Source organism: Microplitis demolitor, chromosome 1 (assembly GCF_026212275.2).
Source record: "Microplitis demolitor isolate Queensland-Clemson2020A chromosome 1, iyMicDemo2.1a, whole genome shotgun sequence".
Classification (NCBI taxonomy): domain Eukaryota; kingdom Metazoa; phylum Arthropoda; class Insecta; order Hymenoptera; family Braconidae; genus Microplitis; species Microplitis demolitor.
This window is the reverse complement of record NC_068545.1, coordinates 16,102,052-16,218,556: the sequence shown is the minus strand read 5'-3', so window position 1 is coordinate 16,218,556 and position 116,505 is coordinate 16,102,052. Positions and strand designations below refer to the sequence as shown.

At 28.1% G+C, this 116,505-nt stretch overlaps 11 protein-coding genes, 1 long non-coding RNA gene and 1 other non-coding gene across 24 annotated transcripts; 5 read left to right on the top strand and 8 right to left on the bottom strand.

The window, feature by feature from the left end:
• Nucleotides 1–20,430: 20,430 nt before the first annotated feature.
• Nucleotides 20,431–20,503, bottom strand: Trnav-uac (transfer RNA valine (anticodon UAC)). The gene has a single exon. It is a non-coding gene; the product is annotated as a tRNA-Val (tRNA).
• Nucleotides 20,504–22,497: 1,994 nt separating this feature from the next.
• LOC128667468 (uncharacterized) lies at nt 22,498–24,371 on the bottom strand. 3 transcript variants are annotated; one of them, XR_008403433.1, is made up of 5 exons: nt 24,000–24,371; nt 23,579–23,680; nt 23,241–23,356; nt 22,926–23,087; nt 22,498–22,856 (listed from the first exon to the last, which is right to left on the bottom strand). It is a non-coding gene; the product is annotated as an uncharacterized LOC128667468 (long non-coding RNA). The 3 variants fall into 3 exon arrangements; XR_008403431.1 differs by having other exon boundaries at nt 23,931–24,368; XR_008403432.1 differs by having other exon boundaries at nt 23,579–23,658; nt 23,931–24,364.
• Nucleotides 24,372–27,243: 2,872 nt separating this feature from the next.
• LOC128667651 (uncharacterized) lies at nt 27,244–30,865 on the bottom strand. Of its 2 annotated transcripts, none has more exons than XR_008403595.1 (3): nt 30,589–30,865; nt 28,992–29,198; nt 27,244–27,750 (listed from the first exon to the last, which is right to left on the bottom strand). XR_008403595.1 is itself a non-coding variant. In XM_053738661.1 (3 exons), the coding sequence occupies exons 1-3, from the start codon at nt 29,403–29,405 to the stop codon at nt 27,597–27,599; spliced, it is 450 nt and encodes a 149-aa protein (XP_053594636.1). In that variant the 5' UTR covers nt 29,406–29,888; the 3' UTR covers nt 27,244–27,596. The 2 variants fall into 2 exon arrangements, 1 of the variants encoding a protein (XP_053594636.1); XM_053738661.1 differs by lacking the exon at nt 30,589–30,865 and adding an exon at nt 29,317–29,888.
• An 11,714-nt stretch (nt 30,866–42,579) lies between these two features.
• Nucleotides 42,580–50,120, top strand: LOC103577788 (probable ATP-dependent RNA helicase DDX10). Its single transcript, XM_053737516.1, has 9 exons — nt 42,580–43,448; nt 43,751–43,942; nt 46,293–47,052; nt 48,047–48,230; nt 48,303–48,479; nt 48,579–48,817; nt 48,886–49,112; nt 49,271–49,656; nt 49,743–50,120. The coding sequence occupies exons 1-9, from the start codon at nt 43,341–43,343 to the stop codon at nt 49,864–49,866; spliced, it is 2,397 nt and encodes a 798-aa protein (XP_053593491.1). The 5' UTR covers nt 42,580–43,340; the 3' UTR covers nt 49,867–50,120.
• A 90-nt stretch (nt 50,121–50,210) lies between these two features.
• On the bottom strand, nt 50,211–51,916 carry LOC103577782 (isocitrate dehydrogenase [NAD] subunit gamma, mitochondrial). 2 transcript variants are annotated; one of them, XM_008558587.1, is made up of 3 exons: nt 51,846–51,916; nt 51,329–51,764; nt 50,211–51,238 (listed from the first exon to the last, which is right to left on the bottom strand). In XM_008558587.1, the coding sequence occupies exons 2-3, from the start codon at nt 51,545–51,547 to the stop codon at nt 50,300–50,302; spliced, it is 1,158 nt and encodes a 385-aa protein (XP_008556809.1). In that variant the 5' UTR covers nt 51,548–51,764; nt 51,846–51,916; the 3' UTR covers nt 50,211–50,299. The 2 variants fall into 2 exon arrangements, with proteins under 2 accessions (XP_008556809.1, XP_008556810.1); XM_008558588.3 differs by having other exon boundaries at nt 51,329–51,781; nt 51,846–51,902.
• A 452-nt stretch (nt 51,917–52,368) lies between these two features.
• On the top strand, nt 52,369–54,036 carry LOC103577781 (chromobox protein homolog 3). Of its 3 annotated transcripts, none has more exons than XM_008558586.3 (4): nt 52,369–52,569; nt 53,161–53,262; nt 53,358–53,598; nt 53,706–54,036. In XM_008558586.3, the coding sequence occupies exons 2-4, from the start codon at nt 53,167–53,169 to the stop codon at nt 53,930–53,932; spliced, it is 564 nt and encodes a 187-aa protein (XP_008556808.1). In that variant the 5' UTR covers nt 52,369–52,569; nt 53,161–53,166; the 3' UTR covers nt 53,933–54,036. The 3 variants fall into 3 exon arrangements, with proteins under 3 accessions (XP_008556808.1, XP_008556806.1, XP_008556807.1); XM_008558584.2 differs by lacking the exon at nt 52,369–52,569 and adding an exon at nt 52,601–52,881; XM_008558585.3 differs by lacking the exon at nt 52,369–52,569 and adding an exon at nt 52,947–53,054.
• Nucleotides 54,037–54,812: 776 nt separating this feature from the next.
• LOC106693107 (CCAAT/enhancer-binding protein zeta) lies at nt 54,813–58,738 on the bottom strand. 3 transcript variants are annotated; one of them, XM_014443967.2, is made up of 3 exons: nt 58,069–58,738; nt 57,577–57,682; nt 54,813–57,503 (listed from the first exon to the last, which is right to left on the bottom strand). In XM_014443967.2, exon 3 carries the CDS (start codon nt 57,489–57,491, stop codon nt 54,831–54,833), a length of 2,661 nt encoding a protein of 886 aa, XP_014299453.1. In that variant the 5' UTR covers nt 57,492–57,503; nt 57,577–57,682; nt 58,069–58,738; the 3' UTR covers nt 54,813–54,830. The 3 variants fall into 3 exon arrangements, with proteins under 3 accessions (XP_014299453.1, XP_014299455.1, XP_014299454.1); XM_014443969.2 differs by having other exon boundaries at nt 58,177–58,738; XM_014443968.2 differs by having other exon boundaries at nt 58,458–58,738.
• Nucleotides 58,739–60,733: 1,995 nt separating this feature from the next.
• On the bottom strand, nt 60,734–65,605 carry LOC103577783 (myb-binding protein 1A). The gene is made up of 4 exons (XM_008558590.3): nt 65,346–65,605; nt 65,064–65,258; nt 64,059–64,457; nt 60,734–63,970 (listed from the first exon to the last, which is right to left on the bottom strand). The coding sequence occupies exons 1-4, from the start codon at nt 65,511–65,513 to the stop codon at nt 60,923–60,925; spliced, it is 3,810 nt and encodes a 1,269-aa protein (XP_008556812.1). The 5' UTR covers nt 65,514–65,605; the 3' UTR covers nt 60,734–60,922.
• A 3,186-nt stretch (nt 65,606–68,791) lies between these two features.
• On the top strand, nt 68,792–71,619 carry LOC103577784 (eukaryotic translation initiation factor 4H). The gene is made up of 5 exons (XM_008558593.2): nt 68,792–68,900; nt 69,522–69,698; nt 69,770–69,960; nt 70,051–70,326; nt 70,469–71,619. The coding sequence occupies exons 1-5, from the start codon at nt 68,869–68,871 to the stop codon at nt 70,609–70,611; spliced, it is 819 nt and encodes a 272-aa protein (XP_008556815.1). The 5' UTR covers nt 68,792–68,868; the 3' UTR covers nt 70,612–71,619.
• A 724-nt stretch (nt 71,620–72,343) lies between these two features.
• Nucleotides 72,344–76,304, top strand: LOC103577785 (septin-1). 2 transcript variants are annotated; one of them, XM_008558595.3, is made up of 7 exons: nt 72,344–72,753; nt 72,836–73,036; nt 73,179–73,371; nt 73,456–73,714; nt 75,435–75,800; nt 75,877–75,981; nt 76,060–76,304. In XM_008558595.3, exons 2-7 carry the CDS (start codon nt 73,013–73,015, stop codon nt 76,190–76,192), a joined length of 1,080 nt encoding a protein of 359 aa, XP_008556817.1. In that variant the 5' UTR covers nt 72,344–72,753; nt 72,836–73,012; the 3' UTR covers nt 76,193–76,304. The 2 variants fall into 2 exon arrangements, with proteins under 2 accessions (XP_008556817.1, XP_008556816.1); XM_008558594.3 differs by having other exon boundaries at nt 72,344–73,036.
• A 102-nt stretch (nt 76,305–76,406) lies between these two features.
• Nucleotides 76,407–78,934, bottom strand: LOC103577786 (mitochondrial import inner membrane translocase subunit Tim22). Its single transcript, XM_053738061.1, has 5 exons — nt 78,813–78,934; nt 78,270–78,634; nt 77,906–78,090; nt 77,702–77,774; nt 76,407–77,615 (listed from the first exon to the last, which is right to left on the bottom strand). Exons 2-5 carry the CDS (start codon nt 78,517–78,519, stop codon nt 77,536–77,538), a joined length of 588 nt encoding a protein of 195 aa, XP_053594036.1. The 5' UTR covers nt 78,520–78,634; nt 78,813–78,934; the 3' UTR covers nt 76,407–77,535.
• Nucleotides 78,935–79,127: 193 nt separating this feature from the next.
• On the top strand, nt 79,128–98,889 carry LOC103577787 (sorting nexin-13). Of its 3 annotated transcripts, none has more exons than XM_008558600.3 (10): nt 79,128–79,356; nt 79,472–79,634; nt 79,915–80,027; nt 80,117–80,216; nt 81,232–81,318; nt 81,413–81,537; nt 81,612–83,733; nt 83,828–84,016; nt 84,094–84,308; nt 98,502–98,889. In XM_008558600.3, exons 3-10 carry the CDS (start codon nt 79,915–79,917, stop codon nt 98,830–98,832), a joined length of 3,282 nt encoding a protein of 1,093 aa, XP_008556822.1. In that variant the 5' UTR covers nt 79,128–79,356; nt 79,472–79,634; the 3' UTR covers nt 98,833–98,889. The 3 variants fall into 3 exon arrangements, with proteins under 3 accessions (XP_008556822.1, XP_008556821.1, XP_008556820.1); XM_008558599.3 differs by having other exon boundaries at nt 79,435–79,634; XM_008558598.3 differs by having other exon boundaries at nt 79,417–79,634.
• A 222-nt stretch (nt 98,890–99,111) lies between these two features.
• LOC103577789 (uncharacterized) lies at nt 99,112–107,031 on the bottom strand. The gene is made up of 2 exons (XM_008558603.3): nt 101,102–107,031; nt 99,112–101,004 (listed from the first exon to the last, which is right to left on the bottom strand). Exons 1-2 carry the CDS (start codon nt 101,297–101,299, stop codon nt 100,297–100,299), a joined length of 906 nt encoding a protein of 301 aa, XP_008556825.1. The 5' UTR covers nt 101,300–107,031; the 3' UTR covers nt 99,112–100,296.
• Between the last annotated feature and the right edge of the window lie 9,474 nt (nt 107,032–116,505).

The window sequence follows — 116,505 nt, the reverse complement described above, 5'->3', positions numbered from 1 at the left end:
AATAATCAGTGTTTTTTTTTTGTCTCATAAAAAGTATTTAATTTTACCCAAGCCCCCCCCCCCAAATATAATAAATGTACCATAAAAATCTTAAAAGATTTCGGCAGGTGTTAAATAATTACAAGGTAAGAGTAAATCCAGCAGGTGGGCATAAAAAAGTCAACTCAAGATAATGTCAGCCCCTAAGTACATGAAAATACTCCCTGTATTTAAGGTTAAAGTAACCCCGACTACAATTATATTGGGCGAATAATTTAACCCCGTTCGCGATGTCAACAAATATAAACACATACATGTATATACTCCAATTGTATGTATAGCAGGGCCGATACTTGGTAACATATGTTACGTTCGAAAAATCGAAACCCAGGGGTGTTGGATCGAGTGGAAAAGTCGAGGGTGAAGTATGACGGCACGATAAAACAAATTATCCAACAGTCAAACCAATTTTATCCTCATTAAATCATACTTTACTTATAGCTTTCTGTCATTCATTGTTATCTATTAACATTACAAACTATTTCAACTAGTTTATTTTATATTATATTATGCTATTTAATTGCTTTTTAAATACTTTCTTTATTATTTAATATTAATGTTACTTATAGAACTATAAAATAAATTTTTAATAAAGCAATAACAATAATATTAGTTTTATTATATATATTCATCATACAAATTTTGAAGAGCGTTTTTGTCACGTTCGGTGAATATTAAAAATAAGTTTAATGTTATTTCAATGACTTTTCGATAGTTTACAAACGCAAGGTGTGTTGGAGAGAAAAACCCGCATAAAAAATTAAGTCATCTTTGTACACACGACCCTCGAGATACACTTATATGCTAATTTTTTATTTTTTTTTCTACGTCACGTCACGTGTCGTTTTTCACACAAAAAAAATCAACTAATCGCTTAAAAATAAAATTTAGCTCACAAAAATATCATTATATTTATATAATACACTTTATTCAAGTATTACTTTGGTGACAACAGTATTTTAATATTAACGTATATTATTTATTGTCAACGTCAATCACTTTTTTTTTCTTTGTTAATATCAGTCGTGAATTCGTAATATAGAGTATAATTCGTAAATTATATTTACAAAGAATTACAATAGTCTAAATTATATAAAAAAAAAAAAAAACAAAAAACACACAAATTACAAATAACTATAGGCCATAATGAACTATTCGTATAATTTAATTTACATTTTACAATTAAATAAAAATATTTTAAAAACGGTTGACCTTGTAGGTCAATTCTAAAACTTCTCGCTGTTTTCAAGCTCAGAAAATCCGAAAACGTAACTATTGGTAAACTTTTGAGCTCTTTAAGCTCAAAAAACAGTTGAACCGAAAAAATATACATTTCAATAAAAAGAAATTGGTCGGTCAATTGACCCTGCGGGCCAGCCCCAAAACTTCCCGCATTTTTCGAGCTCCTTGAGCTCGAAAAATTGTTGTATATACATTTTCGAGCTCTTCGAATTAACCGATTTTGATGTTTGAGGTGGCATTCGACGCGGCTTATGAAGCTTCAGAGCCCAGTTGATTTTGGAATCAATCCATCGAGCACATAAAAAGTTATCAAAAAAAAAACATTTTTGAAAAAAGTTTATTTTTGGAATATCTCTGAACGAGCCCTGCCGATCAAACTCAATTTTTTTCAGCTTTTAGATATTGACAAGCCACATCGAATGACACCTTGAAAATCAAAATCGGTTCATCCGTTCAAAAGTTATAAATATTTACATACATACGTACGTACGTACATACATACATACATACATACACTCGGACATCATCGTGAAATTAGTCAGGATAGCTTCCTAGAATCTCAAAACGTCAAGATCTCTTAGAAATTCGATTTTCGAAAATCGGACTGAAACCAATAACTTCCCGAATTTTTGAAAATTTGCAATTTTCTTGGCAAGAAGTTAAAAAAAGTAATTTTTATTCGACGATATCTTTGCAACAAATCGATCGATTTTCACGAGCTATGCGGCAATTTAAAGCTTGTTGAGACTTAGATATTTGATCAAACTTAGAAATAAATCACTCGAGTGATTTATGAGTTATTAGGGTTGCACTCGAGCCGAGACAAGACAAGATTGGAACGATCTTGTCTCGATCTTGACACTTTTCTTCTCGTCTTGATCTCGAACGCAAAATATGAGTCTCGTATTGATCTCGAAAATCTGTCAATTCATTATATCGTCTTGTCTTGTCTTGTCAAGATCTTGTCTCGGTCTTTAATTACTCTGAATTTTTTTTTTAATTAATTTGAAATAATTCACACAATCTTTTATTGGTTTGTATTTTATAATTTGAATAATTATTAAAAGGGTTTTGAATTTGTTATTAAATTCTTTATTCTTTTTTAAAATAAACGAGCTTCCATAGTATTTTTAAAATACTATTTTGATTCCATGTAATAAAATTAATAATATGTTAAATGATTGTAAACAATCATATTATAAACTTATGAGGAGGCAGAGGCAGCCGATCGGTTCTCGAGTGGCTCGGACAATCACCCAAGTTAAGTAGCATCGAGCACGACCGTTGCTTGGCTGGGTGACCGTTTAGCCGCGCGTTGAGCTCGATCGGAGATCTCTGACCGTTAGGCGCGGAATAAGGATCTAGTGATCGGTAAAATGGGAATTTTATCGATCACTAGAGCCTCACCCAAACCGAACTATACTGGCAATGGTTTTCTCTGTGGTTTTCTTTGCCCCTTTACTCCTACAGCCAAGGTGGTAGGTAGGGTATCACCTTAATGGTACAGTATAGTATAAGCACAAGCCGGACCACAGCTGCACAATGAAAAGCAGAAAAAGTAAAGCAGTTTCGATATAAAGGCAAAAAGTGTAAAAGGCTGTAATTGCGGCTATACACTAGAAAAAAATTAAAAATGATTATAAACTTATGATCTTTTTTTACGTGCTTATCATATACTCACTGTCAAAAATTTCAATGAACATTTCTTTCGAAAAAAATTAAAATTTTTACTATATATAAATAAAACAAACTATTCATTCAATCTCACATCATAAATTTGACTAATAATTGTAATTTATTTATCTAAATTTTTTTCTGAATACAGTTTATTTTTTTATATTTTCTAACTATACTTTTTATAAGTTATATAACATATTAAATGTAGTTTATAGCTTATATTCATAATAAATCTTTTTCTCCACCCACATGACAATCTTTTTCAATTCTTGAGCAAGTCTACTCTCAAGATCGATAGGTGCTAGTGACCTTCTACGCACGTGTCTTGCTGCAGATACTTGTGACCAGATTTAAATTGCAAGCCTAGTGCAAGCCTTACACAAGAAATTCGTGTCAGATTATAATTCAATTCTGAAGGAAGACTATAGTTAAAGATAGTTGCGAATGGCTTACTCAAGATCTGCTCAAGGCTCAAAATTGACCTTGGGTGTCGAACAGATCTTGAGCAAGCCATGCGTAAATACCTACTGTAAGTTGCTGGAGCAAGAAATGCATCAGACACTGTTTTGCCCGTATTCAAGATATCTTTAATATTTTTGCGTACGATATTATGAGCATATGAGCAAGACATACACAAATCTTGACATAAGTTTATTGAGACACGATCCTGCAAAAGACACATACGTTAGACAAGGATACTAACAGCTAAGGTATTACTCAAAATACTTATTCCAGAATCTTACTCACACGGAAAAAAATGAACTATATAAATTGAGAAACGACAAATAATATAATAGTAAAGTGATCAGTAAATACTATCATTCTAAATAGTAATTCTTTGATTTATAAATTAAAACGTAAATAATTGTAGAATGAATATTAAAAGTTAATGTGTATGCAAAAAAAATTACTATTTAAACTATAAAAATCGTAAGTGATACTTAAAAAATTGACGACACGTATTATAAAATTTATTATTTGGAAAATGTTAAAATTCTCCATATTGACACCCGGGTTCCGGATTATAATTTCAAACATTACTTTTTAAAATTTATTTTTTTTCCGTGCAAGCACGTGTTACAAGGGCACCTCTAGTATGTCGTGAGATTGAAATTCTAATTTATTTAATAAAATTCAGAAATCAAAACTAAAATATCTATTCGATATTTCCCAATCAGACACTTAATATTCATAGAAATATAAATAATCCTATTAAGTTTATGTTTTATTTCTACTTTAAATTAAAGTATTTCAGAAAACTCAATAGACCCAAATTAACTGTCGAATTATAGTCATGTGTAAACATATAATCTTTTCCACTTTTTTTTTTACATTGTATTGGTTCTTGTCAAGACATTGCAAGATTTTCGATGGTCTTGGTCTTGGTATCGACATTGCAATCTATGATATCGTCTTGGTCTCGTCTTGATAAGTCGAGTCGAGATCAAGACAAAATCAATATAATCTCGATCTTGAGTGCAGCCCTAGAAAGATCTAAAAAACGTATTAAATTTTGACGGTTTACCAAAGGGCTGTTATCATTCATTGATACAAAAAAATTCAGTATTTAATCTGAAAAAATGTAAAAGTTTTTGCGTCAGTAGTTTTATTTATCACATCAACAACTCGTAGCAGGAAATTTATATACATATTCCTAGTTATTTATAAGACTTAAGAGATTGAACAAACTATCGCTTAAAAATATCTGAAACTAAGAAAAAGCACACATGAAAATCAACATTTTCACTGATATTGAATTAAATTTATAAAATTTCGATTATCATATAGAGACATGGCATAAACTAAATTTTTCTTATCCTCTCTTAATAATATAAATAACAGATATATTCATGATATTAGCTATATATCCACCGACAAGATAATCAAAATACTAATTGATTTAAAGAAAATACAGATCGCCTTCTTCCTACATAATTCAAATGTATATCGAATGATAGAGATAAATTTATTTATCTCGATTTTTAGTGATAAAACAGAAAAGGGACGACAAATTCAACTCAAGAAATTTACGATACCAAATTCAATAACATTTTTACTAGTTTTATCATTCAGATATGACTGGAACGAAATTATTCTTATTCTCCTAATAATATAGATTATTATTTAACAATTTTTCGAATACCACAGAAAACGAAAAAGGGTTTGTTTAAAGTTGATTAAGTTTCTCTTGGAACTTTTGCTTATTCTCAAACTATAAATGTTTTGTCATCAGCCACGTATGTTCGATTGGCATGTATATATATATCTATATATACAGCAGTGATTGCGTGACAGTCAGGCATATAATTGACTTTATTCTATATAACATATGACTCAGAAAGTTTCATCCTCTACTATGAACGCTATAGGTTTCAATGAAACTTTGTAACTTTTTTTTTAACATTTAACTGTTTCAACGTTACCTAACATATGAATTTTATTTCCTTCGATTTTAAAAAACAAAAAATATAAAAAATATTTTTTCATTCTCAATTATTCAATGTTGTCTGATGAATGATGAATAGTTTTAAACATTTAATCCGTTTAACATAAAGTCATTTTTCATTACATGAATGCATGTTTGTATCCTGATAGAAATCAAACGTAACATATGCAAACGTTTTTTATGACATATGTGCCAGTGCAGTACAGTGATATTATAATAATTATTGGGGGAACTATAATCCTGGACTATAATTATGTGGTTCGAACGGTGGAAAAGCGTTTTACAGGTGTGTAAATTTACGATACGTCAATCACAAACCGCATACGCGAGTTATACAAGATCGTGTTACCATATTCAGTTAAAAATATATCTATGCACCGATTTAATATTTTTTTGAAATTATTTTTATTTTATACTAGGTATTTATTGAACAACAATTTTTGTCATTTATTCCTAGAAATTTTTTTGAAATTACATTATACGAATCATTTAATATTAGTCAAACAGAGAGTGTTTAAAATTAAAATACTTGAAATCTAGTCATTCAAGAATAAAACTAAATCATAATATATTTTAAAAGCTCAGAATAGTTTTTAAGTCTAGAGAGATATACTTTTCTTAAATTTCAACAGATGTTATTACTGAATGTACCCTTTTTTTTATCAATACACGGAAAAAAATGAACTTTATACCTTGAGAAACGACAAGTAGCATAATAACAAAGTGATCAGTAATTACTATCATTCTTAATAGTAATTCTTTAATTTATAAATTAAAACGTAAATAATTATTTGATGAACATTAAAATTCATTGTCTACATGCAAGAAAAATTACTATTTGAACTTTAAAAATCGTAAGTTATACTTAGAAAATTGACGACACGTACTATAAAATTTATTATTTGGAAAATGTTTAAATTCTCTATATTGACACCCGGGTTCTGAGTTATAATTTCAAACACTAATTTTTAAAGTTTTTTTTTCCGTATAGCAAAAAATTGTTTTGTTAATTTTAATAAAATTGTAAGAATAACTTATATGAGATAAATACTTATGAAAGCTTGAAACGGATCAGTGGAAAGGATTCTAATCCGTGGAAATTAAAACAAATTTTGCAGCAGCTGCACAAATAGCCCCAAATTAATCACTGGTTGAATCAGATATTTCTACGAATTATCATGGACACATTTTAAAAATTTTTCATTTTCAGAAAGAATTTTCATTAAAATATATTAATTCTACATGAACATGAAACTTTCACATAATTGATAAAATTCAAGATTAAATATTTAAGATTATTTTTGTAACTTGTAAATTTCGATCAGGAATTACTTTTTCTAAGCAGTATATTTACACGGAGAAAAATTCCGCTCAAAATTAAATATAGTAATTACAACCATAACCAAAAATTTACTTTCTCAAATAAAAAATTACAATTTATAAAAAAAATTACGATGACTAGTATAGAAAATTAAATTTTTATTTCAATTATTACTATTTAGACTGTAATTTTTATTTATCATAATAATTACAATCCTAAGAAGAGATTACTTAAAATCCTAATCAGAATTACTTAAAATCCTAAGTAGAATTATTTAAAAAATTCAAAAATCACTCACAACTTTAATAATTTTTATTTTAAAATTGTAAATTTTATTTTATTTGAAACTAAAACGGTATTATCACACTAAATAAAGAGTACAATTGCATCAACTAAAATTTCATTTTTAATTTTGTAATAATTATCATTAGTTATTAAAAAATGTTATCTATTCTTTAATTTTTTTTCTCCGTGTACCCTTAGGGGACATAAGTCTCAGGGTCGATAAAATTATTAAATAAATATCCCGGGAAAAAATGTTTTTATAAAATTTTATAAAATTTTAGTACTAACATTTTATAAAATTTTATCAAATTTTATAAAATCATTATTTTCTTCCGGGATGGGTCATCCATCCAATTCATGTCCCTCCTCGATGCTACTCAACTTTTGTAATCGATAGATCGTAGCTTGCTCCGCTTGTCCGTTGGCCACTTGTAATTATGAGGAATTCGTGGCTGTATTTATAATTACACGTGATTTCTTATCCGTCATATTTCATAGTATTAATTTATAATAATATAATAATTCGCACATTATTGCAGATATAACTTGTTTCTCAAACACGATCAGGTTAAAGAGTATATAACTTCGTTTATAATTATATTTCAAAAAACGATTTGAATAATTCAACGATCGATTGTTTAATGGACATAAAATTTTAAAATTAATTAAATTTATTGATTTTTAATGATTTATGTTTTTGAATTAATGGTGAAACTTTTGAACTTTTTTGTGAGTAATGAGGATTTAATTTTAATTGATAGTTGATAAAATAAAATTTTTTAACATTGAAATGAAAATTGTCACATTATGTAATATATAAATATATAAATATATAAATATGTATATATATATAAATATATATATATATATATATATATATATAAATATATATATATATATATATATATATATATATATATATATATAAATATATATATATATATATATATATATATATATATATATATATATATATTAGGGTGCTTCGTTTCTAGCGAAAGTATTTTTTTTGTTGCTCATCAAGCAAAATATTGTTCTTTATGCTTAAACAAAAATTTCTGCTAAGTTTGAGCTCTTAATTCCAATCCTAAGTACTTTCCATTTGGTTTCCAAGATTTCTCATTTAAAATACACGTAAATTAAATTACTTTTATTTTAACTTTCTAATACTCAGCTGCGTTTTATGATATCGACTCGGTTTTAATCGCAAATTGTAGGGCATTTGGTCTTCTTCAAAAGTGCCCATAGTAACTTAGCTGTAATTCCAGCTGTTTCACTGATGTCCGCTGAGCAAGTCATTTTTCGTATCAAATTGACCTTTATTGGCTTGCAGAACGTAAACCAATGAATGCACACCGAAAATGTAAGTGGGGATGTTATAGGAAATTTTATTCCCTTCAAAAAAAGCTCTATGAGTCAAGTCGCTAAAATCCATAGTTTCCGAGTTTTTGTTTAAGCATAAAGAACAATATTTTGCTTGATGAGCAACAAAAAAAATACTTTCGCCGGAAACGAAGCACCCTAATATAGATATATATATATATATATATATATATATATATATATATATATATATATATATATATATATATATATATATATATATATATGTAGGGGAAAAGGGAGGTGGGGGTAGGCAAAACGAGGTACTCCCAAAATTTTATAAAAAAAACTTTATTTTTTAAATGTATTTTAACCATTCCAAAATTACTTTTGTAAATATAATTGGGCATTATTTTGAATTTTTTTCGTTATACTTTTCCAAAAATCCAGTATCGCTCGCAAAATGTTAATGACTTTTGTATTATGATAAAAACTATTAAAAATTTTTTTATCTTCCTTTGCATCCAATAATTGTGTAAAATATAATTTTTCTTAATGTAAAACTTACAAAAAATTTTAATAAAATCAAACTGTTTCAATATTCAGAAATTTTTTTTTTTACATTTTTCTATAAAATTGTCTAAGATTGTATACAATTTTATGAAATCGTATAAAACTTTATAAAACTTCGTACAATTCCATCAAATTTCATTCAATTATTATTTCCCTCACTAAGATCTTAGTTTATAAAATTTAATCGAATTTTATAAAATTTTATAAGATTTTATAAAATTCTATAAAATTGTATGAATTTTTATAAAATTTTGCTCTGAAATTTTATAAAATCTTACAAAATTTTATGAAATTGTATAAAATTTTATAAAAACATTTTTTCCCGGGTAAATAAATGTGATAAGAAATAATTATAATATATATACGGAAAGCGGCAACTTCGTTTCGCACAACTGGACAAAAGTTGACGCTTTTCGCCCGGAGGGGAGAAAAATGATTTTTCGTTATGAATATTATTAACAATGCTGTGAAGCAGATACATTTTTTATCAGATGCATTTAAAAGGGATAGGGACAGTTTCTTAATGTTATATTATTGCAACGAATTGAGAAAAACAATTATCTCTTGACGCAGGAATCGAATCCCGACCGATTCACCGTCGCGCGAGAGCTTTACCATCTAAGCCATCCCAGCCTTTTCAAGGCTACGTTTACTTTGCCTACACTGTAAAAAATAAGGTACTGACATCAAACTCCCTAAGAGTTTGACAAATTTTCTCTTCAGTGCAACCAAATTCGTTTGAACCAACGAAAACTAGTTTATCTCAAAAAAAGAATTTTTATTGAATTAAAATATCTTCTCGGTTATGAGAAATTGCTTAAGCGTTTGTATTAAAGTTTTCAAGTTTGACCGTAATAAAGCTAACATTTGATTGAATACTCAAATATATTTTTATTAAAGTTTGGATGTACTTGATTTAAAAATAAAAACTTGTTGAAGCAAACTCTTAATTTTTAGAAATTTAACTGAAACTCTTGAAACGTTTGCTTTGACCACTTCACATATTTTAATGAAACAAAAGTAATTTCTTATGATACCAAACGTGCCATGTCAACCGACAAGTTTCTTGAGGAGAGAATACGATGTGGCTGTAGAATAATTTTACGCACATTAAAACTGAAAAATATTCGACAAGAATACAAATGTATTCGTTACAAAATATTGAGGGATATTTGAATGAAAGCCTTTATATTATCGATTCGATAGAAAAATTTATTTACAAAAAAAGGCAAGTAGGAAAAACCGGGCTGCTAAGCCCCCCTGGTGCAAGGCGGCCTCCCTCAAAAATTTTGTAAAAATTTTCTTTATTTTCGGTCAAATCATGGTACCTCTAATTTTCAAAGACATTTTAAGTTGATCTGCCACATCTGGGGCATAATGAACCACCTGAAAAAAAATTTGCTACAGAAAAAAATTTTTTTTTCTAAACTAAAATGAATTTGAAAAATTTATTGATTAAAGCTCTTTTAGGTCAATAGATTATATTGTGGTTAAAATCAAAAAATGAAAATTTCAATAAAACTGGTTATATCAGCTAAATAAAGTTTTTTTTCAATAAATTTGAAGTCCATGGGATTATAAAGATACGGAAATAGTCTATTTGTGCTTAAAATATTTTTTTTCAATAGAAAAAAAAAAAAAGCTTTTTTTAGAGAGGGGCCGTCGTGCCCAAGAAAAAAAATTTTTTTTTGAGTTTTGATAAAATCTTAATGAATTTGCTTAAAAGAGGACCAAATAAAGTTGAGCTATAGAGTAAAAGCCATAAAAAATAATTACCGGCTTAAGGAGGCTGCCGTGCCCTGGTCTCCCCTATTTATCTCATTTAGATCAATTTATAAGCAATTGATGGAATATGTCCATTCAATATGAGAACAAAGTACTAGAAGCACAATTAAACTTAAATTTCTCTACTGGCTTCGTAGCGTAGCGGTAAGGCGTCTGACTCTTGCGCGTAGAGTGCTGAGTTCGGATCCTCCGGATAACCAATATTACGATTATTTAATTTTTCACCTAACACTGAGGAAGTTAAGATTATTTGTAAAGTATAATTGATATAATAGATATAATATAGTTCTCCCAATACTTAATCCAAAACAAAAAGAATAATAATAATATAGTAAAAAATAAACAAATACATAAGAAAAAAAAATTTTTTTTTGAATTAATTATTAATGGAATAATTAAAGGCAATAACCACTTGATTCAGATTACTGTTTCTTTCGAATCGATGTAATACAGCAATTCGGAATAATTCGATTTTTTATTGAATCAGTTGCAAAGACAGTTTCTATGGACCTAAAAAAATATTTCAACACTAAAATTCATTTGCGTTAATAAAATTTCGACTTAACTGAAAATTCATACCTTACAAATTACTTCGAGTGGAATTTTTAATTACTTTATATAAAACAAATATCATTATTGAATCAACAGCATTAATAACTTGAACTAATTTCTATTTTTTTTAAATGAAGAATGTTATTGAGTTATATCAAATACTATAGAGTTAGTTCAAATGAATCGGTACCTCCCTCAAGAAACTTTGCGTTGGAGCAAAATATACTGTCAAATGTGGAGAGCGAAAGACTCAGTCACTTGTCGCGCTTGGCTGTATTCAAACGCACGGAGTACTTGAGCCAAACGAATTTGGTTTGATGTCAGAAATCTGCTTTTACAATGTAAATCTATTAAGCAACACTGACCTTATGGTCAGTCATATTTTTCAATCTTAAACACGGAATTTAGAGTAAAAATACTACCGCCAATAATAATTTGGAAAAATATTACATTCTAGCAAAATACTGAACAGTTAACATGAATCTCTCATAAAACAATTTCGATAAAAAATTAATAAAATTTTTAATAAAAAAAAATTCGGTTGGAAAAAAAATTAAAAAAATTATTTAATATTATTTAATTATATAAATAAATTAATTTATTATAATAACATAATTCAATTATTTAATTTTAATTTATTTCAATAAAAAATGTGGACTCGGTATTCATTTACTGTTCTAGTGCGAGAAAGAAAGAGTAAGTTAGAATTCATTCTTTCAAAATATAATTTTCTTCAGCCAAGAAAATTTACTCTTTGCTCAGTTCGAGGTCATACAGCTTGCCTGGAGAAATTATATTACCAACAGTAGAACAGAATTTTGTAATCACAACGAATTTATTTTTTAATTTAAAGATATTTTTATTGAATTAAGTAAATTAAGGTTCTTGTTAAAAAAAAAATTATTTACTTTAATAAATGTATTAACTTCTTATAAATAAGTTCACTCTTAATAAAAGTAAATAACGAGTTTTGAATCAAAAAATTTTTCTTCAATTAAGAAAATCAAGTATCTTAAATTAATAAATAAATATTTTAATTCAATTGTAAAAGATTTTTTGATTTGAGAAACGATTTATTGACGTAAGTTTTGAAATTCAAGTAAATTTAATACTTGATCAAAGAAAATTCTGGCCTTTCTTCTTTGACTCAAAAATTTTCTTGACTCATAAGTGCCCTTGTACTATTGCAAGAAAATTTATATTCAGCCAACATAGTTTTTTTTTCTGTAATATAATGATAAAGTGATCAGTAAAGTCTATCATTCTATATAGTACTTTTTTCATTTATGATTAAAACGTGAATAATTACAGGATAAGTATGAAAATATATTGTCTATGCAAGAAAAGTTACTATTTGAACTTTAAAATTATTATTTGGAAAATGTGAAAATTCCCCATATTGACACCCGGGTTTCGGATTTTCATTTCAAACACTAATTTTTAAAGTTTATTTTTTTCCGTGTACAAAATTAAATTGTAATTGAAATTAAAAATTCAAGTTCATTGTATCTATGTTTAGATTTCATAATCCTTCAAAATAATAATAACTACAAAATTTTTCTCAATAATTCAATTTTTCTCAACTTTTAAGCTTTGTATCTTTCTTTCTGTGAATTCTATTAAAACGACTAAGGTCCATTTTTGTAGATAATTATAATTAATGTATACATTTCTTACCGGGATTTTAATTGCAAAATAATAAAAAAACAATCCTGCTATTAAACGAATAAAAAAACAAAATTTTACTCATCTCAAAAATTCGATTTTTTCTTCCTAAGTTTCAACCTCTATAACATTTTTTCTATCAACTTTGAACTTATGATACAAGATATCTTTTTTGTAGAGATCTTAATTTCCTACAAGATAAAAAAATAATATGTACTAGGGTGCGTCATTTTAGAACATTTTTTTTTTAAATGCTAGAAACAAAATTGTATCTCAATTGCAGATCTAGTTCATTGAAAAATACGATTCCCCATTTAAATAACACAGGAAAAATTTTTGTTTAAGCTTTTAATTTTTCTAACTCGTTAACAGATTAATAGATCAAACAGGCTAATAAACATTTTTGTAGGAAATTGAACACTCTACGAAAAAGGTCTCATCATTTTTTGATAAACCTACTCGTTCATAAGTTTTTAAAATTAAAGTTTAAAGTAAAAAAAATGTCGATTTTATTTGACTTTCTTAGCGAAACTATTAAACTTGTAACAAATGGTCATTGGACCTTTTTGGTAGACCATTTTATCTCCTACAAATTATTTCTTAAAAATTTTTTGAAATTCCAATACGCTTTTTACATATTTGCATGTAAACATCAATTCCTTAAAAAAAATTGTGTTCTGATTGTGACTTGTGATTGATTGTAAAAATAAAAATTGTAAATGTTTTTATTCAAAGTTGTTGATCTATGGTTATCAAATCATTGAAAAAATTCATGTACTTATTCAAGAGAAAATCATAGATTTCTATTATTTACTTTCGCTTAGAAATATTTGTTAAATAACGGGAAGATTTTTATCGAAATTCAGTCATATATAAATTTTTCAACGAGTGGTATTTTTGAAACCTATACTGTAGAAGTTCAGACGAGGTTGTATTTTTCAATTAGAGATATATAAACTTTTGAACCAATGATATTTTTGAAATCGACTCGAAAAATGGTATATTATCTTAAAATTCCATAAAAATTCCACTATATGGGGAAAAATAGAATAGTTCAATTTCTATAAAATCGTTTCAATAATATATAAGCAATTCCTAGTTGTAATTGTTGGACTAAAAATTGATACTAATTATTATTAATTCTATTTTGGTCACTTTATTTTACAACTTTTTAATTTAAAATTATTATAGTTTCGGAATCAGTAAATTTTAGTATGTAATATAATGATATTTAAATATTCTAATGAAATAGCAATCTAACTAGCATTTAATGAAATTGATAATAAACTTTAAAGTAAACAAACCAATTTTTCTTGAATTATTACAATAAATGAAAAAATTACAACTAATATTTTATTTGAATTTGAAAGATAAAAAAAAATGACTTACCTTAAATTAAAATTTTTACTTACACTGTTATGTACCAGAAAAAAGTTATCGACAAAACGAATAATTCCGCACAACTCAATAGATCAACTAACTGACGAGAACTCATGTAGTGATCTATGATTCGTAATTTTGAGCTTCCGTCATCGAGACCTCGGGGGTGATCTAGACGTGATCACTGAAGCCAAGGGTTATCTGTATTTTTCACCCATTGGCTAGAATTCACCAGAGCTTTCGTTGACGGGGTAAAAGAACGAGAATTTTGATTGGCTACTGGGCGGAGCGTTAAAGGCACCCTCTTATAGAACTTGCAATTGGTGATCGTGCTCCCCTCTCGGATATCGATAGGGGTTGAAATGACATAAGCGTGTCCTGAGTGACGGGCAAGCCACCTGAGAACCACCAAAGTCAACTTGTCGTTTCGCGTGTCAATAACCACCACCAGCTATTTATCCGTCAGTTTTTTTTTTCTTTTTTTTTTGAGGTACAAATTATAACATATTGCATAAATATTTAATGTTGATCTGTTGTTGTATATATACACGCCATTTATTTATTTATCATTCTACTAATACAATTAGAGTGATTTCATAAGAATTAATGATTTGTATTTTTTGTAATTTTTAAAAAAAATTTATTATTCTTAAATATTAATATAAATTCAATAATTTACATTTAATGAAATCTATCTAAACTTCATTGAAATAATATTTTTATTTAAGAATTAAATGAAATTCCATTAAAAAAATTTTATAGAGCAATTTTTTTTTTTTTTGTAAAATTTGACACATTATGGGAGATTTGCTTAAAATAAGTAAGGTAATTAAAACCATGTAAGGTAATAAAAATTACTAAAAAAAAAATTTTTTTTTTTCATTAAGATCAAAAAATAGTATTAAATTTTTTTAAGATAGATCATATGAATACACGGAAAAAAATAATCGGTAGCGGCTACCGATTGGCAATGGGTAACCGCTACCGATTAATTCTCGGTAACAGTTACCGATTATTTCGGTAGCCATTACTGATTATTTCGATACCTATAATACCAATTTTTTTTGGTATCAGTTACGTATACACACACATTCACACACACGCACACGAACTTACACGCACCCGAACAAACATGCGCACACAGGGACACGTACACGCGCAGGCACACGCACACTCATACACATTTCCCGTGTAACATACCTCAGAAATAGTTTTTTTTTGTCCACTGAAATTCGTCAGTAGAACCGAAATACAGTGCTCCCTCTCTATAATTCCCAACTCGGGGCTAAAATTTTAAAAATTCCTTCTTAATCGAACCCACCTACTGGGTTCAATTGGCTGTTATGCTGGAGTTTCTTGAAATCGAATTTAAATCCTTATTAATTCAAAGTATAAAAAAAAATCAAAAGATAAACAGATGTTTTTTCTCGTGGTTAAGGGACTAAAGACTGTAGAATTTCATGGATTGAAAGATCTTGTTTTTTCTATAAAGCAAGAAATCGCACTAAAGCGTTGGTTGACGAGCTAATGGTTTGGAAGCGATATTTTGTTAAACAAGAAAACCTTTTATCCCTCACTCTATAACTGTGCCCAATAGACAGCACCGTCATATAAAAATTGCCGATTGATAATATGCATATTTATTCATTTATTTTATTAAATCGATTAATATTTTAATATAATAAAATAAATTCAATCGTTATATAACAAAACTATTTTTTATATTTTATTATAATAAAATAAAAGTATTTCACCCGAAAAGTACAAGTTATATTTCTTAAGTAGTAACAGAGTATGGATAGACGGCCCTGAAAAGCCACTTGGTTTTCCTGTCATCGAGGGTGGCTGGAATCGTGAACCTTCCGACCACTACAACAAGAGACCAACTGTCAGTTCCCACGATCCATCCATATACAACTCTATACATTTTACCAGATTCTTCCACTCACTTTGAAAATATCTTCGCACTCTTATCGTGATAATGGATAGTATTGATGCAATATATATATATATATATATATATATATATATATATATATATATATATATATATACTTAATATCCTCCGGTATTGACGCTTTGTGAAAACGATATGTCAATTTCAAAGCCCAAGGGCAATAACCGAACAAAAATTTATTGTTGTTTACTCTCTTAAAAAACAATTATTGAAAATTAGTATTTAGCAGTGAATATTAACTTATTGCTAGGAAAAAGTATACACTATTTGAATAAGTGATATACTTCACACTAATAAATAATGAATAGCCACTATTCTTACTATTTCAAATTTAAGAGAGTAGATACCTTGTAATCTCTTAATCATTTATTTAAATCAACAAAAACAAATAAATTGGTATTGATTACACAAATTAAGGAACAAAACTTGTTCCTTTTAATTGTTTTGTAAAACTTTGAGCAATCGGCCCGGACAAATGGTTCAATGGATCAATCTAAAAAATTTCCAGGGTTTTTGGGGGTACATTAAGCTTTAAAATCACCTGGCAACATTAACCTTTCCACCAATATTTGCAAAGTAGCGATGAGTTGACTTGAAAACCAGAAAATGACCACTTTTTGTGGGTTTATCAAATTGATATTAAGGATAAAAATTTTTTTTTTTTTAATCGAAAATGGAGCTTGTAGGAAATTTATTCAAGTTTTTCAAACTGCCCTTTAAATTACTGTGCTACCATTAGTTGCTGAGATATCGATAATCAAAGACAAAAGGATCCTTTTTCATTTGAAGGTTGATATCTCCGCAGCAAATTGTCGTACAGAGAAACAAAAAAAAAAAAAAAAAATTGTAGCTGAATAAATTTCCTAAACGAGCCATGAATTGGTTTTTTCGAAAAAAATTTTCCTGGCCCCGTAGACCTGAAAAACAAAACTAAAAAATTTAGAAAAGTTTTGTCCCGTCTTATTTCTTATAATTCTTCAATAACCGTGGCTGAAAATTATTTGGCTGAAAGATCTTCAAACTAGAGATTTCAAGCTTCAATTTTCTTTTTTTATTTTTTCGATACGATCATTTTTCACGGAAATACAGCCTTCCAAAAAACACTAAAAAATTTATAAAAATTTTTTGTTCCTTTAATATTTTGGATAAGTGTATTATTCTTAAATTTTAAGAAAACTACACTGAGAAAAAAAAATACTTTTGTTAAGAACATTTACTTGATACAAGAACATATATTCTTGATAATTTCCAAGAATATATAATTTTGTCTCAAGAATTCGTAGAATTGAAGGAAATAATTTTTATTTAATTCAAGTAAAGCTATTCTTTTGTTTACTCATAATATAATATCAAATTTATATAATAACAGAAATAAATTTGATGCTCTTTTCTCAAGAAATTGATAATTAATAATAATAAAATAAATATTTTGAACGGATTTCTTGAACCAAGAAATTCTTGTTTCGAAAATAGTACTTTTTTTTCTCAGTGTATTCAATGACACTCTGTAAAACTGAATTAGTCAAAATTAGTAAATATTCACTATTTGTTAGTGAATTTCACTCACTTTTAGAGTAGGTTTCTATATTGAAGTGTTTTGACTGGTGTCTAAGGGTCCCTTATTAAAAGAAACGATTTAACACGATTAGAAAAAAAAAATTTTTTTTGCTTTTGAATACTTTCAATACTTTTGAATCGACCTTCTTATGGATATTTACACTAAGAAAAAGATTTGTTCGAGCCGACTAAGATTGTTTTGAGCCAAAGATATCATATATTTGGATATGGCCAAATAAATATTTAATTATGAGAAATATAGGGGAGGGAGCGGCAAAACAGGATACTTAAGGAAATACCAAGTTTTCGAGGACTCAAATACACTAAATCTTTTTTTTTTCTAATGATATTCGAAGTAAATAGAAAAAATTTTCAGTTACCGTTAAAAAAAATTTTTTTTTATTTTTGCGGGCAAAATGGAGTACCCCCTAAAAACGATTAGAAAAAAAAAATTCTAGATTTTTAATGAATTTGATTAAGTTGAATTTTTTTGCAATTAATTTACATGAAGAAAAATTATATTTTACATGACTATTGGATACAAAAGAAGAAAAACAAATTTTTAATAGTTTTTATCATAAATAAAAAGTCATTAATATTTTTTAACTGTCAATTGATTTTTGGAAAAATTTAACAAGAAAAAATTTCAAAATAACGCTCAATTTTATTTACAAAAGTGATTTTGGAATGTTTCAAATCCATTAAAATTATAAAATTTTTTTTCTATACAATTTTGGAGGTACCCCGTTTTCTGCCGTGCTTAGGAAGAAGGCAGTAACTTCACTTACTGCCTTTTTATCTTTCCCATGTTAATTTAACATTGGGAAGATAGAAAAGCAGTAAGTGAAGTTACTGCCTTTTTCCTAAGCACGGCAGTTTTGCCTACCCTACCCACCCACCCCCCTCCTTCCCCTATAATATATTTGAGTAGTTTAATTGCGTAAAATGAATAATTTATTTGTGGTAAAGAAATGATCCAATTGCTACAAATAAATAGATGTATAATATCGCTAAATTTTACGTTATTTGTCACAAATTTAATATCTTTACCACAAATATATCAATTACTTACCACAAGCAAAGTATATATTTTCGTTGAATTATAATATTATTAGAATCAACTATCATATTTAGTTGTACCAAATATATTTATTAGTTATCAAGAAATATTCAGAAAAACGTCACAAATAAATCGATTTATTTGGGACGAATATTAATTTTTTTCCGTGTAACATTGCAAATCGTTTCAAATCGTTTCTTTGAATCAGGGTAGAGGTGGGTAGTTCCGGACATGTATAGTTCCATGAACTATATCTTTTGTCGGATACGTATCCCATCGTTCTTCAAAATTCACTTTAGTATACTCACTAGTTCTTTTCTGTCCGCCATTGCTATCATTTCCAACAAGCAGTGAAGCAGCAGAATAATTTTTGATTGGTGATTTTTATGGAATTTTGAGTTGCATACCAATCATAATACATTCTCTATTTAGTATAAAAAATTTAGAGCGATCATAAAGCACCCTCAGTGTTTTCGCGCTTGAGGTGTGCAATAATATAGTTCGCCGTGAATGCGTCTTAAACTCATAGGTCGCATAGCATAATGGTGTGTACACTGAAATATTTTATATGTCTACGTTTTAAATACTGAACCTTCATGAGAATTAAAAACATTAAATAGTTCCACGGATACGATTCCAGAAACTAGTTCCTTTTCGCTCCGGAAACATTCCAGGTTCAATCCGGAATGTTCCCGGAACTACCCACTTCTAAATCAGGGGTTAGCCTAATTGTATTAATCAAGCGGTGTTAAATTGAGTCCATAACAGCGCTTTTTTACAGTGTAAAGTTTATTAGCTCCAAATGCAAAGGAGAATTAGATAGTTAATTTGAAACGTCATTTTCTATGTACACACATAGTAAAAACTTGGCGAGTTAGTACTATAATAATTTATGACTTGTTTAAGTTGATATTGACTCGTCAAGTTTATCCTTATAATTTTTAAATTTAACTGTTTTTTTTATATTATATAAAAATTATACCTAATCCGCGGAAAAAAAATTTTAACTTTTTATTGTGTGCCGCTCAGGTACTTGGTGATTACTTTGATTTCAATAATTTTCACTCATAGATGCATACTTGGCGCACGTTTTACAGATGAAATCTGTTTTTTGGCTGATTTCACTTATTTTTATAAAAAAAAAGGTCAAAGATAAATCTCCAATTCATAAAGTAAAAAGACCGTAAAAATATTATGATATTCTATGCTTATATACCGTGATAAATCTATGGTACCTCTATTATGACTTTTTAATCTAAATTCGGTCACTCAAAGTTGAGACTTTGAGAAAAATTACTCTATCTACGGGATGAATAGATTGTTTCAGATCGAATTTTTCAATATACATCAAATTGAAAATGAATTCTTAACAATCTTGTAGAAAATCATAAAATAAGCATAAACAGGATCTAGGTTATTAAAATTACCACATAATCTACTTTGAATGAAATATATCAGATAAATTAAAACAAATCATACAATAAATCACCCCTTACTGTAAGAAAAGCATAACTTAAAAATGCAATTAAATAAATAAATATTTTTAATTTTTTTTTATACAAAAAATATGATTCCGGCCAGGATCGAACTGGCGACCTTCTGCGTGTAAAGCAGACGTGATAACCGCTACACTACGGAACCTAACCACGATTTCGTTACTATACTTACAAATCGCTCTTTACGACTATATATGCGCACGCATATCCGCTATGTTCGATAGAAGGTAATATGAAAATTTCAGACTCGTTCTATAATGGCAGTTGAATAATTGTTTTTATCATTATCAGTCATATTAAATTATTAGTGCCTTAATAGAAATGACATCGAGGCGCTGGCTATTGCCTCGCTAGTTAGACTAGAAATGAAATAAAACATGGTGATACTAAGTCCCACGATTTCAAATGATAGGTTTAAATAATAATCGTGATTCCACACTAATTAACTAATATAAATTATTATTTTAAAAAATTGAAATAATCATTATTTATAATACATAAATTACTAGTTTTTAATATAATAGTTATTAATAATCTAAATAATTTAAAAACTTTGCTTATATTGTTATTGTGAAAAAGTTTAGATAATGCTTTATAGCAGCTTCTAGCTTTATTTAACTATGTGTCATCATGACCTGTGCATCTTATTAGGTAGTCTAACTGTGCTCCTAAATATTTCACTAATTGTTTAGTAGGGACTATTGCCGGTTCTTTCGTATCTGAATTAAAAGTAGTGATTTTAAATTCTGCAGCTTGTTTTCTTTTAGCTTGTGCTATTTGGTTGGAGGGTTTTCTAAATACTATGGTTTCACATTTTGATGGGATGGGATTCGAACCCCATGCCTGGCCAGTGATCAAGTTCGATAGGCCTAAGTCTTACATCTCAGACCACTCGGCCATGATCACCGGTTTGATAGTATCGCTAGATTATGGAGAGTAGAGGGACATTTACTGGCTCTATCTTCTACCCTAGGGTGCCATCGAATTGTCCTAAAAGCTAGTTATCTACAGTGCTACTGAACGTCAGTTGCTGTTTGTTCCCTATAGAGCTACGAAGCGGTTGATATTTATGGCGCATGTATTTGATTCCAATGATTGTTTGAGATAGAGGTTTTTTTAGTCTTTCAAATTTAGACACTGCCATATTTCAATGCATTTGACTTTAGAACCACTATAATTTCAGCACCAACGTATTAAATCTCTTATAGATTTAAGACCTATGATTTTTATCATCTCTTATACTATACACCTACATTATGATGAGTCTTGTATTATTCATGACCGTGTAACTTAGAAAGCTTATATAAAATCATCTCTCACTTATAAATACATAGATATTATAACGCAACATATTTAAGTGACTTATGTATTAAGTGTCAAGCTAATTATGTACTTGTCATAAGTAATATCAATGCAATTGGCAGCTAGTTCGATTTAACTCCACAGTAGCTTTAAGCCTTCAACTAAATGCTGCCAATATATTACGTCCCCGCAGTTTTTGTAGACCTTGTATGTTTGTGTCCGTAATGCTTAGCAACTCTATATTTTCAGCCCAGGTATACTTTGTTGCTATTTATAAATACAGTATTGACTGTTGTAATTTTATCATTTCGGTTGGCAAAGTAGGTAATTTAATGGTAATTTCAAAACAGTTTACTGCAGAAAGAAAGGGAGTGGTTAAAATTTAGAATACGAGCAAGTTATAGTCAGATTCTCACGTTTAAAACAAATAATTTCAATTCTTTGAAATAAATTATTGAAAAACTTAATTGCAAAGAAGGATTTTAAATATGATTTAAGTTTAATTTTTTAATTTAAATTCTTTGACATTTTCAAACCTAAATTTCAAGTAAAAGTAAAAGTCTTATTTTTTCAAGTTTAAAAACTAATATTTCCAAAATTTTATTATAATTATCCGTAGCTCATTATTATTATTCTTTAAAAAATTGGCTCATATGTATATATTTACATATTAATGTCCTTAAATTGGATATTTTGTTCCAGTTCATTAATTACAATTATTGATATTTTATATTGTTATATTGTTATAATAAGATACATGTTAAATGTAAGTTTTTAATTTTAGTACACAGTATTTTATTAATTAACTCAAAGATTTATCATCAACAATAACTTTTATTAGACCTGTTTTACATTTTTTGTTTTCATTATATATATATATTTTTTAAATTCGGTTCTCTTCTTTTTTATTTTGATTCAATTACTTGAATGGTAATATTATTGCTAAAAATACTTATGTAACATTTTAAATTATGGTATAAATTTATTACAAATTCATAAAGCAAGAGGTATACAGTTTCAATGGTTGTTGGTAAATTGTTTTTTTTTTTTTCCAATTAATTCGTTGGTTTCTTTTCCTCGTGAACGTCAGCGCTGGCATAATTGATATCGTCGTACAGGACGACTAATCGTTTAATTCCAGTAAATGCTGATCATTCAATTTGTGAACAAAATTCCTTAAAGGTCTCTTCCGTATTCTTAAAACAGAATATTTGTTGTAATAGATAAGTTCAATAAATAAATGATGATTAAATTTTTTTTTTTACCTTTCAGCAGCATAAATATGAAATTTAAAAACTGGTTCTAAAATTTTAATGCTTTTGGTTGAATCTAATCTCTATATGATCATGTCTTGTTTTATTGCCCGGATCCTGTTGAATGTTAATTCATAAATTAAGCTCCAGCGTATGCCTTTTTGGAGTGAAACTCTGGAAAAACATATCATATTTAATTAATATGGGTTATTTTTTGACAGATAAATTATTTTAGTTAATAAATGTACTTGTTAAATAAATATCTGACAGTGAGCATAAGTACTGGATCTGGTCTCAACTCACTAGGATCATCCGCAAATGACTTACCTACACTGGATCTTTGAAAACATTTCATTATTTTAGTGAAATCAGCTTTTTTGTGCCTTTGATTTTTAGGTTTCCCATCGATCTCTGAAATGCGTAATAAACCTTCTCGTTCTCTTCTGAAAATATTATTAAATAATTTTATCACAACGTTCATTAAATCCGATTGAAATTTTTTCATCAGATTAAATCGGAAAATAAATTTATTATTTTTCGCTTAAACTCGATTCAAACCGATTGAGCCAATCGGAAAGTTCCAATTAAAACCCAATTAGAATTTTTCAATCGCAGTTTTTGATTAGGGAAATTGTATTATTGTGATTATTTTTTTTTAAACTTACAGACGTCATTCTTTTCCTGAACACATTGAAAAACATGTGCCGACCATTTTTCTTAATTATTAACCCAGTTTTTGTCACTTCTATTATTGCAATAAATCAAATCTATTTTATTGTAAATTACAAGATAAGTGTGAATGTAGCAGATATCAGATAAATTTAAAATTATTAATAAATAGAATATTAGAGTCAATAATTGGTAAAATCAAATTTAAAAAAAGGACGAATATGAAAAAATTAATACGTGCATTTTTTATGAATTATATTTTATTAATTATTTACTCTATTTATTTATAGTTTATATGTGTGACGTTAAATGTTACATCTAGATTGAGGTTATGAAAATGTTATATACTTATTGGAGATATGTTTTTATATATAAAATATATGACACTTAAGTACTATGTTTAAAAATACGTTTTACTTTAATATTAACATAATTACTACAAGATAAAATACAATAACTGTTATGAGTGTAAATGTAACTGACAATGAGGAAAATGAAAAATTTGAAATAAATAATAAAATGTAAATAAAAAAAAAAACAAAAACAAAAAAAAATATGCGTAATCAGGTCATTGAAAAATAAGCGCGCGTATTTCTTTAAATTTCATTATTCGAATTAATTTTTTCATTTTTCTACAGCTTAGAAATTGTCTGATGTCCGTCACATTCACGCTCATTAACTATTTTATTATGTCATTTAAAAAGTAAACATCTGACAGCTGTCACATGACACAGAATTAGCAATTGGCGGCAAATTTCAATTAAAAAAATTATCAAGTAAACCAGAAATAACTAAAATCCTTAATAATGAGAGAATGGAATTGTTCAAAATTTTTAATACGATCAAGTAATAGTCAGATTCTCACATTTTACGAAAGTAATTGGAATTCATTGAAGTAAATTATTAGAAAACTTAATTGTAAAGAAGAATTTTAATAATCTAATTTTAAATATGTATTAAGTTTAATTTTTGTTATTAAAATTCCTTGATATTTTTAATAATTTATTTATTTTTAATAATTACAAATTGTTTATTACTTGTGTAAATCGCTTAAGCAAAGTAAGTTACAACAAAATAATTTTCTATTATTTTCAACAAATACTTATTGTAAATAATTAATACCCATTTATTTTCACTCTTGCTCAAGTGATATTTAATTTTTTACATATTTTTTTAATATTCATTATACTTAAATTTATCTCGAAAAATTTCACGGCACCCCCGTGATATTTGAAACTCAACCAGTGACTGCTTAAATAAACGGGGAAAACAAAATTATTTAAAGTCAAGTCTTATACGTGAAATATATATATAAATGTATGTACATATATAAAAATACTAATCACTGTGTCAATTAAAGTACCGTAGCTGCCAAAAATCTAAAGCAAGACCACGGGTCCTATTATACAGTGATGTCAGAACCCTCATCCTTATTGTCAACCGTCTTCGTCACCGTCCACGTCATTGTCATCGTCAAAAGTTATTGAAGGCGACAAACCAAGTGGGAGTAGTTCAAGTCCTGATGAAGGTATTCGTGGTGCTAGTAATGTTAAAATTCCAAGCTGTCTATTATCAAAAGCTGATTCGGAAGAATTTTATGAGGTTGAGGAGGCTGGGACGATGAGAGCCGAGAAAAGAATGAAATCAGCGATAATGAATTGTTTTATGATGCGGATTGTAAAGATGAGGTACCAGTAGATGAGGATGAATTAGAGACAAATACTGATCCAGACGTACAGAAAGATCGGCCGTTACTTGCCTTCAGTTTAATAGTCATTTTATTATAACGTCTTCGGACGATGGTACTGTGAAATTGTGGGATGTTAAGACTGGTGATTTTATAAGGAATCTCGTGGCTTCAGAAAGTGGTGAAAGTGGAGGAGTCGTATGGAGAATTCGTGTGAGTGATACAAAGCTTGTTTACGCTGTTGGAAGTCGTACGGAATAGTACTGAAGAAACAAAGCTTCTTGTCCTCGATTTCGATGTTGAGGCTGAATATTTATTACCTCATTGTCCGTCGAACCACCTCGTGTCTCGACTCGTCACGGTATTTAAAAAAAAAATAATTAAAATATAATTAAAATACATTATTAAATATGGTCTGATTGTGATAAGACTGCATGTTAATTAAAAAAAAAAATGAAATACGGAACAATCATAATTACTATATTGATTACAATAAGATCATTTTTTTCGGAATATAATAAATAAGAATTGTGTAAAGACTTTAAAAGAATGAGTGTATTAACATAAGTTCTCTAGCGGACATCAGACAAATTTTAAATTGATCATAAGTGGAGTAAATAACAGATAAAATGAAATTATAAAAAAATGCACACTTAAAAAATTTAAAAATTTATAAATGCCTTTTTTATAAATATTTTTTTCTTTGTTATTTGCTCTATTTGTTTATAATTTTGGATTTGTCTGATGTCTGCTACATTCTCATTCATTTAAAAGATGGTAAAAAAAAGTAATAAGATACTTAATTATTATTATTATTATTATTATTATTATTATAATTATAACTATTAAATAGTACTATAAAGATCAATTAACACAGCTGTACCTCTTTAATGAAGCGCGATTACTCTTTTATTATTAATCATCATTATGAAATTTAATACGAATTAAATAACGCACTCTAATTATTTATCTTCTATTTTATCTCAAACTTAAACAGTGATAACTCTGCGTGGTTGTAACAAAAAGTTTAAATAAATAAAATATTTGGATTACTCATGATTTAAATTATAATTAGCATATGGAAATTATTACAACTCAATAAAATTTTAAATAAATGTAGTGAGTAATGACAATGAGTTAATTAAAGTCACGTAAGCCATTTAATTTGAATACGTAATTGTGTTATTTTTATAATAAGACAATTTAATTTATTATATTCAGTATATATAACATATTCATTTTTTTTTTTTCATTTTAATGTGTCACGCATGCGAAGGCGGTGAAAAAAAAAAATTAAATAATTTTTAAATAAAATTATTATTAGTTTGTAATGATGATAAATTTTAATTATTTCGTTGATTATTATTACTTTTTTTGATAGGTAAAAATATTTACAAATATAAAAAAATACACTTTGATTTTACGACTTCATTTCCGATACGTTCCGTACTTTTTTTTTATTTTTAACAGTGTCCATATTTGTGTAAATTTGATAAATTAATTCGTAAATAAATAATATGATTAAAATAATAATAAAAACTGTAATAAATTCAATACGAGAGAAAATACAAAAATTATTAAATAAACGGGTGGTCTGTGTAAATAATTTACTGAATTATTTTTTTTTCAATTAGTTGCAAAAGTATGCATTATTTATTGCTTATTTAAATTCGTAAAATCTATTAGTGTGCAACGTTAAAATAATTAATTGATTAATTAATTAGTTGATAAATTAATTAAATTTTGAATTTGATAAAAATAAACTAAAAAGTCTCGCAAGTATGTAAAACATTTATAAGTAAATAAAATATTGTCGAATAATTATTATTATAAATATTAATTATTTTTATAAATTAATTGTTAATTGAAGGAGGAAAAAATACTTGTTTTTTTTTTTTTTAATTTATTACTTTTTTTTTTTTACTATAAAAAAAATAGAAAAAAAATGATGAAAAGTAAAAACTAAGACCGCAATTATATCGATTGTGAATATCGATTACCCCGTGTTCATTAATTAAAAAATAAATCCAACTAATTAAAAAAAATTTGTAACACCGTACCATTAAACTGAAGTGCAATAATTTAATTGTTTATTGACAAAAATTTAATGTGCAATTATTTTATTATCAACTGATTAATTTTTTTTTCTGTAATGATTACTTCAGTAAAATTTTATTAATTAAATAATTAATTTTTCTGCTTCATAATTTATTATTGATGTACATTTAAAAAATTGGAGCAGAGATTTTTCTCAAATCGTTAAAATTTATGATTATATTTATTATTTCTGGTGAATTATTTAAAACTAAAAATTATTCATAGTAAAGTTAATTATAGGCCCACTGTGGCATGTTTAAAAAATCGGCAAACTGTTGTAGATTGCTTGGAATCGGTGGACGAGGTGGTCGGTCACTGCGGCGCCAACTTTCCATAAGCGGCTGCATTTTCCGCCATGTGAATTGTGACGCTGCTTCATGATTTCTATATATAAGAATATATGTTTATTCATCCGATATTAACGTGAATTCAAGTAGATAATGAGAAAATTCGCATTTGGTAGACAGAATAAAGAATAAGTTTAATGAAAAGATAAAAAAATAAATCAAATTTTTAATAATAGAAGACCATACTCGAAAAAAAAACAAAATAGTTAAACTTGATGATACAGCATGGGAATTATAATTGTAGATATACATACATGCATACAAACATATATATATATATATATATATAAATATAAATATTAGGGTGTGTCATTTTAAGGCTAAATTTTTTTTTTACTAGTATATCAGAAAATCTGGTAGTATAAAGAAAATTAAAAATTATGCCGCTGGGCTAAAGGTTTGAAGTCCAATAGCGGCTTAGCTCATCAAAAAATTCGATTTATCATTTAAATAATACGGGAAATTTTTCTTTTAACTTAGAGTATTTTTACGAGATCTTTTTACTTTTTCGGCAAATCTATCAGAATTATCACAAAATATTCTAGGATTTTTTTTGTACAAAATTTTATTTCCTACAAATTATTATCAGTTAAATTTTTTCAAATTCCACATTGTTTTCTAGTTATTTTAATTTTAATATCAAGCTCTTAAAAAAGTAGTGTTCTGATCGATTACAAGAGCTTGATATTGAAATTAAAATAACTAGAAAACAATGCGGAATTTGAAAAAACTGTACTGATAATAATTTTTAGAAAATAAAATCGTCAACAAAAAAGACCTTACAACATTTTATGATAAGTCTGATAGTTTTGCCGGAAAAGTAAAAAGATCTCGAAATTTACTATAACTTGACTTCGAGCTCTAATAACCTTTAGAACAGATGGATCGATCGAAAAATGATAGGACCTTTTTTGTCGAGTGTTCAATTTCTTATAAAAATGTGTATTAGTCAATTCAATCTATTGATTTGTTCACGAGTTAAAAATACTCAAAGTTAAAAACAAAAAATTTCTCGTGTTATTTAAATGATAAATCGAATTTTTTGATGAGCTAAGCCACTATTAGACTTAAACCCTTTAGACCAGCGGCATAATTTTTTATTTTCTTTATACTTCCAGATTTTCAGGTATAGCAGTAAAAAAAAAATATAGCCTTAAAATGACACAATATATGTGTATATATATATATATATATATATATATATATATATATTTATATATATTTATATAAGTGCATGTATGTGTCGAAAAAAAAATCGTAGCTACTGAAAAAACTTACTGCACACTCAAATGGTCAAATATAACTTTCAGGGATCTATAAGGGCGTGCCGTTGCCGCAATAAACAATGCATCTTGAAAGATGCAATATTTCTGCAACTGAGGATTTCTTACATGGTTATGAACGATCGATAAATCAAGTTCATCATTTGTTATTTTTCCCCGAGCAGGACAACCGTGAGCTCGACGTTCATAGCATCTTATATATCTGAAATACACACATAATAAATTTTTTTATAAAAAGTAAACTTTCACGGACAAGAAATTATAGCTGCTACAACAGCAGCTGTAGTTTAGGTTACTACAAATTGGAGTAAAGGAATAACCTTGGAATAACCTGAACCACACGTATAGTAAAATCAGTACTATTTATGTAGTGCCCTTTAGCACATATCGAGTACTCGCTACTACACATGTTTTACTATAATATCATGGATAGAAGAACCATAATTTTTTTTTCTATGTTCTGAAGACGTTACGCAAAGAGACCGGTATTAAATAGAAACAACCAATTTTGTCAATGGTTGGATAATATTTAAATCCTAAGACAATTTTTAACTTCCCGCAATGAAAATTCGGGAAGTTAATGATTTCAGTCCGATTTTCGAAAATTGAGTTTTTATCAAATTTTGACGTTTTTAAGTCCTAAGAAGCTATCCTGATGATTTCCAGATGGATTTCTGCGCGTGTATGTATGTGTTTCAATATCTTAAAACTTTTAAGCAAACCGTCCTATTGAAATGATACAAAGGAATATAAAAGGATTCTACATTTAACAGAAGCCCTATGAATTTAAATTCGATTGGTCAGGTAGATTTTGAGAATGTTTTAAAATAAAATTTTGTATAAAAAATAGTTATACAAATATAACTTTCAACCTCTTGATATATAGATCAATTTCAAAATGGAATCAGCTCTTTTATTTATATTTAAATTAAAGATGAAGTTGCATTTAATTATGAGGTGATCAAGAGAGACCAATAAGACTAACAGTTGGAATGATTTTGAACATATTTTAGTACATTTTATTATTATTTATCCGAAAAAAATGGTATAAAATGTTATTTTTTTAACTTATCGTCATCAATATCTTTAGAAATAATATAACGGTGACCTTGGCTACTTCGTGTCCAGTAGCCACGAACCACAGTTACAAAATTTCCCGATTCAATAATTAATTATTAATTATAAATATAAATTATAATTATTATATCGCTGGTTCTGAAATGCGGGAAATAGATCTCAGAGAGTAGGTCGACTCGTTTTGACCGGACACGCGGCTGAAATTAAACTTATTCTCTAAGACACTGGTGATGAAAAGTAATTTCTTTGAGACTTAATTTAATTATTATATGTAATTAATTTTGTTTAACCAAATCCCCAAATATTTACAAATTTCCCCTTTATATAAATTAAATTTCTTCTATGAATAAATAAGTGTCTAGTGACAACAAAATAAATTTATTTACATGTAACGATTTAATGGACATGGGAAATAAATAATAATTATTCACACTAGATTGACGTTGAAGAGAGAGATATAAAAATATAATAATTTTATCATAAATCTTATCTGGATTTTATTGTGTTCGACGTACTGATGGTATTGGACGCCGCTGCATGTTGGACCTTCTCTTCCGGATCCTGGCTGTTGATGTTGGACTTGGTGCTGGATACTCTCACACAAATCACTTAGATAATCAACTTAACAAAATTTGGTTTTATAAACCAGTTTATAGAGAGAGCAAAATAATTTAGAATTTTTACAGTTTTCACAATCGAGCAACGAGTAACGAGGCTGTATGTATCAGCACTTTGACTTGAGTGTCGTTTGAATCGATCGCCTGCACTTGAATCGATTGCCTGCACTTGAATGTCGAGTCGATAGCTTGGACTTGAATGTCGATCCTGATCTAGACGTCTCAGGTCCCAACCTCCGATGACCCCTACCTAATTATGCGCACATGACCGACTTACGGTCACCTGCTGCGCGAAATCATCTCCTGTGGTCTAGCGCTTAACCCAGCCAAACTTAGCAATCAGGCTGTAATATGAGAGACAGAGAAAGACCAAATTCAGACAGAGACAGCGAGAGAGCCGCACTCTCATGTCGTATACCAACGCTGCCCGGTTATAATAATGAACCGATTTTGACGTTCAAGGTGGCATTCAATCCAGTTTCTTAATCATTAACGTTCAAAAACAACTTTAATTGATTAGTTAAACAATTTGAATTTAATTAGAAACAATTTTTCGCAATTCTTTCGATAACGGTTTATTTTGAAATAAATTAACCGATTTTGATGGTTGAGGTGGCACTCGACGTACCTTGTAAATTTTAGAGCTGGATATATTTTGGAATGAATCCATGAAGTACTTTACAAGTTATCCGAAAAAAAACATATTTGAAAATTTTGATTTTTGCAATATCTTCGAACATATCGTACTGATTATGCTCAATTTTTCAAAAATAGTTTGAATTAATGATGCAAGACACTGTTTAATTACAAATTAAAAATGAAAATTTTGAAAAGAAAAGACAAACTTTTTCGCTTAAAAAAAATCACTGCATTGTAACAATTTTTTTGGGAGACGCTAAAAATCTGTTGTCCCGACCCAGACAGGAAAGTACGACGGGCCCAGGCTTGGCTCAGGCTTGGTTCAACTATGTTGAACTCTGGGCCAAGCTTGTAAGCCAGCCTTGTTCCAGCCTTGGTAGAAGTCTGGAATGATAACTGGGTGCCAAGCCTGGTTGCCAGCCCTGACCCATGCTTGCATGCCAGACCTGGCCCAACCTTGGTTGTCAGACCTGACCCATGCTTGGTTGCCAGGCCTGGCCCATGCTTGGTTGCCAGACTTGGCCCATGCATCGAAAAAACACATAAATTCAATTCAAAAAAAAATTTATTATTATTAAAGTACTAGAGTTTGTGATCATTAACGTTTAAACTATTTAAGTGAAGTAAATAACGTGAAAAAAACTCGGTGAAAATTCTGCTGGGCTCTGGGCGCGAATTGCCGTCCTTCTGATTGCTGGGTTTGAACGCTGGCTACTGGACGAACCTACTAACGTTCAATTGAAACTTTTATATGTTCTACTTGTTCATTTTACTACAAATACTCGGTTTTATGAAATATAAAGAGCAATTTAATCTATATTTTCGATTAAGAAAGAAAAAAATAATTTCGTATTATTTATATTATAATTACATAATTTTTTAAAATAAAATTTTTTAAATTTAATTGATTATTTATCAAGAACCCAGCTTAATTATCTTACTCTACCACCATAATTCTCAAGTTAGGGTGACTCTCGGCTTGGCCAAGGCTAGGTTATCTAGTGTTGGCCGATGTTAGGGTAACCATCCAACGGCCGAGGCTAGGTTATTCAATCTTGGCCCATGTTAGGGTGACTCTAGGGTTGGCCAAAGCTAGGGTATTCAGTCTTGGCCCAAGCCTGGGTAATCATTGGAATGGCCAATACTAATTAACCAGTTATGGCCCAGGCATGGGACAGTATAGGTTTGCCAAGACGGGCTTCCCAATAATGTCCCAGGCATGGCCCCGTCGTTCAACTCGGGGGCTTCCTGTATGGGTAGAAGTTATTCATAGCTGGGTCCTAGCTTGGGTCTACCGTGGAAACCCAGAGCTCGGTGAACTAGTTCTGGTTCAAGCTTGGGCCAATATTGAAGAGCTAAAGCAGGGTTACCCATGACTGGGTCTCGTTTGGGGCCAACAGCGGAAAGCCAGCGCTAGGTTGCCCACGACTGGGCCTTAGCTAGGGCCGACACTAGGAAGCCAGAGCTGGGCTTACTAGTTCTGGTTTAATTTCGGGCCAAGGATAGAAAGCCAGCGCTAGGTTGCCCACGACTGGACCTAAGCTAGGGCCGACATTGGGAAGCCAGAGCTAGGTTGCCCACGACTGGGCCTTAGCTAGGGCCGACACTAGGAAGCCAGAGCTGGGCTTACTAGTTCTGGTTTAATCTCGGGCCAAGGATGGAAAGCCAGCGCTAGGTTGCCCACGACTGGACCTAAGCTAGGGCCGACATTGGGAAGCCAGAGCTAGGTTGCCCAGTCCTGGGCCTTAGCTAGGGCCGACACTGGGGAGCCAGAGCTGGGTTACCCAGTCCTGGTCCGTGCTTAGCCCCGTTGTCAGAGCTTGTAAGTTCCTACATGGGCTGTTGAAAATCGCCCAAAAATTTCAGATTTTTTTTTATCCTTTAATTTTTTCCAGTAGTGTGTTTAGAAATGCTAATTATGATTTAAAAAAAAAACGATTTCTGAATTATTTATTAAAATAATCCAAATATGAAAGAAACGAATATAAACAATAAGATATTGTTTTTAAGAAAAAATTATTTTTTAAAAATCATTATTTTCTTACGCTAACAATATGGTGAAAAAAAATTTTTCTAAAATATTTAATTAATAAAAAAATTTATAAACAAATGGCATGAAAAAATTTGAAAAGTAATCATATAATGCCTAACAAGTATATGAAATCAGTAATAGCTTAAAGTTTGAAAAAAAATTATTTAACATACATTATTTAGAATTTTAATTTTTTCGTTACTTCAAAAATTAATAATGAATGAAAAAAAAGTAATTTATAAACTTTCATGACGTTATCTTGTTGAGTATGTTTATAAAAAGGGCTTTAAGAAGCAAAAAATTTATAGATTAATTATTTAAAATTTTATACCGCCTTTTATTACAACACAAACCCGTAAAAAAAATGTTAATTAACAATTGAATAACTTTTTGAAAAATGGTGATACAACTTTCATTACCAAAAAATCATATTCTTTGAAGTGTCTAGATGACACCAGAATTTTTTCTGGCCAAAAAGATGGACGGTTAATTTGCTTAACGGTTTTTTGTTATTAACAATTGTAATTTTCTTGTCCAGAAAAAATCCAAACAATGTTTTCTCTAGAAGCCATTTCGGATCGTTTAAGCCATCAACCATATTTTTAGGAGACCTGTGACTATTTACCGTAGGTTTTCATCTTCTCGACTATACTAACAGTCATACCGTAGACTATACATTAGACACTGTATAGCCATCATACATAGACTATACATACAAATCTTACGACGATTTTCGAAAAATTCGGGAAGTAATTATTTTTACCTCGATTTTCGAAAATCGAGTTTTCATCAGATGTCGAAGTACTGAGGTCCTAGGAAGCTATTCTGACTATTTTCAGAATAATGTCCGAGTGCGTGTATGTGTGCGCGCGCGCGCGCGTGTGTGTGTATGTGTGTGTGTGTGTGTGTGTGTGTGTGTGCGTGTGTGTAAACTCTTTGTAACTTTTAAAGTAATGAACCGAATTAGATGGTTAAGGTGGCAATCGAAAGAGTTTGTTGGCCGTCAACTTTCCTAAAAATTTCAGATCATTTGATCAAGTAGACTCGAAAATATTGGCGAATTACGAAAAAAAAAAAATTTATTTTAGTTTTTTAGTGATTTCTCAGAAACTACTGTAACGATCGACTTGAAAATCTACTCAGCTCTAGAATTTGATAAAATGCGTCGATTGCCACCTTAACCATCAAAATCGGTTAATTCGTTCGCGAGATATCGCGGGAAAAAGAAATGCTAAAAAACGGTTTTTTTCTTCAAAAACAATGGCATACGAAAGTATTTTCGAGCTCGAAGAGCTCAAAAATGTGTTTACAATAATGATTTCGAGCTCAAGGAGCTCGAAAACACCGGGAAGTTTTGGGGCTGGCCCGCAGGGTCAACCGATAGACAGATTTTTTTTCTCGCCTTATGAACGTTTTTTGCCAGTTAGGATACCCCTCCGCAACGCCCCATAAGGAACTTCGTTCCCAAAATAAATCCAAAACTATAAAAGAGATCACCAGATATGAATAGGGGAGGGTGGGGCAGAGCGGCCCTCCTAAGCCAATTATTACTTTTTGTGGTTTTTAACTATCAGATCACTTTTGTCTTATTTCGAACAAATTTATAGACATTTTGCCGAAATTCTGGAAAAAAATTTTTTTTTTTGTGGGACAGAGCTGCCCCCTCCAAAAAATGATAAAAAGTTTTTTTTTTTTTTTTTTTTTTTAAATTGTTTTCATCATTAAGGATGTATTTCTTTCTCTTAACAACTATGTTTGGTTTCATATAACTCAAAAAAAATTATTTAAGTTGTGATAAATCGTTCCCCCTCGATTAGCTTAATTATTAATTATTATTTAATAACAAAAAAAAAAAAAGAACAATTCTATATTTCTTATTTGTAATTATTTTGAACCCTATAGAAACGTGTTTTTTGATTTTTTAAATTACAGATTATTCCGTATTATTTAAAAAATTTTATCAATTAAAATATAAATTATTATTTTCGAATATTTTTAGAGGCCAAATTTGCCCCAGTTATAGAGAATCATCCGAAAAATGGATTAACATATTAAATTTTTTTTAACTTGACGATAAAAATTTGAAAGAATTATTTTTTCAGAATCTTCGGCTGGTCCATTTTGCCCTAGGTGTAATAGGTTGAGCTAAAAATGCGGAAATATATCGGATTTATAGTAATTAGACAAAAAAAAAAAAATTTTTTTATGATCAAAATTTTAGGGGGGCCGCTCTACACCACCCACCTCTACGCAAAAATTTTAAAAATAATCTTGAGCTACGAATATAATTCAAACTTCATTTTTACTGAACAGACGGATTTCTCCTACATTGGAACGTCCTGGCCTTCTTATTGTTAATTAATAAGTTCTAAAAATTATTTTTTTGTATTTGAACCATTGAAAATATACCTCTCAGAATTTTGAGAAACATTTGGTTATAATAAATATTTGAAACAAAAAGATCTGTGAAATATTCACAAGAGAGCAGCACCGACCGACGTATTCTCGTATGAATTTTAAAAAACAGTGTTAAATGTATTTTCAAGTTACCATTCCAAATTTACTCTATCGGCAACAACCGACAATCGTAGCAGTCGGTAAAATTTTTGAAAATAGCAACAAAGTATACCTGGGCTGAAAATATAGAGTTGCTAAGCATTACGGACACAAACATACAAGGTCTACAAAAACTGCGGGGACGTAATATATTGGCAGCATTTAGTTGAAGGCTTAAACTTACTGTGTAGTTAAATCAAATTAGCTGCCGGTTACATTGATATTACTTATAACAAGTACACAATAAGCTTGACACTCAATACGCAAATCACATAAATATGTTGCGTTAAAATATCTATGTATTTATAAGTGAGAGATGATTTTTTTATAAGCTCTCTAAGTTACACGGCCATGAATAATACAAGACTCATCATAATGTAGGTGTATAGTATAAGAGATGATAAAAATCATAGTTCTTAAATCTATAAGAGATTTAATACATTGGTGCTGAAATTATAATGGTTCTCAAGTCAAATGCAGTAAAATATGCCAGTGTCCAAATTTAAAAGACTAAAAAAACCTCTATCTCAAATAGTCATTGAATTCTAAATACATCTGAAATAAATATCAAAGAAATTTAACGTTATAGGGAATATGTAACTACTGACATTTATTGACACAGCACTTAACTACCATTGTTGATAATTTAATGGTAACCGTAATTATAAAGCTGCTAAGCATTACGGACACAAACATACAAGGTCTACAAAAACTGCGGGGACGTAATATATTGGCAGCATTTAGTTGAAGGCTTAAAGCTACTGTGGAGTTAAATCGAACTAGCTGCCAATTGCATTGATATTACTTATGACAAGTACATAATTAGCTTGACACTTAATACATAAGTCACTTAAATATGTTGCGTTATAATATCTATGTATTTATAAGTGAGAGATGATTTTATATAAGCTTTCTAAGTTACACGGTCATGAATAATACAAGACTCATCATAATGTAGGTGTATAGTATAAGAGATGATAAAAATCATAGGTCTTAAATCTATAAGAGATTTAATACGTTGGTGCTGAAATTATAGTGGTTCTAAAGTCAAATGCATTGAAATATGGCAGTGTCTAAATTTGAAAGACTAAAAAAACCTCTATCTCAAACAATCATTGGAATCAAATACATGCGCCATAAATATCAACCGCTTCGTAGCTCTATAGGGAACAAACAGCAACTGACGTTCAGTAGCACTGTAGATAACTAGCTTTTAGGACAATTCGATGGCACCCCTACCCTAATAGGGGTGCCATCTTTTCGTCCTAACAACCAGTTCTTTCGAGTCGAAAAGTATTTCGATTGAATATTATTTCCGGTATAGTTAAGAGTCAAATGATGTTAATAATGACTGTATTTATTTCTAGTGGATGTTTGAGACAGATTTGTATTTAGTCAGTTGCATTTAATGTTGTTTCCTTTAAATACAGATGGCTGATAGTAACAGTACGAGATGGTGACTTAGTAATGTAGAAAGATGTCAAATTATGAACAGTTGTACATCGAACTGATGTTATGTATTTGCATACAGTGATTAAGTCGGACATAAAATGTTACATGTGTATTTGTTGCTATCATGAAAAATAGTCACTAATCTATTAAAAAAACGATAATTTAATGCATTAGTATTTTATACTTTTTTTAAAATGAGTCAAATAAATTGCGAGCAGTTTGCTGATAATGCCAGTTGAATTTTTGTCTAGCCTTATTTAAGTTTACAATAATTTCGAGTCAGCGATTGTATGTTGCCAACATACTTGGTAGCATCGAAAGTTGTAGCAAGTGGAGGTTTATGCTCGTGCGATTTAGTGGTAGCAGTATATTATACCAAATTAACTTTATACTAGAGTATACAGCGGTACCAACTTTTTTAATTTTTATATCTCTGAAGGTAAGGTAGATCTCGAAAGGTAACTCTAACATTATACGCGGGTAGGGATCGGAATAAGAAAATTTAAATTCATATAAAATTTCTATTAAAACATTTATTAACAAAAATAAAGACATTAAAATTTACGACTATCATTAAAAATTGTTATTTTGATAACTGTATTTTATATTTTCTTAAAAATAGATAATTTAATTAACATATTTTTTAATAATTTAAAATATTTTATTGTCATAATATAATTTTTACTTTATTTGAAAAATTTAATTATTTACACATAAGTTACATAACAAAAATCTGGGCGTCGGTTGACCCTGCGGGCCGGCCCCAAAACTTCCCGCTGTTTTCGACCTCAAAGAGCTCGAAAACATTAGTGTAGATATATTTTCGAGCTCTTCGAGCTCGAAAATGCTATCACATGCAATTGTTTTTTTATGATCTTTTCAAGCTCTAACAAGTTACCTGTTATGCTGAAGTTTGAAAATTTAAGAATCGAAAATCATCAATGAAGCGGTTTTTAAAATTTAGTTCCTGATTATGTTCAGTAAAATAAGTGTATTGAGGCAGAAATCAATGTCAGGGATCAAAATCAAGATTTAAATAAGTTTTGACTCATGTAAGAAACAATAAAATATGAAATATCCGATAAAAATATTAAAAACTACGTTTTATCGATTTTTTTGTTGATAATATGATTTAAACTAAAAACCAAGTTCGATGACATTATATGATCAAAAGAAACTATAAAAAAGATGAGTTGGTATGATATCAGGTACATTTTAGTATGTTATATTGTGATTTATCCGGAACAAATAACATAAAATATTATTTTTTTAACATTTCAACGCCGATATCTTTCGAAGTAATCAATTGATTTTGATAGTTGACAAGGCAATCGACGCGTTTTATTGAGTTCTAGAGCTGATTAGATTTTGAAGTCGATCGGATAAGTTGTTTTTGAGAAATCAATAAAAAACTAAAAAAAAAATTTTTTTTTTTTTCGTAATTCTCAAATATTTTCAAGTCTATTCAATCAAATAATCTGAAATTTTCAGGAAAGTTGATGGCCAACAAGTTCTTTCAATTGCCACCGCAACCGTCCAAATCGATTTATTAGTTCAAAAGTTACAAAGAGTTTACACACACACACACACACACACACACACACACACACACACACACACACACACACACACACACACACACACACACACACACACACACACACACACACACACACACACACACACACACACACACACACACGCGCGCGCGCGCACGCACACACACACACACACACACACACGCGCGCGCGGACATCATTCTAAAAATAGTCAGAATAGCTTCATAGGACGTCAAAACGTCGACATCTGATGAAAACTCGATTTTCGAAAATCGGGGTGAAAACAATAACTTCCCGAAATTTTTGAAAATCGTCGATTTTCTTAGCGGGAAGTTAAAAAATAATAGTTCATTGAAAAAAAGAAAATTATAAATTAAAAAATAATTAATTTACTAATTATATCAATATTATTCAAATAAAATATTAGTCTTCACTCTCTATCCATAAATAATAAATAAATTATTTAAAGAAAAAAAAAAAGTTCGGCAACAAAATGCCCAACATTATCAAAAAAATTTACTTAAATCATTCCTTTAACGATACAAAAACATAAAATAAATTTCACAAAGTGTAACATTTTAATTTCTTAAATTATTCGATTTGGCGTGAAATACGCTAGAATTGAACACTCTCCAAAAAAAGTCTCTTATCGCTTTTTGATACATCCATTCTTTTAAAAGTTATTTAAGCTTGATGTCTAATTTATATTAAATTTTCAGATGTTTTAACTTTTCCGGCGAAACTATCAGACTTATTACAAAGTATAATGAAACCTTCTTTGTAGACAATTTTATTCTCTAAGAACTATTTCTAATGAAGTTTTTCGGATTCCGCATTGTTTTCTACTTCTTTATATTTTAATGTCAAGCACGTAAAAAAATAGTCTTCTGTTCGATTTTAAAAGCTTGGCATAAAAACGAAAATAACTAGGAAACAATGCGGAATTCGAAAAAACTTTATTGGAATTAATTTGTAAGGCATAGAATTGTCTAAAAAAATGTGCCGTGATATTTTGTGATAAATCTGATACTTTCGCCAAAAAAATGACAAAATTCTGAAAATTTAATTTAAATTCGACTTCACGCTCAAATGCTTCACCGGTTAACTCAAATTTCCATGGCTTATTAGCTAAGAGTTATTTTAGAAAATCTATTGGAAATACATCAACCGGTGAAGCATTTGGCTGCTTAGCCAAGCTAATGAAGTTAATCTGTTAAATTAGCTAAGCTGACGAGCGAGCCAGCTAATTAGCCTACTTAACTTTTTTAATCGGTTATGCTGATTTAGATGTGCAGTCCTACTAGCTAACAATTCGCCGTAGGAAAAATCTGCAGACATAATTTTGTTGAGAATTGAATGCTCTACAAGAAACGTAATCTATCATTTTTTTTTTATAAATCCAATTATTCGAAAGTTATTTGAGCGTGAAGTCGAATTTAAATTAAATTTTCAGAATTTTGTCATTTTTTTGGCGAAAGTATCAGATTTATCACAAAATATCACGGGACATTTTTTTTAGACAATTCTATGCCTTACAAATTATTTCCAATAAAGTTTTTTCGAATTCCGCATTGTTTCCTAGTTATTTTCGTTTTTATGCCAAGCTTTTAAAATCGAACAGAAGACTTTTTTTACGTGCTTGACATTAAAATAAAAAGAAGTAGAAAACAATGCGGAATCCGAAGAACTTCATTAGAAATAGTTCTTAGAGAATAAAATTGTCTACAAAGAAGGTTTCATTATATTTTGTAATAAGTCTGATAGTTTCGCCGGAAAAGTTAAAACATCTAAAAATTTAATATAAATTAGACATCAAGCTTAAATAACTTTTAAAAGAATGGATGTATCAAAAAGCGATAAGAGACTTTTTTTGGAGAGTGTTCAATTCTAGCGTATTTCACGCCAAATTGAATAATTTAAGAAATTAAAATGTTACACTTTGTGAAATTTATTTTATGTTTTTGTATCGTTAAAGGAATGATTTAAGTAAATTTTTTTGATAATGTTGGGCATTTTGTTGCCGAACTTTTTTTTTTTCTTTAAATAATTTATTTATTATTTATGGATAGAAAGTGAAGACTAATATTTTATTTGAATAATATTGATATAATTAGTAAATTAATTATTTTATAATTTATAATTTTCTTTTTTTCAATTAACTATTATTTTTTTGTTATGTAACTTATGTGTAAATAATTAAATTTTTCAAATAAAGTAAAAATTATATTATGACAATAAAATATTTTAAATTATTAAAAAATATGTTAATTAAATTATCTATTTTTAAGAAAATATAAAATACAGTTATCAAAATAACAATCTTTAATGATAGTCGTAAATTTTAATGTCTTTATTTTTGTTAATAAATGTTTTAATAGAAATTTTATATGAATTTAAATTTTCTTATTCCGATCCCTACCCGCGTATAATGTTAGAGTTACCTTTCGAGATCTACCTTACCTTCAGAGATATAAAAATTAAAAAAGTTGGTACCGCTGTATACTCTAGTATAAAGTTAATTTGGTATAATATACTGCTACCACTAAATCGCACGAGCATAAACCTCCACTTGCTACAACTTTCGATGCTACCAAGTATGTTGGCAACATACAATCGCTGACTCGAAATTATTGTAAACTTAAATAAGGCTAGACAAAAATTCAACTGGCATTATCAGCAAACTGCTCGCAATTTATTTGACTCATTTTAAAAAAAGTATAAAATACTAATGCATTAAATTATCGTTTTTTTAATAGATTAGTGACTATTTTTCATGATAGCAACAAATACACATGTAACATTTTATGTCCGACTTAATCACTGTATGCAAATACATAACATCAGTTCGATGTACAACTGTTCATAATTTGACATCTTTCTACATTACTAAGTCACCATCTCGTACTGTTACTATCAGCCATCTGTATTTAAAGGAAACAACATTAAATGCAACTGACTAAATACAAATCTGTCTCAAACATCCACTAGAAATAAATACAGTCATTATTAACATCATTTGACTCTTAACTATACCGGAAATAATATTCAATCGAAATACTTTTCGACTCGAAAGAACTGGTTGTTAGGACAAAAAGATGACACCCCCTAATAGCACAGTTTGCTTTAGCATAAGTTGACTTTACAAAAGTTTCCTTGAAGTTTTCGTCAAATGTCCGTCAACTTCGGACTTTTCCGTTTTTTACAACAATTTGTATGCAACTGGCTATTCAATTTGACGTAAATTTACTAGCCGAATTAGAATGCAAGTTCACTTCAAAGTTGACTAGAAAAAAGTTGTCGTCAATTTTCAGGCAAATTTTATGTCAATTTATTGTTAATTTGACTTGAAAAATTGTAAAGCATTTTTTTTACCGTCAAATTGTAGACAAGTTACCTCTAAGTTAAAGAAAAATTAGCCGCAAATTGTTCTTTTTAACTTTTACTGCCAAATTGTCAGCAAATTTCAGGCAATTTCAATGTCAAATTACTGTCAATTTCAAAAGCCTTAGCGGCTATTAGGGTATCGAACGCCTTAATTATTTTACCAATGGAGGCTCCCGGCCACGTAGGTATTACCAGGCAACGCGCGGGCAGACGAGCTAGCGAAACAGGCAGTAAACAACGGGCATAGGACATAGGACCTTTCACCCGATTCCCTACAGAAATCTAGTGGAATGAAGCAAAGCCTCTGCCAACGATTTTGCTACTGAAAAACTAAAAGAAGACGGAAGAAATAAAGGTGCTCTCTACTTTAGCAAAATTTACAAAGAATCAAAGAAGAACTGGTTTCGCAAGTACAACTTTCCTAGAGAAATCACAACTACCTTTATCAGGATGCGTCTCAATCACTACAACCTTAACTACAGTCTCCATGGGAAAAATCTCACAGAATCCCCAATTTGCCCCTGCGGCTCATCTAATCAGAACCTAAATCATGTCTTCTTCTGATGTCCGGACTACCAATTACAACAAGAAACACTGCTAAAAATACTAAGCAAACTCTACAATCCTACACCAACAGACGTCATTCCACTATTAGCGAATCCATCAGCGAAGATTGCCTACATACTCTGTAATTTTCGCAAAAAGTGCAACCTCAAAATTTAATTACTGAATAAGGAAGAGTCCAGCATATGACATCTACCGGAGGGAACACGCTCACAAACAGCATCAAACGGCCGAGTGGAGAAACACCCAGGCCTCAAAATATCTATAGATATCTACCTACCAATGGAAGCTATAGAGGATAGTAACTCTACCCTCAATAGTTTCACCTCGATAGTAAAAAATCTTAACCTCTTTGGCATAAAATTAAAAAAAAAACGTGGAAGCACCGTTTTATTAATGTTGATGATATTGACAATTGAATAACTTGTATGATTGTGTACTTATTTATAAATTAAAAAGCAAAAATGGCTAAAATTTCGAATAAGCACAGGAAAAAAACAAAAATAATAATTAAAAAAAATTCAAAGCCTGAAAGTATTTTAATTAAACAACTCACGGCTATGTATGATAAGGTAATTATTTGATTTAAATAATTTATTTAATTTTTAATTTTTAAAATATGCAAATTTGAACTTTTAAATTGTTTAAATAAAACAATAAATGTTTATCAATAAATTCGAAATTTGCGTAACATAAGTATTTTATCATTCTTCAATGTATATTTTACAATTAAATAATTATTGGAGTGGATTTATCATAACATAGACTTAATTATTCAGAAAAAATTGATAAATTATTAGTTTAGTTAGTGTTTATTACTATTTATGATATTGGTATAATTGCAAAATATCAATACATGATTATATGATTGTAGATTGATGAAGCAAATATTAAAACGTTTTCTGACCTACCATTATCTATACAAACACAAAAAGGATTGGCTGAAACTGGTTACAAAGTACCAGCGGACATTCAAAAACAATGTATTGGTGTAGCACTTCAAGGGAAAGATATTTTAGGTGCTGCAAAAACTGGTAGTGGAAAAACTCTTGCTTTTCTTATTCCGGTATGTATTTTAACAGTAAATTAAATTTGTAGCTCTGAACACATTCTGCTTTCAACTCTGCTCTAAAACAATTCAATATTAAATCAAGAAATGTACTCGGAGCAAGAAGCCGAACATAACTTTTCGAAATAATCATAAGTTTTCTAATATTCGGTTTGGATTTTGAATTTAAAATTTTAAATTAAGATAAAACCGACTTTTATCACACAGAAACTGATTGCACGGATGTAATTAAACACAGAATTCGTTAACAGATCGAAATTGCACAAAGACTGTTCTTACAGATATGAATTGCACAAACGTAATTTATATTTTATTTATTACAATTAGGTATAAATATCTTTATTAGACTGTTTCAAATTAGAGGACTATTTTTATTTTTTTGATGAACATTGAAAAATCGAAAGGGTATCTTAAAATATGGTGACAGTTAAAATTTGAGCTCTTAATTTGATATTTAGAGGTGGCTGTTGATAATTTTCGATTTTTCATTTAGTAACATGGAAAAAAATACATAACTTCCGAAAAAATCAAGATACAAAAAATCTTTCATTTTAAACATTCCGTAGCAATTTTACTGATCAACAAAAAAGGTCTTCTGTGAATTTTGCATAAATTCAACCATTCACAAAATATCCGACGTCCAAGTTTGATAAGATTCGAAGAACTTGTTTTTGCTCGTTCTGAATTTTATACCATGTCAACTAATGAGAATACGGAAATTCTCAATACAGTTTTTTGTAGGAAATTGAATGCTCTACAAAAAAAGTCTCTTATCATTTTTTGATAAATCCATCTGTTCAAAAGTTATTGGAGCTTGAAGTCAAGTTAGAGTAAATTTCGAGATCTTTTTACTTTTCCGGTGAAACTATCGGACTAATCATAAAATGCCATAGAATCTTTTTTGTAAACAATTGTATTTCCTAAAAATTATTATCGATAAATTTCTTTCAAATTCTGCAATGTTTTCTAGTTATTTCAATTTTAATGCCAAGTTCTTAAAATCTATCAGAACACTATTTTTTTAAGAACTTGGCATTAAAATTGAAATAACTAGAAAACAATGCAGAATTTGAAAGAAATTTATCGATAATAATTTTTAGGAAATACAATTGTTTACAAAAAAGATTCTATGGCATTTTATGATTAGTCCGATAGTTTCACCGGAAAAGTAAAAAGATCTCGAAATTTACTCTAACTTGACTTCAAGCTCCAATAACTTTTGAACAGATGGATTTATCAAAAAATGATAAGAGACTTTTTTTGTAGAGCATTCAATTTCCTACAAAAAACTGTATTGAGAATTTCCGTATTCTCATTAGTTGACATGGTATAAAATTCAGAACGAGCAAAAACAAGTTCTTCGAATCTTATCAAACTTGGACGTCGGATATTTTGTGAATGGTTGAATTTATGCAAAATTCACAGAAGACCTTTTTTGTTGATCAGTAAAATTGCTACGGAATGTTTAAAATTAATTAATGTAACGGAACCTAAGTTCACCTCCGCCATCCGGAAGCCGAGGCCTCGCCCTTTTGGGCATACTCGCGCTGCGCAAATCCCCTATTTTCCACCATAATATTATAAGAGCGAAACATTGAGCAAGCTCAATATTGGCGGATGTTATAACCCTTAGGATCGGAGATCCTTTGCATGTGGGTGCCGAACCAACAGCCACTACGAGTCCGACCTCAAATGGGCCCATGCACTCCTACCGTCTCAGGAAATAAAGAGACACTTGGTCGAAATGGGGCTTGGAATGGGCCCCCCATAGTACTAATTTCATGTATTGGTCGACATACCACAGTTGGTCGAGAGGGGACGTGGTCTCTTCCCCTGCACGGAATGTTTAAAAAGAAAGATTTTTTGTATCTTGATTTTTTTGGAAGTTATGTATTTTTTTCCATGTTACTAAATGAAAAATCGAAAATTATTAACAGCCACCTCTAAATATCAAATTAAGAGCTCAAATTTTAACTGTCACCATATTTTAAGATACCCTTTCGATTTTTCAATGTTCATCAAAAAAATAAAAATAATTCCCTAATTTGAAACAGTCTAATCTTTATACAATTAGAAAAATAATAATTACGTTTGTGTAATAAAATAATAAGTGCAATCTATATCTGTGCAATTTTATTGTGTGTTGATAAATTATATGATAGAGGCCGGTCCTCCACTTGTGATAAATTATAAAAAATTATCTACAATATTTATCAATAATTTATTTACGAATATTTAAAACTTTAAATTATTTGATTCGATTATTTTAACTCGATAATTATTTGTATAGAACTCATATTGTATAAATTAATGAAATATGTATTATAGTAATTATTAATATTTTCAGGTAATTGAATGTTTGTATCGTGAACAATGGTCAGCATTGGATGGATTAGGTGCATTGATAATAACTCCTACACGAGAATTAGCTTATCAAATTTTTGAGACTTTGAGAAAAATAGGAAAATATCATAATTTTTCCGCTAGTTTAATTATTGGTGGCAAAGATTTAAAATTCGAAAGAAATCGTTTAGAACGTTGTAACATTATTATTGGTACTCCAGGAAGAATTCTTCAACACATGAATGAAAATGCAACATTGAGTTTTGATAATATGAAAATACTTGTTCTGGATGAAGCTGATAGATGTTTAGATTACGGTTTTCAATTAAGTATTGATGCTATTATTGAATTTTTACCAAAAGAAAGACAGACATTATTATTCTCAGCTACTCAAACTAAAAAAGTTAAAGATTTAGCTAGATTAAGTTTAGAACACCCAGTTTATATTTCAATTCATGAACACACAAAATATGTTACGCCAGAAAATTTAAGACAAAATTATGCTGTTTGTAATATAAATGATAAATTAGCAGTGCTTTGGTCGTTTCTTAAACAACATCAAAATCAAAAGATTATTGTATTCTTTTCAACTTGTAAACAAACAAAATATATGTATGAAGCTTTCTGTAAATTGAGACCAGGAATCGCTTTGACAGCCCTTTATGGTACCATTCATCAATTAAAACGAATGAGTATTTATGAAAAATTTTGTAAAACAAAAAGAGCTGCACTTTTTGCAACAGATATTGCTTCTCGTGGATTAGGTAAGTAAAATTATATTTAAAGTGATCCCAGCAGTTATTCTATGTTATATAATCTCAGATAACTGATCTCACCAACAATTGATTCCTTAATACATAATAATGTAATTTAACAAAATAAAAGATACAAATAGATGATGTCCTGATTCATGGTGGCCACATTTCTGAAAAACCTGGAAATGTCGGGAAATTTCGTCAGAAAGCTGGAAAAATTTTCACTTTCTTTCTTTTGACTGATGAAATCCGACAAATTTTATTTTCTGTCAAAACTGTTCAAAAAGTGACGCAGTAGGAATGCGATTGTAATACTATCTTGAAAAAAAATTAGTAGAAATTGATTCCAATAGCGAAAAAACGAAGCAGTTAGAATTAAAAAGGCTGGTAGAAAAAAAAGTCTTAGTAGAAACCAATCGTCAGGATCTTCAAGCTATTAAAATGCATATTGACAAGTTAAGAAAACAAAAACATTAAGTGTATACATAAGTATAGAACTAATAAGTTTCACTATATTTATTATTGGCGTACTTCATGAATACTTTATTACTATTCTATAAAATGTTCTTATTTCTAAAAATGATTCTAGTGAAAATGAAAAATTTTATTATAGAGTATGTTATATAAAAAAATGGATTTAAAATAAAAAATTATTCATTTCATAAATAAAAAAAAAATAATGAACATTGACAAATAATGAAATAAAGTTTCATTTAACGACAATGATTGATTATTGATTAGACTGACTTATACTATTTTATTTTAAATTAAATAAATATTTCCAATGATTTTATATTGCTACATATAGTCAGGGAATTTTTGAATTATTTAACTGGAATACCTGGAAAAGTCAGGGAATTTCAATCTCAAAAATCTGTGGCCACCCTGTGATTGGTGGAATCACTTATCGGAAATCAATTGTCATGAAACCATATTTGACACATGCGTTTTTGATAAATTATTATTATACCGATAAAAAAAAATTATTTACTTTTTTCGTTAGATTTTCCTGGTGTTCATTGGGTAATACAAATGGACTGTCCAGAAGATACTGATCAATATATTCATCGAGTTGGTAGGACAGCACGATTTCAATCTGATGGTCAATCTCTTTTAATTTTATTACCTAAAGAATTGAAAATGGTTGATAAACTTATTGAAAGAAAAATTCCGATAAATAAAATCAAGTAACGTAAATTAAATTTTAATTATCTGAAAGTATAATTTAAATAATAATAAAAAATATTTTTCTACTTTAGTATTTCGGAAAATTATCTATTTTCTCCGCATCGAAAACTTGAATCATTTCTTGCAAGAGATGTAGAACTAAACCAATCAGCTAAAAGAGCCTTTTATTCTTATATTAAAGCCGTAGACAAGATGAAAGATAAAGAAATATTCGATGTCAAGTCACTAGACACCGATGCATATGCTATGTAATTAAATTTTTTTCTTTATTCAAATTTGAAGATTTTTTTTTTTTTTTTTTTTTTTTTTTTTCAATTATTAAATGACAAATATTTATTTTAATACAGATCGCTGGGTTTAGCTATTGCTCCTAAAATCCGATTTGTAAAAAAAAGAAATAATAAAGAAAATAAAAATGAATCTAATAAAATAGAAAGCAAATTATCAGCAGATGAATCTAATGACGATACAAACGAAAATAATAATGAAGATGAAAAAGAAAAAAGTAGTGATGAAAATCAAAATTTATCAACAAAAAATAATAGAAAAATAAATGATTCAAATAGTGAAGCTTTTATTAACCATGGTAATTGTTAATAATAAAAAAACTAATATTTTAATGTTATTATAATTAATTTTATTTATTTATTATAGATGATAGTGATGATGATGATGATAACTTTTTGACAATAAAGAAAAAAAACGTTCAGATTGAAGACGGTGATCCTGATGAATTTGCAGAAGATTTTAATGATACACCAATTGATATTCAAATAAAGCCAAAGAAAAAAAAAGTTATTACTAAAGCCGCTGCTGCGAAAAAAATTCTTCATAAAAAAATTATTCCCAACAAAAAGACAATATTTGATGAAGAAGGAAAGGTGATAAGAATTTATCATTATTTTTATTATGTCAATATTGTTATATAAATGATAATATTTGAATATATAATTATCTTATATCTTACATAAACATTATAAAGCAATATATATATATATATACTGGATTAATTAAATTAAATATTCTTTTTTCTTGTCAGGAAGTAATTGATGCGACAAAATCGAAAGTATCTGAACTTGCAAAGCAACATGAAAATGAGGATGTTTCAGGAATCGATATTGAATTATCGAAAAAAATATTACGTGAAGAAGATAAAATTGATAAACAACGATTTAGAGAAAAAGTCAAAGAAAAACATCGGGAATTAAAGCGTAAACTTAAAGAACTAAAAAATAAAAAAGATAGTGATGATGAAGACGAGACATCATATCATGAAGAAGATAAACGAATTACGGATGACAGTGAAAGTGAATTTGAATCTGGTGGTCCAGATATATCATTTTTACCTGATCCTGATAAGATTTATGGTCCCAAAAAAGATTCATGTGATGATGAAGACGATGAATCTGATGAGCCTATTTACAGGTAAATAAATAAATTTAAATAATTGAGTGACATTTAATTGATAGACAAAGCAAATAATAAATAATAATTTTTTTTTAATTCAACAGAGCGCCGAAACGAAAATTATTGACCCAAAATGATGTAAAAGAAAAAAGATCTAAATTAAAAATACCGAAAAATAGTGATTTACTTGCAACAGAGGAATTGGCATTGCAATTATTGCATAATTAAATTAATATATTAAATTTATTTTATATTATTTTTTATTCTGAATAAATAAATCATTAAAAAAAATGTGTATATTAGTTAGATAAAAGATATCTAAAATAAATAATAAATAACTTTTTTAATAAATTAATGCTCTTATTTTATCTACATTAATTAATTAAATGATAATGCGCACATTACAAAGCATTTTGTTATTATTGATAATATATATTAACAAACTGTACAAGAAGAATTGACATTTTTAAATACACGAGTTGACGTCTCATGATTAAAATCTACAGAGCAACATTATGATACATTATTTTATTAATCACATATGATAGTTAAATAAATATCAGTACGAAATAAAGATTTTAAAATTTTTTATAATTAATTTTAAAAACGAATGACTAATTTATATATCATGTGTCATTTTTGTCCTTGACTAATCAGATCTTTAATTTACTGCAATTTTAATATGGTTCAAAATACTATCGACGACCTCCCGGCTCGTTGCATTACCACCAAGATCAGCCGTGTGAATACCAGAATTAATTGTTTTATTAATGGCAGTTTGAATTATGGTAGCATGTTGTTTGTGGCCAAGATGACGTAACATATCAACAGCAGCATTTAACATTGCTATTGGATTAGCAATATTTTTTCCAGCAATTTTAGCACCAGTATTACGAGTACCGGGTTCAAAAACAGTATATTGATCACCAAAATTTTTACCGGCAAGTAATCCAGCACCTCCAAGTAATCCACAAACTACATTAGATACGATTGCGCCATATAAATTTGTTGTTAAAATAACATCAAATTGGTGAGGATTTGATACAAGTTGCATACATGTATTATCAATAATCATATTATCATGAATAATTTCAGGATAATTTTTTGCAACTTCTTTTGATACTTCTAAAAATAATCCATCAGAAAGTTTCATAATATTTGCTTTATGAACGGTTGTAACCTTTTTTCTACCATTACGTTTAGCATACTCAAAAGCATAACGTGCTAAACGTTCAGAATTTGATCTTGTTATGATTTTCATACTTTCAACAACTCCATCAACACTTTCATGTTCCAACATAGCATACTCTCCTTCAGTATTTTGACGTACTATAACGATGTCAATATTTTTCTGACGTGAATTAACACCCGGATAAGAAACACAATGAACGACATTTACATACAAATCAAGTTCATTACGTAAAGCTACATTACGAGAAAGTACTCCAATTTCTCTACTTCGTGTTTCAATATTACCTTTCAATGCAACTCCATTACGTCTTATCGAAGTAATAGCATACTCAAGATCATCATTATTGTCTGCATTTGGATCAATGTCAATGTCTTCAAAGTCAACTGGTACTCCAGCATAGCTGAAAATCTGATAAGAAAATTTAATAAAATATTAAAATATTATCATTTAATTTATTATTATCATTATATAGATACTTAAATAATTAATTAATTATACCTCTTTAACGTAACCCATAAGTTCAGGTCCAATTCCAGCACCAGGTAACAATGTAACTGTATGACGACCACCGTAATGAGCTTTAGGAATAGGCATTACTTTTTTAATAGCTGGTGTTTTATGTTGAATTTCGAATGCAGACAATGATGCCGCGCAACGATGTATTTGCGGTGTAATTGATTTTGATTGAATATATCTTACCAAAGAACGTGCTGCCATTTTTTATTATTTATTTATTAATTAACAATGTATTATATATTATATCATATAAATAATAATAAATAATTATTAAAGACTATGAAAAGTTACTTAAGATACTGCTTTAATTATATTAGCAGTGTCTATTTTAACAATAACCCAAAGACCTTGCCAGACACTTTTACTCTTGTGCTCCATAAAATTATTTTACGTGTGTGTGGTAGAGAACTCGAAAAACCTCCAACATATATAATACTTTTATTTAAACGTTAATTACAGTTTACTATTTTACCGATTGAGTCATTGTTGCAATACATACTTTTCTTGCAGCGGCCAAGTCCTTTGTATAAAGTTACTTTTATTTTATTTTTTTCCTTCGGTAAGTAACACCTGAAAACATAATCACACATTTATTCTAACTTAAGTCTGATTTACAATAAATTTAATTTAAATAATTATTATTAATTTACTATTTATTTATTATAATTTAAAATAATATTTTTAATTATTTAAAAAATAATAACATACCTATTATATTGTCACGCAATAACATAAAATTTAAATTGTTACGCATGCGTTAATAAATGACGTAATTTCTAGTGAATTTATTTATTTTCTTAGTGTAATTAAATGAAAGATAAAAAATAATTAAAGTTAAAAATGATTAAATAATTAAATTAAATATAAATTTTATATAATTTACTAATAAGTTGAAAAATTTTTAATAATTTAAAATGATATATAATTCTAAATAAATATATTATTAAAAATTAAAGTGATAAATTTAGGGTATTATTTAATAATAGTGTTGGCAACATTGTGATTTTTGCGGCAAGAGACACACCAAATGAGACGCTAAAACTCATGAAACTGAAACCTGTAAAGTTCCAATCCAGATTCCAGATCAGACAATACACTTACGGCGTCGTTATTTTGTAAAAAAAAAAAAATCTTCCGTTTATTAATTATTAATAATAATTGTGTATAGTTTATAATATACCAAATAAGTGTTTTTTATTTCAAATATTGACTAAAAAAAATTCGTAAGCATCTATTGTTAATAATTTTTAATAATTATATATACATAGACATGTATATATATGTGTATGTATGTATGTATATATATATACATAAAGTTGGTTGTTGAAAAAAAATTTAGAAGCTTCCCGGCCATTTTACCGCCATTTTGCCCACTCATTAATTCTACATTAGATATCGTTTTTTTTTATTACTAACAATCTGTAGTAAATTGAATATTTTCATACCTGTATTATAAATTTTATTAAATTTATAAGTATTGTTTATTTCAATATTCACCAGTAGTATCAAGTTTTACAACAATGAAAAAAGTTCAAGTAAGATATTTTTTTTTCTTTTTTTTTTCTTTTTTTTTTTTTTCTTTTTTTTTCTAAATTCACCGGTTACTCATTTGTTTCCGCGTTGTTGGTTATGAATGTAGCTTTCAATTTGTCGGAAAATAATATCAAATTAAACTTTTACCAGTATTGTAATTTTTATGTGCCCTGTAGTTAGTATACAGTAGCCATTTATTTTGTATTTACATATATACATATGTATATATATATATACATATAGATAAATAAATATATTTTTTTTATTGCTTTCATATTTAGAAAAGAATGAGCAAGTCCAAGGAATCTCCATCTTCTGACAACGAGGCTGAAGAAGAATTCAGCGTCGAGAAAGTTCTTGATAGACGAGTTGTTAAGGGCAAGGTATATTTTTGTTAATCTTTAATAAAATTAAATTATAAATTTTATTTTGTTTATTTATGTAAATTAGCATATTTTGGTAATTGTTAATTTTTTAGGTTGAGTATTTTCTTAAATGGAAAGGTTACTCAAACGACGAAAACACCTGGGAACCCGAAGAAAACTTGGATTGCCCTGACTTGATCGCCCAATTTGAGGAACAGCGCAAAAAGAAAGAAGCTGCTGCCAGTAACAAACGGCATGAAGAAAAAGATTCAAAGAAACGAAAAAGTTCAAGTACTCCGACACCAACTCACGCCAAAAAAAAGATGACAGATGACAAAGACAAAAAACCTGAAGGTATGTTAATTTATAGGTAACTAACTAACTAAATAAATAAATTTAAAAAGCTGAAAGTTGTAAATTTTATTTTTTTCTTACTTTATTTAAACTTTTTTTTTTTTTAGGATTTGACAGAAACCTTGAACCTGAACGTATCATCGGTGCTACTGATTCAAGTGGAGAACTTATGTTCCTTATGAAGTGGAAAGGTACGGAGGATGCTGACCTAGTCGCAGCACGTGTTGCCAATGAGAGGTGTCCACAAATCGTCATTAAATTTTACGAAGAAAGACTAACATGGCATAGCCCGACGCATGATGAAGAGGGTTCCAACAAACCTGATCCTGAGTAGCACTCAGATTATCGATTTTACACAGCACTTTAAAATATGTCACATTTAGTAATCTCAAATAATAAAAATAAAGAAAAAAAAATAAATATAAGATAAAAAGACAAGAGATTATTCATTTGAATTAATGTTGAGATATGAGAGATTACTAGACAAAAATCGTTATTTTCTATGGTTTACTTTAACTTAAATAAGTATAAGACTTTTTAGTGTAATGTGGTAATGTCATTATTAGTTTATCTAATAAATACAACACTCAAATATTTTCATAATTAACAATAGTATTTTACTTTATTTTTAGTTTTATTTTTGGTTATGCGCACATCGTTTATATGTAATAAGAAAAAATGAACCAACAGCCACATGACACATTTAAATATTCATAACAATATATGACAAATTGAATAGTTTATATTTGTAAGTCTTTATCACAAAAACAAAAAAAAAAGTTTCATTATAAGAAAAGATGAATACAGTAGAATTAAACATTTAAAAAATCAGTTAAAATTCAATTTTAAAATGTTATTTAATTGTCGAAATCTTATAATATTCTGATTAATGTTACAAAAATTCGTTTGTATTTAATATTACAGTCTACTGTACAAAATTATAATAAACAATTTCAAAATACTTTTGATTAGTAATTTTATCTATTTATGATGTTTTAAGTCATAGTAAATTTTACATTCAAATATATCAAAATAACGATTTCCATAAAATATTTTACTGAGTATTAATTAAGTTTTCAAATTTTTAATTAAAAATATTAAAAGTTGAGTCTAGTATTAATTTTAAAAAATCATTCTCTTTTTTATTTTTATTATTAAATAAAATCATTGTTTAAATTCAATAATCAATAAAATATGTAATAACAGTCTTTAAATAAAGTATTTTTATTTATTTAATTTCTTTTTTTAAATTTTTTTACATTTTTACGAGACACAGCGCCAGATTCAGTAAATTTAAATTTTTTTATACCGCCAAACTTGCCAGAAATTTTTTTATTTCTTTTTATCTCCCAGTCCAATTGTTTAACACTGGCCCCATCAACATCACTCATTACATTTGAACTACCTTGTTTCTGTTTAGATCGTCCTTGCTGTTCAAGTATTTCAGCAAATTTTTCTGCTGACATAAATACATTATCATCAATTTTGTGTTTTAATTTCTTCTTTTTATCTTTCAAATTTTTATTTTTCTTCAAAACGGATTGTACTGATTTTTTCAGAGCAGTATTATTATCATCATCATCATCATTATCGATAAATTCCATATCACTTGCATCATCATCATCTACATCCATGTCACTCATATTTTCAAAGTCTTCATCATTCATTGATTCATCTTCATCAAAATCATCATCAATTTCATCATCATCTTGTCCATTGTCAGAGTCATCATCACTTTCATCATTCGATCGTTTTTTATTTTTCTTAAATGATCCAAGATCTCCAGCAATATCTAATTCCTCAAAATCTTTATCACCATTAAGTTTATCCAATAAATAATTAAATTCCTCGCTGTTAATACTATCATTATCACTATCATCACCATCTTCTTTCTTAACAATATTTTTAATTTCATTTTTCTTATTAAGATAACGATATAAAAACAATTCATCAACAGGAATACGTTCTTCTCTTTCATTTAAATATGCATGGCTATCAATCGGAACCGAACGTATTCCTTTTGGTATATATTTAGCCCTTACTGAAAGTGGATCATTACTTTTAGCTTTTTTTTCTTCCAATTTTTTCGGATTCTTAAATACATATCTATCTAAAAATCTCATCAAGGTTAAATCTTCCAGTGGATCACCCGTATAATTTATAACTTTTCCTTCGATAATATTACGAGCGAATAAAGCAACACTTGGATGAAAATGATTCGAAAGAGCAATAAGTTCAACAACTGGAGATTTAATTGCTCCTGATTTTAATGGATTTATAGAAAATGGATCATAAAATAATGTATTATCTTGTTCAATTTTAATATCTGTTATAGATTTTTCATTAGTATCATCAGTACTTGTAGAATCAAAAATGACATTAGGTAAAATAATATTAGCTTGTGATTTTTTATTTCCATTATTTTTTACTGTTAATTTATTTTTTTCTTCAGTATCGTCTTCATTATCATCATTATTTTTATCTTCATTTTCATTATCTTCAGTTTTAAGTGGAACTGTACTTTTAAATAAAATCTGTTTTAAATCTTTTCTTGATTGCAAAATCTGTAATATAATGTACAAAGTAGCACATATCATACAAGCCGGAAAATATGAACAAATTTGTAATACTCTTTTAACAAAAGCATAAAGCCGTGTTACACTTTTATCATTTTTCATAGCTTTAAATAAAAGATTTAAAAAAACAGCACCTTTTTTAGCAGAACCAATTTGTGGATCTAATAATTTACCATACAATGCTGTATAAAATCTACGTTCTTGTTGTACATCATTTTCAACAACTTGATAAAGCAAACTAAGAGCATTAAGAGAAACATTAAATGAACCAACATGAACAACTTTATAAACGGAATCAATATGATCATTTATTTTAATTGTTTCTTTATTAGCAAAAGGATAAGCCCGATTAACGCCAGTTAAAATAGCTGCCATCATTTTACTATCAGGTTCACCTTTTTTTAAACATGCTTTAAAAAATGCAAAATATACGTCTATTAAATTTGTCGCTGTCTCTGAATCTTCACGACTTAAAACAAATTGTGTAAGTAAACTTATTGCATAATATTGAGCATGATGATTTATATTTTTTCGGAATAATAATTTTTCTAATTCTCTTAGAACAATTATTTTCATATTTGGATGCTCCAACAAAAGATTATTTAGACAAAAAATAACTTTAGAAGCAACTTTAGATTTTGGATCACCTATTTTATTCACTAACAACAAAAGAAGTTGATGTTCTTGTTCAGAATTACCGATTAATAAATCAGTCATTATAGAAATTGCTTGTTCACGATTAGTATCAATGGTATCTGATGCTACTACTGATAAATATGTGATAAATTTTTCATATTGTTCACGTAATTGATCTTCAAAATACCAGTAAGCGAGTAATTTTTTAGTTTGACCATCCCTATTAGTTATTGTAGATTCATTTGATGCTGCAATTTTATCTAAATTTTGTTCTTCAAATTTTAAAAGCTTGTATTGAGGATGAAGTAAATCAGATAAAAAAAGATCACGTAAAGATGTAATCAATATATTACTGTGACTATGTCTAGAACCTTTAACTTGTGAAACAAGATTAATTAATCGACTGAGATTATATTTTGGATTTTCTTGAATAAAAAGAATATTAGCTCCTATTTTATCAGCATTTGTACCACTTGATGCTGCTGTTTTTAACCAATTATACTCTGAATCTCTTACAGTTGATTTTTTCATTTGAAATCCAGCTGTCTCTGCATCCAAATGTTTTTTAGCATCTTCTTTTAATTTTATTACTTCAAAATCACTACGAGAATGTTTACAAGGTTTACTTTCTTTCGGAAATTCACTGTACCATTTAGTTTCGTTACTATTTGATTTAATCATTGTACTGTTAATCTGAAATTATAAATACATAAAATTACATTTACATAAAAATAAAAATCGATATTATTAAGCATTATCTACTTACTTCTTAAATAAAAAAAATATTTAATAATTAAATTTTCTAAGTGCTTATTCAGACCAAATGAAAATTCGTGTGGGTTCAATTAAATTCATATAGGTTGTAAACAATACTAAAACAGTTAAATAAATAATTAATGAATTAAATTAAATTTTAATAATAATAATAATAATAAAAAAGAAAAGATATTTAATTATTTAAACATAAATAAATAAAAATATCATCAATAAAATAACATGGACTTTTTTTTTTAATTAAATAATAATGATAATAATAATAATAATAATAATAATAATAATAATGTTGATTGATTGATTGTTTTAAAAAATAAGAAATTAAAATATTATGAAATTTTTCCACAAAATAAATAAGAACTTGTAATTTGACTATATGTATTAGTTGAATTTAACAATAAAAATAATAATAAATAAATAAGGGATAGAAAATATAGTAAACAGGATATAGGAAAATTGAAACTGTTCTAATATGAGTACTTACTTTGAAATAAATTGTTATTTTATCAAAGAAATAAATATTTGATACATGTATACATGTATAAATAAAATTTAGTTGTATATACTGTAAATATATGATATAAATTAACACCTGTTTATTAATCGTAGCAAGCAACCTATATATTTAAACAAAACTTTGAGGTTAATTCAAGACGAAAAATAACCACGTGTTTTACTGTTGCAGCAACACAATCAATTGATCTAATAATCGACTTTTTTAGTTTCAACAATCGATTGTTTTCTACCGATAGTATCTGCTTCGATTAATCAATAGAAAATCGATTAAATTTTCTAAATACGATTATTAAAAATCAACTTTTTTCTTTAATAATTTCGTAAATTAATATCTACAATAATTTTCAATTAATTTACCGTGTTAGCCAAGGTTTCTCGTCCAAAAGTTGGTATTCATTAATTTGCGACCAACTTGATGACAAGTTGTCGACAACTCTAGCTTTTGCAGCTTTTGGCTACAAGTTACCGCCAACTTTCTGAGAAAGTTGACGCCAGGGAAGAGCCGCAATTCGAAAGCAGGTTTCTTAGAAAATTTAAGGCAACTTGCCGTCAACATTGGATTTCCAACTTTTGCTACCAACTTTCTCAGAAAGTGTCTATCAACTTTGGAAGTATCAACTTTAGCAGCCAACTTGGCGTCTAGTTGCGCCTGTTAGTTTGACGCCAGTTTCTCGCCAATTTGGTTATCAGGGTAGATGTCGCTATAAGTAAATACTGATGAATAAAGATGTCTTTTTACCATTTGAGTAGAGATGTTTAAAATAGGTGTTGTATTTGTCCCATTTGTTTAGCTGTATTAGTCAAATAATTTTTATAATGTTTGAATTAATAACTTCAAAAAGCAAATGTTTTCTTTATGGAGGGTAGAGGTACCTCTACCGCCTCTACCCTCCATAATTTCAGTTCCGTACAGTGCTGCCAGAGTGTACGATATTTTTACCCCCTCTTGAGGCGAAATAGCATTGCCTGTAATGGCAGGAGGGGGTAAAAATATCGCACGCACGTTCTGGCAGCGCTGGTTCCGTATATTTGGCAACGTTGAGAATAAAATTCTACTGTGAAAACTTACTCATCGGTTTATATCATTTGCAGTGCAATAAAATTGTTAGTTGAACTATTAATGCATTAATTATCTGCAGATGCAACATGTTGCATGCATCGCACGTTTTTCGATTAAAATTTTTCAAGTATTTTCATAACTATTAAAAATTCACAATCATAACATTTCAGGACTATCAATAAAAAGTTCGGAATCTGTCTGTGGTTTTAAATCTTCATGAGGATCAGAAAAATTATTTTATACTCTTTAGTCCGTTTTTAAAACGATGAGTGTAAATTTAGCAGACATCAGACAAATTTTAAATTATAAATAAATAGAATAAATAATTAAAAAAAATGTTTATAAAAAATGCACTTATTAATTTTATAATTTTCTAAATACCCATTTTTTAAAAATTTATTTCTATTAATTATTTACTCTATTTATTAATAGTTTTACATTTGTCTGATGTCTGCTGCATTCGCACACTCATTTAAAAACGTGATACATTAAACATTTTTTTTTATTTCGATAATTATTTAATATTTAGGTTTTAGTAATTCTAGGGGTGTGCGAATATTCGAATTTACGAATTATTTGACAAGAATCGAATCAAATTATTCGAGTTTCGAATCAAATAGTTCGAATTATTTGAATAGTTTGAACTATTCGAATAATTATCCTTTGCTTTTAAACTAACCGATTTCGATCGAAAAGTTATCCTGTTCGAGTTATTTGACTTAATTGGAACTTTTTTTTCATAACTCATTACTAAAATAATAAAAATTTGACTGAAAAACCATTTTTGTGAAAAAAAGTGACATCTGGCCATACTCGGAAAGTAAAGGTATATTTTTTAGTTTAGTTCGAAAATTCCTTTTGACATAAATTAAACAAGCTTCAATTTCCATTATTAATATTGTGGTTTTGATCATTTTCTTTTTTTTTTTTTTGAAAACTTTTTAACTTGAAAAATTGTAAAAATGTCGACAAGAAGTTTAATGTGAGTTTAACTCTGGATAACTTTTAAATCAACAATCGTATATGTAAAATTTAACATATTCATCTTTTAGCTTATTAAATAAGCTTTTATTTTGACTACCATAACATTGTTCAATGATATGTGTCTTTCATTTACTACAGAGTTTTAACCATATGGGTATAATTCAAATAATACACGGTAAAATTTCGCGGGGTAAATACTTATCGCAGAAGGGCATATATTAAAAATTTTAGAAAATTTTATCATAAGATGTTTCATTTAATTTATGGAAAAAGGAATTTTCAAATCAAAATAAGAATTATACCTACTTATTCCGGGTATGGCCAGATGCCACTTTTTCACAACAATGGCTCTTCAGTCAAATTTCTATTATTTTAGTAATGAGTTATGAAAAAAAGATTCCAATCAAGTCAAGTAACTCGAATAAGATAACTTTTCCATCGAAATCGATTAGTTTAAGAGCAAAGGATAATTATTTGAATTTCGAACACTATTCGCACACCCCTAGTAACTACTATAGGAATATATTAGTTTTTTAATAAAAAATTTGTCAATTATTTACATTAACTTCGAACTAATAATTTAGATATATAGAGGATGGAAACATGTTTTATTTTATTTATTAGTTATATACAAATTTGTGTTACATAAATTATGTAGATGTATTCATATAAACATTAATTTCAATTTTTATTATTGTATATAAGTCGCTGTAAAAAAATAATAATAAAAAATGATTTGTCAACTTTATAATTTATTTAATTATAACGATAAAAAAATTTAAACATGTTTTTTCTTTTTCGATTTACTAGATCGTTCATTATCAGGATTTGCGCGTTTTTTAATTGACGTTTTGTTCAATTGATTCTTACTGATTTCTTCTCTTATTCCATTTTCTTTAGATTCTTTAGTCTCCATTGGCTCATCTTCAGTAATTTCATTTGGAATAATAACTGAACTAAAGTTAACAGTTTCTAGACCTTCAGCCATCGCTTTGGCTCTTAATTCACGTGCTTCTTTTTTTAATTTTTGTTTATCTCCCTGTTTACTACGATTTTTCAGTTTTTTCTTTAATTCTTTTTTTAATTTTTTAGCTAAATCTTCATCATTTTCTTCTGATGATTCTTTATTATTTTTCTTTTTATCATCATCGTTGTCATCATTTTTTTTTTGGTCCACTGAATTTTCAGTATGTACTCCATTTACCATCGGTTTTTTTTCCTGTTCTTTAACTTTAGTTCTTACATTAGTTGACGCTCCAATATGCGATGCTAATTTTTTATATGCATTCTTAGCATCCATTGAAAGAGAATTTTTTTGTCGATATTCAGTAATTAAACTAGCAATGTTCTTCCAATCCCAAGCTTTAGGTAAATGATGAGGATAAATGACATTTAAAAGCGTCCAAAGTAAGCAAACAAATTTTTGTCGAAGTTCTTTAGAAGTAACATTATTTTCTACTTTCGATGATTCATTTTCTGTTTTGATAATATGTTGATTAGCAACAAGTTCTTGGAGTAATTTTATTGTATATTTACATAGTTTCTTTTCTATTTTCAATCGAAGCTTTGTATATTCTTCATTTTTAATTAATCTAACATTACGATAGAATGTAATTAAAAATTCTAAAGCTTGACTACGACGAAAAGATCTTATAGTATTATCAAAAATATAATCAATTATTAACGGCACCAGTTTCCAGTTTCCAGTCCAAATAAAATGGAGAGTATTTTTAAATAAACTTGCTGGAAGAACGCAATCACGTTTTGTAAAAAATGCTGTTAAACTCTCAATATAAATTTTAACTAAAGAATCTTGAGGTAATCCGGTTTGTTGAAAACATCTAATTAAAAATATATAACATTCAGCTAATTTATCTCCCATCTCTTGACAGACAGAAGTTGACCGTTCACCTTTTTCAATTAATATTGTTGCAAGATCAATCAACAATTTCTCATCTACTCCTGTTGTATCCTTAAATTTTTTAACAGAAGATAATTTTTTAAGACACGAACGCACTCGGCATTTCAAAGGTTCCTGATGAACGTCTTTAATACAAAATTCTAATAAAGTAAATAAAGGTACAAGCATATCTAAAGCCAAAGCCATTGAAGGCCCGGAATCAAGATAAATGTCAAGAAGATCCATTACTCTACCTCTAAAATGAGTTAAAGTTTCTGCAGCTTTTCCTTGCTTCTTTTTATTTGACGGCCGACTTTCCCGAAGAATTCTAAAAGCAGCAGCTAAAGATTCATCGAGACGTTTACCTTCTTCTTCGTCGATTTCATCTAGATCAATATCATTATCTTCAGGATGAGCTGACGCGTCTCCAAGTGCTTGTCTAACTGCAAGTCTCAATCGATCATTAAGTGTTTCGTCTTCATCTTCTTCATCCTCATCATAATTTTCTTCATCGTCATCATCGTCACCCTCATCATTCTCATCTTCGTCTTCTTCATCGTCATTATTTCTTTCACTAAATTTTTTTTTACATGAACTTTCATTATTGTCATCAGAATCTTCATCTTCAGAATTCGACTCGTCATCTGAAGAATCATTTTCAGTACCTTGAGGAACTAGCGGACCTTTATCATCTTTTGGATCAAGAACTTCCAATATTCGATGTACAGATGTTGATGTAAGTACTGGACATATATGTGGAAAAACGCGTTGTACAAGTGATCTTAATAAATGACTATTTTGTGAAAGTAATGACAATAAAAGATCAACAATAACATCAACCCATTCAGGTTCATTATCTTCTTCTCTCTTCTTAGATATTTTAGATTTTTTTTGCGTCAATCTTTCGTAGCAACTGTGAATTTCATTGATATTAGTAATAGCCATTGCTGAATCAGAAAAAATTTGTAATCCCATATTTAAATCCATAACATAAAAAATTAAAACGGCTTCATTATTTTTAGAATCATCATTTAGTTTACTAATAAAATTAATCATTTTCTTCCAAACTTCAATGGCTGATTCATCTAATGGTGTTCTGAGAGTTTGTGTTTTATTTAAAAACAATACATTGTTTAAATGCTTTACCAATTCATTTAAAACATAATGAAGATCAGAGAGTTTCAGTTTATCATCTAAAGCCCGGTAAAAACTATCTTTAAAATGTGAAGCTAAGTCAACACTTACATTTTCAGTTTCACAAAAACCCAAATTAAATAAAAATTTCAATTGTTCAAGCCTCCAACCATGATTTGCATTGACAGTAGGATGAACTAATAGTTTACACAACAATTCACCGGTATAACTTCTCTCAGCATAATTCCAAAATTCTTCTTTTTTATCTCCAGCTTTTTTAGGCTCAGAATTATCTGCAATTCCGCAATAAAATTTAGCCAATTTTTTAACTCCATTGAAATTCATGCTCGCTGTTATCAGTTGAATAACTTTAACTTCTGTTATTTTTTCAATCATAAGATCTCCTGGATAATTAATTAATTTTTTTAAAACAGCGATTTTAATCTTGGGTTTTATTTCTTTGTCACCTAATGCTACTACAAAATGAGCCAACACTTTTCGAAATAAATTTGCTACAACATCATGACGATAACGCTTATCAATATTAAACCTTCCCACCATCCAATTTAAAAAATTTGATGATAATAAAAATGGCAATATACTTTTGTCCTCAATGTTTGGCACGATGAAATTCAATAATTCTAAAGCTAAATATTCCATACTTTTTGATGGATGACCGTTGAATCGTTGATCAATTCCATCCCAAAAATCTACAACATTTTCTGATGATACTAGAAGTTGACATAATATTTTATACAAAGGATGTTGATATGATATAATCCGAGGTGTATCCTGTTATAAAAAAAAAATTAAGTTACTTAACATATAAAATTTATTATTTAAATAATTGCATCATTAATTAAAATAAAATAAAACGTACTGTTATTAATTTAAGCAAATCATTAATAGTTTTTTTATCAATAATATTTTCAGTGCCCAAGTGTTGCTTGATAAATTTTTTTTTTATTAAACTAGGAAATTTAACACTAATATACAATAAAGCATAAAAAGTGTCTAGAGAATGTTCTGACCAACTTTTGCCTAATTCTTTAGCAAGCAATGGCCAAAAGTTAGCTTTGATATATTTTTCATCAAATAGATCGATAAAATCAATTAAGAATGAGATTGAAATAAAGGACAAATAACTTTTTTGAGTACCAGCACTCAATAAAATTTCTAGAATTAGCTGCTGTTTGTCTGGCGGACAATTGAAAAGCAACTTAGACCTCATCAATGATCCACAAAGTAATATTCTTCCCATAAAAATATCACCTTTCTCCTGAAATAAATAAATAAATTTAATTATTTTTAATCTTCAATTAGATTATAATCTAAGTAAAAAATAAAAATTTAAAAAACAGTTGACTTCGAATGATGTATTTTGAACTAATCAACGGATTTTGATGTCCAACGCGACATTCGACGCAGTTTTTCAGACTCTAACGGTAAAAAAATTTAAATCAATTAATTCGATAATTCTAATATCGTTCGAAAAAAAAACTTTTTTTGAAATTTTGTTCTTAAAACGGCATTTGGGGTGAACTTTAGCGTTTTAGAAAAGATTAGATGTTGAAATCATCAATAAAGTATGATAAAAGCAATCCAGAAAAAATTTTTTTATTTTCGAAATAACTTGAAATGTTTTTTACTGATCAAGCACAATTTTTCTCAGAATCCTATGAATTGATAAGCCGCTCCGAATGCCGTATCAAAAGCCAAATCAGTTAATCCGTTCAAAAGTTATAGAATATTGATAAGACTTCAAGATCTGATTAATGCTCGGTTTTCAAAAATTGTACCGAAACCAATAATTTTCCTTTTTTTTTAAATTTTCTTAGCGAGAAGTTAATAATATAAATATTTATTTAAATTAAATCAATCTTACGCTTTTAGAAAGGCTACTTGATGGTTTCAATTCAGCTTCCATTATTTCTATAATTTGATCTATTTTGGTGTCTAAATTTTGTTTAAAATAAGTTGTTAAAGTAGAAAAAAATCCTTTTCTAGAAACCATTTTTGATGATCCTAATCCACGAATTAATCTTTTTAAACAATAAGTTAATTCTTCATTATTTGGATTCTAAAAAAAAAATATTTTTGTATTAAATTAATGAAAATTAATATAATTCTTCAAATTGGAGGTTAAACATGCAAATATTAAACTTACCGTTTTTAATTTAAAAAGTGATTTTAATAAACTTATTTCACTTTGCAATCTAATATGCTCATTATCAACAGCCAGTTTTGAAAATGAATTCAATATTTCTTGGCTTACTTTCATTTTTTTATCTGGTTTAACACAATTATATTCTCCTTCCGAATCCATCGTGACCATGTGCGCGACACCAACCACGTTATGTTAGCACAGATACCTCTACTTGAATCTACTCAAAACTTCTGTAGTCTTTATTAGTGATGCGCAATCGAAATCGATTAATCGAACAATCAATGTTTTCGTTTCAATTATCGATTTTTTTAAACCGATTGTAGTCCTTTCGATTATTTAAAAAAAATCGATTCTTTTTTTTTTAAACGATTTTTAAATATCGATTTTTTGTAAAATTATCTTTAATAGCCACTTTAGCTTGAAGTTGACGGTAATTTGATGATGAAATCACCCGAAATTTGCAAACAATTTTACAGCACAAGTTAAAAATAAAAATTTGCGGTTAATTTTTCTTCAATTTAAAGGTAAACTTTTACGAAAAAAAAAACAGTCGGTACTGTTCATTCTTACCATTACAGAAAGTAAGCAAATTTATACATAAAATTGTCTACAATTTGAGGATAAAAACATACTCAGCAATTTTTCAAGTCAAATTAACGATAAATTGGCATAAAATTTGCCCGAAAATTAAAGACAACTTTTTTCTAGTCAACTTTTGAAGTGAATTTGAATTCTAATTTGGGCAGTAAATTTACGTCAAATTCAATAGCAAGTTGCATACACATTGTCGTAAAAAATGGATAAGTCCGAAGTTGACGGAAATTTGACGAAAAATTCAACGAAACTTTTGCACAGTAAACTTTTGCTCAAGCAAAATGTGCTGTTAGGGAATAACCATATGATAATTTTATATTTCGAAATACAAACTTATATTTATACGCGGTCAAATTAAACTTTAAAATGAAATTTCGAAATCGATTGTTAGATGATCGATTGTGCGACTTTAAAGTTGTGAGCTAATAATCGACTATCAAATAAAGTATATATTAATATACTTTTTTTTTTTACAGCAGACATGAGTATTGAATTTGTGATTTCGGACCCATATTCGTTTTTTTAATTTGAACAAAAAAATTAGAAAGTCGATTTTACACAATCGATTGTTAAGCTATCGATTCTGCAATTAGGTATAAGGTTGTGAGAGGACAAAATCGTTATTTTTTTTTTTCGAAAAAAATCGATTTTTTCAATAATCGATTGTTTAGAAACGATTGATCGCCACCATCGGTTGTCTTCAGTCGATTATATTCAGTTGTAAAAAATCGAATAGTTGCTTCGATTTCGGCAACACTACCTTTATACGAAAGCAACGGTATTCTGAATCATCGAATCTATGAATAGTAGAAGTTTTTCTACGGTTTCTATTACTTTTCGTAGTTTAGATGACATAGACTTGTACACATGAATGACGTTAGTGGAAAACTGCCTTTAATACATGCTGATGTGTAACTTTATTTCATTTCCGCTACTACACTAATCCATCTAACATAAACTGTCATGAACGTTACACGGTAAAGAAAAACAATAATTGATGAAGCCAATAAAGATTTTATTATTGTTTAAATAAAATTAACTTTTAAAATAATTATATTAATAATTATTAATTAAAAAATTCAATACTTACTCCTCGAAAATTATAAAAAAAATGAAAATTTGAAATTTAAAATATTAAAAAAATTGATTATATTTCCTGATTAAACAAAATGATTTACTTAATGATGACTATATATATCTATATAATATTAGAATTGAATCATTTCAAATTGTTTTGAATCATTTCTAATAGTTTTTTAAAATCAGGGTTTGTTAATTTATTCAATAAATAATTTATGAAAACTTCAGTCGTATCACTCAATATTATAAAATTATATTTTGTATTGAAATTCATGAAACATGTAACTTACTAAATAAAATTAATTTCAATTCATATTGACCCTGATTAAACAAAACGATTTGTGACGATTAAAAACGATTAAAAATTAAATCATCATTAATCGTCTTTAATCGTCATAATCGTCATGGATTTTCAGCTTTAATCGTCCTAAATAGTCAAAAGACGATTTATTATTTTACGATTAAAAACGATTCATGACGATTAAAATTTTTAATCGTCATGAATCGTTTTTAATCTTCAATCGGAACCAGAAATTACAATATTATTTTACGATTAAAAACGATTCATGACGATTTGAAATTTTTAATCGTCATGAATCGTCTCTAATCGTAAAATAATATTATAATTTCTGGTTCTGAATGAAGATTAAAAACGATTCATGACGATTTGAAATTTTAAATCGTCATGAATCGTCTTTAATCGTAAAATAATATTGTAATTTCTGGTTCTGATTAAAGATTAAAAACGATTTATGACGATTTGAAATTTTAAATCGCCATGAATCGTCTTTAATCGTAAAATAATATTATAATTTCTGGTCCTGAATGAAGGTTAAAAACGATTCATGACGATTTGAAATTTCAAATCGTCATGAATCGTCTTTAATCGTAAAATAATATTGTAATTTTTGGTTCTGATTGAAGATTAAAAACGATTCATGACGACTTGAAATTTTTAATCGTCATGAATCGTCTTTAATCGTAAAATAATATTGTAATTTCTGGTTCCGAATGAAGATTAAAAACGATTCATGACGACTTGAAATTTTAAATCGTCACGAATCGTCTATTAATTATTAAAGAAGATAAAAAACGATTAAATTTTTAATCTTTTTTAATCCTGTCGAATCGTCGATTGACGATTCACGACGATTTAAAACGATTAAAAACTTAATCGTTTTAGATTCTCTCGAATCGTCAGTTGACGATTCACGACGGTTAAAAACAATTAAAAATTGAATCGTTTTTAATCTTCTTTAATAATCAATCGACGATTCACGACGATTTAAAACGATTAAAAATTTAATCGTTTTTAATCATCAATTGACGATTTGTGACGATTAAAACAGTTTTAATTGTCACAAATCGTTTTGTTTAATCAGGGGAAGCACATCTTTGTATGATGCTATATTAATATCCTTATATGTTGAATAAGTTAGTTCTAATTAACTTGGTGATGTAATTGTGATTTAAGATGTCAAGTTTTTTAATGCAACTCATATCCAACGTATAAATCTATGAAAAATTTTCTATTGCATGTAAAGAAAAATATAATAATTGAAATTAAAATTTTGTAAATTAAATAAAAATTGAATACTTAAATACTTTCAGAAATTTAATAAAATAATTTATCCGATTATTAAATATTTATTTGTGTTAAGCGTTATTGAAAATTTTTTTACGTTGAATAACCTTTCTGAATTCAAAATATAGAATAATTTTGCGCCACGAAAGACGTAGAAAAGTGCCATCTTTCCCATAACGTTAGTAATTGTGTTTTTTATATGACGAGCCGCTCAGTGTGTCCTCCCGGTCAATTTTCAGCAGTTTTCAGTTTCGTGCATCCAATATGGCTGGTTGTGGAGATCATGAAGATTCGAGGTAATTATACGTTCATATTTATGTTTTAAAATTATCGTCAATTAACTTAAAGTGATAAATAACTATTTAACTAGATAACACATTAAACACAAAAGTAAATACCGATTTATTGTTCGTTTGTAAGACGATTTTAAGGTTAAGTGAGAGTGCTTTGGAGTTTTGATGCACCCCGCTTTAAAAGAAACATGATGCTTAAGCACGCGGTTTTATTTCAGCTTAAAAATAAACTACTTTCGTTTAATAATAACTAATGTTTTTTATTATAATAATTTCATTAATTTTTAGTCTTATGTAAATTGCACAATAGCTCTGTACAACTTGCTATTTGATTTGGATATTAAAATTTTCGAACGTTGATAAACTTGATAAAGTTGAGACACATCACGAAATCATTTATAGCTTGCGACAATATTTATTTAAAGCTAATGTTTAATTTAATTTTTTAGAAAATTTCGTTATGTAGAATTTTATTGTTGAATAAAAAATAAAAAACAAAAAAAAAAGAATTGATGATTTTTGTTTAACGCATTTTTGAAATTTTATTATTAAGTTATTTATTGTGAATATTTATTTTTCTTAAAGTTTCTATGATTAATAATAAAATGACTTTTTGTGTTATAGAGATTATTTAAGTGGTATAAATCGTGGTGGAAGTAGAAAACCACTGCCTACTGAACCTCCATATACTGCATATGTTGGCAATTTACCTGATGGAATCGTTCAAAGAGACATTGACAGAATATTTGAGAAACAGAATGTGAAAAATGTACGATTGGTTAAAGATCGAGAAACTGATAGGTCCGTTAATTAAAGTATAAAGTTAATATTTATAATTATATTATTATTAATATTATTATTATTAATTATAGATTTAAAGGATTTTGCTATGTCGAGTTTGAAGATATTGCTGATTTAGAAGAAGCTTTACAGCTCAATGGACGAGTTAAAGTTGAAACAAATATTGTAAAAATAGATGTTGCAGAAGGAAAACGAAATGATAGAGGTGGATTTGATAGAAGACGAGGTGGAAATTCAGCTGGCGGTGGAGGTGGAAGTTTTGGTAATTTTTCATACTGAAGAGATTTATAAAATAATTATTTAATACTTTGTGTAAATATTTTGTTACATATATTTATTTAAATATTTGCAGGATATAATGACCGCAGACCGCAGGGAAATAGTGGTCCAGGTAGTAGACAAGGTTCGGGAGGATATAATAGTGATGTAAGAGGTGGTAACAGAGGTAATTATGGAAATTTCCATGAAGACGGTGGTCCCGGACGAGATTGGTCTTCTCGTAGTAGTAGTGGTCCTCCAAGGTCTTCTTATGGAGGTACTAGTGGACCTCGACGTGGAGGAGGGCCTGGTAATTCCGATCGCAGCAAATCTTTCCAAGATGAACCATTTCTTAAAGGACCGCCTCCAGGTATTTTTAATTGTTTCATTTAAAAATATTTAAGTTGTAAAAATATCTCATTATAAATGAGCTAAATGTATATTTTATAGTTTATCTAAATTAATTTTCTGTTTATGTTAATAATGATTATTTTTTAATTAAAATTTTGTAGACGTGAGTGGACGAAAAAAATTGGTTTTACAAAAAAGATCAGTTCCTGATCCAGTTAATGCACTTGCTGAATCTAGTAAGAGTAGCTCGATTTACGGAGGAGCTAAACCTCGAGAAGAAAGAGTAGATTCGAGTGGAAAGTAAATTTCACTACAATTCACAATTAATTTAACTTTTCTCATAAAACTTGAGAACAAAAAATTTCATAAAGAACAAGATAAAAAAAAAAAAACAGAATACACCATTTATATCATAGAAACACAAGATTAAAAAAAAAAATGTTAAATTTGATGAACAGTAAATGAACAGAAAATAAGGTGCTCTCGCAGTTTCTGAAAATAATAGTTAGAAGAAATTTTCTGTTGTGAATCATAAACTGCAATGTCAAACAATAATTTTTATTTCTTTAACCTCTCATGGAGCGTCTTCCTTAAGGGAAAGTAATAGATAAGAAAAAAAAAACTAACTCACAAAATCTGTCCCTAAAAATGATAAATTATATCTTTCATGTAAGTTGCAATTATGAGCAATGTAATTTTTCTATTTATAATGCTCTTTTGTCTGAACATTGTTAAAATAATTGTAATAGCATTTTAATTCCCAAAAAAATAATAATGATTTAAAAAGAAAATAAAAAAAAAAAATTCGTAAATTATGTAAGAAGTGAGTGTACAATGAATGTTTGAATACAAATAATATTTATGTGAAACAGAAATTATACATAGAATGTAAGCATCAGTTTATATATATATATATATATATATATATATATATATATATATATATATATATATATATATATAAAGTGGGTTAATAAATAATCATTTATGTACAAATTGATCGTTAAAATCACATGCACGTTTATTTATAATAAATTAAAAACATCATTTTCGTAATTGTCTCTTACAAGTTAATAATTTGTGATTTTTTCGTTTGTTATAATTATCTTTATTTCATAACTAAAATAAAAATAATAAATGTTTATTAATATTTCAGTTCTATATTTTATTGATCAGGAATTATAAAAATTAAGAAAAAAAAACACAAGAAACTAAATACAATATTATTACCGTAACAAAAAAATATATCTAGTGACTACATTAATTGCACGACATTTATGATTATACATAATAAATGATATGATTAACATGAGTTTTGTTGTTTTCATTTAGTTACAATAAAAATAATTTTAATAATTGATTTTAATAGAAGTGGTAGAGAAAAATGAATGAATTTTAAAATTAAATATTAATAATATGGTGAAAGTATAATTATGATGTCACTAAATTTATTTATGGCTATGCGCAATAATGATTATAATTTAATAAATTAATTCGGAGTTTGCCTCATATTGGTGTAATGTATAAAAAACACTTGACAATGTAATGTTACTTGCGAATGTAACTTCAATTGTAAATGTTGCAATAACAATATACAAAAAATACATCAATGTTATTACAACATTTAAATAAATTATAAAATATAAAATTGGCCTCTTAATATACATAAGTATTTCATTAAAAATCATAAAAATTGTAGCTGTATTATATATTTCTAATCTATTTTTAAAAAATAGTTTATTTTACTTTTGAATATTATTACTTTAAGAATATCAAATAGAATTTAAAAAAAAATAAAAACAATATAAAAAAAGTATTAAAATATATCACATTAGCAATAAAAACAATGATTATTACTCAATAATAAACTAGTTATATATTTATAGAAATAATAGCATTTTTATTAATAATTTAATAAAAAAAATTCATTAGTTTTTACTAAAATATACAGTTCAAGTTAATTATAAATTTACAAATGATTTAGAATTTACCGCCAAAGTATCGATATAGACACATACAGAAAATTTATTATTGAAATAAATAATTTATACCCAGTAATGCTTCTAAAAATAATTTAATTATAAATTAGTGTATTAATAACCTTTGTGCTTTTAATAAATTAGTCGGATTTAATATAACACACATATATATATAATCAGTTTTTATTATTGTTGCCACGCCTTTGTCTTACTGTCAAGTCATTGATTTCCTTTTTTTAAACGGAAATATATACTTCCTGCACTAAATAAAGCATCCAACAGAATATATTTTTTCATTATAACATGTGCTTATTGGTCAATAATTGCTGCATCACCCAATAACTGATTTAATACATTTTTAAGTAAAAATAACGTGTTGTCAATGATAGAAATGATTTTATTTATTTAAAAATTAAAATTTAATTAATTTTATTTCAAAGATTTCGGTTGAAACATTTTGTAGTAAAGTAACTAACTCAGGATAAAATCAACATCCCCTACATTTATTTAATAAATATATATTCTATTATTTTATCCCCACTATTTTAGTTTTAGATCAAAGACGACCGACTCGACGCAACTTTGTTCTCTGGTTGTGTTGACTTTACTAACACCCTGATTGGCGTCTAACTATAAATTACTAGATTTATTTTTTTTTAAATTTATAATAATTCACAATTGTTTCAAATTGTTTATTACAATTATTAATTAATAAAATAATTAACAATGTCAAGTGAAAGTGTAAAAACGGTAAGAATTTTATTAAAACAATTAATAAAGGTTATCAAACACCTAAACTCTAAAATTAGATTCTTTTATTATTTTATTAAATAATTATAATTTATGTAGATAATCTAATTTACGTAAATAAATTTAATTTAATTTATTACAGTTTGCTAGTCTTGAGACGCCAGGATATGTAGGGTTTGCTAATTTGCCAAATCAAGTCCATAGAAAATCTGTGAAAAAGGGATTTGAGTTTACACTGATGGTTGTTGGTGAATCAGGTCTAGGAAAATCGACTTTGGTTAATAGTCTTTTTTTAACTGATTTATATCCTGAACGAACTATACCAGATGCTGTTGGTTAGTTTATATTAAATATAATATTATTATTATTTAATACTGAATAATTATATAATTATTTATTTTTAATTGTATTTATATTAGAAAAATCTAATCAAACAGTAAAGTTGGATGCTTCAACGGTTGAAATTGAAGAGCGAGGTGTTAAACTTAGATTAACAGTAGTTGACACACCCGGATATGGAGATGCCATTGACAATACAGATAGTTTTAGAGCTATTATTCAGTACATTGATGATCAATTCGAACGATTTCTTCGGGATGAAAGTGGTTTAAACCGAAGAAATATTGTTGATAATAGAATACACTGTTGTTTTTATTTTATTTCACCATTTGGTCATGGGTAATTAAATTTTAAATATTTCGATTATTAAAATAAATATTTACTGGTAACAAAAAAAATAGCTTTTTAGGTAGATTTTTTTAAAAATCTAGGTAATGTATTTGTCCTCAATGTCGATTTTTCAAGAAATTGTGTTATAACCTAGCATAATTGGTTGAGTAGAATTAAAAAATACCATTCTTAATCTTATTGAAATTTTCCACACTTATTCTATGTGTAACTATCACGGTTAAATTCGAAAATGAACTGAATCGGTTGATTAGTTCAGAAGTTATGGCTGTTTGAAATTTTTACGATTTTTCGTGAAAATAAGTTTTTAATCACTGTTAAAGTTTATATAAGTTTAAACCTAATATTCGTAGATGATTTTCGAAAAAAGTATCTGAAAGCTGGTCTAATAATCTTGAATTTATGACCTTAAGCTTCATGTTTTGATCATTTCTTCCAATAATTTGATAGCCTTGAAAATTTTCATGGAATCAAAAGATTTTGAAAATACGGTTTTCATTTCTCATAATTTATTCATTTTCCATTATAATCCAAATAATGGTCAGTTGTACTTTATTGTGAAAAAAATAATCTGTAAATTTCACAGCTATTTTATGTTTTAAAAGTATTTTTTTGATTACTTATTATGTTTTAAACGTACTTGTACGCCCTGTGATTATAATTCGTCTTGTTAGACATTTTATTATAGAAATATATTTTCATTTCTCAGCATATGAGTGTACAGTTTGGAGCATTAATGTCTGGTGATTAGAATATCTTTTAGAAAAGATCCAAAGACCAGGCATTAATGTTCCAAGCTGTACAAAAATATTAAGTGGACTTCAAATGTAATATCAATAACTCGGTCTATAGATATAACCACGCTTACTCAAAGTTAGTTTGTCATTCCGACACTTAGTAATACGTAATTAAATTAGCATTGATCGTACATGTATGTATAAATATATAAGTATCCTAACAATATTTAAATCGCGGATTGAAAAACATCTTCAAAAATTGGCTTCAACCTTAGTAAAAAATGAACAAGGGCTGCTTTCGTTTTAAACTAAGCGCGAGCTACCGAAAAGTCAGGGAGGTGCTGGAAATTTTCGAAAAATCTACTTTCCATTCTGGCTGCCAGATGGCATTTTTTTTTTTTTTTTTTTTTTATTAAAAAAAAAATTATTTTAGCAAATAAAGTTGGTTATTTTTTTTAAAGGAAATTATTTTTCTTGGTGCAATTTAAATATTTAGTTAAACTGTCTTCTTATCAACGCCTTTAAAAATAATAATCCAGATAACGAATATGATTAAAAGTTGACGTACATATTAGATAATGCCAATTTGCTGTCAATTTGAAATTTAATTTTATTCTTTATTTTTTTATGCAACTTTTTCTGTTAATTATCATAAATTATCAACTTTAAAACTATGCATTTTACTCCTGAAATCCTTCTTCCACGTCTTTCTCTTCATTTTAGGTCTCTTGACTGTCAAACGCTGGTCTGAAGTTCATGAATCTAATGAATAACTTTCCTTCCTTCTTTTTGAATTTATTGTTTATCAGACTGTTCAGCACGAATATATGATCCCTTGTATCTCTTTTTTTTCTAAAATCAACTTGAATTTCTCTTAGAATTTTTTCTTTTTTTATTCAGTTACTATAAGTAACTTAATAATTAAAATACAAAAATATTTAATGTTTATTAATAATTTATTTATTAAATTATAGATTGAAACCTTTGGATATTGAATTTATGAAACAACTTCATAATAAAGTTAACATTGTACCAGTAATTGCAAAAGCGGATGTTCTTACAAAAAAAGAAGTTTTACGTTTAAAGAAACGTGTAATGGAAGAAATTGAGGGTAATGAAATTAAAATTTATCCTTTACCTGATTGTGATAGTGATGAAGATGAAGATTATAAGGAACAAGTGAGACAACTGAAAGAAGCAGTTCCATTTGCAGTATGTGGAGCCAATACCATGCTTGAAGTTAAAGGACGAAAAGTTCGTGGGCGATTATATCCTTGGGGAGTTGTAGAAGTTGAAAATCCTGATCATTGTGATTTTATAAAACTTCGGACAATGCTTATGTAAATTTATATTAATTTAAAATTTTTGAAATTTTCAAATATTTATTTAAATAATTATTTATATTATTTATTATAGTACTCATATGCAAGATTTACAAGAAGTTACTCAAGAAGTACATTATGAAAATTATCGAAGTGAAAGATTAGCCAAAGGAGCACCTGTACCTCCTCGAAGGCAAACGTAAGTATTTAAAAATAAATATATGTCATTAAGTTATTATTACATAGTTAATTTAATATTTATTTTTCATTTTAATAGGGCTGTTGAACCTGTTGAAAAAACTGTTGTCTCAGAAAAAGATCGTATTTTACAAGAAAAAGAAGCGGAATTACGACGAATGCAAGAGATGTTGGCTCAAATGCAAGCACAAATGCAACAACAACAGCCATAATATTAAATATGATGTTGATTAACACAAGAAAAAGGTTTCTTTCGACAGGTGCCACAGATATATTGTTAAGTTTAAATTAATATTCAGGCACAATATATATAACGGTATTACTACTTGTTGTCAATTTTTATTTTCGCTAATAGTGACAACAACGAAATATTTTTTCAATGAGTCATCAATAAGCAGTGAGGATAAAATAAAATATATAATGCAGTATTTTTTAAAAATCATTACTATTTAAAAAAAAAATTACAGTAAATTTCCATATTTAATAATTACTATTAGCGTTAATCAATAAATATATTGAAACGGATTGCTCATTGACCTGTCAAAATCACTTTTGTCGAGTGCCTTGCAGTCCTTATATTCATTTACAGTAGAGATTTTAAAAAATGTTTCTTATTATAATTATACAACATATCGCCATTCTTTTTTATTTTCATCATCATTAACAAACTCACGTCGATTATTTAAATTTTTGAAATTGATTCTTAAAAAAAAAAAATGATATTTTAAAAAATTATTTAATTTTAATTGAAATTAAATTTAGGTAATCTGTATTTAAAATCCTAAGTGTCGAATCTCTTTTTATATGTTTATTAAGTCTGATTTTTTGTGCAATTTTTCATGATGCACATTTTTACATTGATAATTATAAAGCAATTAAAAGTTGAATTAATTAAAGACCGGTTTATAAATTAAATATTAATTTTTCGAACAATTTAATAGTCTTCCATTAACTTTGGAGTACAAATTTTTCTCTTTTGTTCATTGTGATAAACAAATTTCAAAAAAAAACTTTTTAAATATGTATTTTAACAAATAGATACCCAAAGCAATTCCGCAAATATTTTTTACTTACAAATTTATATATAATATATATTTTTTTTCATTGCCTTAAAAATCGGTATATCTTTTTTATATTTACTATTTTATAAATAATTATCTATCAATATCAATAACATTTTTACTTTTATACTACATTATTTATATCAATTATATATATAAAACTAAATTAAAAAAAAAATATTTATATTAGTAGTTTGTAATTTATTATTACAAAAAATTCAGAGCTGGTTTGATAAATGTAATTCTTAATTATCTAGTAATAATAATTAAAAAATTACTTATAAATTAAAAAAAAAACTTCCTGATAAATTTTTAATCTTTAAATTGTATTTATAAATTACTTTGAATATTTCGACTTATGAAAAACTCCAAATAATATTTTGTAAGGTTTATATATGTACTTATTAATAAGAATTTTTACTTTTTTTTTTTTTAATTAGTTATATTTGACCATTAAAATTCTTTATACAAGTATTTCTATTGTATTATTTTCATTATTTATGCATATAATAGTCTATCGCAGTAGAAAACGCCGCAAAACCTGCAGCGCCAATTATACCTGCTTTAACACCCGCTATTAATTAAAAAAAAAAAAAATTAACCAATAATAAATTAACTTTAATAATATTAAAGAAAAAATTAATAATAATTTGAACTTACCTCGCAAACCTATAAGACCACCTGTGAGACCGCCAGCATAAGTACCATTTTTCCAGTCAGTTTTACCTCGATACTAAAATTATTTTACTCATATTTAATATAATTACTCTATAATATTATGAAAAATATAATGTTTACATGATAAATAAATAACATAAATAGTTTAATAATGAATATTTATGAACAAATTATTTATATTTTTACCGATTCTATAGAGCATTCAATAGCTGAAAATACACATCCTACAGCTGCAAAATTTTTTGCATATCCCAAAGTCGTTGTTTTCATTTCACGGAATATTTCACGAGCAGTCTGTTGTTTTTCAACAGCAGCTACATTTGGATTTACACTAGAAGAAAATAAACCTATGGCTGCACCTAATCCAAAACCTAAAAAGTCATTTTAAAAATATTAAAGCAACATGCAGGTGATGCATATTAAATTTTTATTTAAAAATAATCTATTTTGAAATTAAATGAATATATATTAATTCTGTATTAGAAATTCAATAGTATAATTCCATAGAAATATTAAAAAAAAAATTATACTGACTAATTATTGAACTTACCTAAAACACAACTCATAACACTTTTAAATACACAGCTTTCCATAGCCGTTTCGACAGCTTTTTCTTCATTAGTTTTAATATGAACTGGGGCAGCTCCTCTGGGTATAATAATATTATCACGTATTCTCTGATGATTACTTATAAAATATACTGCTACTTGATCCCATACTGGATCATTAATAAATACTCTCTTATCTTTTTCTTCTAATTCTGGAGGTGATGGTAATTTTGGTGGATCAAACCGCAACATTATCACAAATAATTATAACTGTCTGATTTAAATCATTAGTTTAAAATAACTTACATAATTTTAAAAAGTTATTTGATTTTATTTTAGTTTAACAATTTATTTTTCATTTTAACATCTAAAAAAAAATAATATCCATAAATTAATCTTTAGAAATAGACATTTTAAACTTAAGTTCATAACCTTTAATTATTTTTTAAAATTAATAACTTAGTTACAATAAATAACTAACTATAATAAAGTTATCAAAAGGGAAAAAATTATTTATTCGACTTATAAATTATTAAACTGCTTACTTTACAAATGACACATTTAAAATATGTTTCAACCAAACAGAGATTTATATCTTTTTAACTTCACGTGATGCGACATGCCGCTACATGTAGTAGTAGTAGTTTGTTTATTGGCTTGAACTGTGTATTGTCATCCCACCGAGAGAATGCACCTCGGGTGTCGTCGGTTTTTACTCCCACCCTAGATGTTTTATATGCTAAATGTTCTCCTACCTTTCTGTGCGCATGCGCAGTTCATAAATGTTTGGTAGTGGGGGCAATTTCCGAGGTCTATTCTCTTACTGGGACTACAATAGTTCATTTAGCCGTGCCGCTACATGTATATTATGGACATTGTGGTCTCAGTAAGAGCGAACTTCGGAAACCATCCCCACTACCGAACATTTATAAACTGCTGAATATTTAGTACATAAAACATGGAGAGTGGGAGCAAAAACCGACAACACCTGAAGTCCAATCTCTTGTTGGCATCAAAATAGTATCCATACTTTGTACTATAGTGTACTTATTTAGCCGATATTTTGATAATGACAACCACCAATAAAAAGTAAGTTAAAAAGCGGAGTAAATAATTAAAACAAAAAAAACAATTAATATATATACGAAGTGTCTATTGGTCCGCTAGATGGATGAATAAATCTAATTAGACGTCCGTTTAGCAGAATCTCTACAAATGTCGTCAAACATGTGTAATTTAATAATCTTACCACAAGAAAAAGTAAATAAACTACTGATTAGCTGACTAATTCATGTGAATGTCAGCTTTTTTATTTACATGATGATGTTTGTGTTTACAACGATCTCTGATTGCACCAGAATCCAAAGGTGAATATTAAATTTCCATTGCTATAAAAATGATCTTTTATCGGTTATAACATTTTACTAAACATATGCCATTTATCTTTGACATTTCAATTTAAAATTAATGTATAAATATTTTTTTTCTTTTTTTTTTCGATAATCAACAAGTAAATAATACCAATATTCTTATCTTTATTAAGAATAAAAAAAATTGTTTGGAGTAACAGTTGTTTTGTGATCGCAGTTTTATATATTTCAATAAAACAATTATCTCTAATATTTAAGTATTTTTTTTTATTTACAGATGAATCTTTTTCTATTAGGAGGTATTGGAGGCTGTGCTATTTTACTAGTTACAGCATTTGGCCTAGGATTAGTTTTAAAATTTTTTATCTGTATACTTGCATTAATTTTAGGGTAAGATAAATTTAATTATTGTTATTTTTATTATTTAATCTTATTTGACGTGAATATATTTTTTTATCCTTAAACGTAATGTGCTTCAGAATATTGACTTATATATACAGAAGGTATGTACCGAATCTTGAAGAAGAAATTATGCATAGCAGAGAAAACTTGTACAAAAAGACTGAAAAAATACAAAGGGTAAATGTTATATTAATAATTTAATTTGTAAACATCAGATAAGTTGATAATTATTAACGATTATAAATATGTGTTTACATTAAAATTTTAATAAGTATTTTAGTAATTTTTTTTAAAGAGAATCACGATTAAGGAGAGAACAATACTTTTATTAGATAAGACATCCTTGATTAAAAACTCCGATTGCTACCGATTGACTTTCAATCGGTAAATAGGAACGCGTGCAAAGCGATTGGAACTTTTCTATTGTATTCAATTGGATTCAATCGGAAGATAAGATTTAAATTTCATTTTCAATCGATTTTCATCGGAGTTTTCAATCAGAGATTTAGTTTCAACGTTGAACATCTCCAAAAAAATTTTAATTTTATCCCTGATTAAAAGAAACGATTCGAAACGATTTGCAATGTTAAATGCCCATAAGAAGGGCGATTCAAAAGCATTGAAAAGTATTAAAAATTTTTTTTTTCTAATCGTTTTAAATCGTTTCTTTTAATAAGAGATAGTTCTTCAATATTTACTGTACTTGTTATTCAACCACAAAACTTGATAATCTAAAAATCATTTTTTTTCTTTTTTTCAAACTGAGTAAATTAATAGAGCAGTAAATTTTTAATCCGAATAAACACCAAAATTTTTTTTACTAAATTTAAAAAAAATTCATTTTGATTGATTTTTGTTACTTTGAATTATTTATTACATAATAAAAAAATACTTTCTATTTTGTCAAAATATATAAAGTTTGTAATTACATGTCAATTTTATAATTTTTTAACTCAATAATATAAATACGTTAAAAATAATAAAAACACCATCTCACAGTTATGCCGACTCTCACTAGAAATCCGAAATTAATTATTTTAAATATTGCTGACTAAAATTTTGAAAAAATATTGTAGACAACGAATTATTTAACAGTAAGAATTTGACTAAAATTGAACTGCTAGAAGAGCAGCCTCTATTTTATTTGATATTATTATTAATTCGCGTTTTAATAAATATTTCTAAATTATAGCATCTTAAAGGATTATCGAACTCCAAGGTTGCTTTTACTTTGGATAAAAGAGTTACTGGAAGTCATATTATTGATGAATCTTTACAAGTAAGTGTAGAAAAACTTTTTTTAATCTATTATAAAAGAATCAAATTATTTAAATCCACTTAACCAACGAATAAATAAAAAAAACTTTAATTAGGAAATTTTAGATTTTATTATAAGAGATTATGTAGAGCCATGGTATAGTGTATTGACAAATGATGAAGAATTTATTAAGTCAGTAAGAGATACAGCGCAAAAAATAGCCATAAATATTGCTAATAGGTAATTAATAATTTTATTAAGTAAATACTTTCATTAGTAATTAAAAAAAAAATAAACATTTTAATTTATTTTAGAGTAAAGGAAGTCGACTGGATTCCTTATTTAACAACGCGTCTTGTAGATGATGTAGCATCTCACATGCGACTTTATCGTCAAGCACGGGCTAAAATGAAACATGTACAAAATATAAAAGGTAGCAGTAATTCAAGTACATCGAGTGGTACACCGAAGAGATCTCCCACTCATCGAAGAAATAAAAGTGAGACCGATATATCTTGGTATTCTCAGTCAAAATTTTACATTCCAAATTTGTCATCATTGACTGAACCAATTGATTCAAATCCAGTTGAAAATAATGAAGAATCGCTTGAAAAAATATTTTTTAATCTTGAAGTTCAGATGGAAAATAATTTAATATGCCGAGATTTAGTTTGTACAAATGATGAACAAGAGCTTGCTTTTCTGGGAGAAATATCAGAAATTTTATTGTATTTATTGTTGCCAAAATCTGATTTTGATTGTTTAACTGTTAGATTTATATTACGTGAATTGTTGGTTAATATGATTATTAGACCGTTATTGAATTTATTCTCAGATCCTGATTATATAAATCAAGCGTGTATATGGATATGTACAAAAGAAATAAATTTACCAAGTGATGTATTTTTAACAATAATAAGAATTACTGATAGCCTAGAAGAATTAACAGCAACAAAAGATATTGTTTGCAATGAAATAGCACATTTACGTTCTAAAGATTCAGGTGGTGATGATGACTTGATAGTTAAACAACAATTAAATAGTTTACTTTATGTTAAAAAAATATTAGAAACAAGAATAATTAGCATGCAAGAAGGATCGGATTCAGAAAATGATGGGATTATTTCACATCCTAATTGGAATCGTTTACTTGTACCAGGACATAAACTGGTTAATTTACCACTCGATGAGTTACTGAAAAATAATATTGCTTTAAGTTATTTCATTGATTATATGACAAGTATTAATGACGAAGCGTATCTATATTTTTATTTAAATATTTACGGATGGAAAGTATCCGCTGAACAACAAATATCAGATATTGAATTACAAAAGTTACATAGTTATAAAACTACTGGAAATTCTCGTCGTAAAAATATTAATTTAGAAAATTTAAAAGAAGCTGCATCTAAAATATATCAACAATATTTAAGTGATAAAGCATCTGTCAAATTATTATTAGATGATAGCTTAGTTAAAAACTTATTAACACGAATAAGAACAGAGACTGTTAAAGAAACATGGTTTGATGACTTGCAAGTTTGTTGTTATGAAAAATTACAGAATGAAGATAAATTTTTACCATCATTTAAACGTTCAATGTCTTATATTAAACTCTTAGCTGAGTTAGATTTACTTAAAGACACAGCATCTGAAGATGATGGTAAATCATTAGATGGAATAAGTGTTTCAAGCATTAACTACGAATCAGATCCACTTCATGATACGCCTGATGAACATGATGGTAATGAAAAATTAAAATTATCTCATGAAAGTACTAAATCTAATTCAAATTCAACAACAAGTTTAACAAATATAATAGAGTGTAAAAATGCAAGTAGCCATGATGAATTAGATGCGGACGTAAGTGGTTTAAAAAATATCTCCAGAGTACGAAGTGCTTCTTGCATTGACTCTGATCCACAAGTAACTTATGGGAAAAATTCAACATTTTATCTTGAATCCAGTGCAGATCAAGTTATTAAATTAGATGATAATACCTGCGATAAAAATACCATACGTAAATTACAGCAAGGACATTTTGAACTTACCGCTGAAATTATTGAAACAGGTGTTGTAAATGATCGCGGTAAAACTTATGGAATTTATGCAGTTGCAGTTAATAAAATATATGATTCTGGATATAAAGAAAAATGGCATATTTATCGAAGATATTCTGATTTTTATGATTTACATCAAAAGATAAAAGAAAAATATTATGATTTAGCTAAATTGCCATTTCCAGCTAAAAAAGCTTTCCATAATATGGATCGAGCTGTTCTTGAACGTCGTATGATAATGCTTAATTCATGGCTATATAGACTTACTAAGCCAAGTATTATGGATGGTCATTTAGGATTGCAAAATTTATTGCTCTCCTTTTTAGAGCAGGGTGACTACGATAAGGGTGTCACAGGTGGACATATATCCAAGACAGTAAGAAATCTATTATATCTCTTTACTTTATTAATATATTTATTATATTATTTATGAGAATTAAATTTTCATTGTACTTTTTTTTTTTTTTTAGATTGACACTTTAGTTAATCCATTAAAGACATCAATGAAATCAGTGACACAAGCAGTAAAAACTATGCCAGATAATATGTTGAGTACTGTTGATGGCGTTATGGATAATATTAGTAAATTTTTTGGTAATCCACGAAAACACGGCATTCTTTATGAGAGTGTTAAAGTTGGAGCGAGTATTGATACCGAGGTTAATAATTTTTTTATAAATAAATCACATGAAATAATTTTTTGAATTATTATTATTATTATTGTTATTATTATTAGACTGATGATAACATACCTTTGAGAATTATATTATTATTAATGGATGAAATATTTGACTTGAAAGTACGAAATCAATGGTTGCGCCGACGAATTGTTACGTTATTAAGACAAATAATTCGAACAATGTTTGGTGATATAGTTAATCGACGTATTGTTGAATATGTATCATTATTAACCAGTCCTAAAAATGTTGCAACCTATTTGCGATTAATTAAGTAAGTAAATAAAAAAAAATTTTTTTTCATTGTTAAACAGAGGAAAATGCTTAAAAAGTCAACCTGCATCAAAAATTGGCCATTGAGTGTTGTTTTTCTTTTCTTTTTTTTTTTTTTTTTTTTTTTTTTTTTTTTTTTTTTTATACAAAAGACTAGTCGATCAAGAATCAGTATCTGCTCACTACATGTATTTCTAATAGAAATATGTAAATATAGATATACTAATCGTCTGCAAAGATTCTCAGACATGAACAGACATGAGCAGGTATGATCAGGTCTGATCATGTTTAATTTCAGGCCTGATCATACATGAACAGGCATATTCAGGTCTGATCATTTTTTCCCGGGATACTTTCATTGCGTTGTATTTTTATAAAAATTAAAACTATCGATATGGGAATACGACTAACCAATCGACTGCAAAAGTTTTAGATTTTAATGACATCATAAATCCTTGTTGATATTTAAGATTAATTTTATTTATTTTACGCCAGAGTTTACTTGCATTTCCAATTTGCATATATATGGGGCATTCCACGCCAAATCGCACAATTTTTCAACTTTCCATTTTTGATTTCCTCTATTTTCTGACATTTTCTTGTACCTATCAAAAACGCCTGGGTGTGGATAGTCTCGTCCTATCAAAAAACCCTTTTTGGCCAAGTTTGAGATTTTTTTGGTCGTCAGTTCAAAAGATGTGAAATCTTGAAAAAAAAAAAAAAAAAAAAAAAAAAAAAAAAAAAAAAAACTGCTGTTTTAACTGTTTTTTGCTCATAACTTCCATAATAATGGTCCAAATTCAACGTTTTTTTTTTTTTTTTTTTTTTTTAATTATCGTTTTTTTATGTAATTTTCGAAAAAAAAAATATAAAAAAATTATGTCAAATGTTCTTTTGTAGGATTTTTTAATTTCAAAATTTCAATCGTGATTTAAAAACTGTTTGTGTACTTTAATTTTTTTGAAATTGTTTTACGTCAAACTTTCATCAATTCTAGAAATTTTCCGGATCCAAAAATTTCCATAGAAGCCACTCAACTGCGACAAAAACCGCATAGAAACCAATACAGTCTATAGGATGCTATGCAGTTTATTTAATTTATTTTATTATATGTATATAATAAAATAAAATAAATAAATAACATTTAAAAAAATTTTTTTTTTAAAACTAAAACTGCGAATTTTTTTAAAACTTCTTTTAATGATAGAAATTAAGGCAATTGTTTAGAATTAAGGTTCACTACTCTTATCAAAGATCCATGTGCTTATACGTTAAATATACCCATAATTAAATTTTTTCCACTTAATCAGCCACACGGCGGATAAAATTTCCTGTATGTATTTTTGTCTTTGACACTAGATATCTATCCGGATCTTGTAACTAAAATGGGCAAAATTGATAAAAAGAACATTAAATCACGCTAATTTTCAAAAATAAATATTTTCTAATACATATAAGTGATACTGTTGATGATTTTATACATCTTATGAATTATTTATTTGTTTTTACGTTTTCGATCAATACCTGATTGCAATTTTTTATGCTACTGCTGTTGATTCTAATTTAAGTAGTGTATTAGGTAATAGGAAGGATCAGAGCGATCTTCAACATGATATATTTACTTAATACACTACTTAAATAAGTGTCAACAGCAGTAACATAAAAAATTGCAATCAGGTATTGATCGAAAACTTAAAAACAAAAAAATAATTCATAAGATGTATGAAAACTTATTCGCAACAATTATTTTAAACAAAGCAATTTTCGGGATGTTTGAAAATTTATAACTCAGATCCGAACTCGATACTAAAGTTGAAATTTTCAGGGCTTTTAAGGATATAATAAAGCAACTTTCCTGAACATGTGAAGCAAATCGAAGTCTCGAGAAAAAAGTAATAGCTATCTGACAATAGTGATTTGTGAAAAATTGTTCGTCTTTGGATGGCCGTATATAAACGAAATTGAAGCAATTAAGGAACATTCCGGTAGATATCAATAGAATACACGTACACAAAAAAATATCAACTGTTATTTAAACTTATACTCTGAAAACTGTAGAATTGAGAGAATTTTTAAAAACGGGAACATTTTGCTAATTCCGTGTTTCAGTTGGTAGCTCTCAACTAAGCTGCATATTAGTTTAAAACAAATATCTATTTTTTTCTTGAAAATAAAGCGTACACAGAGAGAAGTGCTGCCAGAAAAGTCTCTCTAAGTTATACAGAAGCTGAGATATAAATTTTTAAAAATAATCAAAACATTGACTTTCTTCAAATTTCAAAAAATTCTCCAGTGGTTGGATTTAGGGGTAGTGAGCTCAAATTTTCAGGATCACTTTCTTTTTTGACCTACTTTCGAGAGAAAAATCGGCGTCCAAATCGGTGATCCACGCGTGCAAACTTTCGTCGAAAAGTAATGGATCCGCCCATATATATATGTGGCATAGTTGTATTCATTAATCAAGCTAGCGGCAACCTACTGCAGCAACTTGTCGTCAAGTTGACCGCGAAAATTGGTATTCCAATTAGTTGACGGGGAATTGAAGAATTTTCTCAGAAAGTTGGCGACAGGTTGCCGCAGTAATTGTCGCCAACTTTCTTGGAAAGCTGGTAACAACTTGGAGTCAACAGTTACAAAAGCTAAAAGTTGACGTCAACTTGATCGCGTTTAATTGACACGAACTTTCTCATCAGAAAATCGGCAAGCAGTTCCTATAATTATAGGAATGTAACCCATAATTATAGGAATAGTTCCTATAATTAAGAGGTTGAAGTCGAATTCATATTAAATTTTGAGATCTTTTTACTTTTTCAGCGAAACTATCGGACTCATCACAAAATATTATAGGATCTTTTTTGTAGACAATTTCATTTCCTATAAATTATTATTCATACAGTTTTTCCGAATTCCGCATTGTTTTCTAGTGAATGATACCCATACCATTATGGGAATGATACCCATACCATTATGGGAATGGTTCCTATAATTCATGGGATGACGACCACGTAAAATTAAATTTTCTCAGGCGCCCCATAAAAAGCTTCTTTTTAGTGAAAAAATATATAGGGAATTTAGTTTTTTCGTTTTTAGTAAAAAGAACACGTGCTGAAGGACGATCAAAGTTCATTTTTCGATACAATCGCGTTTTTTTTTTTAAATATCTCATGAAATATGCAGATTAAAGGAAAAAACCATAAGAACAATTTTGTAGGAAATTAAATTCTTGACAAAAAAAGTCATGTTCATTTTTTTTATAAAACGTGTATTTATGAAGATATTTTAAAAAAACTTTTCTAGATCTTATCAAGTGGGCATTTTAAGGATAACGAATCAATTTATATTCAAAATTCTTGAGCGAGGTTTAAATATTTAAATTTTGGGCTTAAATTTTTAACATAGTCATGATTTTACAATTATAAACTATTGCTGTCATGAGAAAGAAAAAATTTAGGAATAAAAAATCCGAATTTCAATCATTTTTGATATTTTCAAAATTCGTGAGCGACCTCTTGAACATTTTTTATCGAGCTGATTTTTGGAGAGACTCCTTAAAACATCGTAAGCCAACAAATATTCATGGGAGATCGGAAAAAACAAAAAGTCGATTTTTTTGGGCCACCCTGATACATATATATTAGAGTGTTTCAACAAATAACAAATTTTTTTTTCTTCTCGGAAATAGGTTCAAAAGTTTCATTTAGATAAAGAAATGACGCCTGTGAAAAGTAGTAGCTAACAATGTGCCATAGGAATAATCGACAGGCACACTTTTGTAGGGAATTGAATGCTCTACAAAAAACTTCTTTAATCATTTTTTGATAAATCTATTTGTTCAAAAGTTATTAGAGGTTGAAGTCGAATTCATATTAAATTTTGAGATCTTTTTACTTTTTCAGCGAAACTATCGGACTCATCACAAAATATTATAGGATCTTTTTTGTAGACAATTTCATTTCCTATAAATTATTATTCATACAGTTTTTCCGAATTCCGCATTGTTTTCTAGTTATTTATAGTTTAATGTCAAGCTCTTAAAATCGATCAGAAGACTATTTTTTTTTATGAGCTTGACATTAAAATGAAAATAACTAGAAAACAATGCGAAGTTCGAAACAATTTTATTGGAAATAACTTTTAGGGAATAAAATTGTCTATAAAAAAGGTTCCACGATATTTTGTAACAGGTTTAATAGTTTCCCCGGGAAAGTAAAAAGATCTCAAAATTAAATATAAATCCAACTTCAACCTCAAATAACTTTTGAACAAATAGATTTATCAAAAAATGATTAAAGAAGTTTTTTGTAGAGCATTCAATTCCCTACATCAAATTGCCTGCCAATTATTCTTATGACGCATCGTTAGCTACTTATAAAAATCAGAAGACGCAAAAAAAATTTTTTCCATGTTATTCTTATGGAAAATAGAAAAGTGCAAGCCGAACCTCTGAATGTTAATACTAAGAGCTCTAATTTTTACAGGCGTCTTTTTATATCTCAATAAGAGTTTTGAACCTGTTTCCGAGAAAAAAAAATAAAAAATAGTGTTCTGATCGATTTCAAGAGTTCGTCATCAAAATAAAAATAACTAGAAAACAATGTGAAATTTCAAAAAACTTTACTGAAAATGATTTGTAGGGAATGAAATTGTCTACAAAAAAGATCTCATGACATTGTGTGATAAGTCTGATAGTTTTGTCGGAAAAGTAGAAAGATCTCAAAATGCACTATAAATTTGAGTTCAAGCTCCAATAACTTTTGAACAGATGGATTTATCAAAAATTGATAAGAGCCTTTTTTTGTAGAGCATTTAATTCCCTATAAACTTATGTCTCGACCTTATCTGTACAATGAGCCATTGCCGAGATAAGGTAAGAGGCCCAGTTTCTGACCTTTTTTTAGAGTGCCGGTTGGGGTTATACTACAATAATTAATTTAAGATTCAATTTAATGAGAAAAATAATAATTCTATCGACTAGTTTATGATTTGTCAATTAAATTCATGCGCGTAAAATGATTATTTGAATTGAATTAATAATTTAAATTGACGTTTTAAAAATTGACATTCAGAGACTCAGTTTCTGACCCTCACAGTGGCCTAGTTTCTGACCCTCAAATTACACAAACCAGGATTAGATTATGAAGTACTTATTAAGTTTCAATAAACTAAAATTATGATTTAGATAAATAAATTAAATATTTATTATAACAAAAACATAGTTTTTCAATATTTAAAATATAAATAATTAAAGTAACTTTGGCTAGCACCTGTTCTCATTATTCTTCATCATAGCTCGTTGTCTTTTTTTTTAAACTCTTGAATAAAAAAACAATAAAAAAAATTAATTTTGTCATAATAAAAATATTATTCAACTAAAAGAGTCATAACAATGTAAATACTATCGAAATTGACATAATTTTTACAGTAATTTCATCACTCCAAGAATATGTGCTTTCAAGATCTAATTATGATCTGTTATTTTTAAAAATTAATATTAAATGTTAATTTATCACTGTATTATGAATAATTGTAGAAAATAATTTAAAAAAACTTTAAATATTGATATTTTTACATTTTCTAGACATGTAATTAAACAGATAACCTCGTTCGCTGTAAGTTAGAATTTTAGGGTCAACAACTCCATCATACCTTTAAAATTGAGCGTAATTATTAAGCCTCAAATTTTAACAACAAAACTCATTTTAATATGTTTTATAAATGTCTTAAAATTAATTTCAATTAAATATTGATCTATCCATCTATTTTAAGTTAAATTTTTTTACTTACATGATAATTAATGCTAAAATATTTTTTTTTATTCGGTTAATATTTTCTATGTTTTTTAAATTGCCACTAATTAGGCTCAGAATAAATTACAATAAATTAAGAAAAAGTTGATTTTCTTTTTAAAGTTATAGTTTTTTAAGTAAGTAAGAAAAAAGTTGAAAAGGTTAAAAATCGGGCCAGGATCAATAACTGGGTCATTTACTTTATATGATTCCAAACTTAAAAATATTTTTTTTCCATGTTTTTTAAATGGAAAATCAAAAATCACAAAGCGCCACTTCTTAATATTAATATTAAGAGCTCAAACTTTACGAGAATTTTTTTTTCATCATCTTTAACGATATTTTCACGGTAACTAAAGAAAAAAAAATTAGTTCTTTTTTTTGGTCCACCCTAATATATGTATATTAGGGTGGTCCTTAGCAGGGATGTTTTCGAATTTCTTTGTTCCCAGGGGCTCGAATGCTTCCAAATGGATAAAAAAAAATTCTCTCAAAATTTGAGCTCTTAATATTAACTCTAAGATAGTCCGCATTCCATTCAAAGTTTCTGATGAAAATAACATGGGAAAAATTTCTTTCGTTCTTTAGAATTTTCTAACTCGGGGACCACTAATTCTAAAATAATGAGACATACATTTTTTTATAGCGAATTTAATGCTCTACAAAAAAGGTATCTTATGGTTTCTCGGTAAGTTGATTGGTTCAAAAGTTATTCGAGCTCAAAATTTAATTTATATGTAAATGTTAATATTATCAAGCATATTTATAAAATAAACCGATGTGTTACGAAATTCACTTACATTTGTAATTTCTAAGCGTTTAAATTTTCCAAACGTTTGTCAGAACTTATCAACGTAATCACCTTTTAAAAGAAATAAAAAATATAAGTGGCTTATATATAATTTGAATATAGTCTTGTTCATATCGTTAAGGTCACTCCAGTTTTTGAAACGGTTTGGAATAAGTACAGGTGTTTTAAGCCTAAATCGTCTGAATGATGTAGAAATGGAGATAGATGACCATTACAATTGTATACTAAGTAAGAATCCAGAGCAGCAGCAATTTATAGTTGTTTTATTACAGAATATAAGCAATATTATGTTGACACTCGAAAAAATTTGATCGTTGAAAATATAGGAAAATTAATTAATGTTAAGTATTCAAACGGTATCAAATTTCATCTGTACCTTAATTTAGTATATTTAAATATTGAGAAACTTTCAGTTTTTTAATCGACGAAAGATGCGTATTGACAACAATTACGAAAAAAAAATTTGAGCATCGGTTGGCCCTGTGGGCCAGCCCCAAAATTTCCCGCTGTTGCACACACACACACACACACATCATTTTGAAAATAGTCAGAATAGCTTCCTAGGGCCTGGAATGGTCAACATCTGATGAAAACTCGATTTTCGAAAATCGAGGTGAAAACAATAACTTCTAACAATAAAAATTCTATCCAAAAGACAGCTCTTAATTTCAATTTTAAGAGGTTCTCCATGGAACTAAGATTTCCCATTTAAATAACGTGGAAAAAAAAGTTTTTTAACAGTATTTTCTCCTGCAAGCTAGGAAGAAATTTTTTTTCGATAAAATGAATGCATAGATGTTTTTAAGCATTAACTTTTGAACAAAAAATTTTATTGAGTCAAATGTCAATCATCAATATTTGAGTTTCTACGGATCCTTAAAATTAAAATTTTCTAATATTTCGCGTTTTCTGCATTTTGCAGTTAAGCTATCGGAGATAGAACAAAAAGTTAAATGCCGATTTTGTAGTTCGTTCGATTAGTCTAGTCAACATGTGCCTTTTTGGTCAAAGTTTTTTCTTCGCCTCGGAAAATTATGATCGAGGTGTCATTCGATTCGGCATCGCATTTAGAAACTTTTTGAAAAATTTGGAGTGGCGCTTGCAAAAATTACAAAAGTTATAAACAATTTAGTAAAAAAAAAAAAAAAGTGGTTTGGTTTTTTGCAAATATCTCAAAAAGTATTGAAAATTTTTGAAATTTGAAAAAAGATTCAAAAAGAGGAAGAAATATCCTAAAGAAAAAGTCCTACCTCCCCGAGCTCTAGGACCAATATTTATAATTTTTTTAGGGGGTTGGAAATACGGCCGAAAACGGGAACTCACGGTTGCGTAAGCTCCGCCCACTTCGGACCTCTAATAAAAAAATATTATTTAAACTTATTAAACATGAAAATAAAGAAATGAAAAAATTCAGGCACCTACAGAATAGATCAATGAACAAAAATCCGGCGATCGAAAATTTTTATCGCGATTTTTCAATTAGTTATCCATTAGTTAATTAACAATTTTTTGTAGCACGAACATAAACATTGAAAGTGCGATAATTGTTAAACTATTAATCTGGAATTTTTTTCCTTTTATGGAGCTATTTTACAAAGACTATAGAACAGATTCCCGTTGGAAAAAAGTTTTTAGATGCGATGACGAATCGAATGACACCTCGATCATAATTTTCCGAGGCGAAGAAAATACTTTGACCAAAAAGGCACATGTTGACTAGACTACTACTGGAGGATTCGAATCCAACACACCTAACATACCACGCGCGAGAGTCAGGCGCGTTACCGCTATGCTACGGAGCCGGTTGGCGACTCTCAGTTTGATTGTGCTTCTAATACTTTGCTTAATCAATTGCTTATACATTGACAATATAAAAACTTCAATTCAAATATAGTCCGATATTTTGTAACAAATACATTGGAATCTTGTTAAATATTATTAACTTCCCGCCTCGAAAATCGATGATTTTTAAAAATTTCGGGAATTTATTGTTTTCACCCCGACTTTCGAAAATCGAGTTTTCATCAGAGGTCGAAGTTTTGAGGTCCCAGGAAGCTATTTTGACTATTTTCAGAATGATGTTCGAGTGCGCGCGCGCGTGTGTGTGTGTGTGTGTGTGTGTGTGTGTGTGTGTGTGTGTGTGTGTGTGTGTGTGTGTGTGTGTGTGCGAATGGTCGATAACTTTTTAACTAATGAATCGATTTGGATGTTTAAGGCGGCAATCAAAAGAGCTTGTTAGACATAAACTTTTCTGAAAATTTCATATCATTTGATCAAGTAGACTCGAAAATATTGGCGAATTACGAAAAAAAAAATTTTTTTTTTTTAGTTTTTTATTGATTTCTCAGAAACAAATTAAACGATCAACGCCAAAATCTAATCAGCTCTAGAACTCAATAGAACGCGTCGAATGCCGCCTCAAACGTCAAAATCGGTTAATTAGTTCAAAAGATATCATAGTCCACTTAATTTACTCTTAAGCGTAGTAGGGGGAAATTAACTACCGGATTTTTTTTTATTGATAATATGTAAAAAAATGCGTAGATCATGAAAAATAATAATAAGAAAGCTCAATTCGGCCGCGTTTTTTAAATAAATAATAAAATAATAATAACTTGAACTTACGTCTCATTCATTCTTATATAAAGTTTGTTGTACATGTTCACATTTTTATCGGAATAAATAGGAATGGGTCATACTTACATTTCGTAAGAGAATCAATTGGAAATGTACACGTCTTGTTTCTTGTTGTTGTATGAGAATGAATGGGGAAATAATTTTATTATTTTTACGTAAATTTTCAGGCGATATTCTTATGGGAATCTATAAAAAAATAATTTGCAATGCGTCAATTTCTTATAAGATTCTATGGGTACAAGTTTATACAACTCTCACCGCTGTATGAGAATGAATGGGGAAATAATTTTATTATTTTTACGTAAATTTGTAGACGACATTCTTATGGGAATCTATAAAAAAATAATTTGCAATGCGTCAATTTCTTATAAGATTCTATGGGTACAAGTTTATACCACTCTTACCGCTGTATGAGAATGAATGGGAAAATAATTTTATTATTTTCTCATAGGATCCAATTATTAGCAACAGAATAATTTTCTCATATGTTCTTATGAAAACAGAAATTTCGTAAATTTTATTATTTTCTCATAGATTCCTGTTGTTAACGACGAAATCATTTCCTCATACATTCTCATACGAACGGAAAAATGATAAATTTTATTATTTTCTTATAGGATCCAATTATTAGCGACAGGATAATTTTCTCATATGTTCTTATTGCAACAGAAATTTTGCTGATTTCATTATTTTCTCATAGATTCCAATTGTTAATGACGAAGTCATTTCCTCATACATTCTCATACAAACGGGAAAATGATAAATTTTATTATTTTCTCATAGGATCCAATTATTAACAACAGAATAATTTTCTCATATATTCTTATTAAAACAGAAATTTCGTAAATTTTATTATTTTCTCATAGATTCCTGTTCTTAATGACGAAATCATTTCCTCATACATTCTCATACGAACAATAATTTTGTAAAATTTATTATTTTCTTATAGAATCCCATCATTACTGATGAAATTGTTTCCTCATATGTTCTTATTGAGACGGAATTCTTATAGATTCCTATAAATCTCGTGAATGTTTTACCTCATCCAACCTTATAAAAACTCACTTTTCATAAACATTTTTATTTTCCGATAAATTCTTATAAAGAATTTCTTATCAGAATCTATGAGAAAATAACTTTTTTAAATAACTCCCATTCAATCTCATAAAATTCAGTGAGTTCTATGAGAAGACGTCTCCCGCTTCCTATAGAACTTATTCATTCTCATAAAATTTCTATGAGAATTTATAAGAAGCTATCGGATCTTATGAGATTTTTTAAGGAGGGTGACATTGATTTCTGCGTCAATACATTTAGTTTATTTAACGTAATCGGAAATTAAAATTTAAAAACCGCTTGTTCATTAATGATTTTAGATTCTTAAACTTTTAAACTTTAGCATAAAGCGTAACTTGTTAGAGTTTGAATAGCTCATAAAAAAATAATTACATGCAATAAGATTTTCGAGCTCAAAGAACAGCGAGAAGTTTTGGGGCTGGCCCGCAGGGCCAACCGACGCCCGGATTTTTTAGTTTTAATATGAGTACGTGAAATTATTTCTTCAACCTCATCAGACTTTCTCCTCAAGAAACTCGTTGGTTGACTCAAAACACGTTCGGTTTTATAGAAAGCTACTTTTGTTTCATTGAACGATGTAAAGTTATCAAACCAAACGTTTCAAGAGTTTCAGTTAAATTTTTTAAACTTGAAGAGTTTGCTTCAACAAGTTGTTAATTTTAAATCAAATACATCCAAACTTTAATTAAAATGTATTTTACTATTCAATCAAATGTTGTTTTAATTACGTCCAAACCTAAAAACTTAAACATAAACGCTTAAGCAATTCTTCATAATCAAGTGAAGATTTTAATTAAATAAAAATGATTTTTTGTTGGTTTAAACGAATTTGATTTTATTGAAGAGAAAATTTATCAAACTCTTAGGGAGTTTGATATCAGTATCTTATTTTTAACAGTGTATATATTTAAAAATTTATTTTTGAAAATTTGTGAGATTTCATGTTATTTTTATAAATTTTTTCCCTTGGTGCAGGCCCGAATAGGTACACTGAGAAAAGAAATTTTTTTCTGACAACTAAATTTTAGTTATGACAACAAAATGATTTGATTGCCAATTGCCAATTATATAATAATAATAGAGTGCTTTAATTGTACAACTTTTGCAGTTTTTTTACAATGTTTACCTTCTAACGCCCTAAGTTCTTTTTTTTCCCCTTTATATACGCTCTACGCTCTCTTATTCTCTTTATTTTGCGGCTGTGGCCCGACTTGTGCTTATGACTGTATTGCATCATTACGGTGATGCCCTACTACCTCCCTTGTGCAATGCAGGTGTAGTGGCGTAGAAAAAGCACAGAGAAAACCTAGCCAGTACAGTTTCGGTTTGAGTGAAGCTCCAGTGAAATTCCCATTTTACCGATCACTGGATCTTCATCCCTCGCTTAATGATCAGAGACCTTCGTTCGAACCCGACGCGTGGCTAAACGGTCACCCAGCCAAGTAGTAATCCTTCTCGATGCTACTTAACTTCGGTGATCGCCCGAGCCACGTGCGTGCCGAACGGCTGCCTCAGCCGCTTAATTGCCAATTATATATTTGGTTGTTTTAACTAAATATTTTATAATCCACCAACAAAACGAATTGTTAGAAACCACAAAATATTTAGTAAAGATAATTACGCGTTAAGTAGCAAACTTAAAATCAAATTGATTGCCTGTAGAGCTTGTAAAGTAGTCATAATGAAATATATTAGTGAGCCTTAGAGAATGAGTTATTAATAATAATTAAATATTATTTTAAATTGACAGAATATTTATTTAACAATGAACTAAATGCATATTTAGAAAAATAATTTATTTCCCTGACACGTACTTTTTTTTTGTACTATGAAAAAAATTGTTCAGGGAAACATTAATATTAAACATTAATGTCATAGTACAATGCAGGAGACCCCTATTTTACTATCAAAAAAGGGTGATCATCATTTTGCTAATTTACAGCGGAGAACTCGTCCCACAAATGCTTCAAGTTTAGAATATAAAAACTCTGAAATAAGTTTCTCACCAGGGACACTACAAAAAGTGGGCGCGATCTAGTGGCGAGCGCCGAATTACTCCCGCTACTGCTGCCTAGCACCATAACTTTTTAAATCAATAATCATTAGGTTTTAATATATATTTATTAACCTCGAACCAATATATATATTTATTCTAAATAAATATATTTTTTTGTGTCTAAGTAATATTTATTAAAGTTAATATAATAATATTTTATTCTACTCATGCGCACTATTCACGTTTTATCATGCCTAAAATCCGAACCCTAAATTGCCGTTTACGGACTGGTGAGAAATTATTTGTCAAAACGCAATAAAGATGTCTACTATCCCGGCCATTGTGGCGTAAAATAAAAATAAACGTAACTATCTTTCGGGCTCTAACTGAATATTGGGTAATTAAAACTCCCTGTTATTACCCATTGAGCAGCCAAGATTGTGATGCCGAATATTTTTAACGTGGAGTTGAAGCTTTGACATTGAATTTGAATTTCCGGTAAATTAAATCAACATCCCTATAATTTTGTCATTCTTAATATTATAAGTTTTTTTTCACCATGTCACTAAACAACTATTTAGACTTTGCATTTTAGGCAATTAATAAAACGTAAATAGCACACATGAGTTGAATAAAATTATGGGCGTAACATGTAGGTTAAATCATAATCCGTCATTCGCAACGTGTAAGCACTCGTCTCCGGTGCGCAGTATGCACTCGCTTCGCTCGTGCCTGCGAACCTACGACTTGTGCTAACCACATCACGCTGACACATTATGAATAACTTACCCTACTAGTTACGCCAATAACTATTGCTTTAATATTTGGGTTTGTTGGCACTATCAAATAATTTAGTTGTTTATTAAATAAATATTTGCTTAACTTTGTTACCAAATTATTTTATTATCTTAGAGAGAGAGAAATATTAATGTCAACCAAATAGAGTCTATTAAATTATTTGTCAAAAATGACAAAATAGATTATGTTGACGTAATGCAATTTAGTTGTCCCAAATAAATTTTAGTTTAACAGAATTTAACAAAACCAATTTAATTGTCCGAAGAAAAACTTTTTTTCAGTGTATCTTGTGTTAAGGACAAAATTATTCACAGAAAATATAATCTGCCTTGTAACTGAACACTTGAAAAAAGTATATTTATGGATATCTAAAGTGTGAACACTTGGAACTTTGAAAAATATGTGCAGACCCACTTACAGACCATTACCAATTTTACTTTTGATTAAATTATCCTTAAATAATTAGCATCAATTTATTTATCCATTATTAACAAGTTGGCAAAACAATTTTATTTTTGTTACTTTTCCTAGCTTCTGATTAGCTTGTTTGAACTTCTCACTTATCTGATTGGTCCGTTATAGATCATTTTAAGGGTATTTTTAAAATAGAAGAAACAAATGAATGTATTCAAAACTTTATAAAAGATCTTGATTTGAGAAAAGATATATTTAATCATGAATAATTGTAATTCTTGTAAACTTATATTGTAGTTCTCTCCAGAATATTATGATTGAAATTCCTAAAAGTTTTTTTTGGAGCCAACATTGTAACAATGTAAGAAATTTCGTATTTACAAAAATTTTAAGATAATACACGATTCTTTCGTAGTAAAATAAATGATTTGAAATTCTGTTAGCAGTTTAAACTAAACCATGTATAAATTTAATTATCATTATATTTAATCACCATGTTAATCATAAAAGTGTTTTATTTTCATATTATTTTTTGTGAACTTACTTAGTTTCGGTATAACCTTAAGTGGTCGATTTTTTGAGTATTTACCTTATTGTTACATGCAATTACATTCAAGATTTATGAGTAATTAATTTCAAAGTATTAGTAATCATTTATTTTTTTTTTTTTTAAAGACAAAGTCATTGGCCAAATGGAGTGAGAGCCGAAGCTAAACCGCCTCGGGATAACGATACAAAATATAGAACACGAGTTGCGGCTAAAGTTGCACTTCTTTCGTGTCTCTCGGATGAATTGAAACATATTATTGGTAGTGAAACAACTAGACGAGGATTATTACGAGTATTTGAACTCTTTCAGCGTCCAGTACTCAATAGAAGATTATTGTATGTTCTATTCGAGGGTATTATTGAAAATTTATTTCCTCAAAATGATTTGATTACAGTTACTCACAAATTATACTCAGTTTCACCAAGAGTTAAAAGTAAAAAAGCTAATTCTCTATAATAGTCATATTTTGTTAGTGATATTTGATCAAAAAAATAAATTTTAATTGTCAAATTTATTATTTTTATCAATTGTAATATTCAAAAAATCGATATTTTTCGACTAATGCAGTCATTTTTTACTAATAAATTTTAGCACGAAAATTCTTATATATATATATATATATATATATATATATATATATATATATATATATATATATATATATATATATATATATATATATATATATATATATATATATATATATATATAAACAGTAGCACTCAAAAGTATTTTGACAACATAAAGTTTGCTATCATCTTCTTCAAGATAAAACTATGTCAAAAAGATGTTTGAATATAGTATGGAGCAGTCTAACTGCAATCATTTGAACGCGTCAGGTTTCATCTTATTTGCATACATTACATGCCATTGAAAGAAAAAAATTAATTGTGAGTTCAAAAATATTTTGACACGCAGTTAGCTTCGAAAGTTCTCGAACGTTAGATAACTCTGAGCTTTTATTTTCGCTTATATTTACTTGTCGTAGTTATTTCAACTTATCAAAATCCGAGCAATATTCTAGTAACTTTAAAAAAACCGTTATAAATGCATTAAAACAAGGGTTGAAACTAACAAATGTTGCTCGCATTTTCAAAGTGTTTCAACAACTTGTAAGTATATAGAACAAAGTGTATAATACACGAATGACAGTCAAAAGTAAGCCTCAATGTGGCCGTCAAAAAGAAACATCTCCAAGAGTCGATAACATTATAAAAAGGTCATTCGGCAGCCGAAATGGAAGTAGATTTCTCATTATTGATTATTTCATCCTTTCAAATAAACATTAATAACAAAATAAATTTTTTTTTTAACATTCTTGAATATTCTCTAGGTTATACAACAAAAAATTTTAAGTTAAATGCAATAAAATTTAAGAATTGAAATTAAAAAATTGAAAAAATTATCGGAATGATAAGTTGAATCGCGAAAATTGAAGTTAAAAAAAAAAAAATTATCTACGAAAAAGTATTCTATGTTCTTTACTATAGAATTAATAGTTAATACGAAAATAAATAATAGTAGTTCATCTATCGAGTGCGATCGTGTTTAAAACGCGAGGTGTGAAGATTGGTGCCCGAGCCGAAGGCGAGGGTACATTCATTGTCATTAATGCCTGGCCCCCTGCTTGGTGAAGAATTTATAGTCTGGGGGACCAGGCATTAATGACAACGAGTGTAGCAACATACGAGCGTCTTAGACTCGATTGTACTAGATAGATACATTAGTTTTTGTGGCAGATATTCGAAATGTACAACATTTAGTGCCTATAGATGGCAGGTTATAACCCGCGGTTATTTAAATGAGAGTTAAAACAAAAACAAATTATAATTTTCTATATTAGACAAAATCACAAAAAATCACATTTTTGTTATTATTATTATTGATATTATTAAGTTTTAATATAAATGTTTTTATTTTTTATAAGTTTTTTGTGTACGTATTATAGTTAATAGTAATATTAGTAAAATTATTAATTGTAAGATTCATAGAAGACAATGGATTTCTGTTATTTAACTGTTGCACTGTTGTAGATGTACTGGGGTTCAATGCATTGTAATTAACTGTTGTCGTGTTGTTATTATTTTGTTGTGATTTCGATGAAATTTCTTTTGAGGATGTTAGAACTATAGATTTGGTTATTTGATCAAAGGCATTATGTTTATTAGTTATAGAATGATCGATGTAACTTTCAGCGAAGGCTGTAGATTTCCAAGACCCGAGGCGTTTAAGACTAGTAACATCATCACCGCCATCAACAAGTGATGTTGCCGACGTACGGCGAGAACAATGGCCTGTGTATTGAGATGCGTCTGGTAATTTTAAGTAACTAGCAATTTTTTTTGGGACACCACCTATTTTGTTAAGGCCGATTGGTTGATTAGTACATTTGCCTTTTTGAAAGTTTAAAAAAAATCTTTTCGAAATTGATAGTTGAGGTCGAAGATCCATGTACTTCTTGACAATTTTATAAAAGTCTCCATCAATGATAAATTGTCTCATAGTTGATGTTTTTGTAGCAAAAATCTCCACCAACAAAAAAGATGTTTTTTCTTGGATATTTTCAGTGGTTAATGAACAAAGTTCGGCCCTTCGACAAGCTCCGCAGATACCAAATATTAAAATAACCTATAAATAGTAAGTTGAAAATAAGGATTTGAACTATGGTTATGAAAGAATTTTAATGAGTTTTAGGTATTTATAATTGTGGAAATTTAATATTTACTTTATCAACTAAGTATATTTCATCTGCAGCAGTTTTTATGAATTTAGTTATGTCTTCTGAGGATAAAACCTTTGATTTTTTATTTCTTAAATTAGTCCCAAGTTTTTTCAGAAACGTACGTAATTTGTTATATGCTTCAATATTAATGTTGTTGTTAATTTTTAGGGTACTTTTGAGCATGGAATACGTAGACCTCATTGTAGACGGTTTCTTAGTTTTCGATATTTCTTTAAAATATACAAGTATTATTCTTTCTGAAAAAGAAGTTGTTTTCTTTTGCTGTTGCTAATTGATGAATTGTCTCTATGTTTTTGGGTACAGAGCCTTTGATTTATCAGGAAGAAGGTCTAATGATGCGATATGAGCAACTTGAACTATTTCTGGTGGTGTTAGTGGTTCATTTTCTTGGATGCTAGTATCTTCATTAGCATCGTCACTTGCATCATCACTCACATCATTTAATTCCATTTTAATTCTTTTCACCAGATTTTAATTAATTATTACATTAAAAATAATAAGGTTATATTGTTATTTAATCAGTTGTTTTACGAAACTGAAGGTTTATACTTTGTGCGCATGTGTAACTTAGGAATATATATTTTGTTATTTTGGTAAGATTGTTTTAATTATTTGTTGAAAATGAGAGAGAAGTCGGTAAGTGTATGAATTAATATAATAATAAATTTTCTCAATGAGATGACTCATTGAGTTACTTCGATATTTTTTGGTCGTTTGCTATCGCACATCTAACCAAAAAATATTTTTTGATCCATTGATGACGTCACTACTAGAACGATTAGGTATCTTTTTTACCAGCTGTATCTTATCTAATATTTTTAGCTGCCGACTATAGGCGCTAAATGTCGTACATTTCGAGTGTTTGTGAGACAAAAAATAATTTAGGTTGAAATTTCAATTATGATAGGTCTAAGTGTCATACTTGAAATGAGTAATATACACTGTAAATAAAACCAAATTGAATATAGGCACTTGAATTGAAAAATTAGGATTTTATAAACCCAGTAATAATATAAATTCAATTAGTTTCATAAATTTACTAAAGAATACAGTAGTTAGATTTCTATAGATTGTATTGAAAGTAGAAGAACAAATGCAATAGCAGAATTTCATTTAATGAGTGGTAAGATAAGAAATTTCATTGGTCTAGGCACATAAATAGGCATGAAAATGAAAGCTTATTTGAAGAGCTTTCAGATGAATTTTATAGAAAGTCGATAAATTATAGCATTCAAAAAATATCTAAGAAAGAATAAGTAAAAATATGAATTTTTGACATTTTGAAAATTTTGGAATGCTATAACTTCTAAACTAATTGACCGATCGAACTCATTTTTCGAACTCGATCAAGGTAATCACCCACAAAATACGTATACCAAGTTTCAAGGAGATCGGTTTGAAATTGTGGCTATAATCAAAGTGAAAACATAAATAAAATTATTTTTTATAATATTTTATGAATGTTCAAAACAATTTATCTATTAGATAAAATGGTTAAACCTATGAGTTGTATAGTAAACATTGAAGGCAATCGAATGAGCTTTCACATAGAACAAACTAAAATGAGCTATCTCTTTCCGTTTAAAAGTTACATCCAGTTAAATCAGTAAACAAATTTTTTTTTGAAAATTTTACAAAATTTAAATTAACCATAACTTCCCGACGAGAAATTTCAGTTCGTTTTTTTATTAGTTGCTGATTACTAGGCTACTCTACCGATTATGGCTCCTAAGTTTAGTTATGGTATTAAAATATTATTCGGTACCAGTCAGGAAGTCCAAAGATATACCTAACTTAGGCAATGACGAAGACTTTCCTAATAGTAGCCGAATTTGGCGTACCTAACTTTAGCAAACCTTCAGTCATCCCGATTCGATTTTGGTCAGGAATTCCAAAGAATTACTGAACTTTTACGCCTTTCCGAAATTCCTAATGACGAACAAATTTGGAAAAGTTTTGGTATATCGAGTTTCGGCTTTCCTCATAAGGACGGGACAAGTGTTAAATTAGGCTTGTTGTTTTTCGAAAAGCCTCATTCGTCTCGAATTGGTATTTTGGCATGCCACACTGGAATTCTAGTCGGGGCGCTGGTTTGGCATACCAGACTTCGGCAAGTCTTTGGTAACCACCATAAGGCAGCAGTATCAATTTCTGAAGATACGCCGAAGTTAACTTAGCCATTCATTTTCCTACTAACTATCTTATTTGGCATACTAGATTTCGGCAAGCCTTTGGTAACCACCATAAGGCAGCCATATCAATTTCCGAAGATACGCCGAAGTCAAATTTGCCATTCACTTTCCTACTCACTACCTAATTTGGCATATCAAACTTCGACAAGCCTTTGGTAAGTACCATAAGGCAGCAGTATCAATTTGCGAAGATACGTCGAAGTTAACTTTGCCATTCACTTTCCTACTCACTACCTAATTTGGCATACCAAACTTCGACAAGCTTTTGGTAAGCACCATAAGGCAGCCGTATAAATTTCCGAAGATACGCTGAAGTTAACTTTGCCATTCACTTTCCTAAGAATTACCTGATTTGGCATACTGAAATTCGGCAAGCATTTGGTCATTACTATTAAATATCAGTCCGGAATTCCAAAGGTATTCCTAACTAACACCATGCCACACCTTTTCCCAAGAACAACCAAGTTTGAAATGTTTTTGGCATTTCGAGCTTTAGTTTTCCTCATGGAAACACCATAAGATTCGAATTCGGCTTGCCGTATTTTGGTTTTTATTATGAGGCCGGAAGAAGGTCCGAATCAGGCTTGTCGTATTTCGGAAAGCCTTATTCGGTCCGAATTAGTCTTTCGGCAAGCCTAACTGGAATTTCTAGTCGGGTTCTAAACTTATTGGCCGAATTGGCTCATCTTCGAACTCATCCAAGGTAATCGTCCATAGAATAAGTATACTAAGTTTCATTGAGATCGGTATAGAATTGTGGACGCTATATAAATACATATATAAACTTTTGAACCAAATGTATTTTCTGACTCAGCTTGTCGAGCTGAGTTGAGAGGTAGCAAAATTTTTCGAAAATTCCATTATGAGGACAAATATAATAGTTAGATTTCTATGAAATCTACTAAACATTATCAACTGGCTATTGCCGAAAGTCAGCTGTGATGATAAAAAATGAATTGAAAGAAAAATACAACATGTATATTCACATTTCTACTGTCAAACGATGCTTAAAACTCTTCGGGTTGCATGGTCGAAGGCCGACAGAAAAAAACTTTAATATTTAGAAAAAAATAAAAAGTCTTGACTTGAATTCCTAAAACAGTATAAATCGTGATTAAGCTTAGACTGTTCTTTAGTTTTGTGGAATTATGAAAATAAATTTAATTTAATGTCAGATGGTGTCAAGTATGTTCGACGTTCTAAAAATAAAAAATATGATTTTCAATGTTAATTACCTACTTTTAAATATGGAGGTGATAGTGTGATGGCTAGGGGGTGTTTTCTACGCTCTGGCATTAAGTCAAAGAAAATATGGAACAGTTTGTGTAAAAAAAAAATATTGAGAACTTAAATGCTGCCATTTGTTAAGCAACTTATACTAGCTGGGTGGTATTTTCAGAATGATAATGATTCTAAACACAGATCCAAGTACATTTGTGATTTCATGAAACGCGGTAAAGTCAAAGTTTCAGAGTGGCCAAGCCAAAACCTAGATTTTAATCCTATAGAGCATCTGTGAGAGGAGTTGGATCGTAGAATAAGAACCCGAAATTATTCCGATAAGGACAATTTATATAAAGCTTCAAAAAATACGTCGGAGAAAATTCCGCTGAACTGATTAGAGAAGTTGGTTGACTCGATGCCAGCGCGATGTGAGGCTGTCATAAAGGCTAAGGGATATGCTACTAAATAGTGAATTTTTAATGACTAAAAGTACTATATCTATGTATGAAAAAAATTTTTTCAATTATGTCAAAATACTTATGATCCACCATTTTTTTTTATTTTTTAAATTTAAACTTTATTTTGTTGCGAACTAAGGTTATTTCATCACTGTTCTGTAAAACGTTAAATATCATAAAAAAATATAAGTTAAAGATTTTTATGTTTTTTGTTTACTCTTAATGAATGAAATAAATATCTTTGTCAAAAATATTCTTGAGCGCTACTGTATACTTGGGTGACCCAAAAAAACCGACTATAGTCTGATAGTTTTGCCGAAAAAGTAGAAAGATCTCGAAATTCAATATAAATTTTAGTTCAAGCTCCAATAACTTTTGAACAGGTGGATTTATCAAAAAATGATAGGAAACTTTTTTGCAGAGTATTCAATTCCCTACCAAAAATGCCTGCTGACTTTTTCTATGATGCATCGTTAGCTAGTTATAAAAATCAGAAGACGCAAAGAAAATTTTTTTGAAATCCTCTGAATGTTAATATTAAAAGCTCTAATTTTCACAGGCGTCTTTTTTTATCTAAATGAAACTTTTGAACCTGTTTTCGAGAATGAAAATAAATTTTGTTATTTTTTTAATCACTCTAATATATATATTAGGCTGCGTCATTTCGGAGCAACATTTTTTTTTTAAGTGCATGGGGAAAAAATCATAGTTCAACACGAAAAAAAATTTTAACTCCACATCGTTTTCTAGTTATTTTCATTTCAATGTCGAGGTCTTGAAATCGATCAGAACACTACTTTTTAAGAGCTTGAAATTAAAATAAAAATAACTAGAAAACAATGCAGAATATGAAAAAACTTTATTGGTAATAGTTTGTAGAGAATAAAACTGTCAACGAAAAATATCCTATAACATTATGTGACAAGTCTGATAGTTTCGACTTTTTCATATCTATGGAAAAAAAAAAATTCTTATTACACTCAAGGAGACAATTTTGACAATTTGGATTGGTAAAAATTCAATAGCAGTCGCAGTGAAAGTTTTATTCTAAAATAGATTTTTTAAGAAATCAAATAGTAAATTTTATTGAATGTTTGTGTTTTGTACTCTAATACTCAAAGTAATTTTACTTATAATTTAGTAATTTATAGAATTAAGCGATTATAATTTTTACTTGTTTAAAGGAAAATTTCCATATTATTGGACCGTTTCTAGTTTGTCTCAGCGAAATAAGGTAAGTGACCCCTCTATCGGCCAGGCCCCCTTCATCGGCCACTTAGTCGAAAAGTCGATATATTTCTACAATAAGTACATATTAATGCGTAAATAGTTGTTTTAAAAAAAAATTAAAATTAATCTAGTTTAGATTAAACATACTTTGATTATTGTAACAATTCATTTTATAATTAAAAAAAAAATAGTAGTGCGTCAGATGCGATTTCTGGAGATTTCTTATCAGGTAGGTTAAGTATTCTTGTTTTTTCAATAACCGATTACTAATTAAAAATAACAAGAAAAGTCCGATTTTTTTTTGTAATCTTATTAGCTCGTTTCATAGTAATTTTAGGAGTTAAAAATTTAATGATTTTTACCTAATTTATATTAAAAATAAGGTGGCTGAATATAGAAACGAGAAAATTAGCTCTGTATATGCATTAACGGCCACCTTAGTTTTATTTTTTTTAAGGTTATCAGCACTTATATGCAAAATAGTCAATTTAATTTTTTAATGTCAAAATAAATAAACAAATTGATTAAGTTATATTTCAAAATAAACATAAATATTAAGAATAGATGTAAATAAATTATATACATCCAATCACCTAAAATTTTATTTAAAAGGTGGCCGATAAAGTGGGTCTAAGCAGGCCGATAGAGGGGACATAAGGAATTGAAGTTATTTTCATTTATTATTTAATTTCTAATCAATATTTTTACATATATATTTTTTTAATTTGAAGTTAAATGTATAAGCTTCAAGGTTCTATCACCGTTTTATACATGAATTCGTTTTTTATATTATAATTCTTAATTCCAAAAAAAAAAATACGCTTAACTGGCCGATAGAGGGGTCACTTACCTTAGTAAGTTTTATTTGAAAAATAACAAATATTCATAAGAGAGTCGAAAGAAAAAAATAGTCGGTTTTTTGGGGTCACCCTAATATATATAATATATAGAAGAATTTTCATATACATACATTATATACATACATACACATATGTGTAAATATTTATTAAAGTTTTTTTCGTTGGTTATGAAATAGTTTAATAGTATATTGTACAACTAGTGTGGTAAGTTGTCGATTGCCCACAAGAGCGAAGTTGAGCGCACGAACGAAGTGAGTGCGCTCATTCACTCGTGCGGATCATCGACAACACCGCACGAATTGAACATATTGTTTTTCATCATTAATGCGATATGAGTACTACTTTAGTGCTCGCTGTTTTGTTCCCCAAGTAGCTTTTTGCTGAGTCAACTGTTGCCACGACATTTTTTGAGGTTAAACGATAATCTGCAAGCGACTAAGAGTAAATTTGCGTGCGACAAGTTTACTTGTCGTACACAGATAATCGTTTAACGCACACAAATGTCGTGGAAACAGTTGAATGGGCAAACAGCTATTTGGCAAACAAAAGAGCGTGTGCTAAGATAGCACTTATATTGCATGATTGATAAAAAAATATTTTTTAATTTTTTATATATATTCATTTGTTACAATTATATAAGAAAATGAATTTCTGTTATTTTTTATTACAACTTTAATTGACAAATTATTTTTTAAAATTAGAAAATGGAAAAAAAGTCAATAACATTAAAATAAAACAAAAAAAAATATATGAGTGGGCACAATATAAAGATAAAAAAAGATATACTTTCTTCAAGTTAGATCATCGATAATTAATATAGCAAAGAAGTATATTGGTTGCCAAAACTTTAAACTACAAAAAAAAATGTTCAATTAAGTTCTTAACAATTGTTTATTACACTCAGAGTAAAAATCAGTAACTGCAACTACAAAAAAATAGTGATCGACGGAGACAAATATTTTTTTAAATTACGACAACAAATCAGTTTTGGTTAATGTAACAATTAAATTTAGTTGCAGTAACTATTTTGTAGTTAATTTAATTATGTTGTTGTTAATGTAACTGACGAAAAGTAGTTATATTGAATGCAAAGAAATCGTTGATAGAACTAAACCATAGTTGTTAAATCAACTAAGATTTTTTACCGAACATAACGAAATTTTTAAAGTTACCAAGTCCATAAAGCAATAATCAATATAAATATTATTTCATAATTACTCACACAAATAATATTTAGTTACAGTAACTAAAGTAGGATAAGTACGGTTATATTAATCGTATATATACATATGTAGTTATGAAACTAACTAATTTTCATTCACCAATATGATGAAATTATACTTGACCTAACAAAACAAATTTCGTTCTTCTCACCATGGAAATTTAGTTGTTTTTAAGAAAAAAATATTTTTGGTTATGTTTGTAAAGTTAAATTTGAATGATTTATTTATGTTTTATTAGAAATATTTTTTTTCAAGGCTTTTTTTTTTTGTATTTTTTTTTTTTGTAATGGGAGGTGGCTAATGTATATTTTCGTTTAATTTATAACACACACACACACACACACACACACACACACACACACACACACACACACACACACACACACACACACACACACACACACACACACACACACACACACACACACACACACACACACACACACACACACACACACACAACTTAATTTTTAACCTTCCTACGCTTTTTAAATAATTATTTCGCATTCGCCCTACGGAGGGTTCGAACCTAGTACCCTGCACATACAAGACCGACGATATACCGCTACGCTATGTGGCCGATTAATAGCCACCTATCTTACTTGACTTATAAGCTAAACCTAACAGGGCTGTTTTTGTTACAGCAACAAAATTAATTTAAGTACGGTAACTATTTTTTTTTCTCACAAGTTTACTTTCAAGATTTAGAAAACTCACACATCACTAAAAAAAAAAAATCTGTCTATCGGTTGACCCTACGGGCCAGCTCCAAAACTTCCTGCGGTTTTCGAGTTCCTTGAGCTCAAAAACATTGTTGTGAATACATGCATTCGAGCTCGAAAATACTTTTGTATGCCATTATTTTCGAAAAAAAAAAAAAAAACGTTTTTTATCATTTTTTCTCCAACGATATCTCTCAAACGAATTGACCGATTGAGACGGTTGAGGTGGCAATCGACGCGTTCCATTGAGTTCGAAAGCTGATCAGATTTCGGAATTGATTTATTTAGTCGTTTTTGAGAAATTTAAAAAAACAAAAAAAATTTTGTAATTCTTTCGACCACGGTTTCTCTTGGACGAATGAACCGATTTGGATGGTTGTGGCATTCGACGCGGCTCATAAAGTTTTAGAGCTGATTAGATTTTGGGATCAATCGATCGAGCGCTTACAAGTTATCGGTTCATCCGTTTAAAAGTTACAGATATTTACATACGTACATACACGCGGACATCATCTTAAAATTAGTCAGAATAGTTTCCTAGAACCTCAAAACGTCAAGATCTGTTAAAAATTCGATTTTTGAAAATCGGACCGAAACCAATAACTTCCCGAATTTAAAAAAATTTTCAATTTTTTAAGCAGAAATTCATGTCGCGGAATTCTGAATCTACTAATACACGAATTTTTTTTTCTTATAAATTATGGGCCCAGGGACTTAAAACAATTGAGACTTTTCAGACTTAAAACAATTTTTAGTTTCGGGACTGAAAAAATTTCGGTGCCCAAAAAAAAAAAAAAAAAAAAACAAAAAAACTTTTCTATTGCAAATTTAACGATATATATCTAGATTATATCGAAAAAATGTATTTTTTTTAACAACAAAATTTTTTTCAAGTCCCGATTTTAGTGAACGGACTAAATAATATTTGATTCAATTACTTAATATTTGTTGTGACTACTAAAATTTTATTGTAGCCTAACGAAAAATAATTAACAAAATAACTTTAGTTATTGCAACTATCTTGTTCCTCCTATTTTTATAATAACATTTAGATGAAATATATGTGAAGCCAAACTATTCGTAACGTGATTGGTCGAAAGCAAAAAAATATATGCAAACGATACGAAAATATACATTAAAATAAATATTTGAAAAACCGCACGCGCACGCTTCTGCGCGAAACGTACGCTAGTTTAATTAAAGTCATATGAACAATAAATAGTTACCATAACTGTATAAATTAGTTACATCAACTAAATAAAATTAGTCGTCTTTTTTTAGTTGTGGCAATTATTGGGATTTTTCTGAGTGTATTTTTCAAGTTGTGACGAGCATGTCAAAAATCGATAATGGTGACGAGTGCGTTAAGGCCGAGAGAGAGAGAGTATGCGAAGAGTGGGGATACCCACTAGAGCGGGGAGAATAGTTCGAAGTCTGCCGCTAGGTGGACGCCGCGCTGGCTGAGTTTCTCCGAGGTGATCAGTTGCACTAGAGTGCTTATAACCGATTTCCCGGCACCGTTTAATCAATTCAGCTCTCGATCTGAGTATCACCGGATCAAGCTGACAAAACACATAGAAGAACTAGGTATTGGCTCTTCTATATTTGTACTACGTCGTTAGTAAACGGTTGTAGAAGGGTGTAGATACCCTGTCGCGTTTGCTGATGAAAATGTAGGCCGATTTGTGCGTAGAGAAGTGTATTTCCTTCTCCGCACAATCTAGGGTTAGACTCTGAAACTTGGAGTATCATTCTTGGAGAAGACGAGTCTCGGACATTTTTATACAACGCGGGTTTCACCCGGTTGTTAGTCGGGAAGGCGCGGAGGTAAATAGTATCCATAGAAACGTAACCGCGAGCATTTTGTAGACTGAGGAATACTAGTGGGAAAAGAAACGCATCTCGTCACACCGTTTAGTTTAAGCTAATCATAATTACGTTTACTTAATTTGAATAGTTGTTAACTCTACCGAGATTAAATATTGTATAAAAACGTTTGCTTCTGTTTAACTGTAATTTACTGGAAATCTATAAATTATCTTGCATACCAAATATTCTAAATAAAATTATATCTGAATTAACAATGCTGTTTCTTTGTCTGTCCGTAAGAATACTTTGTACTTTCAAGTCGATATAAATAAGAAATTGCCTGAGTTGCGCGGCCCTCATCTAAACCCTGGAACCGGCGAGCTAATCAACACGAGGGGACTAATTATTAAATGTTAGTTTAGTTTTTATAAACTTCCGTAACGTCACAAAGTTCCATTTAAAATTCTTGTCGCATATGAAAAATAAAAAAGTCTGACCAAATTTGAGTTTTTAATTCCAATTCTTAGAGGTCGCTCTATAAACTTTTAGTTTTTCCATTTAAATAACGTGGGAAATTTTTTTTTTTTTTTCGAAATATCTTGCTGGCGTTATTAGATTAGGCTAAATTCTTTGCAAAAAAGTTAATCGAGTCGAGTCTCTAAGTTCAATATCTTCATCATAATTAACTTCGCAAATAGTGATTTTTGTAGAAATTCGATTTTAATACACTAAGATATGAAACTATTGGTGTTAGACAAAACCTTTAAATGGCAATTTTTTAGATAGATTTTCAGAAAATTTAGCCCACTATAATAACATCAGTACGATATTTCAAAAAAAAAATTCCTTGACAGGTTGCAAAAGCAAAGAATGAAAAAAAAAAAATGTTTTCCCATGTTATTTAAGAACGGTTTTCAGATAATTTTGTCCCAGCTTTTCTCTAAAATAAAAGCTCTAAACGCAAAATAAAGACACAGACCCGATGCTTTACTCTATGAACTAGCGAAATGCACTTGAATTTTTTGATAACTTCCATTTGTTTACGAGAAAAGCTTGGACAAAGTTCCTATTTAATGTACAAGTGCAACAGAGATAGTACCGTTTATCCAGTTGAGTGCGAATAGAGAAACAAATGAAAACGCGTCTTAAATGGAAAAACTAAAAGTTCGTTAAGCGACCTCTGAAAATCGGAATTAAAAGCTCAAATTTGATCAGAATCTTTTATTTTTCATATGCGACAATACTTTTGAGTGGAACTTGAAAAAAAAAAACGTTGGTCTAGAATCAATTACCCTAATATATATATATATATATATATATATATATATATATATATATATATATATATATATATATATATATATATATATATATATATATATATATATATATATATATATATGTATATATAAAGGATTTTTGGTTAACTGTGTTTTTTTAAATAAAAATAGATTTAATAACTTGCGATAGTATTTAACTCCAACTTTAAATAATCAAACATTTATTTTTAAAAAGTTAAAGTTTTTTGATGTAATTAAAAATGAAAATCATTATTTAAAATTATGAAAAATTATTAAACGCAGTTTTTATTATATAATTTGAATAATACTGTTTGATGATCATAGGTAACGAACAAAAGTTATACAAAAAAAAAAAAAAAATAAAACTTGATTTAGACTTGGTTTACCAAGTCGAAATTTGGAGCCGTTTTTCACAAGACAAACTCGACTTCTTTTTTACAGACATATGAAATACATTGAGTTTTCGCTTTGGTTTAGACTTAACTGGCGTATTTAGTCACGATTTTAGACGAAAAAGTTAAAATCAAGTCGGAACTTATTTGATGTAGACTTACCCGACTTAAATTATAAGACGAAAAAGTCAAAACTAAGGTGAAATAATTTTAATATATTAAGGCGAAAGTAAGGTGAATAAATAACTTTTTTTCGACTTGTTTTAGCAAATCAAAAGTAAGGTGAATGACTATCGTGTTCGAAGTAAAGATGAATAAGTTCAAACTAAAATCAAAAAATACTAATAAGTTGAAACTAAGAAGAAAAAAGTTCAAAAAGATGAAAAAAATTAAATTCAAGTCGAAAAAGTCGAGATCTTATCGAATCATCGTGGGCAAATCGATAACTTGAATAGAAAATAAGGCGAAGTAAACCTGAATCAAGTTTTATTTTTGACCCGGGTCTATATTTAGTCAAAATTAGTAAATGTAGAAAGTTTGGAAAATTCAAATGAGCATGCCTTAAGCGCAATAAAACAATAAAAATGCGTAAATGATAGTGTTCAAGCCTAAGACATGCAATTATTTTGTTCAATTTAATATTAATAGCATATATTAATTTAATATTAATAGCAAACGAAGTTTTATCTTTTATCTTATATGTTAAAATTAAATCGATAACGGAATTCGACTGTTATTTCGTTTGAGGCTTCACGGTTACGATTTCATTCTTTATTATTCGTTTTTTGTTTGAATTTTCCCGCGAGTGGTGTTATCTCCTCTGTAGGTCGAGCTAAAAAAAATCTTAACAGATGATAAAACAGTTGGTAATTATACCATCATGTATGTATAGTTTTGCTTGTTCATATATAGTTATTTCAATTTTTCAATGCTATTTTATAAAAAATAATATACAATACTGGCCAATAATTCTTGAGGGGTAGCATAGAATCGGTAAAAAAAAAATGTCTCAAAATAAAAATGTATATGACTACTTTCATACAAATGTAAAAATATAAAAATAAAAAGTTGTAAAAAAAAAATTCAATAATTAAAAATATATATATATTAATTAAAATAATAAATAAAATAATAATAATAAAATAAATTAAATGTAAAATTATAAATATGTATTGTAAAATAAGTAAATAAAAAAAAATCCCTATAAAAAATGTCTCTATATTTGAAAATCACTAATAAAGATTACTTTTTTAACATTAATTTTAAACATTCAAAAAAAAAATAAAAACTTGAAAAAAAAACAAAGTTCTTTTATAAACTTGCATTTTTTAATTTATTTACTATTTTAACTCAACATCATAATAATAAATATAATTTTTATTTTTAATTTACTATTATTATTATATCAGCATCACTGTGATAATGAGAAATTACTGATTTGTTTTATTTTTTTTCTTTCATAAATCAAACAGTACTCTGTACTCCAACTATACACTTAAATTAATTAATATGATTAAATAATTATAATTTAATGACTTCTTTATATAATTATATAACTAATATAATATTTAATCAAATTATTAATTAATTTAATTAATATTATGTAAATTATTACAAGCTCAGTGCTTTGGAGTAATCAGATTTTGATTTTTTACATTTACTCCAAGTCTCTTATTATAAGTTTACATTTATTTATTTATTGTTTTCCTTAATATTTTTCCATAATAATAACTATAACTTTTATTATTATTATTGTTGTTTTATCATTATTATTAATACTTATATTTTATAACTTAAACTTAGTCACTATTATGAGCACATGGTAAAATTCTTCAATTTGTAGGTTATATTTTATTCAAATATTTTATTATAGATATTATTTTTTTTAGAGATATTCAAAAACAGTCGATTATTTATAGACATATTATTTTTAGAGATGTTTATTTTTACATAATTTTTTTATATACGTGTTTGGTTATGCAAATGTTGGTTTGTAGGATTTTTTATTTTTATAGTAATTTTTTTTTAAGTGATATTTGGAATTACTTCCGTTTTTTATTCATTTATTTAATTATAGAGTATATTTTAAATAGATTTAAATGATTTTATACTTTTTTAATTTTATTTTTTTTTAATTATTTATGTTTCTATTTGTTGAAATTAAATTTTATAAATTAATTTATATAGAGATATACATTTTTTTATAGTAATTATTTTTTATTGACTTTTTAATTTAGTTTTTTTTAATTATTCATATTTTTATATACCCACTAAAATTATTTAGAAATTTTTAAATAGTGACCATATTTTTATTAGTGATTTTCAAATATAGAGACATTTTTTATAGGGATTTTTTTTATTTACTTATTTTACAATACATATTTATAATTTTCCATTTTATTAATATATATATATTTTTAATTATTGAATTTTTTTTTTACAACTTTTTATTTTTATATTTTTACATTTGTATGAAAGTAGTCATATACATTTTTATTTTGAGACATTTTTTTTTTTACCGATTCTATGCTACCCCTCAAGAATTATTGGCCAGTATTGTATATGGCTGCCGAAATCGCAGAAAATTCACTGAACTGACAGTCGGAAAAAATTAACTGTATTGAAACGGAATTATTTTTACAAACAATTTTTACAAGGGTTTTAGCAAATTCCCTAAGGAATAAAACAAAAAAAATTAAATCGTGAAAATGATTTTTGACAAAGTTGTGGTGTTATCGAGCCCAGTGCTCCTATGGATATCACGCTCTTATTCGTTTAATTCGACAGAAAAACGAGTTTTTCCTGAGAAATCTTTTTTAATTGATAAGAAAATCTATTTAACGTGTTCTGTAGTTATTATTATTTATTTATCTCAATATGCTTTTTTTACATAATTTTTTTCGTTTAAATTATGAAAATCACGTTTTAATCGAAATCATGATTTTTAGGCGAGAGTAGAGCATACCTGCGCGCTTTGCGCTTAAGGCATGCAAAAAAAAACAACAACTAATTTCAGTACAAAGTACTAATTATTCCGACAAAAGACTTTTGTCTATGAAATGAATTGAATATTATAACAATTATTAAAAAAAATTCATGTAACAATATACTTCAACAAAGCAGCAAGTAAATAATGTAATGAAATTTATTTTTGTGATTTGAAATAAATTTTTAAGTATTCTTAGCATATATAATTTAAGTATTTTTTCTAATTTTTTTGCCCTGTGTGTGGGCCTTGTAGTTGTTAATTTTTTTCTTGTCTGACTTAAAGTTTGTGTTATTTTGAATAGTGACAAAAAATTAATTGTAATTTAATGGAAACTATTGATAAGAATGAAATCGAGTGGATTTTTAATTTTCAGAATATTCTTGTAAGAAAATAAAAATTCATGATTCTTAGTAAAAAAATTTCAAAATTAGAAAACGAATGAAATTCGTTAACACGGATCTCGTTATTAATTTTGTAGTTTTTATTTTGTTCAGATAAAATTGATTTAAAAAGTTGGATTGTAAAATTTGGATACTAACATATTTATACTGTCATTATGGTATTTTACAAAAAATATAACAAACTGAAGTAAATGATTGCTGGCTGTTATAATTACAGTTACAGGAAAATTGTCCAAAATATATATATATTATTTAACAAATAATAAAAAGAAAGCACATGTATATATAACGTTCTAATTAATTATGAGTAATTATTAATTTAAAAATATTAAACAATAAAAAATTACTGTTTGCTGAAAATGAAAATTTTACAAATCGTAACTAAAATTTACATATAAAAATAAAACTAAATAAATTTTTTTCATTTACTATCTGCAAATTATATGGCTTTTTTTAATCAACACCCTTTTTTACAGCGTTTTTAAAATAAAAATCTATACATCAGGGGCAACAGATTGGTGGAAGAAGTGGTTAGGACAAAAGAGCTTATTAGTGGAGTGGCTTCTCTACTCGGTACGAAAAGAT

Coding starts and splice junctions, on each gene's coding strand:
- LOC128667651 (XM_053738661.1), bottom strand. CDS start 29,405: ATGTGTAGTAGCGAGTACTCGATATGTGCTAAAGGGCACTACATAAAT. Junction 29,199..29,316: donor GTGGTTCAGGTTATTCCAAG/GTTATTCCTTTA, acceptor TGTGTATTTCAG/ATATATAAGATGCTATGAAC. Junction 27,751..28,991: donor TTTGACCATTTGAGTGTGCA/GTAAGTTTTTTC, acceptor TCTTATATATAG/AAATCATGAAGCAGCGTCAC.
- LOC103577788 (XM_053737516.1), top strand. CDS start 43,341: ATGGCTAAAATTTCGAATAAGCACAGGAAAAAAACAAAAATAATAATT. Junction 43,449..43,750: donor TCACGGCTATGTATGATAAG/GTAATTATTTGA, acceptor ATATGATTGTAG/ATTGATGAAGCAAATATTAA. Junction 48,231..48,302: donor ATTCCGATAAATAAAATCAA/GTAACGTAAATT, acceptor TTTCTACTTTAG/TATTTCGGAAAATTATCTAT.
- LOC103577782 (XM_008558587.1), bottom strand. CDS start 51,547: ATGGCAGCACGTTCTTTGGTAAGATATATTCAATCAAAATCAATTACA. Junction 51,239..51,328: donor TTATGGGTTACGTTAAAGAG/GTATAATTAATT, acceptor TTTTCTTATCAG/ATTTTCAGCTATGCTGGAGT.
- LOC103577781 (XM_008558584.2), top strand. Junction 53,263..53,357: donor GACGAGTTGTTAAGGGCAAG/GTATATTTTTGT, acceptor TTAATTTTTTAG/GTTGAGTATTTTCTTAAATG. Junction 53,599..53,705: donor CAAAGACAAAAAACCTGAAG/GTATGTTAATTT, acceptor TTTTTTTTTTAG/GATTTGACAGAAACCTTGAA.
- LOC106693107 (XM_014443967.2), bottom strand. CDS start 57,491: ATGATTAAATCAAATAGTAACGAAACTAAATGGTACAGTGAATTTCCG.
- LOC103577783 (XM_008558590.3), bottom strand. CDS start 65,513: ATGGTCACGATGGATTCGGAAGGAGAATATAATTGTGTTAAACCAGAT. Junction 65,259..65,345: donor CACTTTTTAAATTAAAAACG/GTAAGTTTAATA, acceptor TTTTTTTTTTAG/AATCCAAATAATGAAGAATT. Junction 63,971..64,058: donor ATTTGCTTAAATTAATAACA/GTACGTTTTATT, acceptor TTTTTATAACAG/GATACACCTCGGATTATATC.
- LOC103577784 (XM_008558593.2), top strand. CDS start 68,869: ATGGCTGGTTGTGGAGATCATGAAGATTCGAG. Junction 68,901..69,521: donor GGAGATCATGAAGATTCGAG/GTAATTATACGT, acceptor TTTGTGTTATAG/AGATTATTTAAGTGGTATAA. Junction 69,961..70,050: donor CGGTGGAGGTGGAAGTTTTG/GTAATTTTTCAT, acceptor AAATATTTGCAG/GATATAATGACCGCAGACCG.
- LOC103577785 (XM_008558595.3), top strand. CDS start 73,013: ATGTCAAGTGAAAGTGTAAAAACG. Junction 73,037..73,178: donor CAAGTGAAAGTGTAAAAACG/GTAAGAATTTTA, acceptor AATTTATTACAG/TTTGCTAGTCTTGAGACGCC. Junction 75,982..76,059: donor GTACCTCCTCGAAGGCAAAC/GTAAGTATTTAA, acceptor TCATTTTAATAG/GGCTGTTGAACCTGTTGAAA.
- LOC103577786 (XM_053738061.1), bottom strand. CDS start 78,519: ATGTTGCGGTTTGATCCACCAAAATTACCATCACCTCCAGAATTAGAA. Junction 78,091..78,269: donor TGTTATGAGTTGTGTTTTAG/GTAAGTTCAATA, acceptor ATGACTTTTTAG/GTTTTGGATTAGGTGCAGCC. Junction 77,775..77,905: donor TTGAATGCTCTATAGAATCG/GTAAAAATATAA, acceptor AAATAATTTTAG/TATCGAGGTAAAACTGACTG.
- LOC103577787 (XM_008558600.3), top strand. CDS start 79,915: ATGAATCTTTTTCTATTAGGAGGTATTGGAGGCTGTGCTATTTTACTA. Junction 81,538..81,611: donor GCCATAAATATTGCTAATAG/GTAATTAATAAT, acceptor AATTTATTTTAG/AGTAAAGGAAGTCGACTGGA. Junction 84,309..98,501: donor ACCTATTTGCGATTAATTAA/GTAAGTAAATAA, acceptor TTTTTTTTAAAG/ACAAAGTCATTGGCCAAATG.
- LOC103577789 (XM_008558603.3), bottom strand. CDS start 101,299: ATGAGGTCTACGTATTCCATGCTCAAAAGTACCCTAAAAATTAACAAC. Junction 101,005..101,101: donor AAATATACTTAGTTGATAAA/GTAAATATTAAA, acceptor TACTATTTATAG/GTTATTTTAATATTTGGTAT.